We start from the raw sequence: 133,136 nt of genomic DNA, 5'->3' as shown, positions 1-133,136 counted from the left end.
CGGGTCGAGGCCCAGCGCTGGGAGAGAAAGCCGAGGCCTCTCGGGTCGAGGCCCGACGTTGGGAGCAGAAGGCCAAGGGTGAGTCCCGCAGGCTTCCGTCCCTATTTGGCTTGTTTTCCTTTGTGCTCAACCCCACTCTGTTTCCTTTGGCGCCGAGTTGGAGGCGGAGGTCACCCGGGCAGCTGAGGCTTCCGTCGCGGTGCAGACAGTGCTCGAGACCGAGATCGGGGAGCACGACACACTGAAAGGTGCCGCCCGTACCGCCTGTGAGGCCCTGGAGGTCGAGGGGTTTCAGTCAGACAGCTCCCTTGGGAGCCGTCTGATTGCGTTGAGCGGCCAAGTGCACGAGCGGCTCCGAGGAGCGCTGCACACGGGTGTCAAGCATGCGCTGGCCGTCATCGCCTCACACTACATTAGCGTTGACCTCTAGGCCATCAACGATGGCTACGTCCTGCCCGAGGATGACGAGGAGGCCGACAAGGCGGTCGCGAAGCTGATAGAGGTGGCGGAGGGCCCCGGTACGGCGCTGGCCAAGCTGTTCGAAGAGGAGGTGGTCCCTCCCCCGCCGTCCGCCAATGCTGGAGGCCCTGAGCCTTGACCTAGGCCCAAGAGGCCATGTAAATAGAATGGGGATTAACTTTGTTTTGTAACGCTTGTGGCCGTCGAGGCCTTTTTTAAAGTACTCGTGCTTCTTAATTGTTTTTCTTGTATTTCCGAGCCTCTGCCCTCTGTTGTCTCTGATTAGATTTCTTTTGCAAAAAACCCCCTTGGAACCTAAGCCGCCCCTTAGACGAAAGGTGGTGAGGGAGTGCCGCAGCCCGATGGCGTAGGCCGTCTCACGACTCTACCGGCCTTCTGTCCCTGGAACAGACTTTTTGGTCCTCAAGTTTTTTACAACCGATTCGTCAGAGCGTGCTAGAGAGTTTGGTGTAGGAATATTTTTCGAAAAATGACTAAAAAATGGTGCATGGGACTTAGGGGGAGTCCCCCATCTAGCCCCCGAGGGAGGCTTGGTTCTGCAGAGGCATAGCCGAGTCTCCCTTACAGTGCTATCGTATTGCCGAGACCCGCGATGGGTTCGGGGGGTTTCTCAAAAAAATTAGAACAACTACAGAACGCTTCTTAATTGTATTTCGAGAAACAATGTATACAATGCTTGGAAATTTAAGGGTAAAAGCGATGTAGCTGTTCTATGTTCCAAGCGTTGGTGAGGATTTCGCCCTTCTTGTTGGCTAGCTTGTAGGTCCCGGGCTTCAGCACTTGGGTGACGATGTATGGTCCTTCCCATGGTGGGGTTAGCTTGTGACGGCCCTTGTTGCTCTGTCTCAGCCTCAACACCAGGTCGCCTACCTTCAAGTCTCGGCTTCGAATGCGCCGGGCCTGATAGCGCCGTAGGGCTTGCTGGTACTTGGCCAAATGTAGCAGCACAACATCTCGGGCTTCCTCCAGTTGGTCGAGGGCGTCCTCGCGGGTGGTGCGGTTGCTTTGCTCGTTGTAGGCCTGTAGTCTCGGGGAACCATATTCCAAGTCAGTGGGGAGGATAGCCTCGGCTCCATAGACCAGGAAGAAAGGTGTGAACCCCGTGGCTTGGCTTGGTGTGTTCCTCAGGCTCTAGATGACCGATGGGAGTTCGATGAGCCATTTCTTGCCAAACTTCTTTAACTGGTTGTAAATTCTTGGCTTGAGGCCTTGTAGGATCATGCCGTTGGCACGTTCTACTTGGCCGTTTGTCCTTGGGTGTCCTACGGCCGACCAGGCCACACGGATGTGGTGGTCATCGCAGAATGTTAGGAATTTTTGGCCGGTGAACTGTGTCCCATTGTCGGTGATGATGGTGTTTGGAACCCTGAACCTGTGGATGAAGTCAGTGAAGAATAGCACTGCTTGTTCAGATTTGATTTGATTGATGGGACGAGCCTCGATCCATTTGGAGAACTTGTCGATTGCTACCAGTAGATGGGTGTAGCCCCCGGGGGCCTTTTGCAGTGGCTCGACCATGTTGAGCCCCCACACAGCAAACGACCATGTAATGGGGATGGTTTAGAGGGCTTGGGCCGGGAGGTGCGTCTGCCGTGCATAGTACTGGCATCCCTCGCAGGAGCGTACTAACTTGGTGGCATCGGCAACCGCTGTCGGCCAGTAGAACCCTTGGCGAAAGGCATTTTTGATGAGCATCCGAGGCGTCGCATGGTGCCCGCAAGCCCCCATGTGCAAGTCCCAAAGTAGGGCTTGGCCTACCTCGGTGGTGATGCATTGTTGGAGGACGCCAGATGGACTTCACCGGTACAATTCGCCGTTGCAGAGGGCGTAAGTTTTGGCTTGTCGCGCAAGTCGTCGGGCTTTGGTCCTGTCACTAGGAAGCTCTCCCCGAGCGAGCCAATCAAGGAACAGGGTTCGCCAGTCTGTGTCTTGGTCGGTCTGGGGAGGCTCTGTGTCGACTTCCATGACCTCGGGCTCGGCCGAAAGAGTCTTGGCGGCAGAGGGGGGCGTCGAGCCCCGCGATGGGTTCGGCCGGTGGGCCCTCTTCCACTACCGAGGCGTAGTCAATGGAAGGCTTGTGGAGGTCCCTGGCAAAGATGTTTGGGGGGACCGGAGCCTGTGTCGAGGCCATTTTTGCCAGTTTGTCCGCGGCCTTGTATTTTCGCGCAATGTGGTTGAGTTTGAGACCGTCGAACTTGTCTTCTAGGTGACGTACCAACTTGCAGTACGGCTCCATTTTGGGGTCGAGGCAATTCGACTCCTTCATGACTTGATCAACGGCGAGCTGCGAGTCGCCCCGGATGTTGAGACGCCGTACTCCAAGTTCGATGGCGATCTGCAAGCCATTGATGAGGGCTTCGTACTCGGCTGCGTTGTTGGAGGCGGCGAAGTGGAGCCAAACCATGTAGCGCATGTGTACTCCGAGGGGCGAGATGAAGAGCAGACCCGTGCCTGCCCCGTTCTTCATCAGGGACACATCGAAGTACATGGTCCAGCACTCCATCTGAATTTGAGCAGGTGGCAGTTGGGTGTCGGTCCACTTAGCCACAAAATCGGCCAAGACCTGAGACTTTATTGCTTTCCGAGGCGCAAAGGTCAGGGCTTCCCCCATGAGTTCGACGGCCCACTTAGTTATCCTACCCAAGGCCTCTCAATTATGGATTATCTCTCCCAAGGGGAAAGACGACACCACGGTTACTGGGTGGGACTCGAAGTAGTGACGTAGCTTGCATCGAGCCAAGACTATAGCGTAGATCAGCTTCTAGATGTGGGGGTAGCGCGTTTTGGTCTCGGAGAGCACCTCGCTGACAAAGTAGACATGTCGTTGGATGGGTAAAGCATGCCCCTCTTCTTGCCTCTCTACTACCATGGACGCGCTGACCACTTGGGTCATTGCGGCGATGTAGAGTAAGAGAGCCTCGCCCCTGGCCGGCGGTACCAGGACAGGAGGATTGGTGAGCAGTGCTTTAAGCTTGGTGAGGGCTTCTTCGGCCTCGGGGGTCCAAGAAAAGCGTTCGGATTTCCTCAAGAGGTGGTACAGAGGCAAGCCTTTTTCGCCAAGGCGTGAGATGAAGCGGCTTAGGGCCACAAGGCATCCCATGACCCTCTACACTCCCTTGAGGTCTAGGATCGGTCCCATGCTGGTCACGGCCGAGACCTTCTCCGGGTTGGCCTCGATGCCGCGTTCCGAGACTATGAATCCCAAGAGCATGCCTCGAGGGACCCTGAACACACACTTCTCGGGGTTGAGCTTGATGCCCTTCTCTCTAAGGCATTTGAAGGCTATCTCTAGGCCGCCGACGAGATCCCCGGACCTTCTGGACTTGACCACGATGTCGTCCACATAGGCCTCAATGGTTCGCCCAATGTGGTCACCAAAGACCTGGGTCATGCACCGCTGGTATGTGGCCCCTGCGTTTCTGAGGCCGAAAGGCATAGTCACATAGCAGTACATGCCGAATGGGGTGATGAAAAAAGTCGCGAGCTGGTCGGACTCTTTCATCTTGATTTGATGGTAAATGGAATACGCATCAAGGAAAGACAGGGTCTCGCATCCGGCAGTGGAATCAACGATTTGATCGATTCGAGGTAATGGGAAGGGGACTTTGGGATAGGCTTTATTCAATCCGGTGTAGTCTACACACATTCTCCACTTCCCATTTTTCTTCTTGACTAACACAGGGTTAGCCAACCACTCTGGATGGGATACTTCCTTGATGAATCCGACCGCCAAGAGTTTCTGCACCTCCTCATCGATGGTCCTACGCTTTTCCTTGTTGAATCGGCATAGGCGTTGCTTCACCGGTCTGGAGCCATCTAGGATGTCCAAGGCGTGCTCGGCGACCTCCCTCGGTATGCCCGGCATGTCCGAGGGACTCCATGCGAACATATCGGCATTCACGTGGAGAAAGTCGACGAGCACAGCTTCCTATTTGATGTCGAGGGTGGCGCTGATCCTCAGCGCTCGGTCGTCGGGGTAGGCGGGGTCAACTGGGATGAGTTTGACGGCCTCCATGGGCTCGAACATCCCGGCGCAGCGCTTGGAGTCAGGCGCCTCGCCATCGAGCCGGTCGAGGTTGGCAATGAGGGTCTCGGCCTCTGCGAGAGCCTCGGCGTACTCGATGCACTCGATGTCATAGTCGTATGCATGCTCGTACATGGATTCAATCGTGATGACACCGTTGGGACCCGGTATCTTGAGCTTGAGGTAGGTGTACTTGGGGACTGCCATGAACTTGGCGTAACATGGCCGCCCCAAGATGGCGTGGTAGGTTCCCCTAAATCCGACCACCTCGAAGGTAAGGACCTCCTTGCGGTAGTTGGAGGGGGTGCCGAAGCAAATGGGAAGGTCGATGCGCCCGAGGGGTCGTGTGCGTTTCCCTAGCACGATGCCATGGAAAGGCGTGGCGTCACCCTAGAGCCGCGACCGGTCGATCTCTAGGAGCTCTAGGGTGTTGGCGTAGGGGATGTTGAGGCCGCTGCCTCCATCCATCAACACCTTGCTGAGTCGGGTGTTGCCGACGATCGGGTCGACAACGAGTGGGTACTACCTGGGATTTGGGACATGGTTAGGGTGGTCATCTCGATCAAAGGTGATCACCTCCCGAGACCAGTCGAGGTATCGGGGAGTGGCCACCTTGACCGAGAAGACCTCTCGACATTCCCTCTTTCGCTGGCATGCCGTAAGTCACGCCGAGGGTCCACCAAAGATCATGAAGGCGTTGTGCACCTTGGGGAACCTGTCGTCCTTGTCATCGTCCCGGTCGTCGGTGCCCATCTGCTTGGCATCATCGTCGGGGAGCCCAAGCTTGGCGTAATAATGCCAGAGCATGCTGCAATCTTCGAGGGCGTGCCTCACCGGGCCCTGGTGATAAGGGCAGGGCTTCTTTAGCATGTCGTCAAAGAGCCCGGGGCCCCTGGGGCCTTGGGGATTCTTGAGCTCTATGGCCGCGACTAGATCGGCCTTGAGGATCTCCTGCTTCCCCTGGCGACCCTTTTTCTTTTTTCTAGGGAGGTGGGGAGCCGAGGCCTCGGTGGCCTTGTCCCTCCACTTCCCCTTGGCGTCGTTGTCGGGGAAGATGGCCCCAACTGCCTCTTCGCCCAAGGCGAAGTTGGTGGCGATGTCGAGGAGCGCGGCAACCGAGCGCGGTACATTCTAGCCTAACTCTCGGACCAAGTCCCCGCAAGTGGTGCCGGAGAGGAAAGCCTGGATGATTTTCGAGTCGCCGACGCTGGGCAACTCAGTGCACTGTTTGGAGAAGCGCCGGATGAAGTCTCAGAGAGACTCATTTGGTTTCTGGTGATAGCTCTTAAGGTCCCAGGAGTTTCCAGGGCACACGTATGTGCCTTGGAAATTCCCGACGTAGATCCTAACCAAGTCACGCCAGTCGTGGATCTGTGAGGGAGGAAGGTGTTTGAGCCAGGCTCACGCCGAGTCTGACAAGAGCAAGGGGAGGTTGCGGATGATGAGCAGGTCATCGTCCGCACCGCCTAGCTGACAAGCCAGGCGGTAATCGGCAAGCCAAAGTTCGGGATTGGTCTCGCTGCTATATTTCGTGAGGTTGGCTGGTTGCCGAAACCAGGCTAGAAACTGAGCGCCGCGGATGGCCCTGCTAAAAACTCGGGGGCCAGGCGGTTCAGGAGAAGGACTGCGATCCTCCTCACTGTCATAGCGGCCACCTCGGTGCGGATGGTAGCCCTAGGCGGGCCCCTCATCGTCGTGGCGTCGTCGCCTACTGACCACCTCATGGTCACCCTACACCTTGCGTCGGTTGCTGAGGCGGTCAAGCAGCAAGGGGACCCTGTGGGCTACCGGTGCCCGAGCGGGCTCGAGGCGTACTGAGGCCTCCCTATTCTGTCGAGGCGGTGCTGTGGGAAGGTCCGAGGTGCCCCTACGCCGTCGAGAGGCAGAACTCTCGGCTTGCTGCACCACGGCGGTCTTGAGGAGATCCTAGAGCTCACTGCGGACCCGTCGCCCCTCCGTGGTAGAGGGTTCGGGCATCGTGCGGACTGGCATCGCCACAGCCGCGACGTTCTAGCTGGTGCAATGGAAGATTGGGGGTTGCTCACTCCCCTCGTCGTTGTTGATGTGGTGGTGCATGTCGTGGGCCCTCTGTCGGGCTCCTCCGCCATCGCCGCGACCTCGCTGCTCCTGCTCGAGAGTGTCTCGAAGCTGCTGCAGGAGGAGTCGGTCTTGTTCGACCTTGGCCTGGAGCTCATGGAGCTGTTCCAGGTCCGGGCGTTGAGGTCGTGCGGGGGCGAGGTTCTCGTTCCGCGCTGTCGGTAGGACAACGCGTGGAGGTGTGGCGTCGCCTGCACCCGGGCGAAGCGGGGAACGGCTACCTGCCCCCTCGTCCTCCTCGCCCGCTCTCGGCATCCCGAGCCCGACGTGGAAGCACTCGTGAGTGGGGTTGTAAGTGCCTTCATCGTCGGAGTCGGAGTAGCCGAAGCAGTAGTCGCTTGTGGCCAAGAAGCGGTGCATGGCTTCAGGGTCGTGGACTCTGGAGAAATCCACTCTGGCCCACGCCTCGTCCTCCTCCGAGGAGTCAGTGTGGGTGTGGGTCGAAGCTGTGGCATCGAGGTCAAGGGCGAAATGTTGGTGGTGTCCTGAGGGCTCTGCGTGAACAGAAGCGTAGGCGTAAGCATAGGAGGCGGTGGCATTTCTCAATCCGAAGGGGTACGGGGATGGTGCCATCGCCGGGTTTTGCTTCGCCTCGGTTGGCTCCTCAGGACGTGGCGGGGTAAAGCTTGATGACGGGGCGTCTCCACATGCCACCGGCATCTTTCCCTTGTCCAGGCTCAAGCTAGACAGGTCCCCAACCAAGGACCCTATGCCAACAGCTGGACGCGGGATACCGGTGGAGCGCAGCGCGCCGCCCTGGGCTTGCGCAGTGTTGTGGTGGTCCTGCCCGTGTCGCGCTTGGCGAGCGTGACGAGAGCGGCCGCCCGAGCGTCGCCTGCGCCTAGGTTGTCGGTGTGTGGCTTCGTCGTCGGCTGGTGGGGCTCGAGGTGTGAGGAGTACCATGTCATACTCATGCCCTAGAGACATGAACTCTAGGCTCCCAAACCAGATCACCGTGCCGAGACGCAGTGGTTGTACGGGGTCTGCCATCCAGAACTTGTTGGGATGATGAAGCTAACACGCAAAGGCCCCTACCTAGCGCGCCAACTGTCAGTGTTTTGGACCGGCAGTCCTCAATCGACTAGTGAATTTGTACTACGTGTTCCCAATCCCGGATGGTGATGCAAAGAGACACAAGGTTTATACCGGTTCGGGTAATGGGTACCCTACGTCCAGTTCGAGAGATCGATCTTGTATTTCTTGCACCAAAATGCTCGTAGTAGGGGGTTACAAGCAGGGCGAGAGAGGGAGCTAGTCCCAGGTCTCTACGTGGAGTGGCGTGGATTGCTTGAGATGTTGATCTCAAGCCGTGGGGAGCCCGTGTGTTCGTCCGTGTGGTTTTGCTTAAGTTCGTCGTGTGGGTGTAGGCCTAATCGTTCGTCTCCCCCTAGAAACGGCCCAGGTCCCTCCCTTTTATAGTTGAAGGGGGGACAAGGGTGATACATTCGCTAGCTACACGGCGTCGTGCGGACGGAGGCGGCATGTCCGAGCCCTGTAGCCTGTTACTGTGATGGTGTGGGCGACGGAGTGGTCTCGTCCTTGAAATACTGGGGCGACGCGCCGGTCACATCCGATCCTGTGCATCGTGGGAGCTCTAGTGTTATCTCGAAGCGGGCGTGGCGGTCGGCGTGCTAGTCACTGTGTGTTGACTACGTGAGAGGCCGAGGCTTAGTTGGTGCCAAGGCCGAGCCACCACGGGAGGCTCGGCAGACGTGAATCCCGGGGTGGCCGAGACCTTGAAGTGGATTGCCGAGGCTTGGAGGGAGTAGTTGGTCTCATACGCTGATTCTGAGGCTATGGTGATCCGGACTTGACTCCCCATGCCGCGTTGTCTCTGGGGTGGGGGTTAGGTGGCACAGTGTAGTGCAGGCGCTGATCGTGGGCACAACACCAGAGCACAGTGGCCGGTTATCCCCGCCGTGCCCTGTCTAGGACGATATGGCGTTGACATGACTTCCCGTCTCGTCGGCCGCTCCGCAGTGTCGAGCCGTCGTCCGGCTGATATTACGAGAGTGGTTGGCGCATTAATGGGACGCGACGCGCTATCGGGAAGATTGGTCGAGGCAGAACCGATGGGTTATTACCGAGCCGGCCTCGAGCGGTATGGAGAATCGCTGTCTCGTTTCGAAGCTTTACACGCGGGGCCTCGGGCGAGACAGAGAATTGGTTCCTCGCCGAGGCCTCCCGTGCGAGGCCTCGCGCGAGACGGAGATTTGGCAGGCCGTCGAGGCCCCCGTGCGAGGCCTCGTGCGAGGCGGAGAGCTGGTGGGCTCGGACGATGCCGGAGATCAACCGATGGTTTACCTTTTGGCTTTGTCTTTGGTAGGGCTTAAGTGATTCTTTCGGTAAACGTTCGGGGTACCCCGTTTCATGGTACCCGACAATAGGCTTCTTGGACCCCTTGCGAGTCAATGAGAAGACATGTTTAGGCCTCCATGGATGTGACGTGGAAGACCTAAAAGTGAGATTGATTGCTGTTTTTGATGAATTCAAGATGAAGAACAAAACCCACATACTTCTAGCCTACAACTGCGAGTATGTGTTCTCGGCTTTTAATTTTATGCTTCTATTTTCATTAAGATTATTTGATAATTAGGATTATGTGATTGCAACAACCATTTTGTCTTCATTTGTGTCAATTTTGCTAAAAATCTGATCGAGGTGTGGGACTCGAAGAAAAAACTATTTCATCATTTGGACGCACTGGTGGCAGTGCTGAATTAGTAAGCGATCCTAATAATATATTATTTTGTAATCACACATACCGCTTTCTAATGTTTCTCCCTTTAATATTGCTCAGTGTCCACAGAAGACATATCAGTGGGACGTCGGTCCCATTCAAGGTTGTCGAAATAGAGGGGAAGTACCTATCACAGCCGGCGGGAAACAATGAATGCGGGTTTTATGTAATGTGGGCAATGCTTCGCTACATCGGCGGAAAATCAGAAGAAGCTGATAAGTTGGTGTGTATAATCCCCATTTCATTTATGTCTGTTAATAATTCAACAAAATGATTTACTGTTCCTCTTTGGATATCATCTTTTTTGAACGACAGCGCAAGAAATATAACCACCAAAGGTTGTTAGACATGGAGATCGCCGCACTGCAATCGGAGCTCGCAAAATTCATCTTAGCCGAGGTATTGGAAAAAGATGGAGTATTTTCCATTGCACAATCCGTGAGGTACAAGGACCAGTATGGCCCTGAGCGGCTCGCCAGATTATTGTAAAAAGTCTGAGAAGCATTGCACAATCTATGAAGTCCGAGAACATTTCTTTTTTATTTTGAGGGATCGAGATCTGGATAAGAACATTTGAACTATAACACAGTGTCCGAAGAAGACATATCGGTGGGACGCAGGTCGCATTCAAGGTTGTCGAAATGGAGGGGAAGTACCTAAAACAGCCGGCGGGAAACAATGAATGCGGGTTTTATGTAATGTGGGCAATGCTTCGCTACATCGGTGAGAAATCAGAAGAAACAGATAAGTTGGTGTATATAATCCCCATTTCATTTATGTCTGTTAATAATTCAACAATGATTTACTAATTCCTCTTTGGATATCATCTTTTTTGAACGACAGCGCAAGAAATATAACTACGAAAGGCTGTTAGACATGGAGATCGTCGCACTGCAATCGGAGCTGGCAAAATTCATCTTAGCCGAGGTATTGGAAAAAGATGGAGTATTTTCCATCGCACAATCCATGAAGTTGAAGGACCAGTATGGCCCAGAGCGGCTCGCTAGATTATTGTAAGAAGTCCGAGAAGCATTGCACAATCCGTGTATTCGGGGAACATTTCTTTTTTATTTTGAGGGATCGAGATCTTGATAAGAACATATAACCGTAACATTTGTAATGTTTAATATTAATGGACTTGTCGTTTACGTAGCGTATATAAAGCGAAACCTGATTCCACGAAAAAATATACATTAAAATAAATTATAAAACAATAAAATGCGAACGGGACATCACTGCCGGTTAGTAGCAAACCGGCAGTGTTGTTATAACTATCACTGCCGGTTAGCAACAAACCGCCAGTGATGGTCATGATGGCACTGCCGGCTTGAGCACCAAACCGGTAGCGTTAGATTAGCTATCACTGCCGGTTCTTGTCACCACCCGCAGTGATTCTTACGATAACACTGCCCGTTGAATCATAAACCAACAGTGATGTTCGCAGTTACACTGCCGGGCCGGTTCTTGTCACAACCGGCAGTGATTCTTACGATAACACTGCCGGTTGAATCATAAACCGACAGTGATGTTTGCGGTTACACTGCGGGGTGGTCTCATGAACCGGCAGTGTTATTGGACCTGAATTCTGCTTGTTTTAGTAAAGAACCGACAGTGAAGTTGAATAACACTGCTGGTTTGTAGGAACCGACAGTGATAGCTAACTCTCATCACTGCCGATATGGTTGTGCCGGTTCAAAATCTGATAGTGATGTAGTGTTTTGAACCGGCAGTATTGTCGTGATCTAGGTAGTGCCCAATTCTCTATGCTATTTGTTGCAGATCCACCACGTATATCAGTACTGTAAATAAAAGAAAATAGTGGAACAACAGGCCAAGCTTGGTCAAAACTAGTCCAAGATGGGGTATAATATATATATATATACTTCAATGTCGATGCATGCAGACGTACTCACATGGTAGGTGCTACCTTCTATAAATAGCCATATCTCACTGACCATAAGATGTAGATATCCGCTAACCATATTCTATCGTAATTCGTATCAGCTCCATTTTACAATTTGCACCAAGTTGATATATATTCAAAGAAGAGAAGACAGCAGGATTGCAGGAAGAAAGAATTGGAAAATACAGGATTGGCAAAGCAACAGCCAACAATGGTGTGCGGCCAACTGATGGAATAGACAATAGTACTGTCAGATTCAGAATACAGTAGCTAGAGAATCAGAAAGAAGGCAACACATTGCATTTTAGTGCAAATGGGATTCAGAATTCAGATACAGGGAATAATTTTAGTTACCATGGAAACTTAGCAACAGTTGGATCATCTCACACTGACAGCATCGTAGATCATCGATAGACCTCATCGAGATTTGAGAGACCTGATTGTGCCTATGATACTGGAAAGCGCAGCAATCAAGGAGATGACGGCTACGATGACTTTCACATTCCTGTAAACAAACGCGTGCAGCTTGGTCCGCGTCCTCCTGTTCACCTTGTAGTCCTCGATCTCCTCAATGGTGCGGACGTAGCGTGATCCAAGGCGCAGTCCCTGGACGCTCGTCAGGAAGCGGAGCGCCTCCCTGTTGGTAAGCCCTCCTCCTCCCTGCAGGACGCGCCTGGCCCGCAGCTCGTGCTCGTCCTCCTCCCTGTCCACAAGCATGCCGAGGAGGAGGAGATACGAGCAGACGCCCGACGCCTCGTCCTCAGCGTCGTGAAAGCTGGGGGTCACGCACAGCTCAAGGGCCGCCATGTTGAGCAGCACGCTGGCGCGCGTGTCGTCCAGGGACAGTGGCGACAGGGAGAACTCGGCGAAGAGGTTCCCTTTCTTGTTGACGCCCATGTAGACAAGCTCGGTCGTCTTGCTGGCCGTCACCGTGATGCCGATCCGGGCGAGCTCTATGGCGCTCACGTTGAAGGACATCGACTCGGTCTCCGGTAGTGTAGGCAGCTTGACGTTGCTTCTTCCGACGATGTAGTACCGGAGGAGGCCGAGGAGGTGCGGCGGCTCAAAGGTGTCGTCCATGACGAACGGCTTCTCGTGCCGGTCCTTGCGGTCCTGCAGACAGCCTCGCAGGGAAGCGACGAACTCCTTCAATGGCACGGGCCTGAACGCCATGACGGCCCTGACCACCAGCCATGGGAGCTGGTTCTCGAGCTGCATGATGTCTTGATAGACGTAGTTGTCGTTGGCGTCGAAGAAGCTGCGCAGCGCCGCGTCCATGTGGGCAAGGCCGGCGCCGGTGCACGTGAGCCTGTACTGCACCAGGAAGCAAGCGTCGTAGAACATCATTGGCAGGAACACGTCGTCGCCGATGCTGTCCACCACGTTCCTGTCATAGATGCTCCGGGCGTAGCCGGCGATGGCGACGACCGCCCCATAGACCTGTTGGATATAGGGCCTGTTTGGCAGGGCTCCTCTCCGGCTCCAGCTCGGGCTCCTCCAGAGGAGCCCTGCCAAACGTTTTTCTGGAGAAGCCATTTTTCAGTAAAAAGCAGAGGAGCTGGAGCTGTTTTGGAGGAGCCACAATTTGTGGCTCCTCCAAAACGGCTCTAGCTCCTCCGGAGAAGCCCATCAGGAGGAGCCCTGCCAAACAGGCCCATAATATGGGCTTAATATTTAATGAATCAAATAAAACTCTATGGTACGTAACATTAAGTGTTGCATGGTTTAATACCATACGAGATTTTGACTGAACGCTGACTCAGCTTATATAGTTGGAAATTATTCATCTAAATTGAGAAGCTGAGAAAAGGACAAAAGCGTGCCACGCGCGCGCCGCCGCCGCCCGGGCCGGGCCGGGCCGAGGCCGTGGGCGTGGCGTGGCAGGCGGCGAGCGGGCGGGAGTGGCCAGTCTTTTGGAACGTCAAGGCGTGTCTTCTTCCTGGTGATCCGTTCGTGAGACTGCACTGCGAACATCTTCCTGCATCGACTATGGTCCGCGACTTCGAGCAACGCACTATGTTGCGAATGGAACCTCTGATGCCCTCGGCATGGGACCCTCCGCTGGGTATAGTCTAATATCTATGATTTCTGTACTTTATGTTTTTACTGTATTCACGAGTATGTCATCTCTGCATGCTGTAGTGTTCATAAGAAATATACACATGCACATATATGTCGTCATAAATCTGCTGATGTTATTTTTCTGGATTAAACTGATAATAAAATTGCCTAAATTCCTAACAATCCAAAAACCTAATGTTAGGCAATTTTCTGTCAGTGGTTTTGCTGCTGCTTTGAAGCCAAGTAATTTTGATGGCAAGAATTTCATGATATGGCGTGCCAAGATGGTATTGTGGTTGACTGCTATGAACTGCTATCACGCCGCGCAGGGGAAGCCTGCATAGTTTACTCCTGAGGAGGTGCGAAAATTCTTGGCTGCCGATAAGCTGTTTTGAGGCGCCGTGATTAGTGCACTTCATCCCAAGTATGAGAAAAACTACATATCTTGCACAACAGGCAAAGAGTTATGGGTTGCTCTTGAGGCAAAGTTTGGGGTTTCTGATGCTGGCAGTGAGCTGTACCTTATAGAGCAGCTGTATGACTACAAAATGGTTGAAAACTGTTCTGTGGTCGAACAGGCTCATAAGATACAGGCGCTAGTGAAGGAACTAGAACATTTCCCGTGTCTGTTGCCCGACAAGTTTGTGGCTGGCGGTATAATCGCTAAGTTGCCACCTTCTTGGAGGGATTTTGTTACTTCTTTAAAACACAAGAGACAAGAGTTTAGCGTGACTGAGCTTATTGGATCTCTTGATGTTGAGGAGAGGGTGAGAACAAAAGACAACCATAGAAAAGGAGTTGAGTCTTCCGCTGCTAATATGGTGCAAAAGAAAAACTCATTTGCATCTCGTAATAAAAAGAAGAAGAATATACAAGAGAACAACAATACAAAGCCTAAGCAGACTGCACAGTTTAGGAAGAAAAACAATAAGAAAGGTGGAGGATGCTTTGTTTGTGGGAGTGATGAGCATTGGGCAAGTGCGTGCCCAGACCGCAAATATAAGCAAGAAAAGAAATCAGCAAACATGGTGATTAGCGAGACTGGAGGAGGAACATCTGGGTATGGTAATTCTTTACCTTTTGTTCTTTCAGTTTGTCTTTCACCTGAGTGGTGGATGGACAGCGGTGCTAATATTCATGTGTGTGCTAATGTTTCTTTGTTTATTTCCTATCAGGCCGGTAGGAGTGGAGCCTTGCTGATGGGAAACTGGTTCGCATGCGCGTGTTCTTGGTGCTGGTACGGTCATTCTGAAGTTTACTTCGGAAAGACGGTGCTATTAAAGAACGTGCAGCATGTCCCCTCCATCAAGAAGAACCTTGTTAGCGCTTCTCAGATGTGTCGTGATGGCTTTTAAAATTGTGCTTGAGTCCAATAAATGTGTTGTGTCGAGACATTGAACATTTGTTGGAAAAGGTTATGATTACGGAGGCTTGTTCCGCTTATCTTTGCTTGATGATGTATGTAATAAAGTGGTGAACAATGTTAATGTTTCGGATGAGTCGAATATATGGCATTCACGACTTTGTCACATTAATTTTGGCTGTCTCACGCGGCTTGCAAATCTGAATTTAATCCCGAAATTTAACTTAGTCAAAGATTCTAAGTGCTAGGTGTGTGTGCAATCGAAGCAACCGCGCAAGCCTCACAAGGCTGCTGAGGCGAGGAACTTGGCACCATTAGAACTCGTTCATTCTGATTTATGCGAAATGAATGGCGAATTGACTAAAGGCGGTAGACGATACTTCATGACATTTATAGATGATTGCACTAGATTTTGCTACGTGTATTTATTAAAAACAAAAGATGAAGCGTTGCATTATTTTAAAGGTCTATAAAGCTGAGGTAGAAAATCAACTTGAGAAGAAAATCAAGCGTTTGCGGTCCGATCGCGGGTGAGAATATTTCTCAAATGAATTTTCTGAGTTTTGCGCGGTGCATGGAATTATTCATGAGAGGACGCCACCATACTCACCACAGTCTAATGGGATTGCAGAGAGAAAGAACCACACTCTAACTGATTTGGTTAATGCCATGTTGGAGACTGCGGGACTATCTAAGGAATGGTGGGGTGAGGCTATATTGACAGCATGTCATGTCCTAAATAGAGTGCCCACAAAGAACAAAGAAATCACACCATTCGAGGAATGGGAGAAGAAGAGATTAAATCTCTCTTACCTGCGAACTTGGGGTTGTTTGGCAAAGGTGAATGTGCCAATAAACTAAAAAGCGAAAGCTTGGACCAAAGACTGTTGATGGTGTCTTTCTTGGTTATGCTATTCACAGCGTGGGTTATAGATTTCTAATTATAAACTCTAGTGTTCCTGAGATGGCTGTTGATACAATCATGGAATCTAGAGACGCTACATTTTTTGAGAATGAGTTTCCCATGAAAAATGCACCTAGCACAACTGGTCATGAATTTATAATTCCCCATGAGCATGAAAATTTTATTCCGATAGAACAAATTGAGGAACCCTATGTGCAAAATCCTGAGGAGGATGACACTATAGTCACCAGGAAAAGCAAGAGACAGAGGACTGCAAAGTCTTTTGGTGATGACTATATTGTGTACCTTGTGGATGACACACCAACGACCATTGAAGAGGCATATTCCTCTCCTGATGCTGACTTATGGAAGGAAGCAGTACGGAGTGAGATGGATTCTGTTATGTCTAATGGAACTTGGGAAATAGTTGATCGTCCCTATGGGTGCAAGCCTATAGGTTGCAAATGGGTGTTCAAGAAAAAGCTTAGGCCTGATGGTACTATTGAGAGGTACAAGGCAAGGCTTGTGGCCAAGGGTTATACTCAAAAGGAAGGTGAGGATTTCTTTGATACTTATTCACCGGTTGCCCGATTGACCACAATTCGAGTTTTGCTTTCCCTAGGCAGCCTCTTATGGTCTTATCGTTCATCAAATGGATGTTAAGACAGCTTTCCTAAATGGAGAGTTGGAGGAGGAGATCTATATGGATCAGCCTGATGGGTTTGTAGCAAATGGTCAAGAAGGCAAGGTGTGTAAATTATTAAAGTCATTATACGGCCTAAAGCAAGCTCCTAAGCAATGGCATGAGAAGTTCGACAGAACTTTAACATCTGCTGGCTTTGTTGTGAATGAAGCTGACAAATGTGTGTACTATCGGTATGGTGGGGGTGAAGGAGTCATTTTGTGCTTATATGTTGATGACATACTGATCTTTGGATCTAGCCTCAAAGTGATCGAGGAGGTGAAGGAATTTCTATCTAAAAATTTTGAGATGAAAGATTTGGGAGAGGCTGATGTTATTCTTAATATCAAGCTTCAAAGAGAAGGTGATGGTGGGGTAACTCTGTTACAAACCCACTATGTGGAAAAGGTGCTATGTCGCTTTGGGTTCAGTGACTGTGCACCTGCTCCTACACCTTATGACCCTAGTGTGCTATTGAGGAAAAATCAAAGAATAGCAAGGGATCAGTTGAGATATTCCCAGATCATTGGTTCGCTCATGTATCTTGCTAGTGCAACAAGGCCTGACATCTCATTTGCTGTATGCAAGCTGAGCCGGTTTGTGTCAAACCCAGGAGATGATCACTGGCGTGCTCTTGAGAGAGTAATGCGCTACCTAAAAGGGACCATGGGCTATGGTATTTGTTATACCGGACATCCAAAAGTGCTAGAAGGCTATTGTGATGCCAACTAGGATTTCTGATGCTGATGAGCTTTATGCCACAAGTGGATATGTGTTTTCGCTTGGAGGTGGTGCTGTTTCCTGAAGTCTTGCAAGCAGACTATCTTAACGAAGTCTACAATAGGAAGCAGAACTCACAGCATTAGACACTGCTAGATCTGAGGCTGAGTGGCTTCGTGATCTCCTTATGGATTTACCGGTTGTTGAAAAACCCATACCGGCTATTTCTATGAACTGCGATAACCAGACTATGATTACAAAGGTTAACAGTTCTAAGGACAACATGAAGTCCACAAGGCATGTTAAGAGACGACTAAAATCTAGTCAGAAAATTGAGAAACTCCTAGAGTAATAGCGTTGGACTATGTCCACACGTCTAATCAATCTGGCAGATCAGTTCACTAAGGGTCTATCACGCAACTGTGATAGAAAGTGCATCGAGAGAGATGGGTATGAGACCCACTTGAAATTTACTATAGTGGTAACCTGTTCTATGTGATCGGAGATCCCGTGAAGTAGGATGGTGAAACAAGCTAGTAGTAAATTGTGAGGAAAGATTCCTTAGTAAGACTCATTTCTGATGCATATCTTTCCTTTCTGTAAGGCAGGCTGGCTTTTGCCTTAATGCGTTCCAAGTGGCTTGTCAAAGCAAAGATGTTGTCCTACAGAACATCTTTTGAGGAACACACCTATATGAGTCAGACTGCTGGTCACAGTCTATGAGATTTGGGTGATCTCTAAATACTCATGAAAGGCACTGAAGTATGACTTATATGCTTCAAATAGAGGGGATGTCTTTTGCTGCCCAGTATCAGCTAAGGACTTTAGTGACATTCACCTCACACAAAACTGTCAATTCAAGGCTTAGTCCATTATTCAGTTGTGACTGAGTGAAACTATTGTTCTAGATGGATGTTCAACTTAACAGTCTCCAGCGAAACACTGGTATATAAAAGAAATATGGTTCTGAGACTACTGTCGGTGCGGGACCCCTGGGATACCCCTCAAGGAAGGGAGAAGACCTAGTCTAATTAGGATTCTTCCCCTGTAATCTTAGTAGCAGTGTTACTCTATAATCCTACTAGGAATTCTCATTGTAAACATATATATATATACATATATATATGTGTACATATATATATATATGTACACATATATATATATAGATATGTATATATATAGATATGTATATATATATATATATATATATATATATATATATATATATATATATATATATATATATATATATGTACACATATATATATGTGTACATATATACATATGTACACATATATATATATGTATATATATAGATATGTATATATAGATATGTATATATATATATATGTATATATATATGTATATATATATATATATGTATATATAGATATGTATATATATATATGTACACATATATATGTACATATATATATATATATATATATATACATATGTATATATATAGATATGTATATATATATATATATATGTGTACATATATATATATGTACACATATAAACCGACTAGGACTCTAACCTCCTGACTATATAAAGGAGGGCAGGGCTCCTTAGATTGGGAGTTCAACAGAACAAATGTACAACACAACGCTTCATAATTAATCCAACGCAAAAGCTAACACCGACTGGACGTAGGGCTATTACTCGATCTACGATCGAGGGCCTGAACCAGGATAAATCGACTGTCTCTTGCATTAACCATCGAGTTCTGCATACGCTGAAGCCCGAACATACTGCCCCGGGTACCCCCGTGGCAGGCTATCGGTGGTCCAACATCGACAGTTGGCACGCCAGGTAGGGGAAGGGCGACTTTGCATCCGAGAGCTTGATGGACCTCGACAACATGATCTTCTCGAAGGGATCGACCTTCATCTTCGGTTCATGGATCTGCAAGGCAGGCGACGACGGCAAGCTCCAAGGCCATCTCCTTGAAGATTCAGATCATCATCAAGACCATCCTATTTCGATGATAACGATAGATCAGCTTGCCGAAAGATTCGCATAGCTCGTAATATCCAATCCGACTCAGTTTTCACAAATTCACGCATCTGATTCAAACTCAAGTTCCGCTTCTGAAACAAAGTCCTATTCGAGTTCTTTCAGAAAACCGAGTTCTTTCCTGACAAAGCTCTGGGACATGACGTCAACCTGTCAAGAATACTACTCGGAGTACACCCAGAATACTTCAAAGAAGTCAGGTCTTTTTCCATTCGGACTCCACAACATGGCAACATCTTATCAGACATGGCACGAAGGATCCACTTACCCCATGCTTAGAATAGCGCTGAAGGGAGCCTAGGAAGGTCTTGTTTTAACCATAACATCTCAAGACTGCATCATTCACTGGCCAGGTACCATTCCTGAGGATGACGACACCCAACTAGTTGATGACACGACAACAGCAATTCTACCCTACCAAGAAGGAGATTCCATCTATGACTTTGAGACCTCTACTGAAGTTATCAATAGCTCTGGCAGTACGGAAATCAACGACGATAACAGAACAACTCATGCTAGAGAAGTACTCATGATTCGCCATCCTCGATCACCATTGATCCCCCTAGAAGCACCCGACGTAAGGTCTTCAGATGAATCCGAGTCCAACATATCACAATTTATCTAGGGGTACGATGGTGAGACTGAGAGCCAGAAGCAAGCGAGAGAAAGAAAGAACAAATTGAAACAAGGACGACAACGCCGTGCGAAACAGCGGAAAGGACACTTGGATCAAATATGAATCAGACCTAGCCGAGTACAATAGAAGAAAATCAGAACGAGAGATCGAAGAAGGACGAGCAGCGAATACACCCTACGATAACATCCGAGAAGCACTAGAAGAACTCAGGGTGACCTCACATCCCAATGAGAAACAAGAACAGCTTCGAGATTTCCTTCGATCAACAGTTTTTAAAACAAACGATGGAAAGGCAACATCTCATGAACAGGAAGATCAAAATCAAAGGAAGTCTGCTTTTGAAAGACTAGGACCAAGTGGAAGTCACAACGGAGGGAGCTGAAGAAATCACAGTCAAAATAACCAAGTCGAGCAACCAAGAAAGGACAGAAGCAGAGCACCTACTCGGACAGCCACACAAAACTACTCTCACCAAGACGACAGTTGGCAAGAAGGGGGCGCAGAATCAGAATATACAGAAGCCAGAACACACGATAGATTTCCCTGTTTTGCAAACAGACTTGCTTCGATTCGACTACCTCACAAGTTCAAACCATCCAACCACTCCAAGTACGACAGCAAGACCGAACCAAAGCAATGGCTCAAGATTTACTCACAATCAATCGAATTAGCCGGAGGAGACGATGACATCAAAACCTTGTTCTTTCCCATGGCCCTAGAAACCATGCCGCTTCAATGGTTTGACAAATTAAATCCTGGATCAATCAGAAATTGGGAAGACTTGCAAAGAGATTTCTGTGAAAATTTTGCGGGAATTATTACACATCCAAACACCGACGCAGAGTTAAAAGGACTCAAACAAAAAGGAGGTGAAAGTCTCATAAATTATTATCGACGATTTGGTGAACTACGAGCTCAAGTACATGACATCACACAACGAGAAGTAATTGAAGCTTTTTATCACAGAATCATGGCTAGGTGGTAATTTCAAGAATTCTGCAAAGAAAACCCAAGAAATAACGAAGAATTCAGAAGAACGGTAGAAAATATGATTACTACAGAAGAAAAAACAAGAGAAAGATTCTCGGAAAGGAACAACAGAGACAACCCGGACAGACAAAATCCTCAAAACAACAGACATCAGGAGAGAAAACGAGGTCCAGACAACACAGTAGCGATGGCTAACAAATCAAAGAAATTTAGCAAGCCCAGAAGATATGACGACATCGAGAACATGCGTTGCCCTTTGCACCCCAACGGGAAGCACACCATCGGAAATTGCTACACCTTCAACGAAAGATACACTAGAAAAGATAGCAAGGGAAACAATAAAGAAGACAATCAGAAAAAAGAAGAAGACAACCATGATGACAAGGGATTCCAAAAATCCAAAGGGACAGTAGTAGTAATCTTTGCTGGGATTCTAGACTCCAGAAGCAAACATCAAGAAAAACTAGCGCTACGAACAATCATGGCCGCAGAACCCGCTACACCAAGATATCTCAACTGGTCATAGTACCCAATCCAATTCTCAAGAGAAGACCAGTGGACCAGCGTAGGAAATGCAAGCCATTACCCATTGGTTCTAGATCCAACCATTGCCGGCATGACTGTTACGAAAGTACTAATCGACGGAGGAGCCGGACTCAACATCATCTTTTAAGAAACTCTAAGGAAGATGGGACTACAACTCGCCGGGATGATCACACCAACAAGCACACCTTTTTATGGCATAGTACCCGACAAGGCAGCAATGCCACTTGGACAAATCACCCTACCAGTTACCTTTGGGACTCCCTCGAACTACCGCACAGAGTTCATCAAATTTGAAGTCGCAGATTTCGATTCATCATATCATGAAATTCTTAGGCGCCCGGCACTAGCAAAATTCATGGCAATACCGCATTATCCGTACCTATTGCTTAAGATGCCAGGGCCTAACGGAGTTCTTTCTCTTCGGAGCGATTTAAAGCATGCATTTGACTGCGACGTATAGGCAATCCAAATTGCAGCAAAGGCATAGGCAAACGATGGAAGAAAAGAAATAGCCACTATCGCCGCAGAAACAAGCCAAGAAGAACTAGAGATACCGGCTAAGAGACCAAGCATCCTAGCACCACCAAAAGAAGCCAACGTCAAGCAAATCGACCCAGGCACCGGTGATCCCACAAAAACAGCAACCATCAGTGCCCACCTATCGGCAAAATAGGAACTCGCGCTCACCAACTTTCTTCGGGACAACAAGGACATCTTCGCTTGGAAGCCGGCCGACATGCCAGGGGTCCCAAGAGAGTTGGCTGAGCACGGAATTGATATCAATGAAGGCTCCAAGCCTGTGAAGCAACGACTACGACGATTCTCTCCCGACAAGAAGGCAGCAATTAAAAAGGAAATTGCAAAACTAATGGTAGCTAGATTCATCAGGGAAATTCTCCATCCGGATTGGCTAGCAAATCCAGTTCAGGTACAGAAAAAGAACACGGACGAGTGGCGCATGTGTGTTGACAACACTGATCTCAACAAACACTGCCCAAAAGATCCGTTCGGGCTACCACGCATTGATCAGATAGTTGATTCAATAGCAGGATCTGCCCTATTATCTTTTCTTGATTGCTATTCCGGGTATCACCAGATTGCATTAAAAGAACAAGACCAAAGCAAGACATCTTTCATCACTCCGTTCGGCGCCTACTGCTATAGGACCATGTCATTTGGACTTAAGAATGCTGGAGCCACTTACCAAAGAGCCATCCAAACATGCCTCGGTGATCAGATCGGCAAAAACGTAGAAGCATACGTGGATGACGTAGTTGTAAAAACAAAGAACCTGGATACACTGATTGAAGACTTAAAACAAACCTTCGAGAATCTGAAGAGGTGGAGGTGGAAATTGAACCCAAACAAGTGTGTATTCGGAGTTCCCTCAGGACAACTACTAGGATTCTTGGTCAGTCATCGCGGAATCAAAGCAAGCGCCAAGCAAATTCGAGCAATAACAGAGATGGGCCCTCCTCGAAACATCAAAGATGTACAAAAACTAACAGGCTGCATGGCGGCACTCAACCGTTTCATATCAAGACTCGGCAAAAAAGGGTTGCCTTTCTTTAAACTACTAAAGAAGATAGACAAGTTCGAGTGGATGGAAGAAGCCAATGAAGCTTTCAAGAAACTTAAGGCATACCTCACCTCCTCACCAGTCCTCACACCTCCAAAGAAAGACGAAGATATGATGCTATACATTACAGCAACTACTACTGTAGTCAGCACGGCAATAGTAGTGGAAAGGGAAGAAGAAGGGCGTGTGTATAAAGTACAACGCCTAGTATACTACATCAGCGAAGTACTATCAGAATAAAAAACCCGGTACCCGCATGTGCAAAAACTACTCTACGCCCTACTAATCGCTTCACGCAAGCTTCGTCACTATTTTGAAAGCCACAAGATTACGGTGGTGACAGATTTCCCACTAGGAGACATCTTACACAACAAAGACGCAACAGGACGCATATCCAAGTGGGCGGTTGAACTCGGTGCTCTCAACATCAATTTCACCCCGCGGAAAGCAATTAAATCTCAAGCCCTTGCTGATTTTGTTGCCGAATGGATAGAAATTCAACAACCCGTGTCAAGCGCCATCCTTGATCATTGGAAGATGTACTTTGATGGATCACTCAAGCTAGGCGGAGCCAGTGCAGGCATCCTCCTAATTTCTTTAGACGGAAGACAACTAAAGTATGTCCTTCAGATATTATGGCAAGCCACCAACAATGAAGCAGAATATGAAGCTCTCATACACGGGCTAAGAGTGGCTATTACCCTCGGAATCAAGCGACTACTCGTATACAGCGATTCAGCAGTAGTCATCAACCAAGTCAACAAAGATTGGGATTGCACCAAAGAAAACATGGGTGCTTACTGTGCTAAAATCCGAAAACTCGAAAAACACTTCCAAGGACTAGAAATTCAACATGTCCTGTGGGATTCCAACATTGCAGTAGATGTCCTTGCCAAGCTTGGATCCGACAGGGCAAAGGTCCCACCCGACGTATTCATAGAGGAGTTATCAGCTCCTTCTATCAAACAACCCGGTGAGACGACCACAGAACTCACAACCGAAGGCAACTAGATTCTGGTGATCAACACTTCATGGACACAAGTTTTTATTGATTACATCAAAGAGAATAAGTTGCCGGCGGAAAAACAGCAAGCCACACAAGTCGTCCGCAGAGGCAAGAATTACGTCCTAGTAGGAGACAAGCTATACAGAAGAGCCACATCATCAGGAGTACTCCTAAAATGCGTCTCATTTGAAGAAGGCAAACAAATCCTAGACGAAATACACTTAGGCTGCTGTGGAAATCACGTCGCTTCAAGAACACTAGTCGGCAAAGCATTCCACACTGGTTTCTACTGGCCAACCGCTTTGAAAGATGCAGAAGAACTCATCAAAAGATGCAAAAGTTGCTAGATGTTCGCAAGACAAGCTCATGTGCCAGCCCACAACCTCATCTGCATTCCACCTGCTTGGCCTTTCTCCTGCTGGGGGCTGGATCAAGTAGGACCTCTCAAGAAAGCAAAGGACGGTTTCGAGTACATCTTGGTAGCAATCGACAAGTTCACCAAGTGGATCGAATACAAACCACTCGCAAAATACAGCGCAACCAAAGCGGTCGAGTTCATCCAAGATATTATGCACCGCTTCGGCATGCCCAATCGAATCATCACAGATTTGGGTTCTCCTTTCACAGCTACAGAATTCAAAAGTTGGGCACAGGATTGTGGCTTCAGTATAGATTACGCATCAGTCGCACATCCAGAAGCCAATGGACAGGTAGAAAGGGCTAATGGACTCATACTAGCTAGATTAAAACCAAGACTGTATGAAGAACTAGTAGACTATGGGTCAAAATGGATCGAAGAACCCGAAATAAAATCAAAACGACTGAAACTAAGCCTGGGCATAGACCAGAGCAATTTCAAAAGCGAGACCCTCCAGCTACTTGTACCAAATAGCAAGAGGCTCGGGGGCTACACTGGAGATACCCAAGAACACAAAGATCTATATATAACGAGTTGTTTACAGGGCACAAAAGCACAAAAGAAGGCCAGACAAGCACTCGATGGATCAAGAAAGGTCGTCAACACAAAGAACCACATATAACGAGTTGTTTACAGGGCACAAGAGAAGGACAGACAAGCACTCAACAGATCAAGAAAGGTTGTCAACACAAAGATCTATATATAACGAGTTGTTTACATAAGCAGAAAAGTACTCGGCAAATCATCCGAGGAATAGGCAGGGCATTCAGGCAAAGAAGACATCAACAAAAGACCTTCATTCAAAAAAGAAGTATAATGTCATATTACAAGGCACGGGCATAAAAGTCAAATACATCAAGCCTCATCATCAGGAGAAGGGAGAACAATATTAAGATTATCTACTATCCTACTAGCTACGTCTTCAACTTTAGGCTCCATCCTCTCAACAGCATCGATGTATTCTTGACTATCAGCTTCCTCTGCTGTCTTGGACAAAGGAGCCGCTGGAGCAAGAACCCGGACTTGGGCCAGAACATTCTTGGTGCATAGTTGAGCGCACCTCTTCACAAACTCTTGGAAATGAGTCAGAATTCGAGGAATCAACTGAGCCCAAGATTGTCCGTCATCCGCTAGAGTTCGAAGAACGTTGGCTACTAAACGAAAGGATTTCCACAAAGCCTTCTAGTTTTCAGTAGCCGTCGCCAACCTGCCAGACAAGTCTTCAATGGTTTTCTGGGCCTACACAAGATCTCTATCAGCTCCATGCCTAATCAACTTAGCAAGCGTGAGTTCCTCTTCAGCATGAATAATTACCTCCTTAGCCTTGTTATGACTTGTATGAACAAGAGTCTTCATTTCTTCAATGCCCTCCGAGAGCTTCTGCTTTTCAACCCGGAGAGCTGGACAAAACAGCAGACAACAAGTCAGCAGAAAGGAAAGTTTGAATACAGAAAGAAACAAAAAGAACCCTCGATACCATTGCACTCCTTCTTCACGGCCTCCAAGTTCTTTACGGCCTTCGAGTTCTTTCGAGCCTCCTGAAGAGCGGCATCCCTCTACTTCTTGATCTCAACAGCCCAAGCACGAAGAGATTTTTCTTCATCCTAATGCGTTTGACGCTCAGCCTCCATCTCGGCCCGGAGGAGACCAAGATCAACTTTCAGGGTGCTCACTTCTTAAGACAATTTTTTCTCGTTTTCAGACGAGAAAAAGAAGCCAGTATGATCATGAGAGAAGGACTAAGCAAAAAGATACAAAGAAAAACAAAGAATAAGGACCAAAGAAAAGTGAACATCTAAAGAAGGAATGATGAAAAAGCTTACCTGGAGCTTTTCTCCAAAAGAAGTTGCAAGGGACGACAAGTTTCCCTAGGCAGCAGTTAATTCCGATAGCCGATGAGTGGCATCGAACTGCTGCACCACATCATCAGCAAAAGGCAGAGCACCAGAGGCAAGAGAAGGAGAAGGAGAGGCTGGCCGAGGTGAAGAAGGAATGACCAGAGCAACCTCCCGGGAAGACAAGGCCAATCCCTCAGAAGGATCCGACGCAATGGCCACGGTCACCTCTGGGGCAAACAAGTCTGCAGCGGCATCATCGCCAGAAAGCTTCGTAGCCCCCGCAGCCACTTCACCAGTAGTACGCTGCGAGTCCTAAGGCTCAGTACTCGGTGGCACGACAGAGGGCTGAGAAGAAGTCAACAAAGTAGCGAGAGAAGACGAAGGACTGAAAATTGATAAAAGAAATCGCCGATGAGAACCAGAGAAAAGGAGAACAGAAGCAAAAAGATGAAGCCAGAATCTACTCACCCAGCCACCTTCTTCCTCGCAAAACCAAAGGAAGACCTCACAGGGGGGACCACGGTGGCAAAAATGTCCCCGCCACTTGGCGACAGGAGCGGTATAGCCGATACCGGAGCCCCGGAAGAAGCCAGGGCTGGAGCCGCAGAAGAACTCAGCACTGGAGCTGCAGAAGAACTCGGTACCAAAGCTACCAAAGAACTCAACTCCGGAGCTTCAGAAGAAGCCGGCGCAGGAGCCCAGAAGAACCCATACCCGACGTCCGGTTACTTCAAAAAGATCAAGACTAAAAGTCAAGACAAAGAGGAGAAATTCAATGGAAGGGGAATATGAAAACCACTCACCGCCGCATGATAAGGGGTACTTCATCATCCTCTTCCCCCTCGGTCTCAACCAAGGCCACCAGAGCACCCGCTGAAAAAAGAATAAAAGTACTTGGATCAAGATAAAAACAAGAAAACAAAGGGACAGAGAGTATAAAATATGCTCACCTAAGAGCATGCTAGCTACAACTGGAGTACCTGGAGGAGTACTTGGCTTGCGAGACTTCTTGGAAGTAGGCAGGCCAGATGAAGACCCATCCGTTCGCCCCCTCTTCAAGACACTACGAGGACCGCTGGAGACTAGACGAGGAACATATTCTTCATATACATCAACAAATCCAGAAGAAACTCCAGGAAGCGCTGTGGAGATTGGGAACTTACTGGTTGCGGAAGCTCCAGCAAGTTTCTCCCCAGTTTTCGCCACGGCAGGGAGAACATCAAGAGGGATCGGGTCAACAAAGTTGCGCCCAAATTCCTACGAAAAAGAATAAAACAACAAGACAGGGAAAAGTTAAACAAAAATGAATGCAGCAAGAATACATAAAGTACCCAAACAAAGAGAAAACAACTTACAGCTGGAGGCGGGTTGTTGGCAGAGAACTCAGAGACAGTAAGCGGGACAACGCTTGCTCCTTTCAGCATCTTCTAGAGACGCTCGAGTACCTCCTCATCGGTCAACTCAAGAGCTAGGACCATGCGTGAAGGATCCTCAGGCCTAGAGTACTCGAAGCCAAGGTGCGCTTGCTCCTTCAAAGGTTGAACTCGGCAACAAAGGAAGCTCGAGACTATGCCAAAACTAGTCAAGCCCTGCTGTTTCAGCATACTAATCCTATCAAGGAATGGCTGGATTGCCTGAACCTCAGCAGACGTCACAGGGTTCTTATCCCATCGGTCATTGACTGAGGGACTAGATCCAGAGTGGACAGCAAGAGAAGGGATCAGATTGGCGGCATAAAACCAGTCGGCAAGCCAATCTCTTACGGAATCAACCAGGTCATAGTCAAAGAACTTGCTCTTAAGACCCTGGCGAAATTGAATCCCACAACCACCAAGAACACTGGTTTCTTCACGGCGGGGTTGGGGTTTCAGGCAAAAGAAATAACGAAACAGAGAAAGAGAAGGAGGAATTCCAAGGAAAGCTTCGCAGAGATGAACAAAGATAGAAAGGTGAAGAACTGCATTAGGAGCAAGATGATTCAAGCAAATACCAAAATAGCTGAGAAATTGATGAAGAAAGGCAGAGGCAAGAAGGCAAAGCCCAGCACGAATGAAAGAGACAAAAAGAACGATCTCACCAGGACCTGGGGTAGGGACCCGATGCTCACCCGGAACTCTCCATTCAGCAAAGGCTTTGCTCTGGATCAAGCCATCACTGACAAGCTCACGAAGCTACTCTTCGGTTGTTGTCGGACTCGGCCAAGACTTCTGGGCGGCCCTCATGGCCACAAACTCCTGATTCTCAATCACGGAGAGTGATGACTCCTCGTCCACGAAGGAAGACTGGGACTTGCTTGCGGTTGCCTTCTTACCCATGTACTAACGGAGGCAAAAAGGCAACTAGGGGAAGAGAAAGCTTAGACAGCGGCGCTAAAGACGGCGGCGTCAATGGCAATGGCGGATGACTGAGAGCAAGGGTTTGAAGGCAAGAGAAAGGCAGTAAAGAAAAAGAAGATGAAGGGTCTTTAAATAGATTTTACAGCGTTAAAAATGGCCCACCAGGCCCGTTAAAGCACCGTGTGAGAACGCAACGGTCCATTTACCGACACAGCTAAAATGACGGAAGGCACAAATCCACACAACGGTACAATTCAACGGGCAGATTTCAGACTTATCCATCCAGCACTACTGCGGAGTTATCAGATAACTGCAAGAACAACCATCAACAAAGAAGAAAAGAAGGGCAACTTCACAAGGAACATAAGAACTCGGTTCTTACAGAAAGAACTCGGGAATATCATGAACAACTGGAACTACAATAGAAAAGTAAATGACAACTCAGAAGACAAGATTATTTCCATTACAAGCGACTTGAAAAATAGAAGATTACAAATCTTACAAGACCCAACGTACTCGGTACCACGAAAAGCATAGTAGCAAAGAAGAACACGAACACGGCTAGGCTCTGGAACGACTACGTGTCCCAAATTACTACTCGGAAGGACGAACCGCCATCGGCTACACTGTTTTCTTCAAAGGACGGACGCAGTGCATCCAAGGCAGAAATCAGCAGCACGGTAGGACAACATGGAGCAGAGAAGGCTGGCAGGCATCTGTCTACCCAAGACCGATGTGATGCTGGATATGGTGTTGATCTGCACCGGACAGTATCAAGACAGGCGACGAGGATCAACCCAGAATTGCCAGATGAAGGAACGAAGTCCACATCACAAGACTTCCTCCAACTACCGCCATATACATCCTGGTACATTGCTGCCGCGGGATTAGCCTACCTCTAATCCCTATCACAAGACTTCCTTCAGCTACGACAAGACACACAGGAACTACAAAACACGCCTAGGGCTGCTCTACTTCACAAACTACCATGTTAATGATCACAAAGGTTTCAACAAAATGTTCAATGGATGAAAACAAGCACCCCGAGAGGGTATTATAGATCAAAGGAGCGGTGCACATGGACTAGGAGTACCAACAAAATAAGCCCAACAAAGGACACAATGAAAAGACAGGACTCAATAATGGAAGACTTAGGCGAGAGGGAATAGTACTCGAAGACGGGCATATTTGGAAGAATATACCGACACAGTACAACCCATGAACAAGAGGCATTCACACTCAACCACCACCATACAACTACATCTGATAACAGCAGACTACCAGAGAATATGCCAAAACCCTGCTTCCGAGTTCTTCTTGAACAAAACAACCCGGATATATGCTCGGGGGCTGCAAAAGGAGAGGTATACAGTTCTATCGAACAACTCAGATTCAAGACCCTCCAACTTTTTGTTACAAATAGCAAGAGGCTCGGGGGCTACACTCAGTGAGTGTACTTTTTTCTCCAAAAAAGCGCACATCACTCAGAATGCTTCTTCAAGAAGACAGACGGCTTCAGGGACACAAGACAAAAAGAACCCGAACACAGCTAAATCAGAGCCCTTTTTAAAGGAAGTCGGGGAGCCTTTCGACGAAAAATCAGGAAGGTTTCAAGAAAAGACCCTCAAGCTCTTTGTGCCAAACAGCAAGAGGCTTGGGGGCTACATCCAAATAGGAGTACCTTTTTCTTCTAAAAAGATACACACTACGCAAAGATCTCACGAAGCGCTACATGGTTTCAATCAAGAAAGCACTCGGACGATGCTTGTTCCTGCTCAACAAGACTTGAAGGAACAAGACGAGGCTTCCAGAACTCAACCATGAAGTGCTCGGGGGCTTGTCAGTGCGGGACCCCCGGGATACCCCGCAAGGAAGGGAGAAGACCTAGTCTAATTATGATTCTTCCCCTGTAATCTTAGTAGCAGTGTTACTCTATAATCCTACTAGGAATTCTTATTGTAAACCGACTAGGACTCTGACCTCCTGGCTATATAAAGGAGGGCAGGGCTCCTTAGATCGGGAGTTCAACAGAACAATTGTACAACACAACGCTTCATAATCAATCCAACGCAAAAGCTAACACTGACTGGACGTAGGGCTATTACTCGATCTACGATCGAGGGCCTGAACCAGGATAAATCGACTGTCTCTTGCGTTAACCATCGAGTTCTGCATACGCTGAAGTCCGAACATACTGCCCCGGGTACCCCCGTGGCAGGCTATCGGTGGTCAAACATCGACAACTACTTTGTTACAAACCCTAGAGTTTGGTGGGGATTGTTGGATATAATATGGGCTTGACCCATATAATATTTAATGAATCAAATAAAACTCTATTGTACGTAACATTAAATGTTGCATGGTTTAATACCATACGGGATTTTGACTAAACGCTGACTCAGCTTATATGGTTGGAAATTATTCATCTAAATTGAGAAGCTGAGAAAAGGACAAAGGCATGCCACGCGCGCGCGCGCCGCCGCTGCCGCCGGCCGGGCCGAGGCCGTGGGCGTGGCGTGGTAGGCAGGCGGCGAGCGGGCGGGCGAGCGTGGCCAGTCTTTTGGAACGTCAAGGCGCGTCTTCTTTCTGGTGATCCGTTCGTAGGACTGCACTGCGAACATCTTTCTGCATCGACTGTGGTCCGCGACTTCGAGCAACGCACTATGTCGACTAGTGCGAATGGAGCCTCTGATGCCCTCGGCATGGGACCCTCCGCTGGGTACAGTCTAATCTCTGTGATTTCTGTACTTTGTGTTTTTACTGTATTCACGAGTATGTCATCTCTGCATGCTGTAGTGTTCATAAGAAATATACACATGCACATATATATCGTCATAAATCTGCTGATGTTATTTTTCTGGATTAAACTGATAATGAAATTGCCTAAATTCCTAAGAAGACCTCCTCGGCTGAGCGGCCTGACTCCATGATGCAGTGGTATGCAGCCACGTGCTTCACCTTTTCCGCCGCCTTCACTACGGGACTCAGTGAATTTGCCGAGTGCCAGGGGCACTCGGCAAAGCCCAATTTGCACTCGGCAAAGGCTTTGCCGAGTGTTGCACTCGGCAAAGAGCACTCGGCAAAAAAACAGTCGGCAAAGACGTCTTTGCCGAGTGTCTTTTATCGGGCACTCGGCAAAGCCTTTGCCGAGTGCCGACACTCGGCAAAGTTGGAACCGAAAAAAAACCCGAAAAAAATGGAAATTTTTACCCAAAAAAAATGGAAATTTTTTTTTAATTGGTGGAGGCCCCCACCGGTCAGCGCCCATCCATCTCCGGCTTTTTTCGCGTAAATTTCACGGCTACGCGGCCGACGGGATTCGAACCCAAGACCTCTCGCTGCGCACAAACCTCCTCTACCACTACACCACACTGTCACTTGTGTCTAGAATCCGTTTTAGTTCCCAATATATTATACTAAACCGAGTGTAAATTGCTTATTTGAGGCCGTAAATGAATTCAAATCAAAAAGTGGTCAACTACAAAGTTTCATAAATTTTTGAGATCTACAATTTTCATTTAGTAAGTTTTTCCATCCGAGGTCGTTTGAAAATTTTGAATTTTAAATTTGAGAGATTCAAACGTAGTTTTGCATGATAAGATGATTTCAAATCAAAAAGTTGTCAACTACATAGTTTCATAACTTTTGGAGATCTACAATTTTCATTTAGGAAGTTTTTTCATCCGAGGTCGTTTGAAAAATTCAAATTTTCAAATTTTCAAATTCAAACGTCATTTTTGCATGAAAAATGATTTCAAATCAAAATGTTGCCAACTACAAAATTTCATAACTTCTCAAGATCTACAAAGTTTATTTTGGTCATTTGTTCATCCGACATAGTGGTAGTAACATTGTTCACAAATCATATATATCTCTCTTCTATTTTCATGAAATTAATATGAGAGATGTATATTTTATGAACAACGTTATTGTCGCTTTGTCAAATAAAGAAATGACCAAAATAAACTTTATAGATCTTGAGAAGTTATACAACTTTGTAGTTGAAAAGTTTTTCATTTGAATTCATTTAGGGCCTCAAAAATTGATTCGAAAAACTGATTTGCCGAGGGCCAAAAAAAATACACACGGCAAAATACCTCTTTGCCGAGTGCCAAAACATAGGCACTCGGCAAAATACGGCTTTGTCGAGTGTTAAAAAAAAAACACTCGGCAAACTGAGAGTAAATTGCTTGTTTGAGGCCCTAAATGAATTCAAATCAAAAAGTGGTCAACTACAAAGTTTCATAACTTTTTGAGATCTACAATTTTCATTTAGTAAGTTTTTCCATCCGAGGTCGTTTGAAAAATTTGAATTTTAAATTTGAGAGATTCAAACATAGTTTTGCATGATAAGATGATTTCAAATCAAAAAGTTGTCAACTACATAGTTTCATAACTTTTGGAGATCTACAATTTTCATTTAGGAAGTTTTTTCATCCGAGGTCGTTTGAAAAATTCAAATTTTCAAATTTTCAAATTCAAACGTCGTTTTTGCATGACAAGATGATTTCAAATCAAAATGTTGCCAACTACAAAATTTCATAACTTATCAAGATCTACAAAGTTTATTTTGGTCATTTGTTCATCCGACATAGTGGTAGTAACATTGTTCACAAATCTTATATATGTATCTTCTACTTTCATGAAACTAATATGAGAGATATGAGAGATGTAGATTTTATGAACAACGTTATTGTCGCTTTGTCAAATGAAGAAATGACCAAAATAAACTTTGTAGATCTTGAGAAGTTATACAACTTTGTAGTTGAAAAGTTTTTCATTTGAATTCATTTAGGGCCTCAAAAATTGCTTCGAAAAAATGATTTGCCGAGGGCAAAAAAAAATGCACACGGCAAAAAGCTTCTTTGCCGAGTGCCAAAACAAAGGCACTCGGCAAAATACATCTTTGCCGAGTGCCAGAAAAAAACACTCGGCAAAGACGTATTTTGCCGTGTGTTTTTGTTTGCCGAGTGTATTTTATTTGGCACTCGGCAAACACGGTCTTTGCCGAGTGTCCGATAAAATACACTCGGCAAAGCCTCGGCACTCGGCAAATCGCCGGTTTCCGGTAGTGCTTCAGGTGGTGGTATGGGCCGATCGACACCGTTATCGGAACGGTGTACAGTTCACCGAGAGATCGAATTCTTGCTGGGTACCTGTGCATCTTCATCTTCATCATGTCCACGTCGAACTTGAACTCACGCGCCGCTTTATCGAACACATGGATCCGATTATTGCTGTAGATGTTCGTTTCCATGTTGTGGAAATCGGCCTGAAACTCTTGTGCTGCTTTCTCGATCTCGATCGGATCATTTTGTGTGACTGATGCACACTCAACCAGCTGTCCTCTGCTAGAGCTAGTAGGAACATATGTTTAACATAATGGTTGGCGAAGATTCTTTATCTTACTATGTTCCATTCAAAGCAATGGTCATGTATTCTAGCCCCACATGCAAACAAAACAAGATGAAACATATGTGCCTCAGCTGGCAAAATTTGCTGAAACAAGCTCCACTGCTATTTCGTGTTGTGTTTGTCTATATATGTGTGCATAACCATTATTCAGGCTAAATGCTCACTTAAATGGATAAATTAAATGGCGGTTTAAACAGAATAAATGACCGATTGAAAGGAAACGCCTGCCAACAGGCTAAACGACCATTTAACGACGTAGGCTATGAAAAATCTGTATGGTTTGATCTTTAAAATGGATTTTGAGAAAGCGCATAATAAAGTCAAATGAGGCTTTCTTTATACAGAAATGCTATACAACACACATGTGTCTTAACAGAAAAAAAAACACATGGATTTTTTATCTCTTTTCCTCTCCCGTCCTCTCCCTCTCGGTCTCAGTGCATCCCCGTCATCCCGCCTCCGCCATTTGTGGATCTCGGTGGCGGCATCCTCCACGACCGCAGGTGGGATTCGGTGGCGGCAGGGCCCCTCCCCTGACGAAGCCAGCTGCGAGCCTGCGACGCCCCTCCCCTCACTGATGGTGGCTGCGACGACGACGGCCAGCTGCCTCCCATGGCGTCGACCCTCCAACCGCCGACGGCGCGATCCAGCCCCTTCCCCGACAGCCGGCGGTGGCACGGCCCAGCCACTTCCCCGACCGGCAGCGCACTTCTTCCCTTCGTGGTCCGGCGGCGGTGCTACTCGCCCCACTCCTCATTCACGGCGGCGGCGGCGGCGGTCGATCTGTGATTTTGTCCTTGCATAGAAAAAATTGTGATCTGTGATCTGTGATTTGTGATTTGTGGTGGCTAGAGGTAGAAGAAGGGTGTAGGCTATTGGATCTTAATCCTATGGTACAAAAAAAATCATGTATTCAAATTGCATAAAATACATGATTGTTCAGTAGACAGACTCATCTTTATAACATACCTCATAGATGAAAGAACTTTTAGCTTATATGTAAAGGGTACAATAATAATATAACTATTTACTATTTACTACTTAGCAATTTACTTGAAGGATTCAACGAGGACTCTCTGCTGCTGATCGATTTTGTTATGGGCCGAAATTTGCATCCGAGCAGGGGCCTAATCGGGTTATGCTCGGAGGAGACAAATTAAAGGGCCGGCCTGCTCAATGAATTCGGATCATCGGGATCGTCGGCTACGATTCCTTTCAAAGCAGTCGAGTCGTCCAAAGATCTTATAAAACGAACAGAAGCGATCGCAACGACCGAATCCCTCCACCAATCCAACCCCAAGGAACGAAGAAAGCCACGAAGTGCGCGGGCGGGCGGATGGGTGGCGGCGATGCGGATGCGGTCCGCCGCGTCGAGCGCGCCCGCTGCGAGGTGCGTCGATCAATCCCCAAGTGCCCGCCCCCCCTCGTTTCTCTTCCTTCTCGTGATGCCGGGCAGTCGACCATTGTTCCACCTAATGAACTCGCGCTACTGCTGCTAAATCGAAGCTTCGTAGGGCAAAAACAAAACAACAACAACAATAATGTACTACCAACTCGGATTTGTCAGTGCGATCGAAATCAACCTCGTTTTTTTTAAAGCACAGAATGTTCAAAGTTGTGAAGCTTCTTGTAGGGTTTCTTGTACAGGTGATGGTTACAACTGTGAATTCAACAAATTAGTTAAAGGTTCAAGCAAATGTGGACTGATTTTTTTTTTTTTGTGTGTGTGTGGAGACTGCATTACTTGCTCAGATTTAATTGAACCATATTAATTAATCTATTTGTTGAAACCAGTTCAATCGCCTCCACATCCAGCCGCAAGGGACGACTCAACAGGTGCGAGTTGCGCTATTGTTTAAAGTTTAATTAGTCCAAACAATTAGTTATTGTGGATTAGCTATATAAAATTAGTCTCCTCGCAAAAAAAAGCTATAAAATAATTTATACACCAGTCAAATATTTTTATCCTGCAAATATAGCTTTGCCTTTTTAAGCCTCCTTTATCTATGGACAGGATTATTTGGTTTACTGCTTTCTAACCTTATTCTTTTGTTTTCTTTGAATTAGTTCAATTCCTCTTTCATGGAGCCACAAGCTATTCCTCAACAGGTTTTTTTTTGTTGTTGTTGTAATAGTCTAGTGTCAGCAAATGTTGGTAACTACCACAAACTTTATTTCATAATAAACATTCTAATATTTCTAACTTGCAAATATAGTTTACGCTGCATAAAGGACTCTTGTCTTTAATTTGCCTTTACAGGATCTTTTTCCGTATGCATGCAGACTTAAAAGTTTAGTTTGTTGCTTGCTAACCATATTCATTTGTGTGCATCAGTTCAATTTCAATTCCCTTGTCTTCCAGCCACACACTACGACTCAACTGATGACACAAGAGGTATGACTTCTTTTTTTGTTGATTATTATTTGCTCTGTGCCTGCAATCTTCACGTATTGATATAAATATTGTGCGAACATTAATTTGTACCTCAGGCTACTCTGTTCGCTCGGCGTGTTTACGTTGGTGGCCTTCCTCCCTCTGCTAACGAACAGGTCCGTACTTTCTTTTTAACCTCAAACGGGGAAAAACATCTATGCATATACTGCCTAAGTAAACAAACTCAAACACTGTTCCGAATAATCTGCAACTGTTGGCTAAATTGGATTCCTTTCTGCAGAAAATTGGAGTATTCTTTAATCAAGTCATGGCTGTTATTGGAGGAAACACCGCTGGTCCCGGTGATGCTGTCTGTAGCGTCTGCATGAACCATGAACAAAGATTTGCTTTAGTGGAATTCAGACTGGCTGAGGAAGCAAGCAATGCAATGGCTCTGGATGGCATTTTGTTTGAAGGGGTGCCAGTGAAGGTTAGAAGGCCAACAGACTACAACCTTTCCCTGGCAGCAGGCTTGGGACCGAGTCAGCCAAGCCGCAAACTGAATCTTGCTGCAGTTGGACTAACAGCAGGATCAGACGGAGGAGGGTTAGAAGATCCTAACTGTATTTTTGTGGCTGGCCTTCCCTATTTGTACTCTGAAGCTCAAGTCCGGGAGTTGCTTGAATCCTTTGGGCCTCTTCGAGGGTTTGATCTTGTGAAAGATAGGGAAACTGGCAACTCAAAGGGCTATGCATTCTGTGTTTACTTGAACACCACTGTCACTGACATTGCTTGCGCTGCACTAAATGGTACCAAGATGGAAGACAAAACCCTTACTGTCAGAAGAGCAAACCAGAGTGCATCTCAGCCCAGACCAGAACTGCTAAGTATCCTATTGAAGGCCCAGCGACAGGTGCAAATGCAGGTATATATAGACCAGCTAGTTGATTGCCATACTAGACACCTTTATAGTTTATTCTCTATCGTGCCATTTACATTTTCGATGTGCCGTTGTTGTGTTCTGACACAGAAATATGTGCGTGCTTTGTGTACAGAAACTTGCCAATCCAGTTGGAGCGGCCCCTACAAAGGTGGTTTGCCTCGTCTAGGTGGTCAGTGCAGATGAATTGAAAGATGATGAAGCGTATGAGGACATCAAGGACGACATGAGGCAAGAAGCATGCAGATATGGTATATCATTTATACCCTTTTTCGGCTCTTCAATTCGGTTTCCGTCCTACATCGAACTTCTGCTTGTATTTAATTTATCTGCTATTTACATATATTTCCTAGGAATTCTTGCATGCAACTTTGTTATGTTTATGCACTAATCACAAGAAAAATTACCTTTTGATCAGGTAATCTGGTGAAAGTTGTGATCCCACGTCCTGGCCCCAGCGGACACCCGGTCACTGGAGTCGGAAAGGTGAGCCTCGTGTTGCACTGACTTCTAATGTTTGAATTTTGCAGATCTCTTTGTGTAATGGCAAATGATTTCTTATGCAAGTTTTTTCTGTTGCAGGTGTTCTTGGAATATGCAGACGTCTACAGTGCCACCAGAGCAAAGATGGCCTTGCATGGAAGGAAATTTGATGGGAAGCCAGTGGTGGCCAGCTACTATCCTGAGCTTAAGTTTGCCAATTTGGATTTCGATGGATAACTATTCGTAGCTTCTGGAAGGGAAAACACGATGACAATTATTCTTAAAATCCTTATGTGTATAAACGTACTGTTTTCATTGTCAATGTTTGTACTCTTACACTGGGATATACAGATCCAGAAGAGGTGGTAAATTTTGATGATGAGCACGGGTGCTTTGTGTTGAGAACCAAAAGTGACTAGAGGGCTTTGTAGTAATGTTCTTGGCAGTAAAACAATAACAAATAATATTTAGGATCGTCGCATTTGAAATCCGGAGGAAAAATAAGGAAAAAGACGGCGCCAAACTGGTCTGGCTGATTTCTCAATCGGCCATGCCGGTTCTCATGTGCTGCACCGCAGCGGCCCTAATAGCCTGGCCTAGCCGGTTTGGGACCTGACCAGACTGGTTTTTCCCTGTTCGAGTCCGAACCGATTACTTTCTAAAATGATTTTTGGATGTGTTTTGGCGTAGAAAACATAGAGATTATGATCTCGACTTGTCTCGTACTAAAATAAGACCACCCATCTGTCTATCTATATCTATATATATAGTATCTATAGAGCTAAAATTTCTCCCTATTTTTTTTTTTGTCTGGCCTCGCCTAACTACTGTCGTCACTCTTTTTCCGTTATCACTTGCTTAAGTAAGAGTTGCAAAAACCTTATATTGGTATTGCACCACTCATGTCATCTCCTCACATTACGCCGCATATCTTCTACTTTTTTTGAAATCAAAGCCGCAACAGTACACATCACACACACATATATTTAAGTTTGGTCAATCTCATGCCAATTTCCTTTATTGCACAAACTTCACATCCGGTCCTGTTTTAGTTTTTTTAGCTTTTTTTTTCTGTTTGGATTTTTTCCGAACAGTGCTCGTTGGCCAACGTGATAGCCTCGTGCGGCCTGTGCCTGTAGAGGGACTCGATGTAGACCGAAGCGAAAGCGCCGAAGCTAAAGTTGTCCATGCAGCCCGAGCCCGTCGGCCCGGCACGAGGCCTGTATTTTTGGCCTGGCCCAAGCACGACACGGCCCGGTGGCGACTGGGCCCGGGATGGCACGGCCCGGAGGAGCAGGCCGTGCCTGGGCCCTAACCCATGCACGTGGGCCAGCATGGCATGGCCTGCTCCTCAACGGGAGGCCCGGTGGTGCAGCGATTGCTCCGGTGTACTCGCACATCCTCGTCGCGGACTGCTGCCGAAGGTGTGTTCTCGATCACATTTGGTAATGTGGAGTAGATTTTGTGGATCTGTATTGTGATGACGGCAAAGGGGTGGAGATTTGTGTGGGGGATTTTGGGATGTAGCCAGGCGGCGGGGATCGATGGGGTAGGGGACTCTACTCGTAGCTCGGTCGTGCCGACGTGGGGAGCGAAGCGCGTGCTGCTGCGTCCTGCGGGGATGATGTGGGGAGCGAGCGAGGGCATCAGATGGGAGTCGACGATCCCGTTCGTGCCGATCCATGCCAAGCCCCATACTGCCCGGCCGCCCGCCTATACGGAGGTGGTGGCGGGATACAGGAGGACAGGCGCCGATGTAGATGATGCGGCACCTTCGTCCGCATCGATGACGCCTGCGCGTGTCGTGGGTGCCGTCGCTTCTTCGCGGCTGGAAAGACGCTTTGGCCCGTTTGTCGGTGTCAGTTCAAGGTTGCATTCATCAGTCAGTGCAGACGCTGGTCTAGGTGCTGCGGCCTTTTTGTAGAAGGTGAAGCTGTGAAGCTGATGATCTGTTGTTGAGGATTTGTTGTCGCCTCCTCGCCACATCAGATGTCCAGTTGTTGTGGTCTTGGCTTGACGTCGACGACCGCCAACGGAGCACGGCTCGCCGGAGCAGTCGTCTGTGCCTGCTGCATCAGCTGCTTCTGGACATGGTACATCCGCTGCAGCTCCTGTACCTGATTGAATGATTCAGTAGGAACGAAGAGAGTGGTGAGAAATTGTGCTGACCTTGACGAGTTGAGATGCAGAGAGAATTTAGCATATTGCGCAGACTGCAAGCAAATGAAATGCTCGATTTTTTAGTACTTGTTGTCTGAAGATCTGTTCTTGGTTCAGGATAGCCGTTCTCATCTGCTCCCTCTCCATGTCTGGGTGAAGGTTCATGCTAATATGCTTTTTTCAACTGTGTCGTCTATTCCAGGAGAATTTGAGAATCAGTTACTCAGTTGGTGCTGCAAATTGGGGCTGCATCGGCCGTTGCGATTTCAGAATTTTTAGAGAATTGTTCCAAAGGAATAAATGTTGTCATTCTCTAGCTAGCTAGGTAAATCAGCAATACCACATCAGCACATAATTATCTATGTCCTTGTAGTCGCTTCTGTTTTGTTTGCTACAATTTTGTACTTGTGGTGGTCTGAGGCTAGGAGATGTCGCTGGATTTTATGTCTAGTAGTAGTAGTCATTTTAATGCAACTTGTTAACTGAGTTTATGTTACTAAGATCTTCTTACTTTCTAGTTTTGTATTGCGAATGCCAAAAGAAGCATATGTAGATTGTATCCATCACCAAATTGTATAAAAAGTGAAGGTTTATGGTTTGCGCTGAATTTTGTGGTCTGGTGTGTCATGACATGTCTATTGGTTCTAGTTGCAACAGATGTCGTCCCCGGTAGTGGAATTGGGAGCTAAAGCTGAAGCGAGTCAGGTTAAAACTAGAGCCGAGAGCCTGCTTGTTGCACCTCCCTCACTCTATACAAATAAAGTTGTGGGGGAGGAACCGCTACTACTCATAGTTGTGCCTGCTGTGAAAAGGTGAACTGAACTGAATTAAGAAATTTATCCAAATTGTACACTTTAGAACTATTGTGCTTATTTTTTCATTCTGGTATGTTAATGTGCATTACTGAAATTGGGATCTTTATCAAGCAAAGAATCGATTTGCATGTTATTTTTTTAATGAAATGGCGGGAGCTCTGCCTTTCAATTAAGAAGAGAGCAAATAAAGTTAATTATAGGAGTGCTAAAATGTATATGTTCTTTGCAGCAGTGTAATTTTCAACATCGAAGAAATCTGTCCAAAATTTAGAATGCTTGCATGCTTTCTCTTTTGTGGAGAAGGAAAAGAGAGATGTAATAAGTCCAGCGTTAATTATAGTTCTTGGCCAGCAGTTGCCCCAATCAAAATATGGGTATGGGTCTCAACATAGCTGAGTCCAGTATGGTCAGCGAATTTTCAAATAAATAAGTGTGCTACAGCAGTTGGAGTTTGCAATCCTATCATGCTCTTAATTAGAAACCATAGGAAAAAACTTTAGTCGTGAGTTTGTGGTTTCAGAAAAGAAGTTGATATAACATTTTAAGTTTTTGACTGAGTGGAACCTGAAAATAACTTGTGCTTGCTAGGAATATCCAAAGGAACTAGGTTGGACTTTGAGATGCACCAATCCTACGCCCATCCTTTTGCGTTGTTGTTGTTGTTGTTGTTGTTGTTGTGCTTAGAGTTGGGCTTTGGTGTGTGCTCTGTTCATGTGCTGTGCAGGATGCCTGTGCTCTTGGGTGAGTTCCCCGGGGCGCAAAGTTTTCTTATAAGCATTTACTTCAATTTTTAACTTGGCGCAAATTTCTTTAATTTCTTCTTGTGACGGAGCCTTTTCCGTGTTGTTTTCTAGATAGTACATGGATGGAGTAAAAAATGGGGCCAGTGTCATAGTGGTCACTTGCTTCATCCTCATCATAGCTTTACTTTTATACTATTATCTGCAACTAATTGTGCTTTCACTTTTAGTTATTAGTTCCGTGACTCCAATGCCATATTTCGCTGACTCCAGTGCTATGGGTATCGTGTAAATTGTTAGATCTTTGTCGCAATTTTTGAGTCATCATTTATCATACCTATTTTGATCTGTAGGCAATTTAGTACAACTTGGCATTAGTTAGCTTTGTTTATGTTACATGATCTGGCTTAGGATTTTGATAATGTAGTCCTAAGTTTCTGAACTACACAGTCTGAATTACATGGTCTGTTTCATGATTTTTCCATCTTAAAAAGGCTCATAGAGAAAACTATAAATTTTTAGGCCACGGTTTTGTTGACTTATGTATGTATGGGGATAATAGTTAGAAATGTGATCTCTGTCTATGTTGCTTCTTATTGTCATTATGTGCCACTTCTGAAGGTTGTGGGAACTCGAAGTTACATGTGCCATGAACTTTTTACTGACATTCCATATGGTCACTAGGTAAGATTGTGTACATCAATTTTCACTTGCATCTATTCTTCTCAACATTGGGTGTCTGTCATCTTGGCTAAACTCTTGCAATGTCCATTCTCCAGCTGCTGCATCTATGAGATCATTGCTTTTAGGCCTGCATTCAATGCATTTGAGAGTGCATCTCATGATTAAATCTAGTTTTATCATAACCTGTACCTTAATTGATGATTTTTGAATCTTACAAGATATGCAAGCACTTATAAATAAGATTAACATGTCTGCTGTAGCTCCTCTACAAACTAATACTCTGGTTCATTGTAAGTCATTGGCCAATACAAATCATTGTTAGTCATTGGCCAATATACAGTTATAGTGCTATGTTCATGTTAATCTCCCCTGCTCATGAAAACCAAACAAAAATATTAAGTTAATTATTGCAATTAGCAATAATACAAATTGCTAGTATTGAGCACTGCAATTGTAGTTCTGAGCATATGCAATGTTTGAAAATTTAATTACCTCATGAGTATAATTGGCACTTACAATGTTTGAAGCAAATTTGTAGCAACTTTTAATTATAATTTTCAAAGCCCTTGAAGAACCAAGCTGCATATCAAAAGACAAATTGATTATCTTACAGATGGGTTCTGAAGAGGACAGTTGATGTGTCTTCTCTGTTTGTTCCTGATGTCTCCTAGTCCTAGATTTTTGTATCTAAATGGATGAATATATGCTACACCTCCAAGGTTCAGTTGAGTCCTGCCAGTTATGTTTGATTTCATATGGAACATATAAGAGGTTTATCATGTGTGGGACTGTGGGTTTGTTTTCTTTTGTTGGGGCTCTCTTACCCCCTTTTTCATCTTCTTGATATAAAGATGCATAACTCTTTTGTGTGGTCAAGAAAAAATATATCGTGATCTATCCATTAAAAATAGGGGAAAAGAGCACTACACGTAAAGCAATGTTAATAAATCGACTATTTGTCACACTGATGCAAACCTAAAATCTACAGTACAAATAGGAACTGATGAGGCTAGTTCACTCTAACCTGAAAGATTGGGTCAGATTATTCTTAACATGAAAGCACAAAATCGTATACACTATTTTGCCTCCTCATGTTCTCGTTTTTCTGCTAGTTGATCTATATATTCTGCAAGTATACACTATTTGCCTATTTAACTTTTAATTTGTGTTCTTTTTATGTATAAATGTTTGAACCTGTGTATTTTGTCAACATGCACAGTGGTTCTGCAAACTACCATGCTCACAGCCGCTTCTGTTCTAGAGCTCACCTTCTGGGGCGTCAAAAGGGGCTATGCTTTAAGCTTCACATTCTCCTTCCTATTCACCTATGAGATGCCTAGGCTATGATCCAATGTGCAATGCCTATGAGATGGTTGTGTTATGGATGCAGAACCAACTCGCCCAGAACAAGACACAGGAGCTCATCCTAAACTACATTAATCAGGTGTGCTTAACTGGTTATACCAATTAGTACTATACTTTGCTTAACTGTTTCATTATGATAGGTGAAGGACAAGCTGCCCAGTGCATCAGCGGATTCACAACTATGGATATCCTAGCATCTCATGGCCTCCTCTGGTAAACTATGCACTGCTAAGCTCCTGATCTTGGCTCTAACGATTGTTAATCTTTGCGCATAACATTTGGACCATTTGCAATTCAGATATTTGTCCTTTGTTTGTTGTGATTTTTGTCAGCACAAACCATATTTTTGTCCTTATCCTTTAAAGGGGCAGATCCAGTGCCAGAGGCTCCCACTTGAGTGGGGTCTGGGGAAGGGAAAAACCTAGGCAAGCCATTCCCCCGCAAAATCTGCGGAGAGGCTGCTTCGAACCCATGACCTGGTGACTCAGTGAGACAGCTCTCACCACTGCACCAGGCCTGCCCTTCATTTTTGTCCTTATCCTTTCATAGAAAAAAATTATTTGTTGTGATTTGTGCTAACACACCTTATCCTTTGTTTATTGTGATTTGTGTCGGCAAACACCACATTTTTGTCCTTGTCCTTTCATAGAAAAAAATATTTCTTGTGATTTGTGCTAACACAGCTTTTCCTTTGTTTATTATAGTTTGTTAATTATGATTTGTGCCAGCACACACCACATTTTTGTGATTCTGTTTTATTGTGATTTGTGCCAACACAGACCCCACAATCTAAGCTTGTCCTTGCTGCTAGTCTCTATGACAAGTTTGTCATGCGCAAGGGACTCTGCAAGATGGCCAAGGTATTGAAGAACGCGGTATAGAATAACTCCATCCCATGCTCAATCTTTTACGTAGTTTGGGGGCCTCTGGTGCAGTTCTAGATGAAGCTGATTTGAGTATAGAATGCAATTTTACCTTACTATATATCAGAAAATTTAGGAAGCATTTCTGGATTTTTAGGGCACAACAGGAAAAACCTGATATGTTTTTCCTCATCTTGTGTGCTATGGTACGCCTTGAGATATAGGCCTCAATGGCACCACAAAACATATAGATGGTGTTTGATTATGCACTAGTGGGCTTTTCTAGTTGAGGCTTTTCTATATGCACATTTCTCTAAACAATGAACCATATATATGATATTGAAAAATTGTGATTTGTGGCACACAGACCCCACAAACTCAGCTCCTCCTCCCTTCAAATATTCTCTCTCGTGTGTGGGTTAGGCACTGTTGGCCTGGACTTGGACCTCTGGTTGGCTCTCTTCCTCCCCACCCACCCACACACTCTCTCTCAGTCTCTCTCTGTCTCCCTGCCCTAGCAGTAGCTAGTTAGTGGATAGCCAGAGCTCTAACCTCTCATCACTATTTATGCATCTATTGTAAGATGGGGCTTATCATGTGATCTGTTTGCGGTGGAATTTATGCAAAATAGCTCTATCATCTCAGCTTTTCTGTTTTGTGCATGATCTTATCACATTGTCATATACTGTGGTTACGCTTGAGTGAACTCCAGAAAAAGAATACAGTGTTTTGATATGTTTTGTAGATAATTTCAGGTGCCAGCTACTATCAGGTTTGTATTAGATGGACCAATGCCGCCCTATTTACTTCTGAAGGATCTGATTTTGCATGTAAGCTTACAAGATCTGATATTGCATTTTTCAATACTAGAAATTGCATTAGTTGAAATGCGCAATTTTTCATTATTGTTTTGAAATTTGTAATATGTTTTCATTTTTCTTAGTGTGTTTGGCACCATGACTTGTATTGTCTGTCTTGTTCTCTGCCATTGCAGAAGGGGAAGAAACGGGGAAGGAAATATAAAGTTTTGTTGTTTAAAATTGGCAGTCGCGCCTGTTTTCCGCGGCTGTTACATTTCCTCATCGTTTTCTTGCCCATGTCGCTTTGCACTGCTGAGAGGTGATTCCATCAGGCTGCAAGGTTTGGTCCCTTTGTTTCCTTTGCTTTTGCGCTGCTGTGTCTAGGGTTGAAGCAATGATTTGGTACTGATGTGGAGTTTCATTTTTTGTAGGATTAGCTATTTTTGTTGGTGTACTTGTAGCCATTGTTAGATTCTTGATGCCCTGTAGGTAGTTATCAGGTTTGATGACTTACCTTTGGCATTAGTTGTAGGTTGTTTCTGATTTCTCTTGTCAGTTTTGGTCTTTGAAGAAATTGCAATTCTATCTGTTCTCTTCTACCTGTTTTTCAGTTAGTGAGTTCAAGCATTTGGGTTTTTTAAGGTGGGCCAGTAGTTCATGTTCATATGGTTTGTATGAGCAACTGGTCTTACTCTTTAGCCATTTGCTTAGTAAGAGGCATTGTGCTCTGAGCAAGTGCATGTTGCATCATTTTTGTTTTTAAGTTTGGCGTGTTGTTGTTCTGTCTTAGTTCAGGCGGCATTTTGGAGTAGTTTGGGGTGATCTTACCCTTGTAGTGTATCATGTAGTTGGTTCTTAGACTCGTAAGTCAACTAGGCGAGGCAATAGAAGAAATCAGTTTATCATTTTACTGTTCTCAATTTTATTGTACTAGTGTAATTTCGTGTGTCCAAATTTTTTGCTTCTATGTATTCGTGCCAATGTGCGTTTTATTGATATGAATTTATTTAGAAAAGATGTTGTGAAAATTTGTTATATTTGTGATCAATTTGCAGCAATTTTCTCAGAGTTCTGGAATTCATAGAAAACATTTGGAAATGTAGTTTTTTTTGTACAATTTGTCATTTGTTCTGTATTTTAATGGTGAGCTCTTTCTGTCGATCCTAGTCTCTGCAATTATGGCAATAGATCTTAGTCCCTTGTATTAGTGTACCATATGCTTGTAATTACATTGGCTTGTTTTTGAATTTATACCGATTGTGTATCTGTAAATTTCGGTCATTTGAGATTTAAATTCTGTTTATTTGATTGTGAAATAGTTCATATGAGCTATTTTGATATATATTTTCTTCTATTTAATACTTCAGATTTGTAGAATTGGATTGTGATTATTGTGACCATTGGATTCTGATCTAAGGATCTGTAAATCATGTGTTTTCTTTGTCTTTAGCACCCAGTTTGGTTTAGTTGTAGAATTCGGGTGCTTTTTGGCCTTCCAACAACCGAGTGCCAGGAAGCTATAAAACAACCGATTGTTCAGTAGATAGGTTGTAAGAAGCGCCTCCTGCCGAGCAGTTGGTCTTAGCAGTCCCTGCGATGAGCAGCGACTCGCGAGAGCCTTTCATCAAATACCTAACAACTGCAGACATGCCAGCCGAGATGGAGCGCCTCATTCGCCACAGCAAGCATTACGTCTTAATTGATGGCAAGTTGATGAGAAAGAATGCGAAGGCAGAATTGCTTCAAAAGTGCATCTCTCAGGAAGGACTGGCGTTACTTCAACAAATCCATACCAGTTCCTGCGGCAACCACACGGCCTCTAGGAGTCTGGTCGGGAAAGCTTTCTGAGCATGCTTCTATTGGTCATCAGCAGTCACAGACGCCGAAACACTTGTCCAACGGTGCGAGGGATGCCAAATTTTGCCAAACAGATCCACGTTCCAGCTCAGGCTATGTAGATGATTCCCGCCTCTTGGCCGCTTGTATGCCGGAGACTAGACATGATTGGGCCTTTCAAGAACGCCCCAAGCGGATTCCGATGGGTCTATGTCGCAATCGACAAGTTGTCCAAGTGGATTAAGTACAAGCCGCTCGTCCAGTCTATAGCAAAGAAAGCAGCAGAGTTATTTGAAGACATCATCCATAGGTTTGGCCTGCCGAACAATATCATCACCGATCTGGGTTCTAAATTTACCGGCAGCGATTTCTAGGATTTTTGTGAGGAGTGATGCATATCTGTTAAATATGTCTCGGTCGTGCACCTAGGGCTAACGGCCAGGTTGAGCGAGCAAATGGCATGATATTGGACGCCTTGAAGATGAGATTGTACGAGAAGGACCAGAAACATCCCAGCAAATGGCTCAAAGAGTTGCCGGCCGTGGTCTTGGGGCTAAGGACCTAGCCTAGCCGCAACACTGGAGTCTCACCCTATTTCTTGATGTTCGGATCATAGGCTGTATTACCTGCCAACATCGCTTTCCGAGCGCCAAGGGTAGAGAATTATGATGGAGAGAGGAATGATCAGACATGGCAGGACAATGTCGACTGCCTTGAGGAGGAGCGATTGGACACCTATGTTTGGACCGCTAGGTACCTGGATGGTCTGTGTAGATGCTACAATCACAATATTCATGAGCGATCCTTTATGGTCGGCGACTCAGTACTCCGCAAGAAATAGAAGACTGACGGGATGCACAAGCTATCATCACCATGGGAGGCCCCATACATCGTCAAGGCAGTGACCTAACCAGGGTCATATAGACTCTGTGATCAGGACGGGGTGGACATCCCCAACTCCTGGCACATCGATCTCTTTAGGCATTTCTATCCTTGAAGCGTTCTACAAAGATATGTACCTTTTATATATATACATTTGATAAAAAGTTTTCTCGGTGATGCTTTCTCCGTTTGATTTTTTTTCCATAATTTTTCTCCAATTGTTTGTTTCTCCATGCTTAACATCTTTAAGATAAGACATACTTTTGCCATTCGACTCGCCGAATGGCCACATTCTTATTTGCGTTTTCCAGAGACGGCCCTGTCCTCGGCTTCTCCCTACACATGCATGAGTTCCAACGCTCTACATTATGGGTGGTCGCAGCGGCTCCCCAGTGACGTCTATTCTCCTACACGTGCATGGGCTCCAGTGCTCTGCGTTATGGGGTATGAGCTAGCTGGGGCTGGGGGCTCAATCAAGAACCAACTACTCGGACGCCGTTAATATTAAATATACACGCTTTATACACAAATGTACATAATGTTCATTATAATTGTTCGGAATGGTAAATAACTGTTTTAAATATGAGTCTGTCTAGCCAACAACTTAGTGTTTTGAAAGCTCCTAACACCTGATTTTTTCCCATGAATTTACATTGTTTTTTAATTATATTTACACTGACTTATTACAATATTTACACTGATTTGTTCAATGTAATTTATTGGACAGAGCGATGTAATTTAGGGGAGATTGCATATGTCAGAAAAATATATGCCAAATTTTTCAGAAAAAATTACAAATTATTTCTATGATTGTAGATGTCATAGATATATATGTCAAATTATTCATAAATTATAAACAGACTACAAATTGTAAAAAAATTGTAGAAAAAATTTCAAATTGCTCACAAATTATGGTGGACCCACTACTAGAGACGCGCTCTTTGCCGAGTGCCTGGGGCACTCGGCAAAGGCCCTATTGCACTCGGCAAAGGCTTTGCCGAGTGCCACACTCGGCAAAGAGCAATCGGCAAAGCCGCATCCGGCGAAGGGTTCTTTGCCGAGTGCCGTTTGTTGGGCACTCAGGACGACACTCGGCAAAGAAAATTGGCCATCAGCCATTGACGGCGTCTTTGCCGAGTGCCGGGTCAGGAAGGCACTTGGCAAAGCTTTTCCCTTTTTTTTTGAAAAATCCTTTGCCGAGTGCCTTCCGGACCCGGCACTCGGCAAAGAAAAAAATTTTTTTTTTTTGAAAAATCCTTTGCCGAGTGCCTAGCTGAGACGGCACTCGGCAAAGAAAAAATATTTTTTTTGGAAAATTCTTTGCCGAGTGCCAGAGTCCTGGCACTCAGCAAAGCTGGGAAACACATGGTAGTGTACACAGCTTTGCCGAGTGCCAGGGTACTGGCACTCGGCAAAGAGACCTGGTAGCGCATTTTTTTTGGCAGCTTTGCCGAGTGCCAGGGCAAAAGGCGCCCGGCAAAGGCTCTACACTCGGCAAAGTGACCAAAATTTTTTGTTTTTTTTTTGTTTTTTACTTTCGATCACTGCAAACACAACATATGGCATATATATCACATCCAACACCTTATATGTCACAATCCATCACACATACCACATGAATCACATCCGTTCACTACATGTCACAGTAATTCCATCCATTATTCGACAGGATTCCACATCATTCAACAAGTAGTTCAAATCCATCACCACATGTCACAATAACACATGCATGACAACAACATTGTCTCGGACAGAAATCCATTGCGAAGAGAACAAGACATGAAACTACAAGCGCTACTCACTGAAGCAGCCCTTGATGTGGCCATCCTGCTGACGACGGGGAAGGAAACATCTGCTGGTTCGAAGTGCCCTGAGCTGGGTTGTTCGAACCCGCAGACTGAGGCTGCACATAGGAGAAGAGATTGCATGAGACAAGATTAGTTGAATAGCGATTGTAGCAATTCCTTGCATGTGTGACATTACTCACTGGAGTAGCGGAGTGAGGAGGCTGAGGTGGACCCATTAACCCAGGAGGCATAGCAGCACCCGTCGTAGTTTGCATCCAGGCAATAATGTCCGCCAACCTTTTCTCCTGGGCGAGTTTGTCGGCCTCCCGCGCGGCCCGCTCGGCCGCCAACCCCAGTTCCAGCTCCTAGGCCCTCCTGTTTGCTTCTTCCACCTGGGCCTACAAATTGTTCCAAAGCTAATGTTACAATAATGCAAAGGAAATAGAGTTGTGTAAAGATCAATGTACGACGAGTAAAACATGAATAACCTGGAGTGTGTCGACCCGGTGCTGTGAAATGCTTGGTCATGAGCGTATCGCCGGGAGTGAGGAGGCGGTCGTGCTCTGTGCTCAGATCTGGGAGAGAGTGGGAGTAGAGGCCGTGTCGATCACGCTGTCGCCAATCCAGTAGCGGCCATGCTTCTTGCCTTGTCCAATCCTCATGACGGTGTTTGCATCAATGTTGTCGGTCCGTGGATCGTACTCCGGCCCATGAATCGACCTTGCCACCGATGTGTACTCCATGATTTTCTCGTAGGCGCTCGAGTTTGTGTATGCCTCGGCCGGGTCGTCTGGGTTGAAGGAGACGTCGGACGATGCCTTGCCCTTGTGTGCCATGGCAAATGCGGCGAAGTTGGAGCACTCTTGGCCTTGATGTGCCGCCGACTGCAAGAACGAAAACAAGATGATTAGAATTCTTTGCCGAGTTCAACGAAAGCAAGAAGAAACATGACCACATACCCATGCTCTGGCATATCCGGAGAGGTTGTGGTTGCCTTGATGGTGTGATACACCTGGCATGAACAAACGCCGCTGCCGGGCAGCCGCGTGCTGAGCGGCCCACTCCGCGCTTAACCATCTGTCCACCATCTTCGCCCAATCCACGGGGCACCCGTTGCACCACCAAGGAATCACCTACACGTCATCAAGTAGTTGACATATTAGAAAAACAAGTGATTCGTACTTAATCTCAAAAGGAACCAATTTTAATGTTCTTTAGCTACCTCAAGGAACTGGGGTTTGGTCAACGTCAAGTCTTGTTCTCAGATGTCCTTCTTGGTGACCTTCTGTCCGAGCTTCGTCCCATAGTAATCTATGATGGCCTGGAGTCGCGCCTCATGATGGACGTCGATGACGCGTTTCCTGCAAGCTCGCTTAGCCACTGCATCCGCTGTGCCCTCAAATCTGTCGTCAAGTTTGAAGTACTCCTGCATATGCAGACACGATGTATGCATTAGTTATTTCAAGTAGAGTCCAATGAGTGCGTTGTATTGAGCCATGTAGTGCGAGGAAGACTTACCCAGAACTCCCGAATGACGAGCGCAGCCACGGTGCCTGCTTCCACGTGGGGGCGGACTCGTAGTGGGCAAACGTGAAGGCGGGCTCGAGGTTCCCGGCATGCATGACCATGCTAGGGAAGTGTCACCTACACAGGAGACCTAGGATGCCATTGACATGGCGGGAGGCAGTGTTCCCCGACACAATCTCCCACCCCCACAGAAGTGATTAAGAAAACATATTAGTCTCTATTTCGATATCGAACATAGCATATGAAGTAAAAGTGATAACATGCAAAGGCACTTACCTTTGCCCCTCTGGGCTAATCACTGGGTGTAGACGAGTATGCGGTCGGTTAGGGAGGGTGGAGGGTCCTCGCAAGTGGACACCTGACGAACTAGAGGAAGCGGTAGCTCCCGTCCCACCCCCGTCCTCGTCCTCGTCCTCGTCCGCCTCCTCCTGGACCGGCGTCTCCTCCTCCTCGCCCGCCTCCTGCTGCACCTGCTCCTCCTCCTCCACCTCCTGCTGCTGCTGCTGGACCGCAAGCGTGGTCCTCCTATTCCTCCTAGTCGTGGTCCTCGTGCTCCTCCGCCTCGTCGAAGACGTCCCCTGCTCCTCCTCGCCCCCTCCACTGGAGGCTCCTACACCAGAGGCTCCATGGTAGAATGAGCTCAGGTTCCTCTGCCGGCCGCCCGGCATTTTTGTTCAGTCACCTGCAATTAAAAAGAAGAAAGAAGTAATTAGAAATAGATGCAAAATAAACAAAACAAAACAAAATTACAAAATTACAAAGTATTACATGTATGTTACAAATAATCTTCATGATCGGGATTAGCTGGATCGTAAGTCTCATCATCACTATCAACCATGTCGAAATAATCAACACTGTCCGATGGAGGAATGTTGTCTTCAATGTCATTGCCTACATGTAATTGCTCAAGCATTTGTAAGTCCTTTGCCTTTCGCACTTCATCTCCATCGTCATCATCATCAACCATTACATTGTCTACATCCATTCCTATCTCGCCGGTTAAGTCTATCTCAAACCTCCCTTGTAGCCCATCTTTTTGATAGAACTCTCCGTCATATGTGCTTGGGTTGAAGTTGTAATCTTCATCATTTGGGACAGGTAGTTGGCCGTGTGGCGAGACCTTGTGCACAACAAACCAACCACTAAGATCCGGTCTAGTCTTGCAAGCATATGACATATAATAAACCTGTGTGGCCTGTTGCGCCACAATGTACACATCGTCTCTTGGATAGACGAAATCCTGTCGAATTTCGACTAGACCAAGATGAGGGGTCTTCCTCGTTACTCCCGGATCAAACCAATGGCATCTGAATACGACAGGATAAAGATTTGTGCTACCATAGAATGAAAGTTCGTATATTTCTTCAATTCTTCCATAATAGTCTATGCCATCAGTGCCGGGCGTAAAAACCCCGCTATTTGTGGATCTTCGATTGGGCCGCCTCCGCTCATAGCTTCCTGTGTGAAATCGATATCCATTCACATCGTAGGCGTCCGATGACTTGACCCTTTGGTCACAGCCGTTGGCAACCTGTCTCAACTCAGCACTGATAGACGCATCGGTTCAGGCCTGCAAGCTCAAGCAGGATACATCGTTATATTAATCGGACGTACGAGCAACAACAAATCGGGGCTAAATTGGACGGTACCTTGGTTTTGAACCAGGAAATAAAATCGGGGCTCCCTTGTCCTGCACCCTTGGAAAGAACGGTATCACATTCCGGCGGGGTTGGTTCCCTTGAATGGGGCCAGTATTCATGAATGAATTCCCTGTAACGACAAACAAGGGGGTTGGGTGTAGAATAGTGCGGGATTATTGAAACAAGTCCGTTGAGAACTTACGCAATATATGGGTCCACCTCTTCAAGGTTGGTCAGCACATATAACATGATTTTGTGCCACTCCACATTTGTCAGGGGCTTATTGGTCGATGCACCTGCTCTTCCAAGTTGCCCTCGGAAAAGGCTGAGGCTCGAGGCATTTTCGTCAGCATTGTAACGAGGAGGTGGATTATGCACACTTGGAAGGTTGTCAGAATAATACAATGTTGTGAAGTTTGACACCTCATCCATAGTGAACGCACTTGCAATGGAAGCCTCAATTTTGCCTTTGTTTTTACACTTTTCCGAAAATGTCTTTAGGCATCTCTCGATTGGATAGCACCAACGGGCCTGCACGGGCCCCCCCCCATTCGTGCCTCATACGGGAGGCGCAATATCAGATGCTGCATCGGATTGAAGAAGTCGGGTGGAAAGATCTTCTCCAACTTGCAAAGCAAGACAGGTGCCACTTTTTCCAAGTCAGCAATCACGGTCCGAGATAACTCCTTGGCACAGAGCTGGCGGAAGAAGTAGCTCAACTCTGCCAGCACTGTCCATATGTGCTCAAGGACAAAGCCTCAAACCATCATCGAAAGAAGCCACTCAATCCATATGTGGTAGTCGTGACTCTTCATCCCGTTCACTCGGAGAGTAGTTAAGTTCACTCCCCTCCTCAGATTCGCTGCATACCCATCAGGGAACATTAACGTCTGGATCCATTGGAGTACTTCCCTCCTTTGTCTGGGGGTCAAGACGAAATCTGCCTTAGGCCTTTTCCATGTCTTGCCGCCTCTAGGAGCACGCATCTCTTGATGTGGTCTATCACACAACTCTACCAGGTCCACTCTAGCCTTAGGGTTGTCCTTTGACTTTTTAGTTTCCATGATTATTCTCCAGAGTGCCTCGGCGACATTCTTTTCTGTGTGCATGACATCAATGTAATGTGGCATAAGAAGGTCATCAAAATAGGGGAGCCTCGTCAAGCCCGACTTATGAGTCCACATGTGTTCCTCGCTGTATCCCACGAAGCCATCACCTTCTTGATTCTCTACGAGAGCATCTATCTGAGCATGAACCTCTGCACCAGTCATCATCTGTGGTGCAGGTTTTGTCACTACGATACCTTTCGTAAAGTTCTTGGTGTCTTGCCCGAATGGATGCTCGGGAGGGAGGAATTGACGATGTTTGTCGAACAACGAATACTTGCCACCCTTCTTGAGCTAGATGAACCTCAGACGATCCTTGCATAATGGACATGGGAACATCCTGTGGACACACCAACCGGAGAATATCCCATACGCTAGGAAGTCATGCATGGAGTACTGGTACCAAACGTGCATTTTGAATGGTGTCTTTGTAGCTCTGTCATATGTCCATACCCCATCCTCCCAAGCACTGACCAATTCATCAATCAGAGGCTCCATGAAGACACCCATCTTCTTCCCCGGGTGTCCAGGAATTATCAATGACAAGAATATGTTCTGACGTTCAAAGGCGACGCCGGGGGGGGGAGATTGAGGGGGATGACAAACATGGGCCAACATGTGTAGGGGGCAGCCATCAAACCATAAGGATTGAACCCATCTGTTGCCAGCGCAACACGTACGTTACAAGGCTCTGATGCTTTCTCATGATGAATGCCATCAAAGTGGTTCCATGCTTCACCATCGGACGGATGTACCATCTTGTCAGGATTGTATCGTGTGCCCTGTTTGTGCCGTGTCATCTGCTTAGCGGATTCCTCGCTCATGTATAGCCGTTGGATCCTCAGCATGAACGGGAGGTACCGTAAGATTTTCATCGGGACGGTAAGCTGCTTCTTGTGGCCATCCCCAGAGTCTACCTCCAGGTACCTGGAGGATTTGCACTTCGGACAGTACTTTTCATGCTCATGTTCTTTCCTAAAGAGGACACACCCATTCGGACAAGCATGTATCTGCTCGTAAGGCATCTTGAGTCCATCAAGGAGTTTCTGGCACTCGTATAGGCTCTTTGGCAGAACATGGCCCTCCGGAAGCATGCTAGCAATCAAGGCCAACATACCATCGAAGTGTTGTCGACCCATGTTGATCTCGGCCTTGAACCCCATCACGCGTCCAATGGCATTGAGTTGACAAACCGTTGTCCGATCATGAAGGGGTTTCTGTGGCGAAAAAATCATGTCATAGAACGCCTTTGCGGATGCCTCCGTCTCCTCCGCACGTCCATCAGGGATTTGTGCTTGTTGATAGTCATCTAACATGTGTGCAACCCCGCCATCATCATCAACATGCTCGAGGCGTGGTCTCACCACTTCCTCTCTCATCCGATGGGCTTCACCGTGGTGGATCCACCGGGTATAGTCTGGCATAAAGCCATGCTTCTGAAGATGTATACCCATGTTGTCCTCCTTTTGCCATTTTCTGTTTGCACACATGCTGCAGGGACACTTCATTAGATGCGCTCTATTCGCACCCCTGCCGAATGCACGGTCCAAGAAAGCCTCGGTCTTCTGCCCCCATTCAGTGCTGAAATCACTCTGACTTCTGTATCCCGTGTACATCCACTCACGGTCATCCATCCTCTAAAATAGATATCAATGAGTAACGTAACCATCAACTGCATCTACGTGATGTTCATACTATCTAATAGGTGAGGATATGTCCTAATCCCACCCGCGGATGCGTAGACGAGGTTAGTTTCCATGGTCTACTCCGAGCCGAGATAGAATTTCGACAGCACCTCCCCGCTGTTCTCCAGATACACATCCTGGCAGGGAGAGTGTGTATCCGGAGAACAACACGGAGGTGATGCCAAAACTCTGTCTCGGATTGGAGCAGACCATGGAAACTAACCTCGTCTACGCATCCGCGGGCTATCCAGAAAACGTGGACAATCCAAAACAGATACGATTATACATATGCAAAGATCTGCATACTTCCAACCGTATCTCTTTCGGACGGGAGACGCCTAACTGGGTTACACCGATCTATGACAATGATAAGGAAGAGAGGTTATTTATACCTAGGGTGGCGGTGGACAGGAGTTCAAACTTACATTTTTCGGAAAAATGCAATTAAATGAAATAAATTAAGGATATATAGCAAAAAGATCGAGAAATATGCCAAATTTGAGGATGTACTTCAACTTAATGTGTAAGGGTTGAAGAAAAAGTTTGGAGGCAAAAAACAAAAAAAAATTATGCTTTGCTAAGTGCCCAACTCTGGCACTCGGCAAAGCCTCTTTGCCGAGTGCCTAACGGGGGGCACTCGGCAAAGGTGACGGCAAGTACCCCCGTCAGCTCTTTGCCGAGAGCCGTCCTTTGCCGAGTGCCCGGCACTCGGCAAAGAGGCTCTTTGCCGAGCGCCGATCTTCGCCGAGTGCCGGGCACTCGGCAAAGGGAGCTTCGCCGAGTGCCCGACATTTAGCACTCGGCAAAGCCAGGCTCTCCATTAGTGACCCACCGTCCCCAACCTTCTCCCTTCTCTTCCATGAGCCGCACAGGCCTGACGCTGGCGAAGCCGCTGCGGCTGCGTGGCCTAGAGGCGACGATGGCAGGCCTGGGAACAGCGGCCTGCTGGGGCGGCGGCGTGCGGAACGGCGCTGCTACTGGCCACCGGTGTCATCGAGTCGGGACGAGGCGGCTGTGTCGAGGAAGCAGAGCTCGCCGGCGTGGGTCGCCGCGAAGCGCGCACCTCGAGCTTCCACGACGACGTGGAGGAGGGGATCCCGAGCATGCCCCTGTGCCCCGGCCGGATACAAGAAGCGACGGACGCGATACAAATCTGTGAAAAGCGACGGCCAGAAAAATCGTGTTTGAAAAGCGGCTAAAACACACGGTTAACGTATAGCAATTCTATTTCAACATTGACCCTAATCTACTGTGCCTCATCTCCAGCGTCGCCGAACAGGTCAAGGTCTGCAGGAAGCTTTTCTGCTATGTCCGCCACATCGTCTTCCAGCGCCCTGACCCGCGCGTCGGTCGTCCCTTGGGCGAAGCCAGACTCGATCACATCCAGTCTTACCGAAGGGTAAAACGACTTGACGATCGCCAATGCGTGGACTGCTGCAGAGGAGGCGGCACCACGCGCATATTCCTTGAAGCGTGACAGAGCTACGTTGCACCTTTCCACAATGCTGTCGCGCCTTGGGGGCCTCTCGCCCAGAAGAATGGGAAGCTCTGGATCAATGAAGTCGAGCACCGGCTTTATACCTTCCACCATGGCCTCAATCTTGGCCTCTTTCATCGCCAGCTGCGTCCCGAACTCCCTGAACTGTGCCAGCTGGGAATTGTAGAGGACTCCTGCAAACGTCTTGGTAGCGTGTTGAGCATGCCAAATCAGAATAGACGCTGCGTTAACAGTCTGGATGCTTACGTTCAAGATCATCCGCGACCTTCTGGGTTTTCTGCAGTGCCTCATCTTTCTCCTTCTGGGGCTCTGTGCCACAGCTTCACTCGCCAGACCAAGCTCCATCTCCATATCTGTGTACGTAAGGGTAACTTTAGGATCTGGTATGGGGATACCCACTGCGTAAGCGTAAGGACTTACCTTTCCTCTGGTCGGCATCACTCTTAAACTGTTCGACCAGCCTTCGGTTCTCGGCCTCTAGCTCCAAGACGCGCAGCTGCAGCCTTTCATTGTCGTTCTGCGCATTGGTCAAGCTAGCATCAAGTGCCTCCACTGACGCCTGCAGCCTCTTGTTCTTGGCAAGGACTGGGGCCGCCTCGTCCAGCAGGCGCGGGCGATGCTCGGATGTCTTCATTAGACTCTATGGCACAAGACATGAGAAACTAAACTTCATAGTAGTGATCGACGGCGTACTGCGACTTACTTCGATTCTGCCTATCACAGACGAAAGGGCGGCCTTCAGCTCCCTCACCTCTTTGGCTGGCTTCTTGTTCCTCCAGGACGTCGAATTCATCTCCTCGGCGACGCAAGTACGCACGACCCGAGGAGGGGCATTCCAGGGTGAGGCGGCTCCTGAGGGCCGAGGCACCTCCTCTACGTCCGGATAATCCTCGAGGGCCCTCCGCCTTCGTCGCCACGCGGTCTGGCCAGGGCGCTAAGACCAGCGCCACGGCTCCGTACCCGGACTCGCTGTCCGATCAGCGCTGATGGCGGCCTCGTGCACCTCCTCTTCATGTGTCAGTCCTGAGGATCGTAACTCATCAGCTCCAGACCTGTCCTGGCTCCGTGTGGCCGTCGACGCAGGGCTCAGCTGCTGCTCGCCACCTCCAGTGTGTGGAGTACGCAGCTCATCCTCCTCCTGACGATCGCCAGCACCAACCGGCTCTAGCGGCTCGGTTGGCGCCCCGCTGAGCACAAGAAGACACTTCACCATAACGCCACTGCTGCTTAGCAAGTAATCGGAAACGCTTGCGAAAGCCATACTTACAGATTCGAGCGCCTGGCAGCTGCTCTGAAGCGGCGCGACCTGCTCGAACTGCCCTGTCCTGACGTCGTCCCCGCGGTTGTCGTACTGCTTAGGGGCGGCGGGGTTGTTTCCACAGTCTCCGGGCGCGTGGTGCGCGCCCCTCCTGCAGAACCCACCCGAGCAGCCTCGGGGACTTCACGATCAGACCCCCAGCAGCTGGCAGCCTCTTGTGCTCGCCGGTTTTCCCTTGTCTCCACCCCAGCGCGTCCCGCTGGGCTAGGTGTCTCGGCGGTCGCAGCAGCGGCCGCCTTGCGCGCTGTCCTCTCTCCAAGCGTCTCGTCGTCATCGTCATCATTGGAGTGGGACCCCACGTACTTGTGGTGTAGGGGCCTCTCTGATGTCGACACCGGCTTTGCTGTGGGACGAAGCCCCATTATTCCTTCTTTTCCCGACCGGCCGTTTCCCGCGCACCTTCTCCAAGTGCTCGGGGACTGCCTCCTCTTCCCCGCCAGGCCCGGACGAGTCGTCATCCGTACCCGGACTAGCTTGACGCTGGGACTGTTCGGCCATGCGTCAACGGCCGTCGGCAGCTGTCCTGCAGGACATCGGAGAAGTACACGGCCCGGTCCTGTTCATGAATCTTTTAAAGCATGATTGGCACGTCACAGAACATGCACAATAAGCAATATGAAGACCCGAGCAATTTCTTACGGCAGGTGGAGGTTTCGTCACACTGTATGCTGACGGTTGTCCTTTTGTTCCTCAAGTTCGTCCCGGAAGCGAAGAACTCCTTGGCGTGATGCGCGATATCCTCTCTCTTCATCTCTTCGGACGCCTCCTGGGTGGTGTCAGCCAACCCTGCGTACTCGTACGCAGGATGTATCCTCTCCTTACACGGCTGGGTCCGCTGGCTGATAAACAGCCTATTCGCTTGCTCGTATACGATCGTTGATTATAAGCTGGAACAGTATTTTTCTCTCACACCAAACCAGCCAGCAGTAAATAATCCACGATCGTTTACGACGAAACGAACAGGCTAAAGTTCACGGCTACTCCGATTCCGTCCAGATTGATTTTGTCCAGAATACCCAAGAGCTCTCGCACCTGGACCATATATATCATTACTGCTCGGTTTTGCCAACCAGTTCTTGCTAACCACCGCGTAGTAGTCGACTTCGCACGGCCTATACAGCTCCAGATCCCCGATGTAGAACCACTTTGAGTTCCATCTCTTCAGAGAAGTGTTGAGCGGCACGTTGATATACCGACTCGCCATTCCATCCCTCAGTTGCACATATACGCCGCCGACCACCTTAGGTGACCTAGGGCCGGCGTATGCCCGCAGATTGAAAAAATACCGGAAAAGATTGAAGTGGGGGCGGATTCCAAGGAAAGCTTCGCAAAAGTGAATAAAAATGGAGATGTGAAGAATACTATTTGGGTGTAGGTGGCATAGACTGATGCCATAGTAGCAAACTAGATCTCGAAGGAAAGGATGAACAGGAACTCCAAATCCACAGAGAAAGTACGCCTTGAAAACGACGAGCTCATGGGTCATCGGGGTGGGGAACGTCTCCCAGTGGCGGGGCGCCATCGAGAGGTTTGCCAGTCGGGGAGGACGCCGTCAAACACCAACTTGTTGATCTCCGCCTCCGAGCTCGTCGATTTGACCCACTCCTGATTACGGTGCGCTTGGTTTGGAGTTTTCTTCCATGCCGCCATCGCCTCCTTCGAACTCGCGCGCACCGCTTTGGCGCCATTGGATCAGATCTGGTTTTTGGGAGGAGTTTACGGTTTGATTTGGTGGAGTTTTTATTGAAGTAATGGCAGAGCGGCTGTGGATGCGGAGGTAGGAACACGAGGAAGAAGAAGCATCGGCGAAATGGAAGGAGTGCACAGCGGCAGGCGGATTTAAAAGGGTTCAACCCCAACCTTTCATCTTCGGGGCTTTTGGGAAACCGCGGTGCGTCACGTTGCTCCCACCCCTCCAAATTCTCCACGGATGTTCACGGCGCCGGTTAAGTGAGCCTCGGGGCATGCTGAAAGAAAGGGCCTGCTTAGTAAGCACTCCATTTTTTCTCCACGGTTAAGTGCTAAGCACTCTCTATTTTTTCTCCACGGTTAAGTGCTAAGCACTCTCCATTTTTCTCCACAGTTAAGTGCTAAGCACTCTCCATTTTTTTCTCCACGGTTAAGTGCTAAGAACTCTCCAGTTTGTCGCCATGGTTATGTTCTAAGCACGTGTTCTTCATATTTTCACTCGATTCTTTGATCCTGCTACAAGATGATCCTCTATCTTAAAGCAGGCTCAAGGACTAAGTGTGTACACTTCACCTAGCGGTGAGTGTGCTGTTTATACTCTTAGCTAAGCTGAGAATAGGTTGTCTCGCCAACCGATTGATGATACTTTAAATTCTTTGATCCTGGCACTAAGTGTATTCTCCACCTACTGTCAGGCTTAGGGACTATAGTGTATACACTGCACCTTGTGGTGCATGTATTAACATTTTGCGATAGAATAAGTCCTCGTCTCTTGACTAAGTCATGATGGTACTTATCTACCTCTCTAAGTCAGAGATAGTAATCATCTAACTTTGCCATTGAAATCTAAGTGTGTACACTTCACCTAAAGTGAAGAATTTTCAAAATTTAAACTTGAGCTCCTTACATCCTACTGGCAAATCCTAACTTGGATGAATCCGAGGGTAGCCGACCAGTTAAACTGGTCGGATACTCGTCTCTACTGATCATCTTTAAGGCATACTACTCGGATATCATCAAGACAGCATTACTCAGCGAATACAAGGTGCTCGGGGACTAACTGTGGGGGGGGGGGGGGGGGGGGGGGGGGGGGGAGAGGGTACAACCCCGGATACCCACTGGGCGACACATGGGCCGCTTTCCAGTCCACAAGATCAGAGCCCAAGGTGCTCGGCCCTCCCGGCGTGCACCGCAAGGCAACGAGAAGACATCTTGGCGATGAAGGAAGATCTGATCGTATATGCTAGATATTATATTCCTTGTAAATACTTATCATGTAACCGATTAGAGATAGATCTAACCAACTTGTTACACTATCCCTAGCCTATATAAGGTGGATAGGGACCCCCTTGAAAAAACCCATAATCAATATAATCCATCAAAGACACAGGACGTAGGGTGTTACGTCGACTTGACGGCCTGAACCTCTCTAAATCGTTGTCTCTGTGCCTACGTCACCATCTAGTTCCTATCACGGGCACCTCCCCCGATCAATCTACTATATCAGGCATACCCCTCGGTAGACTGCCGACCATATTTCGTCGATAGTTAGGGTTAGGGTTCATGGACACACCAATGCCGGAGATGACGAGGGCCACCAAGAGGACAGACACAAACACCGATTAGAAATGACGGCAAGTGGCGGCGAAGGGACGGATGGGAACACCGAACACGAACTCACATAGTTCACCAAGAGCGAGAGGAGAGGAGAGACAGGGAGAAGGGAGGAGATGCCGAGACAGTTAGAGAGGAGACAGGGTGAGATGGGGGAGCGGCGGCAAGCGGATAGAGTTCACCGGAGTCGGGAATGACGACGATGAGTGACGTGGCTCGGCACCTCGATGGCTTGTGGATGCGGTCGAGAGAGCAGAGCGGCGCAACGTGGTGAAAATGGGGAATGGGGATTAGGGTTAGGGTGGGGTAGGGTTCCGGTTGTGCCTGGCTTATATATCGCACGGGGGGAGGGGGCTGGCTGCGTCTTGCTAGACATTGGCAGGCCGGGCCGCCACCAGGCCTCCCGTTGAGGAGCGGGCCATGCCGTGCTGGCCCAGGTGCCTAGGGTAGGTCCCAGGCACGGCCTGCTCCTCCGGGCCATGCCAGCCCGGGCGCAGTCGCCACCGGGCCGTGCCGTGCTTGGGCTAGGCCAAAAATACAGGCCTCGTGCCGGGCCGACGGGTTCGGGCTGCATGGACAACTATAGCTTTGGCGTGTTCGCTTCGCTCTACATCGGCTCCCTCTACAAGCACAGGCCGCACGAGGATATCGCGTTGGCCGACGAGTGCTGTTCGGAAAAAATCCAAACAGAAAAAAAGCTAAAAAAACTAAAACAGGACCCGGATGTGAGGAGCCGTATTTAGTTGGGCTTGATTATAAATTAATAAATTTCAAGGCCCATAGTGAAGTTTGTGCAATAAAGGAAATTGGCATCAGATTGACCAAACTTAAATATATGTGTGTGTGATGTGTACTGCTGTGGGTTTGATTTCTAAAAAAAGTAGAAGGTATGCGGCGTAATGTGAGGAGATGACATGAGTGGTGCAATATCAATATAAGGTTTTTGCAACTCTAACTTAAGCAAGTGATAATGGAAAAAGAGTGACTAGAGTAGTTAGGCGAGGCCAGACAAAAAAAAAATAGGGAGAAATTTTAGCTCTATAAATACTATATATATAGATATAGATAGATGGGTGGTCTTATTTTAGTACGAGACAAGTCGAGATCATAATCTCTATGTTTTCTACGCCAAAACACATCCAAAAATCATTTTAGAAAGTAATCGGTTCGACTCGAACAGAGAAAAAACCCGTCTGGTCAGGTCCCAAACCGGCTAGGCCAGGCTATTAGGGCCGTTGCGGTGCAGCACATGAGAACCGGCATGGCCGATTGAGAAATCGGCCAGACCAGTTTGGCGCCTGTCTTTTTCCTTATTTTTCCTCCGGATTTCGAATGCGACGATCCTAAATATTATTTGTTATTGTTTTACTGCCAAGAACATTACTACAAAGCCCTCTAGCCACTTTTGGTTCTCAACACAAAGCACCCGTGCTCATCATCAAAATTTACCACCTCTTCTGGATCTGTATAAACATTGACCACGAAAACAGTACGTTTATACCCAGGGTTAAAACATTGTCATCGTGTTTTCCCTTCCAGAAGCTACGTACAGTTATCCATCGAAATCCAAATTGGCAAACTTAAGCTCAGGATAGTAGCTGGCCACCACTGACTTCCCATCAAATTTCCTGCCATGCAAGGCTATCTTTGCTCTGGTGGCACTGTAGACGTCTGCATATTCCAAGAACACCTGCAACAGAAAAAACTTGCATCAGAAATCATTTGCCATCACACAAAGAGATCTGCAAAATTCAAACATTAGAAGTCAGTGCAACACGAGGCTCACCTTTCCGACTCCAGTGACCGGGTGTCCGCTGGGGTCAGGACGTGGGATCACAACTTTCACCAGATTACCTGATCAAAAGGTAATTTTTCTTGTGATTAGTGCATAAACATAACAAAGTTGCATGCAAGAATTCCTAGGAAATATATGTAAATAGCAGATAAATTAATACAAGCAGAAGTTCGATGTAGGATGGAAACCGAATTGAAGAGCCGAAAAAGGGTATAAATGATATACCATATCTGCATGCTTCTTGCCTCATGTCGTCCTTGATGTCCTCATACGCTTCATCATCTTTCAATTCATCTGCACTGACCACCTGGACGAGGCAAACCACCTTTGTAGGGGCCACTCCAACTGGATTGGCAAGTTTCTGTAAACAAAGCACGCACATATTTCTGTGTCAGAACACAACAACGGCACATCGAAAATGTAATGGCACGCTAGAGAATAAACTATAAAGGTGTCTAGTATGGCAATCAACTAGCTGGTCTATATATACCAGCATTTGCACCTGTCGCTGGGCCTTCAATAGGATACTTAGCTGTTCTGGTCTGGGCTGAGTCGCTGAGATGCACTCTAGTTTGCTCTTCTGACAGTAAGGGTTTTGTCTTCCATCTTGGTACCGTTTAGTGCAGCGCAAACAATGTCAGTGACAGTGGTGTTCAAGTAAACACAGAATGCATAGCCCTTTGAGTTGCCAGTTTCCCTATCTTTCACAAGATCAAACCCTCGAAGAGGCCCAAAGTATTCAAGCAACTCCCGGACTTGAGGTTCAGAGTAGAAATAGGGAAGGCCACCCACAAAAATACGGTCAGGATCTTCTAACCCTCCTCCGTCTGATCCTGCTGTTAGTCCAACTGCAGCAAGATTCAGTTTGCGGCTTGGCTGGCTCGGGCCCAAGCCTGCTGCCAGGGAAAGGTTGTAGTCTGTTGGCCTTCTAACCGTCACTGGCACCCCTTCAAACAAAATGCCATCCAGAGCCATTGCATTGCTTGCTTCCTCAGCCAGTCTGAATTCCACTAAAGCAAATCTTTGTTCATGGTTCATGCAGACGCTACAGACAGCATCACCGGGACCAGCAGTGTTTCCTCCAATAACAGCCATGACTTGATTAAAGAATACTCCAATTGTCTGCAGAAAGGAATCCAATTTAGCCAACAGTTGCAAATTATTCGGAACAGTGTTTGAGTTTGTTTACTTAGGCAGTATATGCATAGTTGTTTTTCCCCGTTCGAGGTTAAAAAGAAAGTACGGACCTGTTCGTTAGCAGAGGGAGGAAGGCCACCAACGTAAACACGCCGAGCGAACAGAGTAGCCTGAGGTAAAAATTAATGTTCGCACAATATTTATATCAATACGTGAAGATTGCAGGCACAGAGCAAATAATAATCAACAAAAAAAAGAAGTCATACCTCTTGTGTCATCAGTTGAGTCGTAGTGTGTGGCTGGAAGACAAGGGAATTGAAATTGAACTGATGCACACAAATGAATATGGTTAGCAAGCAACAAACTAAACTTTTAAGTCTGCATGCATACGGAAAAAGATCCTGTAAAGGCAAATTAAAGACAAGAGTCCTTTAAAATTAAGACTGCAGCGTAAACTATATTTGCAAGTTAGAAATATTAGAATGTTTATTATGAAATAAAGTTTGTGGTAGTTACCAACATTTGCTGACACTAGACTATTACAACAACAAAAAAAAAACCTGTTGAGGAATAGCTTGTGGCTCCATGGAAGAGGAATTGAACTAATTCAAAGAAAACAAAAGAATAAGGTTAGAAAGCAGTAAACCAAATAATCCTGTCCATAGATAAAGGAGGCTTAAAAAGGCAAAGCTTATTTGCAGGATAAAAATATTTGACTCGTGTATAAATTATTAAATCTGAGCAAGTAATGCAGTCCACACACACACACACAAAAATCAGTCCACAATTTGCTTGAACCCTTAACTAATTTGTTGAATTCACAGTTGTAACCATCACCTTTACATGAAACCCTACAAGAAGCTTCACAACTTTGAACATTCTGTGCATTAAAAAAAACGAGGTTGATTTCGATCGCACTGACAAATCCGAGTTTGCAGTACATTATTGTTGTTGTTGTTTTGTTTTTGCCCTACGAAGCTTCGATTTAGCGGCAGTAGCACGAGTTCATTAATCGGAACAATGGTCGACTGCCCGGCATCACGAGAAGGAAGAGAAACGAGGGGGGCGGGCACTTGGGGATTGATCGACGCACCTCGCAGCGGGCGCGCTCGACGCGGCGGACCGCATCCGCATCGCCGCCACCCATTCGCCCGCCCGCGCACTTCGTGGCTTTCTTCGTTCCTTGGGGTTGGATTGGAGGAGGGATTCGGGGATTCGGTCGTTGCGATCGCTTCTGTTCGTTTTATAAGATCTTTGGACGACTCGACTGCTTTGAAAGGAATCGTTGCCGACGATCCCGATGATCCGAATTCATTTAGCAGGCCGGGCCTTTAATTTGTCTTGTCCGATCCCAACCCGATTAGGCCCCTGCTCGGATGCAAATTTCGGCCCATAACAAAATCGATCAGCAGCAGAGAGTCCTCGTTGGATCCTTCAAGTAAATTGCTAAGTAGTAAATAGTAAATAGTTATATTATTATTGTACCCTTTACATATAAGCTAAAAGTTCTTTCATCTATGAGGTATGTTATAAAGAAAGCCTCATTTGACTTTATTATGCGCTTTCTCAAAATCCATTTTAAAGATCAAATTAACCATACAGATTTTTCATGGCCTACGTCGTTAAATGGTCGTTTAGCCTGTTGGCACACCGTTTAAACGTTGCACTGGTGGTACGGCGTTTCCTGTCAATCGATCATTTATTCTGTTTAAACCGCCATTTAATTTATCCATTTAAGTGAGCATTTAGCCCGAATAATGGTTATGCACACATATATAGACAAACACAACACCAAATAGCAGTGGAGCTTGTTTCACCAAATTTTGCCAGCTGAGGCACATATGTTTCATCTTGTTTTGTTTGCATGTGGGGCTAGAATACATGACCATTGCTTAGAATGGAACATAGTAAGATAAAGAATCTTCGCCAACCATTATGTTAAACATGGTCCAATTGACCACTTCGAGTGAATAGGATAGACGTCATTCACATGGCCGGCCGGTCTGTCTATGCTATATAAGAGGAGTTTCCACATGGCTGCGTGACTGTGCTTCTTTCTGCCTGGCTGTAAGATTTTCCTTTCTCACCATTAGTTTGTGTTTCCGCTATGATATTTGTCCTGATGTGTTTCTAGCTCTTTTTTCACTCTTCGTTTATTCTTTCCCAGCGCAGAACTTTCTGCAGCAAATACACGCAGCTGGGGGTGGCAGATTGTTCCATGGAACCAGATGCAGGATGGGTGCCTTGCGACATTCAGCTGACCTATTGGGGCATGCAGCCAGCTGAGTTTCAGCTAGCACATTGGAGCATGGCAATGGAACCAGAAGTATGTGCATGCGCTGCTAGCCTCCCAGTGGTAGTGGAGTCGGCGGGTACTGAGATATACGGTAGCTGCCTCCAAACATATGTTCCTACTAGCTCTAGCAGAGGACAGCTGGTTGAGTGTGCATCAGCCACACAAAATGATCGGATCGAGATCGAGAAAGCAGCACAAGAGTTTCAGGCCGATTTCCACAACATGGAAACGAACATCTACAGCAATCCGATCCATGTGTTCGATAAAGCCGCGCGTGAGTTCAAGTTCGACGTGGACATGATGAAGATGAAGATGCACAGGTACCCAGCAAGAATTCGATCTCTCGGTGAACTGTACACCGTTCCGATGACGGTGTCGATCGGCCCATACCACCACGGCCGAGACCACCTGAAGGCGGCGGAGAAGGTGAAGCACGTGGCTGCATACCACTGCATCATGGAGTCAGGCCGCTCAGCCGAGGAGGTCTATGGGGCGGACGTCGCCGTCGCCGGCTACGCCCGGAGCATCTATGACAGGAACGTGGTGGACAGCATCGGCGACGACGTGTTCCTGCCCATGATGTTCTACGACGCTTGCTTCCTGGTGCAGTACATGCTCACGTGCACCGACGCCGGCCTTGCCCACATGGACGACGCTTGCTTCCTGGTGCAGTACATGCTCACGTGCACCGACGCCGGCCTTGCCCAGATGGACCCGGCGCTGCGTAGCTTCTTCGACGCCAACGACAAAGACGTCTATCACGACATCATGCAGCTCGAGAACCAGCTCCCATGGCCGGTGGTCAGGGCCGTCATGGCGTTCAGGCCCGTGCCATTGAAGGAGTTCGTCGCTTCCCTGCGAGGCTGTCTGCAGGACCGCAAGGACCGGCACGAGAAGCCGTTCGTCATGGACGACGCCTTTGAGCCGCCGCACCTCCTCGGCCTCCTCCGGTACTACATCGTCGGAAGAAGTGACGTCAAGCTGCCTACACTACCGGAGACCGAGTCGATGTCCTTCTCCGTGAGCGCCATCGAGCTCGCCGAGATCGGCATCACGCTGACGGCCAGCAAGACGACCGAGCTCGTCTACATGGGCGTCAACAAGAAAGGGAACCTCTTCGCCGAGCTCTCCCTGTCGCCACTGTCCCTGGACGACACGCGCGCCAGCGTGCTGCTCAACATGGCGGCCCTTGAGCTGTGCGTGACCCCCAGCTTTCACGACGCCGAGGACGAGGCGTCGGCCGTCTGCTCGTATCTCCTCCTCCTCGGCATGCTTGTGGACAGGGAGGTGGAGGGCTCACCAACAGGGAGGCCCTCCGCTTCCTGACGAGCGTCCAGGGACTGCGCCTTGGATCACGCTACGTCCGCACCATGGAGGAGATCGAGGACTACAAGGTGAACAGGAGGACGCGGACCAAGCTGCACGCGTTTGTTTACAGGAATGTGAAAGTCATCGTAGCCGTCATCTCCGTGATTGCTGCGCTTGCCAGTATCATAGGCACAATCAGGTCTCTCAAATCTCGATAAGGTCTATCGATGATCTACGATGCTGTCAGTGTGAGATGATCCAACTGTTGCTAGCTAGTTTCCATGGTAACTAAAATTATTCCCTGTATCTGAATTCTGAATCCCATTTGCAGTAAAATGCAATGTGTTGCCTTCTTTCTGATTCTCTAGCTAGTGTGTTCTGAATCTGACAGTACTATTGTCTATTCCATCAGTTGGCCGCGGAATCTGCTAGTTGGCCGCACACCATTGTTGCTTTGCCAATCCTGTATTTTCCAATTCTTTCTTCCTGCAATCCTGCTGTCTTCTCTTCTTTGAATATATATCAACTTGGTGCAAATTGTAACATGGAGTTGATACGAATTACGATAGAATATGGTTAGTGGAGCTCTACATCTTATGGTCAGTGAGACATGCTATTTATAGAAGGTAGCACCTACCATGTGAGTACGTCTGCATGCATCGACATTGAAGTATATATATATATATATTATACCCCAACTTGGACTAGTTTTGAGCAAGCTTGCCCTTTTGTTCCACTATTTTCTTTTATTTATAGTACTGATATACGTGGTGGATCTGCAACAAATAGTATAGAGAATTGGGTACCATTCATATTAAATACTAAAATTTTAGAAAAAAATATTTGTAGGAATTTTATATGATAATGAGATTATAATCTCCCATCACTGCAATTCACATTGTTTTGATAAATTCGAAAAAAGTTTTGGTTTGTTGCTAAAACGTGTTCTTCCTCCAAGCAACAGATTATGTTGCAATGGTCGTGGTCCAACTTAAAATTACCATTTTAACTCTGTATAAAAGTAACAATGCTAGCGGCTCCTCCGGAGCCCTGTGGAAGTGTTTCTCATTTGACACATGTTAGAGGATCTTTAACGGTTTGGTAAAATCACTTCTCCGCTTGTAAACCACTTCATACATGATTGCACACTCACCCAAAACATCGTGCACACAGTTGGATACACTACCCCAGATCTGAACATCACTGCCGGATTTTGAACCGACAGTGGCATACCAGCAGTGATGGGGGGTTGACATCACTGTCGGTTCTTAAAAACCGACCCTGATCTACAGGAAACAGTGTCGGTTCCTGGCTCCACCCGACAGTGTATAGTTGAACAACACTGCCGGTTTGTAGTCCCAACCGACAGTGATGTTTGCTTCAAGAGTGTCGGTTCTTGGCTCAAGCCAACAGTGTTGAGCAAGCCTACACTGTCGGTTCATGGCGCAAGCCGGCAGTGTTAAGCAAGACAACACTATCGGTTCATGGCTCAAGCCGGCAGTGTTAAGCAATCCAACACTGTCGGTTCATGGCACAAGCCGGCAGTGTTGAGCAAGACAACACTGGCGGTTCATGCTCAAGCCGGCAGTGTTGAGCAAGACAACACTGTCGGTTCATGGCTCAAGCCGGCAGTGTTGAGAAAGACAACACTGTGGGTTCATAGCTTAAACCGACAGTGTTGAGCAAGACAACACTGCCGGTTCGTTGCCAACCGCTAGTGATGGCCCATTGGCATTTTATTGTTTTATAATTGATTTTAATTTATATTATTTCGTGGAATCGAGTTTCGCTTTATATACGCTACGTAGACGACAGGTCCATCAATATTAAACATTACAAATGTTACGGTTACAGTTCAAATGTTCTTATCCAGATCTCGATCCCTCAAAACAAAAAAGAAATGTTCTCAGAAATCACAGATTGTGCAGTGCTTCTCGGACTTCTTACAATAATCTGGTGAGCCGCTCTGGGCCATACTGGTCCTTGTACCTCACGGGTTGTGCAATGGAAAATACTCCATCTTTTTCCAATACCTCGGCTAAGATGAACTTTGCGAGCTCCGATTGTAGTGCGACGATCTCCATGTCTAACAGCCTTTGGTGGTTATATTTCTTGTGCTGTCATTTAAAATAGATGATATCCAAAGAGGAATAGTAAATCATTTTGTTGAATTATTAACAGATATAAATAAAATGGGGATTATACACACAACTTATTGGCTTCTTCCGATTTCCCGCCGATGTAGTGAAGCATTGCCCACATTACATAAAACCCACATTCATTGTTTCCCGCCGGTTGTAACAGGTACTTACCCTCCATTTCGACAACCTTCAATGGGACCTGCGTCCCACCAATATGTCTTATTCGGACACTGAGCAACATTAAAGGGAGAAACATTAGAAAGCGGTATGTGTGACTAGAAAATAATATGTTATTAGGATCGCTTACTAATTCAGCACTGCCACCGGTGCATCCAGATGATAAAATGGTTTTTGGCAAGATTGACACAAATGAAGACGAAATGGTTGTTATAATCACATAATCCTAATTATCGAATAATCTTAACCAAAAAAGAAGCATAAAATTAAAAGCCGAGAACACATAGTCGCAGTTGTAGGCTAGAAGCATGTGGGTTTTCTTCTTCATCGTGAATTCGTCGAAAACAGCAATCAATCTCTATTTCAGGTCTTCCACGTCACATCCATAGAGGCCTAGACATGTCCTCTCATTGACTCGCAAGGGGTCCAAGAAGCCTATGTAATCCCATTTGCTTTTTACAATGCAAAATTTTGATATACACCTACACAAAGTCATGGGAAGTGTTCAAAAGTTAACAATTTGTCTCGAGAGAGTAGTTAATTGTAATATCACGCGTGTAGGGTACTTACATAGTCCACAGCGTCAACATTTGAACATCGAGATCACGTTTCTGGTATAGCTGGAATAAGCACTCCCACTCGACATCGAACTTCTCTTCTTTGGGATAATGGAAAACATGTGGCAAACGGATAATAACCTCAAAACCAAAGTCGTCCGTCTCTGTTGCTTGAGCCATGTAATATTCATGCAACCGGCACATATATGTTGTCAGATTTTTATACTCGTCATCGGGAACCAAAAGATTGCCCCTTTCATACTTCATTGCCGGTGTTCCCGTCCCTTGTACATCATAATAGATGTTCGCGACCTCTTCCATGGTTAATCCTGGGTTGTCTTCAACGTACTTCTGTATATTCCTTAAATCTTTATTGTGTATTTCTTCGTCTCTTGTTGTAGCGTATTTATTCTGTGTTTGCCTTTCGAATTCGGACTTCAACATATACGAAGGCAGTGAGGCATAGAGATCGAAGAAACTAACACAATCTTCCTTTCGAGATGTGTGCTGTAAATTTTGTTTCATCAAGGTGGTAACACTGCCACTGAACGGCCTTTTTCTTTTCTGTTGGTCCACTTTGGGAGCATTAACAACCGAATCCGAGGACCTTTTCTACGACTACGAGGATGTCCTTGATCTTGTTTTGGGCTAAGGTGGAGGAGGAGGATGACGACGAGAATTCTGTTTTCCCGGCGCTGATGAAGATGGAGGAGGAGGGGGAGGAGGAGGAGGAGTCTCTTTTCTCGAGGATGATGAAGATGGAGTCGGACGAGGAGGAATAGAAGGAGACCTCTGTCTTCTTGGGGGTGTTGGCTCCGAATGAGGAGGGGAGTGATCTCTGTTGGGAGATGGTGAGTGATCATCGGGGGTGGGTGAAGACTCGTAGTCGTCCTCATCATCAGACGAATATTGATGGTCAAGCTTAATGAAGCGCTTGCGCTAGGCCACTTGAGAGCCCTTGTTTTGACCAAGTTTCGGCCTATCTTCCGCTACGAGTTACTCAATGGGTATCTTGTTAAATTTCTTATCAAGTATTCTGTCAATGGTGACGCAAGCATACCCTAGTGAAATTGGGTGGCCATTAATTGTCTCGTCTCCCGCAGGCCAGGCCTGGCCTAGCGCCACCTTGTCCTTTGTCCATTCCTGACGGATGTACAACCTAACATTGACGGGTTCAGTGATGTCATCCATCGGATGAGGCACATTCGCCTCTTCTTCGTCGAGCGGGGTCGATCCGCAGCTGCTACGACCCCTAAACTATGGGCTAAAGGCACTAGAAGTAGGGTTTTGTGGTACTACTGACCCCTTGGACAGCAAAATTTGCTCGACTCGCGCTTCAACGGTCGCCTCAATCTGTGCTTCCATTATGTCTTCCATCTCTTTTAGTCTCCTCAAATACTCTGCCTCATGTTCCGCTCTACGCCTCGAGCGGCTCCGATAATTGTTAGATTCTTGGGGGAATGCTAGTTTCCAAGGAACAACACATGTTCCTCTAGTGCGACCAGGGTGCTCCTTGGATCCGAGTGCTTGGGTGAGCGCGTCTTTCTCCCTATTAGAAGTGCGAGTCCCTTGCCTCACCTCCTCAGTTACCTGGGAGATCCTCTGGATGAGTTCGCTCATGGGTTGATTTGAGGAGCTCAAGCTCCCATCCTCGGCGTGCCGTACATTTCTCCCCATACAGTATAATACCGATCTAGGCTCCCACTCGGTGGTCTCAACCTGAACGCCTTCCTCAGCAAGGCGATCTATCTTTTGAAGTTCTGCTTCAAATTCTGGCATCTTTTTGGCGTAGCCACGAGAGCCGAGATGATGAGGATTCATCGCTTTCTGCGAATTCTCCTTATTCTTCCTGCTCAGTTCTAAGTACTCCTCAGATAACCTGTATTCCTTGAAATCCTGTCAGAAGTCTTTCTGCTTGCTAAACTTTCGACCATCGAAATCTGGCTCTTTATTTTGGAGGACAAAATTCTTGTACAATGTCCCCTTGAAATTCTTGAAGCATGTCCCCATGATTTCTTTTGCTTTTTTCTTGACTAACTCCCTGTCATACTCAGCTGGGAAGGTGAAATACTCTGGGATCTTGACATCCCATATGTAATCCTTCTCGCTTTCGGGAACCCTCCACCGGTCATCATCTTTCCCAATCCACTTCCTGTACTTAATCGGGATGAAGTCCCTAACAAGTAACCCGAGGATAGTCTTGTATTTGGTCAAAGCTATAGGTGGTGAGAGTGGATCTCTGAATTCATTGAACTCTGTAATGTGCCAGTGTGCATTCCTACCAATAGGAATCTTTGACACGCCTCGCTTGGATCTAGCCTTCCTGCTACCCGAACCCTCTGGCTCCTTGGCCGGCGGAGGCTCCTGCTAGAGACACTAAGTAAGCTATGATCCTCAATAGATTAGCTTGTGTGGCTACATAGTGACATGATACCAAAGTTACCTGGCCATCTTGGTCATTTTGACCTAGATCGAGCAGGCCGGACGGGGTCCATGGTTGCTCGTTCTCACCGACCTGATTGACACCGTCACCGTTTGTCGGATCATGCGGCTCTCCTGTCCTAGCGATATCAGTCGCTTGTTGTTGCCGATCAGTTCTTTGGCAACGGGGTAACATGCGACAATGAGTCATAGCTGTGACACGATCGTGGTTAGTTTTGGCCGCAGACAACTACTAATAGCATATGTTCATATATATATATATAATGTGTTTAATGCAAAGTCTAATAATAAGTCCACATACAACAAAGTCAAATAATAGCATATGTTCACCTAGAACAAATTCATTGTTTGATTGACCACAAACAACAAAGTCCACCTACTCTTCTATGAAACTAAGACTACATCAACTTCGAAATAAGAAAAGCGATGAACATAGCCATAAATAAAAGCATGACATCTTTCCATGACCAAGGAGCAATTATCCTAATCTTCACATCTCCGGCGGGTGGCTTCTCTTCGATCTCCAGTGCCAACGGATGGCCATGGTTTGCATTCATTGGACCATAGTAGGCCGATTGCCCATGGTTTGCAAGGTTGGCCGGATGACTATAGTAGGCCCTCAAAGCTTCAGCTTCTGTGTTGTATTTTTTGTGCAAATTACCAGGGTAGCGATTGACTTGAGCATAGCAATCTTTCTAGGTTCGATAAATCCCAGGCATGTGACCAACATGCACTACATACCATGCCATGGTTGCCTATACATTTAAGTAAATTAGGTTGTCATTCAAACATGATGTATTCTTATACAATTTAATATATTTACGAATAACACACGACCATTGCATAGATAGGAGTGTTTGGAAAATAGCTATTCACGTGCCTTAGTAATAGTTGTTAGATGTAGGAAAGATATAAAGAATATTTTTTATTCGTTAAAAACCAAATGATGATTTAGAGAGCCAGTTTAAGACTTTTGGATATACTCCTAGAGATGTCTAAGAGTCTTCAGTCTCACTATAAATCCCCCAACCATTGGCGCGAGGTTCTTTCACAAGTGTGTGGCAAACCTAGGTTCTAGCATTCACAGCTGCATGATCAAACTATATGACAGCACACACTGCATGATCAAACTGATTCAAGTAAGCAGCTGTGGGACATTTCATCAGACACGTAGCAAGCAGTGAGCCACACACTCACCGTGGGGGTGGGAAAGCAGCTGTCTGCGCGCTCCTAAAGGCCTCGGTGGTGGGACGGACGACTTGGTGCTCTGGACGGCGCGGTGCTCCAGCTTGGCATGGACGGCACGGTGCTCCGGCTTGGGGCGGTGGACGGTGTGGGGCGGTGCTCTGGCGTGGGGTGCTACTCCGACGTGGGGCGGTGCTCCGGCGTGGGGCGGTGGATGGCGTGGGGCGGTGCTCCGGCACGGGGTGGTGCTCCAGCGGCGCGGGGGGAGGGGTTGGCGCGGGGTTGAAATGAATTGGGATAATTTCAACCCGCGCCACTTTTATAGTAGTAGCTTATCACTGCCGGTTCTGCTTGTAAACCGACAGTGATGGGGCACATCACTGCCGGGTCACTCCCCAAACTGGCAGTGATGTGCTATAGCAGTTAGGTGTTAAGTTAGGTGTTAAGTAGGATAAGTTTTCATTTTCTTTCGAACTCCTCCTACTAGCGCAACGGTTACGACCCCACAACTTAGCCCCAGGCAGCCCAATTTTTTTGGTTTAATTTTATAATTTATTAAGCAGTCTAAAGGTCAAAACGATAAAATAAATAAACCATGGCCCACATCCTATACTAGCGCAGCGGTTAAGTGTCTGAACTCTGTAGCCCGAGACCCGAGCTCAAACCCGAGGGCTGGCACAATTGTTTTTAATTTTTTTTATATATCACTGCCTGTTTTCTAAATAAACCGACAGTGATAACAAGCATCACTGTTGGTTTCTTCTCATCACTGCCGGTTTCTTGAAACCGACAGTGATGTTTATATATATTAAAAAATTCTTTTATGTACTGAATAAATAAAAGCATATGTATTCCTATGTTGAAATGGCTTGAATTTTTTTTGACAAGCGTGTACACCAAAATTAAGATCCCACACAGGATCTTAGGTTTTTCTAATCATGTTTTTATTAATTATATTTTTTTGTGTGCTGAATGAGACAAAAGAGGGTGAATTTCATCTTGGACCCAATATATTTTTTCATTCGCCTCTACAAAATTTTTATCCCTAGGGCACATTAGAGCCTGTGTAAAACTTTGGCACCATTCCAGATCTTTTCGTGGGTAGACTCAGTTCAACCTATAATTAAACGGTCTCGTCGCGCGAAAATTCAATTAAACCTCAGAAAGTAGCAAACCTTCTCCGGAAAATCCCAAACTTGGTGTTTCCTTCACACGTGGCACATGCAAGCCTAAGAAAAAGTTTGAGACCAATACAACACCAGAATGCTTTGAACCATTGAAACCTTGATAACCTATGTGTGCAGTCATGATTCGATGAAAGGGCACATGTTCCTCTGTGAAGCATGTATACTCCGCCTATGTCGAAATGGCTTGAAATTTTTTTGGCAAGCATGTACACCCAAATTAAGACCCCACACAGGATCTTATGTTTTTCTGTTCATTTTTTTTATTTATTATATTTTTCTCTGTGCCAAATGAGACAAAAGAGAGTGAATTTCATCTTGGACCAAATAGATTTTTTTATCCACCTCCACAAAAGTCTTATCCCTAGGGCACATTAGAGCCTGTGTAAAAGTTTGGCACCATTCCAGATTTTTTCGTGGGTAGACTTAGTTCAACCTATAATAAAATGGTGTCGTTGTGCGGAAATTCAATTAAACCTCAGAAAGTAGCAAACCATCTCCGGAAAATCCCAAACTCGGTGTTTCCTTCACACGTGGCACGTGCAAGCCTGAGAATAATTTTGAGACAAATACGACACCGGAATGTTACACGAATTACATGCATGACAATAATTAAACACACAAAGCCATACATATTAAAATTAGAACCCAATTAAACTACGACCTTGAAAACCTTGCTAAATAAACATTAGTTACTATCGGAATCACTGCCGGGATCGATCAGGCTACGCACACTAACATGCCTCTGTAGCCATATATAGTAATTGATGCCACAGATTATGTATCCGCTTGTATCGATGAAGTTCAATGCCCTAATGAGTGCACTCTCTCGTGCCTCACAATACCGAAAGAATGGTCGACCATAGATGTAACATACTGAACGACCACTGCCCCTGTTAGTAATCCTTATGCAGTACTATCGTCCTTCTATAGTGAGCTGGCCGAGGTTTCCATTGCAGAAGTCACAATCGTACCCGAGTTGCTCCGTAGCTTGGTCTAGAATGGCCCACAAGCCACATGCAGCATAGGTAAGGTCCTATAGCGCAATCTGCATGGGGAGAAAAAGAAAAAATTAGAGAATGTTATTACAATAATAAACAACAAATAACCACGACTCAGGTATAAGTGACCATTTTACCATATCCGCATGGTTGTAGCTCGCAAACCATTCGCTTGCTTGCGGGACGGGGAAATCACCAGCATTCAAAGCAAGTGCCTTGAAGTACGAGAAATCAGGCACATCATAGCAAATACATCGAAGTGCCTCTAAACAAATGCGCACGACACTTAATTGGGCGCTTATCATGTCCAGGCTCTGTATTCCCGTCCCGTGGATATGGTTCCGATGATTTGAACCCCTCACAGGGATGAAAAAACTGAGTTCACACATCCATAGCCGACCACTTGCATTAGATGCCGTGTTCTCGACGATGTCTGAGATAAAGAACTAGCTAAGTGCTGTTCGCAGCCAATCTATTGGGGATATAGTCTGCGACATATATGCATGCAACAATGATATTAAACTAATTACAGTTATTTATTAGCATCAAAAAATAAAAGATGTTGGAAAATATTTCATACAATAGCTGGAAAAGGGAACCGTGGAATGGCCACATTAGGAGCGAATGACTCATCGCCAAGGTGGAAACCTAGTTCTTGTGGTGGGGGAGGTCCGTTGTTCATACCACCTGATCGATAAAATGCAAAAAAAATATGAACATAAAATATATGCACAAAAAATTCTTCCAAGTAAAATGTGGCAACATAATTAAATATAGATCGAATGTAAGGAATAAGAATATATATAAATGTAGAATGCAAAGAAACATGAATATAAATATAGATCAAAATAATATAGATAGAATATTGGAGAAGATAACATATCAATACCATTGAAAAATGCAGGAGCCATGACCAAATCACGTAGAGAGAGAGTGGATGTCTTGAGAAGTGAGAGTGAAATATGAGAAATGAGACTGAGAGAGTTCGTGGGTGGGTGGGATCGATGTATGTGGCCGGCGGTTTGTTTTATATAGGGGGGCATAGACATCACTGCCGGTTTTTAAATAGAACCGACAATGAAAGTTACTATCATTGTCGGTTTTTAAATAGAACCGATAGTGAAGGTGACTATCACTGCCGGTTTCTAAATAGAACCGACAGTGAAGGTGCATATATGTGAATGATATATTTATTTAGATACTACAGTGGGAAAGTTTTAACAACAACGATATATTTATTTAGATAGTATTGAAATACATCAAAAAATTAGAAATAAGTTACATATACGATAACAAAGACCTTACACTAAAATTACATATACGATAACAAAGACCTATTTGCATACAGGTCAATGTTACCATCAATGTGTATCAACACATTATAATTTAACCACCTCAGTAGCATTCTTCTAGCACCAACTAGGGTCAAACAACAGCACCGTGGTGGTCTACGAGCTATATCGGTTGGAGATGATAAGGTGGCATCGATGAATCCATGCCTCTGCTGTATTGTCCAGAGCACATCGGATTCAGCTCGGCACCACAGCGGATGGCTCTGTGAACCTCGTGGCATCTCCAATCTTCGGCGTTGCTCTATCTTCAGTAGCATTCTTCTAGTATCTCATGTGTGCACCATTTTGGTGGACTACGATGCATAACGATATATGTGGTTTGTTGTGAGAGGAAAACATTATATCATGGCTGACAAGGCCTGGCTGAAACCAACATGCATGGAGAGGCTAGCTCCTGGCCGAGGGCCATTTTATAGGGGCTAGCAGTCGTGGTACATTTTTATTTCTGAACTAAAGTTGTTGGGGTAGGTGGGAGCAGTGTTCCAACGGTTGTGGTCATGGGAGCACTGTTGGCATGTGAGGAGCATCTACACATCACTGTCGGTTTTAGTTTAAAAACCGACAGTGGATGGGGCCTTCTGTGTCGGTTTGAGCAACTGACTATGATAGAAGCTATCACTGCCGGTTTTAAAACCAAAACCGGCAGTGAAGGGCCCTACCGCCAACTTTAGGTAAAAAAATATAAAAAACAGTGTCGGTTTGGAGCCTACCACCGCAGCCTTTTGTAAAAAATATAAAAAGTTTGGCCCGCCTGAGATTCGAGCGCGGGTCACGGGGTCAAGAGTTCGCGGTCTTAACCGCTGAGTTAGGATAGGGAGTTCAGTTAGAATGGTTTTATTTTTTCTTTTATCCCATTGTAATGCACTACTAAATAATAAATGCAAAATCAAAAAAGTTTGGCCCGCCTGGGATTCGAGCGCGGGTCTCAGAGTACAGAGTGCGTGGCCTTAACCGCTGAGCTAGAATAGGGAGTTCACTTATTTTGCTTTTCTTTCTTTATTTATTAATAGAAATAACACAAAAAATTGTGTCTTGATTATTTAATTGTATGATAATGAATTAATGGTCTATAATTATCAAATATTAGTGTTTGTGAACATCATCTTAATATTTGATTACATAGTAAATAATTAAATTGTAGAGATGCGCACAAAATATAAATTAAATATTTAGTGCGAATTACTGATACAACGTCTGCATAATGATTACATAGTTAACAATAATCTAACTATCTTTAGGTCCATCAACAATGAGGGCCTCACTGTGATCAATTTATACGTAAGCAGGTTCATCACCCTCTTGAAGGATAGGTAGGGGTACGTTCGCCCCGAATGGAGGCATTTCCTGATAGCCCCTATAGTCTTCTTCGTTCGTCACTCCATCGATACCGACAATGTTCCTTTTCCCTTCTTGGACCACTTTTAGCCTTCCTTTTGTCTTGTTGTCCCTTGCATAGAAGACTTGCATAACATCTCTTGCAAGGACGAAGGGGTCGTCTCTGTATGCGGTCTTAGTGAGATCAACGGTAGTGAACCCTTCGCTGTCAGTGTTGATTTCCTCGAGCCGGACCCACTGGCAGCGAAAAAGAGCTGCCTTCAACGGACCAAAGGCTAGCTCCTATATCTCCTCTATGAAACCATAGTATGTCGCCTGCACATTGCCGTTCTCGTCGTGAGCATCAAAACGAACACCCCAATTTTGGTATGTGCTCTTTCCATCTTGTTTTTTTGTGTAAAATGTGAATCCATTGATCTCATACCCTTGGTACTTAAGATATGTACTCAAAGGTCCCTTGGCTAAGGCATCCAGTTGATTACCCAACTTTATTCTAAGCAAGCGACGTCGCAACCAGCTGACAAATTCGTCCTTATGTTTTTTATCCAGCCAAGCCTGTGACCTGCTCGGATACACAGTTTGCAGCGATTGCCTATGCTCATCAATGTATGGCATCACGCCCTCGGCTTGGTGGAGAACAGCGAACTGTGCCTGTCTGAAAGAAACAAGGTCATCTACTGTAACAGATTTCTCCCCGATCGGTCCTTTGCCACGTAGTCTTCCCTAATGATGAGATTCTGGAACTCCGACCCTTTTGATGTCTAGATAATATGTGCAGAACTCAATGGCCTCCTCCGTTGACCATCCTTCAACCAAGCCTCCTTCTGGCCTGAATTTGTTCCTAACATTCCTCCTGAAAACTTTCATCAATCTTTCGAAAGGAAACATCTGATGCAGGTACATTGGGCCAAGGGCTCTAATTTGGTCAACAAGATGAATGAGCAAATGCAATGAGATATCAAAGTAAGTCGGCGAGAAATGCATATCAAGCCTAACGAGAGTTTCAGCTATGTCCCACTGTAGCTGCTCTAGCATGGACATATCAATGACCTTTTTTGAGATCGCGTTGAAGAACGAGCAAAGCTTTATGATTGGGGCGTGGACCTTTGGGGGGAGGATACCGCGTAGGGCAACAGGGAGCAGCTAAGTCGTAATGACATGACAGTCATGGGCCTTCATAGGGCCATAGTTGAACTTGAGTTATCTCATGTTCACTAGCCTCTTTGGGTTCACACAGTAGCCCATCGGGACTTTGAGTTCATTGAAGAAAGAAATAAGCGCATACTTTTCTTCCTTCTTCAATGTCCATGACGCAACCGGAAGTTTGAACTGGCCATTCTCTAGCTCCACGGGATGCAGCTCCTTCCTGATTCCCAAGTGTTGCATGTCCAGGCGTGTGGCTAGTGAATCCTTCGATGTTCCCCCGGTGTCCATCAAGGTGTTAAGAGTGTTAGCGCACACGTTTTTAGTGATGTACATGGGATCAAGACAGTAGCGTACACTCAGAAATGGCTAGTAAGGTAGTTTCCAGAAAACCAATTTTTTCTTCCAAATGCTCCCATCAAGCGCTGCTACTGCATTGTCTCCCTTCCCAAGGACAACCTCTAGTTTGTTGAGTTCTCGAAGTATCGCAGGCCCATCTCGATATTTTGGAGCTAAGCGTTTCTCAATAGTACCGTTGAAATCTTTTCTATTCCTGCGGTAAGGGTGATCCTTAGGTAGGAACCTACGGTGTCCCGTATAAACTATCTTTGAGTTATTTGATAGATTTACCACATCGGTGTCGTCCAAGCACTCAACACATCCAGTATAGCCTTTTGTCTTCTCTCCGAACAACGAACCTCGACCTGGCAGGTTGGTGATTGTAGCGATAAGTACTTCCTTGATCGTGACATATTCCTTTTTGTACTCATCCCAAACATCCGGCACACCCTTTTCAAACATCTTCACTAGTTCATCGATCACTGGTTCCAGAAACATATCGATGTCATTCCCGAGCTGTCTTGGCCCTTGGATCAGTAGTGGCATTTGGATGTATGACCGCTTCATACAGACCCAAGGTGGAAGGTTGTATATATAGAGCATCACTAGCCAGCTGCTATGATTGCTTCTAACCTGGTTGAAAGGATTCATCCCATCTGTGCTTAAAGCAAACCAAAGGTGCCTTATCTCTCCACCGATGTCCTTATAGAACATAGTATTGACAGTCCTCCAGTCATGCCCATCGGCTAGGTGCCTCATTATTGTATCTTTCTTACGCTCTTCGCCATGCCAGCGCAACAACTTGGCTGACTTTGCACATGCAAACAGCCTATGCACCCGGGGAGCTATAGGGAAATACCAAACGACCTTTACAGGACCTCCTCTGGTCTTGGTACCCTTATCTGACGGCCCTTCCTTGTACTGTGGAGCTTCACACTTGGGGCACTTGTCCAAGTCTTTGTATTTTTCTCCACGGTACAATATGCAATCATTGGAACACGCGTGGATTTTTTCAACCTCGAGGCCGATGAGGCAGATCATTTGCTTGGCCAAGTATGTCTTTTCTGGCAACTCGTTTTTTTCTAGGAGCATTTTCCTTATTATACCTAACAACTGATCGAAGCCTTTATCGCTCAATCCATTTGTCGATTTGAACTCTAACAGCATGATGTCGGCTTCTAGTTTGCTCATTGGACAATTCCTATACAATGGTGTTTTGCCATCTTGTCTCATTTTCTCTAGCTTTCTCAGCTGTCTTTCACTAAGACATCCGGTCTCTACATTACGTAGCAGCTGAGAAATGCCATCGTTATCCTCGGTGTCATCAGCTAGCGTGTTCCTAAACACATTATTAACTATGGCCATAGGTTCCGTGTTGACACTAGGTTCCTCATCAGCATCGTGGATGGTTACGTCAGGCATGTCCACATCATCATCATTTTCCTAGAAAACATTCGCACCAACCTCGCCATGCATAGTCCATATCGTATAGTTTGGCATGAACCCCCTGGTAATCAAGTGCGATCTTATAGACTCAATTTGACGAAAGTTCCTATGATTCTTGCAATCTTTGCATGGGCAGAAGACAGGGTTCCCATTCCCATCATGGGCTTTGGCATCGGTGATAAACTGGCTGACGCTATGCATGTACCGCTTGTCCGTTCGGGACAGATGCATCCACTCTCGATCCATCTCTGCCCAAAAAAATACTGAGACAGTAATTACAAAGAATTAATAAGAAATTGAGCTTCATGAACAACAATTGTAGCTCAAAAGTACCATTTTTGAAAAACATTATTGTACACTAATTATTGAAAAATTGAAATTGGTAGCCCCAGCCCTGTAAATTGAAAATCGTAGTAAAAAACAACTATTGCACAATATTGAAGAACAACTATTCTACTCTACTTCTAAGAACTAATTATAGCATCACATACTAACAATGATGATCTTGACCACCATGGAATAATTAGCTAGGAATTTAAATGTGTTCATAGACACCAACCTTTTGGATGATGGATTCATCACAATTTGAGCCTTGCAAAAATGTCCAATTGGAAAAGTGCTCTCTAGAATGGAGAAAGAACTAGAATGAGAATCAAGCAATGTAGCCATCAAAATGAAGCTAATTAAGCAACAAAATCAAAGGAATGGATGTTTGTTACTAACCTTAAAGCAAAAAGATCAAGCCATTCTTCAAAATCCAAGCAGTAGCTTCATGGTGAAGAGCAGCCACAGCAACGGAGGGAAGGGTCCAAACGCGCGTCTCTGTTCTCGGGATGGAAGAGAGGAGGAAGGAGAGGACGGCTGCAGTCTTTTTGTGTTGTAGGCTTATCACCGTCGGTTCTTGGCTAGAACCTAGTGATAGAGCACAATCACTGTCGGCTCTTGACTTAAACCAGCAGTGATGAGTGGCCGCCAAAACACTGCCGGTTCAATCCACAAACCAGCAGTGATGTGGTCCTTCACTGCCGGTTTTAGCCCAGCCCCAATCATTTTTTTATTTTCAAGCTCATAACCGGCAGTGAAGGTACATCACTGCCGGTTCTCACAAATGCGGCAGGGATGATGCCGGCAGTGATGTGCAAATCTGGCGTAGTGATGGACACACAGGCAGCTTATTATTCTTGTCTGTCAATTGACTAAAGCAGCGGTAATGATTTTTTTTTTGGGTTGGGCAATCGAGCGTTTCGTTGAGCCTGCAACACCTGGGTGATAAAAGGGCTAGAAACACCCGGCGCGGGGGGAGGGGCGGCTGTGGCCTGCTAGCCGTTGGCAGGCAGGGCCGCCACCGGGCCTCCCGTTGAGGAGAAGGCCATGCCATGCTGGCCCACGTGCATGGGTTAGGGCCCAGGCACGGCCTGCTCCTCCGGGCCGTGCCATCCCGGGCCCAGTCGCCACCGGGCCGTGTCGTGCTTGGGCCAGGCCAAAAATACAGGCCTCGTGCCGGGCCGACGAGCTCGGGCTGCATGGGCAACTATAGCTTCGGCGCGTTCGCTTCGGTCTACATCGAGTCCCTCTACAGGCACAGGCCGCACGAGGCTATTGAGTTGGCCGACGAGCACTGTTCAGAAAAAATCCAAACAGAGAAAAGCTAAAAAAACAAAAACGGGACCGGATGTGAGGAGCCGCCATATTTAGTTGGGCTTGATTATAAATTAATAAATTTCAAGGCCCATAGTGAAGTTTGTGCAATAAAGGAAATTGGCATGAGATTGACCAAACTTAAATATATGTGTGTGTGATGTGTTCGGTTGTGGGTTTGATTTCAAAAAAAAAGTAGAAGGTATGTGGCGTAATGTGAGGAGATGACATGAGTGGTGCAATATCAATATAAGGTTTTTGCAACTCTAACTTAAGCAAGTGATAACGGAAAAAGAGTGACGAGAGTAGTTAGGCGAGGCCAGACAAAAAAAATAGGGAGAAATTTTAGCTCTATAGATACTATATATATATATATAGACCACGAAAACAGTACGTTTATACACATAAGGATTTTTAGAATAATTGTCATCGTGTTTTCCCTTCCAGAAGCTACGTACAGTTATCCATCGAAATCCAAATTGGCAAACTTAAGCTCAGGATAGTAGCTGGCCACCACTGGCTTCCCATCAAATTTCCTTCCATGCAAGGCTATCTTTGCTCTGGTGGCACTGTAGACGTCTGCATATTCCAAGAACACCTGCAACAGAAAAAACTTGCATCAGAAATCATTTGCCATCACACAAAGAGATCGGCAAAATTCAAACATTAGAAGTCAGTGCAACACGAGGCTCACCTTTCCGACTCCAGTGACCGGGTGTCCGCTGGGGTCAGGACGTGGGATCACAACTTTCACTAGATTACCTGATCAAAAGGTAATTTTTCTTGTGATTAGTGCATAAACATAACAAAGTTGCATGCAAGAATTCCTAGGAAATATATGTAAATAGCAGATAAATTAAATACAAGCAGAAGTTTGATGTAGGACGGAAACCGAATTGAAGAGCCGAAAAAGGGTATAAATGATATACCATATCTGCATGCTTCTTGCCTCATGTCGTCCTTGATGTCCTCATACGCTTCATCATCTTTCAATTCATCTGCACTGACCACCTGGACGAGGCAAACCACCTTTGTAGGGGCCGCTCCAACTGGATTGGCAAGTTTCTGTACACAAAGCACGCACATATTTCTGTGTCAGAACACAACAACGGCACATCGAAAATGTAAATGGCACGCTAGAGAATAAACTATAAAGGTGTCTAGTATGGAAATCATCTAGCTGGTCTATATATACATGCATTTGCACCTGTCGCTGGGCCTTCAATAGGATACTTAGCTGTTCTGGTCTGGGCTGAGATGCACTCTGGTTTGCTCTTCTGACAGTAAGGGTTTTGTCTTCCATTTTGGTACCGTTTAGTGCAGCGCAAGCAATGTCAGTGACAGTGGTGTTCAAGCAAACACAGAATGCATAGCCCTTTGAGTTGCCAGTTTCCCTATCTTTCACAAGATCAAACCCTCGAAGAGGCCCAAAGGATTCAAGCAACTCCCGGACTTGAGCTTCAGAGTAGAAATAGGGAAGGCCAGCCACAAAAATACGGTTAGGATCTTCTAACCCTCCTCCGTCTGATCCTGCTGTTAGTCCAACTGCAGCAAGATTCAGTTTGCGGCTTGGCTGGCTCGGGCCCAAGCCTGCTGCCAGGGAAAGGTTGTAGTCTGTTGGCCTTCTAACCTTCACTGGCACCCCTTCAAACAAAATGCCATCCAGAGCCATTGCATTGCTTGCTTCCTCAGCCAGTCTGAATTCCACTAAAGCAAATCTTTGTTCATGGTTCATGCAGACGCTACAGACAGCATCACCGGGACCAGCAGTGTTTCCTCCAATAACAGCCATGACTTGATTAAAGAATACTCCAATTGTCTGCAGAAAGGAATCCAATTTAGCCAACAGTTGCAAATTATTCGGAACAGTGTTTGAGTTTGTTTACTTAGGCAGTATATGCATAGTTGTTTTTCCCCGTTTGAGGTTAAAAAGAAAGTACGGACCTGTTCGTTAGCAGAGGGAGGAAGGCCACCAACGTAAACACGCCGAGCGAACAGAGTAGCCTGAGGTAAAAATTAATGTTCGCACAATATTTATATCAATACCTGAAGATTGCAGGCACAGAGCAAATAATAATCAACAAAAAAAAGAAGTTATACCTCTTGTGTCATCAGTTGAGTCGTAGTGTGTGGCTGGAAGACAAGGGAATTGAAATTGAACTGATGCACACAAATGAATATGGTTAGCAAGCAACAAACTAAACTTTCAAGTCTGCATGCATACGGAAATAGATCCTGTAAAGGCAAATTAAAGATAAGAGTCCTTGAAAAATTGAAGACTGCATCGTAAACTATATTTGCAAGTTAGAAATATTAGAATGTTTATTATGAAATACAGTTTGTGGTAGTTACCAACATTTGCTGACACTAGACTATTACAACAACAACAAAAAAAAAACCTGTTGAGGAATAGCTTGTGGCTCCATGGAAGAGGAATTGAACTAATTCAAAGAAAACAAAAGAATAAGGTTAGAAAGCAGTAAACCAAATAACCCTGTCCATAGATAAAGGTGGCTTAAAAAGGCAAAGCTTATTTGCAGGATAAAAATATTTGACTGGTGTATAAATTATTAAATCTGAGCAAGTAATGCAGTCCACACACACACAAAAATCAGTCCACAATTTGCTTGAACCCTTAACTAATTTGTTGAATTTACAGTTGTAACCATCACCTGTACATGAAACCCTACAAGAAGCTTCACAACTTTGAACATTCGGTGCATTAAAAAAAACGAGGTTGATTTCGATCGCACTGACAAATCCGAGTTGGCAGTACATTATTGTTGTTGTTGTTTTGTTTTTGCCCTACGAAGCTTCGATTTAGCGGCAGTAGCACGAGTTCATTAACCAGAACAATGGTCGACTGCCCGGCATCACGAGAAGGAAGAGAAACGAGGGGGGCGGGCACTTGGGGATTGATCGACGCACCTTGCAGCGGGCGCGCTCGACGCGGCGGACCGCATCCGCATCGCCGCCACCGATTCGTTCCTTGGGGTTGGATTGGAGGAGGGATTCGGGGATTCGATCGTCGCGATCGCTTCTGTTCGTTTTATTAGATCTTTGGACGACTCGACTGCTTTGAAAGGAATCATAGCCGACGATCCGAATTCATTGAGCAGGCCGGCCCTTTAATTTGTCTCGTCCAAGCCCAACCCGATTAGGACCCTGCATGGATGCAAATTTCGGCCCATAACAAAATCGATCAGCAGCAGAGAGTCCTCGTTGGATCCTTCAAGTAAATTGCTATGTAGTAAATAGTTATATTATTATTGTACCCTTTACATATAAGCTAAAAGTTCTTTCATCTATGAGGTATGTTATAAAGAAAGCCTCATTTGACTTTATTATGCGCTTTCTCAAAATCCATTTTAAAGATCAAATTAACCATACAGATTTTTCATGGCCTACGTCGTTAAATGGTCGTTTAGCCTGTTGGCACACCGTTTAAACGTTGCACGGTGGTACGGCGTTTCCTGTCAATCGATCATTTATTCTGTTTAAACCGCCATTTAATTTATCCATTTAAGTGAGCATTTAGCCCGAATAATGGTTATGCACACATATATAGACAAACACAACACCAAATAGCAGTGGAGCTTGTTTCACCAAATTTTGCCAGCTGAGGCACATATGTTTTATCTTGTTTTGTTTGCATGTGGGGCTAGAATACATGACCATTGCTTTGAATGGAACATAGTAAGATAAAGAATCTTCGCCAACCATTATGTTAAACATGGTCCAATTGACCATTTCGAGTGAATAGGATAGACGTCATTCACATGGCCGGCCGCCGGTCTGTCTATGCTATATAAGAGGAGTTTCCACATGGCTGCGTGACTGTGCTTCTTTCTGCCTGGCTGTAAGATTTTCCTTTCTCACCATTAGTTTGTGTTTCCGCTATGATATTTGTCCTGATGTGTTTCTAGCTCTTTTTTCACTCTTCGTTTATTCTTTCCCAGCGCAGAACTTTCTGCAGCAAATACACGCAGCTGGGGGTGGCAGATTGTTCCATGGAACCAGATGCAGGATGGGTGCCTTGCGACATTCAGCTGACATATTGGGGCATGCAGCCAGCTGAGTTTCAGCTAGCACATTGGAGCATGGCAATGGAACCAGAAGTATGTGCATGCGCTGCTAGCCTCCCAGTGGTAGTGGAGTCGGCGGGTACTGAGATATACGGTAGCTGCCTCCAAACATATGTTCCTACTAGCTCTAGCAGAGGACAGCTGGTTGAGTGTGCATCAGCCACACAAAATGATCGGATCGATATCGAGAAAGCAGCACAAGAGTTTCAGGCCGATTTCCACAACATGGAAACGAACATCTACAGCAATCCGATCCATGTGTTCGATAAAGCCGCGCGTGAGTTCAAGTTCGACGTGGACATGATGAAGATGAAGATGCACAGGTACCCAGCAAGAATTCGATCTCTCGGTGAACTGTACACCGTTCCGATGACGGTGTCGATCGGCCCATACCACCACGGCCGAGACCACCTGAAGGCGGCGGAGAAGGTGAAGCACGTGGCTGCATACCACTGCATCATGGAGTCAGGCCGCTCAGCCGAGGAGGTCTATGGGGCGGTCGTCGCCGTCGCCGGCTACGCCCGGAGCATCTATGACAGGAACGTGGTGGACAGCATCGGCGACGACGTGTTCCTGCCCATGATGTTCTACGACGCTTGCTTCCTGGTGCAGTACATGCTCACGTGCACCGACGCCGGCCTTGCCCACATGGACCCGGCGCTGCGTAGCTTCTTCGACGCCAACGACAAAGACGTCTATCACACTAGTAGAGAACCGAGCTTTACTCCCGGTGGGAAACCCCCTCTAGTCCCGGTTTCCCACCCGGGAGCAAGCATCTGGGACTAAAGGGGATCCTTTAGTCCCGGGTCAGGAATCGGGACTAAAGGAGGACCTTTAATCCTGGTGGGTAACACCAACCGGGACTAAAGGTGCCTCCTGACATGCCACGATGGCCGGCACCTTTAGTCCCGGTTGGTAATACAAACCGGGACTAAAGGTTTTTTTCTTTTTTCTTTTCTTTTCATTTTTTTGTTTTCTTTTCAAAATAGGTTTTCGAAGTCGTATTGTACGCTGCTAATTATACATTTATACGCGCATATAGTATGTTTCGGTTCAAGCACAATGAACGTATTAAATCACACAATTCAAGCATAGAAATATATATATATATATATATATATATATATATATATATATATATATATATATATATATATATATGCATGCATGCATCATATATATATTTACATGCATGCATGCATATGTGTATTTTACATTATATTATTTCATGTGCATATATTACAAAAGATTGCATTACAGTTGTTGTGACATAACAAGTTTCCTCTCATTCTCTAGCTTGGCTTCAATGGCAGTGTTGGGTCGAAGTAGAACTCGCCCTTGGAATCGATGACCTGCTCATTAAAAAATCCGGCTATAGACTCTTGAATTGCTTTGATTTGGTCTTGCCATATGATCTTTTCCTCCAACCATCGAGTCTACAGGTTTGAATTAAAGGAAAATAAATTAATATATGTACATATATATATATATAAAGACATAGTAACACAATCAATAATAATAATTAAATGAATATATAGTGTATTTTTAACGTACTTTGAGTCTCTCTGTAGGAGTTCTTTGGGAGAGCACCTTGATAAACTTGCAAACATAGTAACCACAGTAGTTGTTCCCCTGTTCCTGCCTCAGACACCACTTTACGAGAAAAAGATTTGTCATCCAATCTGGTGATCCGGTGAAAGCTATATGTTTAATTAATAAAGATGATGCGATTCAGGGGACTTACTTTCAAAGGGATTACATTCAGTGGCGCTTTGCATTTTTCCATGTGTTGCTTCTCAATAAAGGTTTTCCAAACACTGCCCAATAAAAAATTTGCCACGTCATCAGATATAGTTAATCATCATGTTTGTGTGTATATATAGTTGCTAGAGATCCCGAAATTACCTCTGGATAATATCTATCATATCTTGGTAGTCTTGTTGTGGTTTTCTCATCGAGTCATAGATTATCAAGTGACTTTTCACCAGATCGATGTCCATCAATATCCAGTGATTGCTGTATGTGTTTATAGGATATAACGCATAACACTCATTAATTAACTAGAATCAACATATGAGCCATTAAGGATATGATCGACATGATTAACACTCACTTGAAGTTATAGGGAAAGAGTATATCCTTCTTGTGGCGTTGGTTCACTAAGAAGTTCATGAGGTTACTCTCTGACTCAGACTTCCAATTAGTCTTTGGAGTAATTGGGTCTTTGAATACTATATGGGGATCAACAAAACCAATTTCATTGCAGCCTTCCTTTCTGAGCTCTGTCATTGTAAATCTGCATATATATAGTACTTGTTAGGATAATTTATATGCATATACACACATATGATGAGTTTAATAATAGATCGAAAGAATTATTACTTACAGGTAATAGCAGCTAATGATAACTTTGTCCAGAGAGGTCAGGTGGCATAGTTGATGAAATTCTACAAAGTCAACATACATAACATCATCGCCACGGAACCAATGTTCGTCTCGAATTCTGACACCAACGCAGAAGTCTCCACTGGTAGACGCCTGCATGTACCACTTGTTTAGCAGGTACATTTGCGTCCCCAGATTAGATAAGGCTTGAGGGTTGTATAGACTCTGGCCTAGTATAAATTTTTTCTTCCAAATATCAACCTCCGCCGCACTCTCAATGTTTCCATCACCAAACATCTGGTAAAGGTCAAGACCAGTCTCATCAAGAAATTCACCAAGGTGATCCAAATCGACATCCGGAGGTATGTTTGCCTGATGCATTAATCCTAAATTCGAACCATATTCATTACCAACAACTAGCGGGGGGATTGATTGGTGCGCTTGTTGTCCGAGTTGGGCAACTCCTTTCCCTGCCCGCTTCTTTTTCTGTGCCGCCTCAATTGACTTGGTGAGAGTGCGGTCATAGTCTGATAACGTTGATTTGGACGGCTTACGAGATTTCCGCTGTTGTTGCTGGTAAGAAGTCACCTTTTTTCTTAGAATATCTAGAGCTACGAAGAAGTACGGTTTCTCCGGGTTTCTCCTTGCTTCTTGATTCATTTTAAGTTTGTCATAGAATCTAGACATGTCTTTTTTATATGCATCAGTTCCTTCTTCCTTCTCTTCAGATATTATTTTGGGAATAGCCCTTGGTTTCACGGTGGCTTTCTTTGCTGGCGGGGACTGGTTCTTCATTTGAGGGGCTGGCCTCTTGCTACGCTTCTTGGTAGGCGGGGGCGGGGGAGGCGTTGGAGACCTCCTTGGAGGTGTTGGCAGCGGCGTTGGAGACCTCCTTGGAGGTGGCGGCTGCGGCGTTGGAGACCTCCTTGGAGATGGTGTGGATGCAGCCTCGTCTTCCAACACAATGTCATCGTACAGAGCACTATGATGATCTGGCGATTGAACAATTGGATTTAGGTTGGGGGAGGATCTGCTACAAAAAAAGGAATGACATATTATTATGAGCAGATTGTTAATTATTTAAGCCAATACAAATTAATGATGTAGTGTTTTCATCCGCACGTACCTATGGTGAGGTAGTTCAGGAGGAGGTGGAGCCGACATCCCTGGAATGATGATGTAGCGCTTGCGCCATAGAATGAATGTCTTCTCCGCTTCTCCTAGAGTCTTCTCGCCGTCACCTCCAGGAATGTCAAGAGGCAAATCACTAAAACCTTTTTCAGCTTTATCTACCGAGATGGTAGCATATCCTTCTTGGATTATATTCCCATGAATCCTTGGTGTCTTGGTTCGGTCGATAGGATTAACAAGACCGATAGCCACCTTGATTGTGGAATTCTCCTTCGGAATGTGTAGCTCACACGTTGTACAAGGTTCAGTGATGTCATCCACAGGGAAGCGCAGTCCTGTGTCCCCTTGATTTGGTATATCCGTGGAAGCGCAGCTGCTTTTCAACTGAACAGATTGGCTAATGTTGATTCCTGGCTCTGATGCCTGCTTACTTGCACTCACTGCTATTTGCACTTGCCTTCTGATTTCCTCCTGCATTCTCGCTTCAAGGTTTTTTTCCCACTCCTGTGCTTCACGCACCGCTTCCTCCAACCTCTGGAGCCGCTGTGCCTCTTCTTCCTTCTTTCTCTGGCGACTTCTGTAGGAAGGTCTGTCCTGAGGGAATCCATGCTCCCACGAGACACTTCCTTTGCCTCTAGTTCGGCCACCATGTTCAATAGTCCCGATGGCGTATGTCAGCTCATCCTTCTCTCTGTTGGGCCTGAACGCACCACTAGCAGTAGCTCTCTGAGCATAAAACAATCTTTCTGCTGCTTCTTGCAGTCTTGCGCCATAAACGCACTTCCCTGTCTCCTGGTCTAGTGTTCCCCATGACCGAAAAACCAATTCTTTGCACGTTCTCCCCACTCGAGTGATTCTGGTCTGATACCCTTGGCAAGAAGGTCTGCTTCCATTTTGTTCCACTTCTTAATGGCAGTCGAGTAGCCACCTGATCCCAAGGTATGGTGGTATGTCTTCTGTTGGGCATTACATTGGTTCTTTATCACCCGACTCACACCCTCTTCCGAAGTCTTGTACTGTACAAACTCATCCCAATAGGGCCTCTGCTTTGAGATCGGGCCTGGGACAGTAAAATCTGGTGCTATGTTCTTCTTGACATACGTCGTGTATAGGTGTTTCTTCCAAGTCTGAAACTGTGTGGCCATCTTTTTCATTGCCCAATCCCTAACTCGCTCCTTCAATTCATCACCATCTATTATATCATCATAACCATCTGTTTGGAGCGTGAAATGTACCAAGACATCATTCCAAATTAACGCCTTGTCACGATCGGAGACAAAACTGATATGAGGAGCATTGGTCTTCTTCTTCCATTGACGGGTACTAATCGGGAGTCGGTCCCGTACAAGGTAACCACAGTGGTGCACAAATTTCATTTTATTCGCCCCCCCCCCCCCCCGGTTCTCCTGTATCCACATTGAACTCCGAGATGATGAAGCGGCCCTCCAATGGCTTTTTGGGACCTCGAACATTTTTACTCTTCGTTGTAGTTGTTGATGTCGATCCAGAGGGCTACAAAACATAAACATTATTTTTAATGTCATGAGCACACATAAGACATATGATAATATATATAGCTAATAATAAAAAATATATACTTGGCCAATCTGTTGTTGCTCATTTTGTTCAAGAGCTAAGTACTGACTCCCGTCATCTGCATCCTCTTGCACGTTATTTTTAGCACCATCATCGCCGGCAACTTGAGTGCCAGTGTTGATCAAATTCATCATCAACTCCTCCTCATCCATGTTTCTCGGGTCGGCCATCTAGCTTCAAAAAACAAAACCAATATATAGTACATCAACAGCGCGGTTCGCCCTGGTGTGATTGTTTAGCATTAACGATAACGATAATACGAATGTTGATCAACTAGGCCACGAGAAAGGGCGGTGTGACAAGAGTGGCGGTGCTCCACTCCGCCGTATATATGTCTGTACACATGGGTGAACGAGGGCGGCGGTGCTCCGCCGTATACATAGAAACGCATGGACGAACGAGGGCGGCGGTGCTCCGCGACGTATATATACATGCATATGAATACAAATGACGTATATATACGTGTCGGCGCGGTGGCCGGTGTGCTGACGACGACGACGTGAGGCGGGCCGGCGTGCTGACGACGACGACGACGTGAGGCGGGCCGGGGCGGTGTCGGTGCGTGATGTTGTGATCCTATGTACCATGTGTCGGGCCCGGGTATCAAAATTGAGTTCCTATTTGACCATTATATATCCTACAACAAATCCTTCAAAAAAAAGACCCTACATGAATATATTTGGATAAAATTTCGTTAACAAACATTGATCTATGAAGATAGAAAAAATTCTTCTATTGAAACTGCATCTTGGAATAATGGCATATCATATAGTGATGAATATATGGCGGTTGATGGGCTGGATCATTTTCAGCTTTAGTGACAACGACAATGGTTTCCAAACAATATATAGCGTGTTTATTATACAAGCCATGGATTTACATCGATCTAATTAATTTCTAAAGTAATTTCATTGGTGGTCCTTAATTAAACTTGTCATGAGTTCAGGTCCTAGTGATCTTAAAATGTATTTTAGTACCATAAAATGCAGTTTTTGACACTCTAAACTTGCTAATTTATCCATATAATATCCAAATATTCAAAACTTGCGTTAAGATATGGTTTTGAGATGTGAGCTTGACAACTCCATCTTTCTCTCTTTGGCCTCGCTCGCTGCATATATAGAGTTCCAAATATTCATTTTCAGTTCCTAGATTTTGTGATTCAAAATTTGGAATTTTCAATCGACCTCGAGCGTTGACATGGCTTCCACCAAAGTTGTAGTTTTCGACGTGATCTATAACTCGGTAGTGGAGGGCTCGGGCGAATGTACAAAGAGATCGACGAATATATCACCTCGAGCTCGGTAGTGGAGGGCCTCGGGCGCGGTGGGGCCACGGGCGCGGTGGAGGGGCCTCGGGCGCGGAGGAGGGCGCAGTGGAGGGCCACGGGCGTGCGCGGAGGAGGGGCACGGGCGCGCGCGGTGGAGGCCGCACGAGGAAGAAGAGGGCGGCGCCGGTGTCACGGAAGGCGAACGGACGCGGTGGAGGCGGCGCGAGGAAGAAGAGGGCGGCGGTGTTCGATGAGGAAGAAGACGAGCGGATCGATCTACGCCAGGCGCTGGAGGTTATATATCAGAGAGAATTACTCCTGGTGCCAGCCACCAACCGGGAGTAAAAACCCTTTACTCCCGGTGCGTATTACCAACCGGGAGTAAAGGTACCTTTACTCCCGGTGCGTGTTACCAACCGGGAGTAAAGGTATACCTTTACTCCCAGTTGGTAACATGCACCGGGAGTAAAGGATTTTTTTGGCGGGCCACGAAACTGCAGCCCACCTTTACTCCCAGGTGGGCTTCCCACCCGGGAGTAAAGGTGGCCTGCAGTTTCGTTTCCCGCCTGTTTTAAGCAATAGTCTTGTTAAATACAATAGAAATGCAATAGTTTTTGTTAAATACATAGTAAATTAAATAAAAGGCATAAAATTATTTTGTTAAAAATATGAATTTTCTTTTTGTTTATTGCACATAGGAAAAATCTATAACCTAACTTTTTTTATTTTTTGTTAGAATTATAAAACATAATGTAACTAATATTTATTATTTCGTTAATGCAAAAATGTAGTGTTTAATTAAAATTATTAAAACTATTGGTTTTGGATAGGAAATTTGTTTTCACATCATTTTAACGTTAATATTTTAATTTTTCATCACTCAGTATCCTAATTTACCTTTTTGAGAGAGAAATCCCACCAAATCAAACATTGATTTAATTTGAAACATGACATAATAAACATCTGAATTCACAATTATTACATAATATCTCAAACACACACTATATTAAATCACTATATCATCAAGTGGGCACAGCAGTGAACTTCTTCTTTACGTATGTCCCTTGGTTATGATCGCTTCGTAACCATGGAGTGTCCTCATCATTTACCAAGATGCTAGGGTCTTTGTTCACTTTGAAGGGCGGAATTCGGTCATCCTTTTCATATTCTTCTGACATGTCCGACTTGTCCTCAATTCCCACGATGACTCTTTTCCCTGAAAGAACTATGTGGCGCTTTGGCTCTTTGGTTGAGTCATTATCGTTTTTCCCTCTTTTTGGTTTGGTAGACATATCATTGACATAGAACACCTGATTCACATCCTTGGCAAGGACGAATGGTTCGTCTTTGTACCCAATATTACTAAGGTCTACTGTTGTCATTCCATACTCGTTGTCTACTGTTACCCCGCCTCCGGTCACCTTGACCCATTGGCACTTGAACAATGGGATCTTTAAAGTAGGTGCATATTCTAGTTTCCATATTTCATCTATGCGTCCATAATATGTCTGCTTATTCCCATTCGGGTCTGTGGCATCTATGCGAACACCACTGTTTTGGTTGGTACTCCTTTTATCTTGGGCTACTGTGTAGAATATGTTCCTATTTATCTCGTACCCTTTGTATGTGAGATATGCCATGATGATTGCATAGCCAATAAATACAGTTGCTCATGGATGCTCTCATCACCTTGACATTTTTTTCGCAACCAACCACCGAAAGTTTCCATGTGCTTATGCGTAATCCAAGCTTCAGTCTTCCCTGGAAACTCGGATCGTAAGAGATCCTTGTGTGTCTCAATATACGGATCTACCAAAGAGGAGTTCTGTAGAACTGTGTAGTGCGCTTTATTGAAATAATCATCATCCGTACCAATATATGTTTTCCTCCCTAGTGTCCCCTTTCCGCTTAGTCTCCCCTCATGTCTCGATTCAGGAACACCAATCGAGTCAAGGTCGGGAATAAAGTCAACACAGAACTCAATGACCTCTTCTGTTCCATAGCCCTTGGCGATGCTTCCTTCTGGGCGAGCACGGTTGTGAACATATTTCTTCAGGACTCCCATGAATCTCTCTAAGGGGAACATGTTGTGTAGGAACATAGGACCGAGAGTGAAAATCTCCTTGACTAGGTGAACTAGGAGGTGTGTCATAATATCAAAGAAGGAAGGAGGGAACACCAACTCAAAGCTGACGAGACATTGAACCACATCATTCTGTAGTTTAGCTAGATCAGTTGGATCAATTGCCTTCTGAGAAATTGCATTGAAGAATGCACATAGCTTCACGGTGGCTAGACGTACATTTGGAGGTAGAATTCCTCTTAATGCAACTGGAAGTAATTGCATCATGAGAACGTGACAGTCATGGGACTTTAAGTTACAGAATTTCTTCTCTGGCACATTTATAATACCCTTTATATTCGAGGAGAATCCAGATGGTACCTTGATGTTGTTTAAGCATTCAAACATGACTTCCTTCTCCTCTTTGCTTAGAGTGTAGCTAGCAGGACGTAAGTAATGGCGTCCATTATCTGTCTTCTCTGGATGCAGGTTGTCTCTTTCTCTCAAACAACGCAGGTCCTGTCGTGCTTCAAATGTGTCCTTAGGCTTTCCATACACACCCATAAAGCCTAGCAGGTTCACACAAAGATTCTTCGTCAGGTGCATCACGTCGATCGAGCTACGGACCTCTAGGACTTGCCAATAGGGTAGGTCCCAAAATATGGACTTCTTCTTCCACATGGGTGCGTGACCGTTAGCGTCTTTCGGAATAGGTTGGCTTCCATGTCCTTTTCCAAAGACGACTTTCACATCATTGACCATATCGAGTACATCCTCACCGGTTCGGTTGCGAGGCTTGGTCAGGTGGTCTGCCTTCCCTTTAAAATGCTTGCCTTTCTTTCTTATGGGGTGATTTGCAGGAAGAAATCGACGATGGCCAAGGTACACGACCTTTCGACATTTTTTCAAGAATACACCTCTAATATCACCGAAGCAGTGTGTGCATGCATTATATCCCTTGTTTGACTGTCCTAAAAGATTACTTAGAGCAGGCCAATCATTGATTGTTACGAACAACAATGCTCGCAGATCAAAGTGTTTTTGTTTGTACTCATCCCACACACGTACACCTTCTTTATTCCACAAAATGAGAAGTTCGTCAATAAGTGGTCTCAGGTACACATCGATGTCATTGCCAGGTTGCTTCGGGCCTTGGATGAGCACAGACATCATAATGAACTTCCGCTTCATGCATAACCAAGGAGGAATGTTGTAGATACTTAGAGTAACAGGCCAAGTGCTATGACTACTGTTCTGCTCTCCAAAAGGATTGATACCATCTGTACTTAAAGCAAACCTTAAGTTTCTTGCGTCATTTGCAAACTCCGGGAATTCTCTGTCGATTGCTCTCCACTGGGACCCATCAGCAGGGTGTCTCAACATATTGTCTACCTTACGGTCTTCTTTGTGCCATCGTAACAATTTTGCATGTTCTTTGTTTCTGAACAGACGTTTCAAGCGTGGTATTATAGGAGCATACCACATAACCTTGGCAGGGATTTTCTTACGCGGACGTTCGCCCTCAACATCACCAGGGTCATCTCGCCTGATCTTATACCGCGACGCATGGCATATCGGGCATGCATCCAATTTCTCGTACTCTTTGCCACGGTACAGGATACAGTCATTAGGACATGCATGTATCTTCTCTATTTCTAGCCCCATAGGACAGACAACTTGTTTTGCTTCGTAGGTAGTGGCGGGCAATTCATTGTACTTCGGAAGCATCTTCTTTTGGATTTTTAGTAACTCTCCAAATCCCTTGTCAGATACACCATTCTTTGCCTTCCATTGTAGCAATTCTAGTGTGGTTCCCAACTTTTTCTGCCCTGCATCACAAGTTGGGTACAACAATTTCTTGTGATCTTCTAGCATCCGCTCGAACTTGATCTTTTCCTTTTCACTTTCACATTCTCTTTGTGCGTCACGAATGACCTGACAAAGATCATCAGCCGGCTCATCTTCTGCGGCTACCTCTTCTTCAGCTTCTCCCATTGCAGTATCATTGAAGCACGCACCATCAAGAATAATATCATTGTCGTCCCATTGTTCTTCTTCACCTTCTTCCATTACAACACCGGTTTCTCCGTGCTTTGTCCAACAAATATAGTTTGGCATGAAACCCGACTTGAACAAGTGTGAATGAAGAGTCCTTGAGTAAGGATATTCCACCGTATTCTTACATATGGCACATGGGCAGCACATGAAACCGTCGCGTTTGTTTGCCTCGGCCGCACGTAACAAAGAATGCACGCCGTCAATGAACTCTTGGGAGCGGCGATCAGCATTATACATCCAATGATGGCTCAACTGTATTACATGACATAAATATTATATTAAAACCTAGATCATAATTAATTATTTATACAACATGCGTGCCACCACAAAAGATACAAATTTATGAAAGCATCGCTACACTGTAGACAATCCCAACTACCACTAAAAGAACTAAAGCTAAAATACATTTCAGGAGCACAAGGATTTCGCGACCAATCTCAACTAAAACAGACAGATCCCCCGATTGTGCAACATCTTTGGGCTTCTTCGGCTGGATCACTGCCTCATTAGCCGCCGTATCTGCCTGTTGTGCAAGATATTTTTGCACGAGTTCAACATACTCTTCCTCCCAGTAGAAGCCTGAACATCGTCCACTGCCATCCTACTGAAATTAAAACAAAAAATTAGAACTTTAATCACAACCATCATGAAAATAAGTATAAACTAACCATAATCATTAAATACGATAAAATAACTCACATTGCGATCCGGACACTTGTAGAAGATACGATCCTTGTTGGGACCCTCCTTCTTCACTCGGTACTCCATCACAATCTTCGTCTCATCACGACACTTGCCGCATGGAATGAGAGGAAGGCCCAGCCTAAGTCGCTTTGGAAACCCATGAGAGGTCGAGGACCCGGAAGCAGTTGCCATCTACTCTCTATACTCATTTTTAATACACTATAAATTTCTCCTTTTATAAACAAATAAAATTAACAAACTATAAAATTATCTAGATCTCTAAACAATGATATTTTTAATGGTCATTGTGTTCTCGTCTTTTACTGCGGCAGGTAAGTAATTCACATGATATTTCCGTAAATTAACAGAAGAATGGGAGTGTACACACATAACAGACTACTGCGACGATATCGGGACGTGTGAATAAATAACCATCCGTACTAGTTGACCTTGCTTACGTGATCATCTCAGCGAGCATTTCTCCACCGGACGGCACCGTACTTGGTCAAGGAAGAGCTCTGATTCTACGAGGAAGGGAACACGGTCTTCCACGACCGTTGCCGCTCTCCCTCGTAGAATCAAAGCTCCTCCTTGACGTCCGTTACCGCTCGGCAGAGAACATGCTCGCCGAGATGAACACGGTCCCGCAAGTTCAACTAGTACGGATTTTCTATAATTTTCTAAGTTTTTCATTTCATAAAAAGTTAAAATAAAAAGTACGGTGATTGACAAACTACTACGACGATATCGGGATATGTGAATAAATAACCATCCGTACTAGTTGAACTTGCTTACGTGATCATCTCGGCGAGCATTTCTCCATCGGACGGCACCGTACTTGGTCAAGGAGGAGCTCTGATTCTATAAGGAAGGGAACACGGTCTTCCACGACCGTTGCCGCTCTCCCTCGTAGAATCAAAGCTCCTCCTTGACGTCCGTTACCGCTCGGCAGAGAACATGGTCGCCGAGATGAACACGGTCCGCAAGTTCAACTAGCTACTTTAACCTTCTTTCATGTAAATATGCAAGCTTGAAGTGATTTTGAGCTCAAATTGCTTACAAATGAAAAAAACCACAATAAAGAACCATATATATATATATAGTGAACAAAATGAGATAAGACAATGGTGAAAAATGAGAGTATGAGATTGGTAACCTTTACAACTGAAGAATCGACGGAGAAATCGAAGAAATCGACGGAGGAATCGAAGAATGGATGGAGGAACAATGGAGGGAGGGAGGAAGCAAGAACACTACTGCAGTGAGCTTCAAAATACGCTGAGCTCGGGCTCGGGGAGGAAGAAGGAGACGGCCGATATATAAAGGGGGGACCTTTAGTCCCGGTTGGTGGCTCCAACCGGGACTAAAGGTAACTTTCCAACCCGGGCGCAGCCATGGCCCGGGAGTAGACCTTTACTCCCGGTTGAATCCACCAACCGGGAGTAAAAGTATACCTTTAGTCCCGGTTGGAGGCTCCAACCGGGACTAAAGGTCCCTGCCACCTCTGTCTGGCGCAGTAGCCGTTGGGCAGGGACCTTTAGTCCCGGTTGGAGCCTCCAACCGGGACTAAAGGTATTTCTAGTCCCGGGGGCAAAAAATTCCAGGACTAGAGCCCATTTTGGCTGAGGATCAAAGGTCTGTTCTCTACTAGTGTCACGACATCATGCAGCTCGAGAACCAGCTCCCATGGCCGGTGGTCTGGGCTGTCATGGCGTTCAGGCCCGTGCCATTGAAGGAGTTCGTCGCTTCCCTGCGAGGCTGTCTGCAGGACCGCAAGGACCGGCACGAGAAGCCGTTCGTCATGGACGACGCCTTTGAGCCGCCGCACCTCCTCGGCCTCCTCCGGTACTACATCGTCGGAAGAAGTGACGTCAAGCTGCCTACACTACCGGAGACCGAGTCGATGTCCTTCTCCGTGAGCGCCATCGAGCTCGCCGAGATCGGCATCACGCTGACGGCCAGCAAGACGACCGAGCTCGTCTACATGGGCGTCAACAAGAAAGGGAACCTCTTCGCCGAGCTCTCCCTGTCGCCACTGTCCCTGGACGACACGCGCTCCAGCGTGCTGCTCAACATGGCGGCCCTTGAGCTCTGCGTGACCCCCAGCTTTCACGACGCCGAGGACGAGGCGTCGGCCGTCTGCTCGTATCTCCTCCTCCTCGGCATGCTTGTGGACAGGGAGGAGGACGTGCACAAGCTGCGGGCCAGGCGCGTCCTGCAGGGAGGAGGAGGGCTCACCAACAGGGAGGCCCTCCGCTTCCTGACGAGCGTCTAGGGACTGCGCCTTGGATCACGCTACGTCCGCACCATGGAGGAGATCGAGGACTACAAGGTGAACAGGAGGACGTGGACCAAGCTGCACGCGTTTGTTTACAGGAATGTGAAAGTCATCGTAGCCGTCATCTCCGTGATTGCTGCGCTTGCCAGTATCATAGGCACAATCAGGTCTCTCAAATCTCGATAAGGTCTATCGATGATCTACGATGCTGTCAGTGTGAGATGATCCAACTGTTGCTAGCTAGTTTCCATGGTAACTAAAATTATTCCCTGTATCTGAATTCTGAATCCCACTTGCAGTAAAATGCAATGTGTTGCCTTCTTTCTGATTCTCTAGCTAGTGAGTTCTGAATCTGACAGTACTATTGTCTATTCCATCAGTTGGCCGCGGAATCTGCTAGTTGGCCGCACACCATTGTTGCTTTGCCAATCCTGTATTTTCCAATTCTTTCTTCCTGCAATCCTGCTGTCTTCTCTTCTTTGAATATATATCAACTTGGTGCAAATTGTAACATGGAGTTGATACGAATTACGATAGAATATGGTTAGTGGTAGCTCTACATCTTATGGTCAGTGAGATATGGCTATTTATAGAAGGTAGCACCTACCATGTGAGTACGTCTGCATGCATCGACATTGAAGTATATATATATATATATTATACCCCAACTTGGACTAGTTTTGAGCAAGCTTGGCCTGTTGTTCCACTATTTTCTTTTATTTATAGTACTGATATACGTGGTGGATCTGCAACAAATAGTATAGAGAATTGGGTACCATTCATATTAAATACTAAAATTTTAGAAAAAATATTTGTAGGAATTTTATATGATAATGAGATTATAATCTCCCATCACTGCAATTCACATTGTTTTGATAAATTCGAAAAAAGTTTTGGTTTGTTGCTAAAACGTGTTCTTCCTCCAAGCAACAGATTACGTTGCAATGGTCGTGGTCCAACTTAAAATCACCATTTTAACTCTGTATAAAAGTAACAATGCTAGCGGCTCCTCCGGAGCCCTGTGGAAGTGTTTCTCATTTGACACATGTTAGACGATCTTTAACGGTTTGGTAAAATCACTTCTCCGGTTGTAAACCACTTCATACACGCACGCACACTCACCCAAAACTTCATGCACACAGTTGGATAGAGACACAGGCAGCGTATTATTCAAGTCTGTCAGTTGACTAAAGCAGCGGACTGGCTGAAAAACACTGTTCCGGCTGAATTGTTGTGAGAGAAAAACACTATTCCGACTGAAAAAACAAGCTCAACAAGCTGAATATGGGGTAAGCCGAACAGGTCCAATGATTTTTTTTTGGTTGGGCAATCGAACGTTTCGTTGGGCCTGCAACACCTGGGTGATGAAAGGGCTAGAAACACCCGAACGTCTGGTAGACAGCCCCTATTTCTTTGGCGGTTATCTGCCTCTACCGATAGTTATTTACTTGTCTTGTAGTTTTCTTGACAGCCAGTCTCAGGAAAATCAGACTTCGGGGCAAACTAAGCAAATGTATTTCCGTTATCCCTTTCCTTTGGCTGATTTTGCTTGTTGGTTCTTGGCTAGGATTTATTTCCTTGGTGGTTTTGGTTGTTTCCCCTGGTGATTTTCGGCTCTCATGGTAATTCAGGTTTCCTGTAGTTCACAAACTCAATGGGAGCCCACACAGAAGTAGACAATATATACAGTCACAACGATAGGTCGAGAAGAAGATTAAGATGGAGGCATGGAGCCAATATTTTTAGAGCATCTCCAAGAGTTCTCTAAACATCCTCTTAATCCTTGTTTTTTAGAAAGATGGGAAAAAAAACCATCTCCAACAACTTCTAAAATTTACTCCTAATCTTTTAGGACTTGGGAAATTCCTCCCCCTTCCGTGTAACTTTACACGGACGAAGCCACGCGCGGAGGGCGGCGGCGTCACGGGGGCGGGGTCCACCGGCTCCTGCAGCGGCCTGGTGCGGCAGCGGAGGGTCGGCGTCGATGGTTTGCTGCTGCTGCCACCAGTGGCCGCGCTCTTGACGGCGGAGAAGAAGCCGCCGCTGGTTCTGCGTGGGCTGGGCGCGTCGTGCTGCGGCCGGCGCTTCTTGTTCTTGGCGTCGCGGTCGCGATCGTCGTCCCGCTGGACGGATGTGCACAGCGCCCTCCGCCACCCCGTCCCCATCCTTCTCCTCGGTCTTGGTTGGTCAGGCCAAAGAACCAAGAAGAAGCGAAGCCGAGGTGGAATGGAAGAAGGGAGGAAGGAAGGTGGCGAGCTGCAACTGGTGGCGCTGATCTCCCTCGCTCGCTCTTTAATTGCTACGCACTGATGCTGCTGATAATACTACTACTTCGCAGGACGGCAGGAGGAGGATGAGAGGGAGAGCATCAATCACATGGGAATGGCATGGCAAGGGAATCCCGGTTGCAGGCGAGGGGCCTGCTCTCTCTGTCTCAGCAGCAGCAGCAGCAGCTGGAGGAGCATGCTTTGTTTGCTTGCCTGGTGGCGGGCCGTTCTTGCCTACTTGCCTGGTTGTCGACTGCTGGGCTAGGACAACACGACGGATGCAGGCGGCGGTGGCGTGGATACGAGCGGCGATGAAGAGGTTCACGTGGAAAAAAAGAAGACTGCAGAAAAAAAAAGTCAAATGGGATTATCATTTGATTTTTTAGAAGTATTGGAGATGAACTTCTTTTTTTCTCCTCAAATCTTTTTAGGAATTGATAAACATAGACTTTTTAGGAGGAATATTTAGAGAACTCTCGGAGATGCTCTTAATGCATGCAAAATGGAGGCCGCGTACATATATAATGTCTTCTATCTTTACAAATATTAGACTAAAAATACTTTTAGAAAATAGTACATGTGATCAGACATACGATGAAAATTTAATGGAGACACATTTTAAAACGGAGAGAGTACTACAAAGGAAATTATATAACGATTAAAGCACACATATAGAACATACATATCATATCATGAGTAAGTGTCTCCCTCTACAGCCATATATCAAAAGGATTTCTTGATTGACAGGAGTGTCCCTATGATCCCGACAAGTACACCGATGGCGGTGAGAACCGCGGCGATGATTTTCTTGTTGTTGTAACAAAACGCATACAGCTTGGTCTGCATCCGCCTGTTTTCCTTGTATATCTCGATGCCTCGCATGACGCGGTTGTAGCATGGTCCGAAGCGTAGACTTTGGAAGCTTGTGAAGAAGTGGAGCGCCTCCTCATTGGTGAGCCTTCCCTTCAGGAGACCCCGCGCCCGTAGCTCCTGCACATCCTCCTCCCTGTTTACCAACATGGCCAAGAGCAAAAGGTAGGAGCAGACAACGGAGTCTTCTACCGGAGCTTTCGAAAAGCTCTTGACCGTGCATAGCTCGAGAGCCACCATGTTGACGAGGTAGCTTGCACGGTCACGGTCCAGGTCCAGGGGCGCCACGGAGAGCTCGGCGAAGAGAGTCCATTTGTGTTTGAGGCCCATGTCAATGAGGTTCATTGTCTTGTTGGCTTTGAGCGTGATGCCGATCTTGGCAAGCTCAATGGCACTGACTGAAATCGGCGTCCTGTTCTTGGGTTTCACTGTTGTACTGATAGTGTCGCTGGTTCTTCCAACCCTATAGTACCGGAGAAGGCCAAGTAGATGTGGCGGTTTGTTGTCTTTATTCAATGCAGGAGGTACCGTTTCTTTGGGAAACTTACGGTCCTGCAGATAGCCTCTCATATACTTGTAGATGAAGGCCTCCAAGTGCACGGATCTGAACATCATTACCGTTTCGACCACTTCCCATGGGAGTTGGTTCTCAAGTAGCATGACGTCATGACGGATGTCGATGCGGTTAGGGCCCAACAAACCGCGCAAGCTCCGATCAATTTGTATACCACTCTGCATAAGCATGTACTGCACCAAGAAGCAAGCATCAAAGAACATCATGTGTCGGAAGTCGTCATCGCCCATACCTGCCATCACGTCCTTGTCGAAGTGGCGGCAGACTTTGTCTGCAGTGGAAGTGTCAAGGGCCTCAAATCCTCGGGTAGCTGGACCTCGACTACGTAGCTCGTAGTCGCGACCCGTCTTCTCCGGTGAGGTTTTGCCCCTCTGCCGTAGGCTTAGGTTTTGGAGAGAGAGATTAGGGAATAATTCTTGCTTGCCTTCCTCAATGTCTCGGTTACAATATATGGCCTAAGGCCTCCAACAGACGTGAGCCATTATTCCTAGAATTAGGGAATAAAAATAGCAACTAATCCAAAATAGCAACTAATCCTATTTTCCTCCTAGCCACTGGTGGGTTGCCCGACTTGGTCCTCCCGCGCGCGATCAGCGCATGCCGCGGCGCGTCGCACATCTCTGGCGCGTCGGCGCCTGGTGTAGGTCTGGCCCCACATGTAATCTCTCCCCCCCTCGAGAGCCAGCTCGTCCTCGAGCTGGAATGCCGGATAGCGCTCCCGGAAGGTGTCGAGGTCCTCCCATGTCGCTGAAGCCGCAGACTCGCCCTTCCAGTGGACCAGCACTTGCTGGACGCCGCGTGCAAGACGCGAGCGCACGACGTGCTCGGGCTCAGGCTCGATAGCGCCGAGGTGAATGGCCGGCAGGGCAGGTGGAGCAGCCGGTACTGGCCCATTGAACTTCTTGAGAAGCCCCACGTGAAACACATCATGCAGTTTGGCGCGTGGAGGAAGCTCGAGGCGGATGGCGACGGGGTTGATAAGCTCGACGACGCGGTACGGCCCGAAGAAGAGGGGCTTCAGTTTGCCCTTGGTGACTTGGGGCAAGGAAGCCGCGGCACGATGACGAAGACGAAGGACCACCATGTCGCCCACTGCATAAGAAACCGGGCGGTGTACCTTGTCGTAGTAGTACTTCTTCTGGATGGCCTGCGCTTGCTCTAGGCGGTAGCGAACATCCGCCAGGAACTCCTCTCGGTCCGCCATGTTCCGAGCGACGGCGGCCACACGCGTCTCACCCGGTTCGTAAGACCGGATGGTGGGGGGGTCGCGGCCGTAGACCACCCTGAAGGGCGTGTCCCGCAATGACATCTGGTAGGCCGTGTTGTAGACGTACTCCGCCCACGGAAGACAGCGGACCCATTGCCGAGGCCGGTCACCTGTAAAACAACGGAGGTACATGACGATGACGCGGTTGGCCGCCTCGGTCTGGCCATCGGCCTAGGGGTGGAAGGCGGTAGTCATGTGCAACTTGGTGCCCATGAGCCGCAGAAGTTCCCTCCAGAACGTGGAGGTGAACACGGGGTCCCGGTTCGACACCATGGACTGGGGAACACCGTGGAGCCGAACAATGTCCGCGAAGAATGCCTACGCCACGGACTCTGTAGTATAGGGGTGAGCCAACAGGATGAAGTGACAATACTTGCTGAAGCGGTCCACCACCGTGAGGATCACCGACTTCCCACCCACGCGAGGGAAGGCCTCCACGAAGTCCAGGCCGATGTCCGCCCAGACTGTCGTCGGTACTGGCAGGGGCAGGAGCAGACCGGCGGGGTGGAGGTGCTCGGACTTGTACCGCTGGCACGTGTCACATGCGCGGACGAAGTCCTGGACCACACGGCGCATGTCGGGGAAGTGGAAATCGCGGCGTAGTCGATGCAGAGTGCGCTGCACCCCCTCGTGGCCGTCCTCGTGTATGGCAGCCAACACCTCCTGGAGCAGCGGGGACGATGGCGGAATGTAGAGCCTAGAGTCGAAAGTGACCATGCCGTCACATAGGCCCCAAGGCGCTCCCCGGGAACCAGCCACAATCGCGTCACGGGTGTCGACGAGGGCAGGATCCGTGGCCTGGGCTTGACGAAGGCGCTCGATGTAGTCGAAGCGGGGCGCCGAGACGGCCAGCACCGCCCCCTCCTCCGTGTCGCGGCGTGACAGGGCGTCAGCCACCGTGTTGGAGGCGCCCGGCTTGTATTCCACCTTGAAGTCGAAGCCAAGGAGCTTGCCCACCCAGTGGTGCTGCGGGATAGTCGCCGGGCGATGGTCGAGGAGGTACTTGAGGCTGTAGTGGTCGGTGCGCACCATGAACCGGCGTCCCAAGAGGTATGGCTGCCAATGGCGAATGGCGAGGACGAGGCCGATCAGCTCCCGTTCATAAGCGACGAGAGCTTGGTGACGAGGTGCCACAAGCCGGCTAAAGAAGGCCAGCGGATGCTTGTCCTGTAGGAGCACCGCGCCGAACCCGTGCATGGAAGCGTCGCACTCAACGACGAACGTCCTGTCGAAGGCCGGCAGAGCGAGGACCGGTGCGGAGGTGATGGCGTGCTTGAGCGCCTGGAACGCTGCGGCGGCCTCCTCAGTCCAGCAGATGCCATCCTTCTTGGTGAGGGACGTGAGGGGCGCGGCGATGGTGCCATAATCGTGGACGAACTTGCGGTAGTAGCCCGCCAAGCCAAGGAAGCCATGGACCGCGCGCGCCGAGCATGGCTGGGGCCAGTCCAAGACTTCCTGTACCATGGCCGGGTCCATGGCGACGCCTGCCGCGCTGATGACGTGGCCGAGGTAGGAGATGGAGTCGACGCCGAAAGCGCACTTTGAGCGCTTGACGAAGAGGCAGTGCTGTCGGAGCACGAGGAGCACGGCACGGAGGTGGCGCAGGTGATTCGCCGAAGTGGAGCTGTAGATGAGTATGTCATCGAAAAACACAAGGACAAACCGGCAGAGGAAGATGCGCAGGATGTCGTTCATCAGGGCCTGGAACATGGCGGGAGCGTTGCACAGCCCGAAAGGCATCACCAGGAACTCGTAGAGGCCATCATGCGTGCGGAACGCCGTCTTGGCAATGTCGGCGGGACGCATGCGGACCTGGTGGTAGCCCGCGCGGAGGTCCAGCTTGGTGAAGAATTTGGCGCCATGTAGCTCGTCTAGCAGCTCATCAACCACCGGGATCGGGTATGCGTCCTTGAAGGTGATGGCGTTGAGGGCTCTGTAGTCGACACAGAAGCACCATGACCCGTCGGCCTTCTTGACGAGGAGGACCGGGGACGAGAATGCCGAAGTGCTACGGCGGATGAGCCCTTGGTCCATCATGGCGGCGCATTGCTGCTCCAACTCGTCCTTGTGCGCGACCGAGTACCAGTAAGGGCGAACTGCCACCGGTGGGGCGCCCGTCAGAACATTGATAGCGTGGTCGCGGCCACGCTGGGGCGGCAGGCCGCGGGGCTCTGTGAACACGTCGGCGAAGGAGGCCAGGACGGCGTCGAGCAGCGGGTGGCCCTCGGCTGGTGCACTGGAGGCCGGCGCACCCGAGCTGGTCGCGGCGAGGGCAGGCCCGTCTGGCCCCACGATGCCCTTCCAGCAGGTCGTCGTGCCTTGCCGTGTGAAGGACAGAGTACCGGCGGCAAAGTCCTAGGTGAGGGGGCCCAGGACAGTCATCCACTGGGTCCCGAACACCAAGTCGTAGCCCGCCAGCGGCATGACGAAGAGGTCCGCGGTGAACTGGTCACCCTCGATGGTGATCGCGGCGTGATGAAGGACGCCGGTGCAGAAGACGCGCTCGCCGTTGGCCACCGTCGCTGTGAAGCGTGGGCGGCTCTGAAGGGGCAGGTCAGTCTGCTGCGCGGCACCCTCCGATATGAAGTTGTGCGTCGAGCCGGTGTCGAAGAGGGCGATCAGGGGCACGCCCGCCACCACCACGTGGAACTGGAGAGTGTCGTGTGCGTGGACACCCGCCACGGTGTGAAGGGAGTAGGCCGGTGACTCCACCGTCTGGTCGTCCTCCGCGGCATCGCCGTCCTCGGCGTCATCGTCCTCCAATGCGCTCTCCAGGAGGAAGAGGCGCTTGCACACCTTGTTGTGTCCGCGGGTGTACCTGTCGTCGCAGTTGTAGCAGAGGCCCAGGCGGCGGCGCTCCTCCTGCTCCGTGGCCGAGAGGTGCTTGATTTGACACCCCTCGACGTTGACCGTGGCCGGTGCGGCAGGCTTGGCGGCCGGGCCTGCCGTTAGGGCCAAACGCTGTGCCTGGGCAGGGAGGGGCGCCCTGGGAGCGTGCCGGCCTTGTGGAGCTGCGGCGGCGGTGTACTATTCGCGCAACTCCATCTGCCGCGCCAAGCTCATGGCGGCCGCGAGGGACTGCGGGTTCTGGACTTGCACGTCCAGGCTGAGCGGCGGCAGGAGCCCTCCCGTGAAGAGCTGTACGCGCTGCGCCTCCACGAGTGGCCCGGCGCGCGGCAGGAGGGCCTGGAAGCGGTCCTGATATTCCGCCACGGTGCCCGTGCGCCAGCAATCCGCCAACTCGAACAGCAGGGCGGAGCGTAGCGGCGGGCCGTATCGCAGATTCAACAACTCGGTGAAACGCCGCCAGGAAGGCGTGCCCTCATCTTGCTGGACCTGCATATACCACATTTGGGCGCCCTCCTCAAGATTATACGACGCCATCCATACCTTCTCCTCCTCCATTATGCGCTGCTGGTGGAAGTAGGATTCGCAGCGGTTGATGAAGATCAGCGGATCAGACTTGCCGTCGTACCGCGGAAAGTCCATCTTTTGGAACTTCGGAGGCCGATCTTGATGGTGTTCGCCGGAGTGCTTGCTGCTCGATGGGCCGGTGGAGAGGGCGGCGATCGCCTTGGCGTTGGCCTCCGCGGTGGCCTGGAGGGTCTTGACGGCGGCGGCTAGGGCTTCGACGGACGCCCGGAGGTTGGCGTCGATGTCCCCCATGGTGGCTGCACCCGAAGCGGCTGAGGATGACGCAGTGGGGGCTGGTGCGGCGGCTGGAGATGGTGAAGGCGCGACAGCTGCTGGTGGTGATGAAGAGGATGCGGCGGTTGTGGGAGAGGATCGCCGGGATCGTGATACCAGGTTGTCAGGGGCCTCAAACCCTCGGGTAGCTGGACCTCGACTACGTAGCTCGTAGTCGCGACCCGTCTTCTCCGGCGAGGTTTTGCCCCTCTGCCGTAGGCTTAGGTTTTGGAGAGAGAGATTAGGGAATAATTCTTGCTTGCCTTCCTCAATGTCTCGGTTACAATATATGGCCTAAGGCCTCCAACTGACGTGAGCCATTATTCCTAGAATTAGGGAATAAAAATAGCAACTAATCCAAAATAGCAACTAATCCTATTTTCCTCCTAGCCACTGGTGGGTTGCCCGACCTGGTCCTCCCGCGCGCGATCAGCGCGTGCCGCGGCGCGTCGCACATCTCTGGCGCGTCGGCGCCTGGTGTAGGTCCGGCCCCACATGACAGGAGGCAACTGCGGAGAACAGCTCCTCCAGTAAGTGGCCAGATTGCCTGACGCAGCGTATGGCAGCAGCATGCTTCACCTTCTCCGCCTTCCTGAGATGGACTCGGTGGTGATGGTAAGGTCCGATGGCCACATATCGTGGCACGGTATAACGTTCTTCAAGTGCATTTAGGCTTGGAGGGTATCTATGCATCTTCTTTTTCATCATGTAGATATCAGCCTCAATCTCACACTCGACTTGCTCGAACACCCCACTAGCTCGACTGTCGTTAGAGATCTTCATTTCTCCACTATGCAAATTGACAACCTGCTTGTTGCTAAAGATCCCGGTTACCTGACTATTCTGCCCTTCAGTCACTTCTGCGGCGTGCTAGTTAGGCAGTGAAGCTGCAGAATAGTCGGAGCTATAACGAAAAAGTTATAAATTAAACAAGATTTTCTTTAATAAAATAATAGATTAAATCTAACCTCGAATTTTAAAAGTTGAAAATATATTTAACAGTAGGATGAACATGTAGATTACTCAATTACGAATCTAACGCAACTTGAATAGATCAAAACGGAGTTAAAACGAAGATTTTATGGCCTAAATAAGACTAGTGGCAAAACTGTAAATAGATGAAAGCGTATTTTGGATCTAACCGAAGAAACTACGTTTTCAAAAGAAAAAAAAGACGTTTTTGAATCTCACAGAGCGATTTACGTTTTCTGAAAGAGAAAACGTATTCTGAATCTACTAGAAAGAAACTACGCTTTCGGAATAAGAAAACGTATTCTGGAAGTGCGCCATGGACTGCGGGTTATATTACGCGAACTGCAGGGGCTCTTTTGTAAATAAACCCGCGAAGGGGTATGGGCGATCTTGGACCGTTGGATTGAATCTGGACGGCCCAGATTAGAGAGGAGGGGGAGAGAGAGTCACCGGCCGGAGAAGAAAACCGGCGCGGCGGAGCTCCATTACCGACGGCGAGAAGCTCCCCGGAGCGCATGGTTTGGGTCCTAGAGGCCAAGGTTTGACGAGCCGAGAGCACAGGGAATAAGAGGAGAAGACGACGAACTCACCTAGGGCCTTCTTGTGGTCGACTGGCATGAATGCAACAAACACGTTTCTACCTTAAGATAAATTTTAATCTAATGAAAATTTATTATGTCCCCATGTTTTCATTAGCATAAAAATACAAAATTAAATCATTTTAGCTCTATTTCAAGAGAAGCAAATTTTAGGGTGTTACAGCCGAGAAATCCGGGCGCGGCGAACGTATTTAAAAAAACACATATTTTGCACATAGAAACACAAGGTGCGACCGGCATGAATGCAACAAACACATTTCTACCTTAAGATAAATTTTAATCTAATGAAAATTTATTATTTCCCCATGTTTTCATTAGCATAAAAATACAAAATTAAATCATTTTAGCTCTATTTCAAGAGAAGCAAATTTTAGGGTGTTACAGCCGAGAAATCCGGGCGCGACGACGGCGGGATAAGCAAAGGGCGTCCGCCCGATTCGGCGGGAGGTTGGGGATGACCCCCGACTTGTGGGCCCCAGCTGGCAGCCAGAGCGGGAGGAGGAAACGGCAGCAGTGCTGTGCCTTCGTGGTGCTGGGCCGGCCCAAGAAGGAAGGGCGCGCGCATGACCCGCGGGAAAGGAGAAAGGCGGAGGTAGGCTGGGCCGGGAACTGGGCCAACACGCCGGAATGGAGGAAAGTGAGGGAGAGGAGAAAATTCCCTTTTCTTTTTCTTAACGATTTTCCAAATCCATTTTCAAAAAAATTTGAATTCCTTTTCAATTTTGGTCAAAACCAATCGTCACAAAAATAAGAGTGCAGCAGCATGAATGCATTAATATGTGTCTAGGCTTATAGTTGATTTTAATTTCATAGAAATTATTATTTTCCTAAGTTTGAATGCTCACAATAATGCATAAATAAATCATTTTAGGCTATTTTCAAAGAGTGCAAATTTTTGGATGTTACACCAGGACCAGCCATGCAGTATTCCATATGTCAAAGAATTAATAACATACGTACAGGGACAGATATACATATGTTATTATACAGCATCAGCCTACTGATAATGCCGATGACACTGTTGCTGCTCAATCTACTAAGCAATGGCTGCATATAGACTATAGACGCATGTGCATTAGGCATACTAACCACACATTCACAAACTACAGGATGGGACATTTGCCTGAGCTGGCAAAAATTGGCATCACGCGAGCAAGCTCTAGGCCTCTAGCTAGAACGTACCACATGGTGTTGGTATGTGTATGTCAGATAAAAACGGATGTTACGGCACTAACACGTAGAACTAATGCCATTGGCTAATCTCTGGAGGACAGAAGTGATTAGATCTAAAAGTAGGTCTTTCCTTTCTTATCCTGTTTTCCGAACCCTACTACAAGTTATCTTTAGAGGCTTGCAATATTTTGTGGACTATGAACTAAGGTCGTTTTGATGATATCTACTTTCAATTGTTCATGCTCTATGTTGCTAGGGATGTTGAATTTCTGATTTTAATACTATGTGAGGTTACTTCTTGGCTAAAGGGCATTGTTGTTTCCCTTGTGAAATGATAGAACCTATGGTATGGTGGATTCATTGCTTCTCACTATATTTTCACAATATTGCATATGAAAATTTCTTTATAGAATCAATGGATTAGATCGCTCGGCCGGCCGGCGCGGTCCCTGGCTCAGAGGCTGGCACGGCGCGGTCCAGCAAGAGGCGAGTGCAGTCCCCTGGTGGTCCAGCTTGAGCTAGCGAGAGGAGCGGGCGCGTGGGACGATGTGCATGCGGTTGCCTCGCCCTCTCATTTCCTGGCGCGAGAGGAAGAGAAAAATTATTCACTTCATTGTTATTAGATTACGGTAGTCGATAAATGATTAGTTAATTCTCTTCAGTTGTTGATATTGTCGCAGCGTACAACGTTTAAATGAAGCAAGTACTTGATATATTGTGTAATTGCAGCAAACAAGCTAGTCTGTTGACTCTTTTCAGTAGTTGTATTTTGAGCTTGAGGGCAATGGTGGATTTAGCCTTTTAGTTTCTTGATTTGTTTGACTATGTTCTGCTGTAGCGTTAGCACGGGCATTATACTAGTTAACACAGGTGGACAGCCTGCTCACATATGTGAAATGGTTTCTGTTAATTTCACTAATTGAGGCGGTTGGAAGACCCGACTCCGAAACTTGATTCCAACAATTCCCGAAAATGTGTTATATGGTAGTGGGTGTTGGTTGTGTACAAATTCAGCCACAACATGTATCTTGTATCGGAAAAATGAAAACATGGCACAAAAATATCAAAAAAATTAATCTGGGGAGGCATCTGATTGCCAAGCCTTGAGGTTGGCCCAACTAGGTAGCACTCTCACGTGCGTGCGTGGGATTCGAACTCAGCACCAGATATGTGTTGTTCTATAAAAGCGTTACTACACTATTGACACATTTACTTACCTATGAGAATTTTTGTTTAGTGTGTTATAATGATTTTCTGTTCTAACAATTCCATTGTCGTAGAATATACAGTTTGTAACATATTTTATTATCTACTGAAACACTTGCCTAGTGTTATAGTAATTTCCTCTTGTGTCGCCCTTCTTCTCTTTCTAGACTCAGATACTAATACTCTTTTCTCTTGTGTCCTCTCTTCCCTCTCCCTGATGTGGTGGGTGGTGAATCGCACCCGCACCTGTACCCTGGAGCTGTGGTGAAAAATTGAAGGTGCATGGGGACCTAGTGGTGCTGCTATAGGTGGTGGAGCTAGTTCATGTTGTCGCCAGTGAGGGTGCAACGGTTGCCACCATGGACCCAACCTTATCCGCTATCCTCTACATGGATCCAGGATCTCTTGAGGACGCATTTGTCAAGGCCCTCTAGTGTGCGGGTGCCCTTGGGGCGGCCAGGATCTATCCAAGGCTCATAGTATCCTCGATGACACTATACACAAAAAAATATATTCCATGGCCGAACGTCAGTGCTATCACATCAAGTAGATTATAGAAGTCTGTTTAGTGGCAAGTCTTAAATCAGTAGTACAGCGAAGCTTTGTACTGGCGGTCCAAAATCCATTTTCACTGGCATTTTAGGCTTCCGTCAGTGTGAAAGGCCAATGAAAATCATTAATACAAAAAAGATTTTTACAAACGCCTTCCTTTTCCAACAGAGGCGGTTTTCTTAGCACGCCGCCTCTAACCTTGACAAGAGGCACTGTAGCTCCTTGGCCGTCGCTGGAGATCCATTTTCAGGGGTGATTTCATTAAAAAAAACCATAGAAACGTATCCATTTCTAGGGGCGGTTTAGTTAAGAGAACCGCCCCTGAAAATATGATTTTGGTGATGGTCATCTTTACATAACCGTCTTTAGTGGAGAAAATTTTTCAAACACGGTTCTCTTAAGAGAACCGTGTCTCAAATCCAGTACAGAGGCGGTGCTCTTAGTTAATTGCCCCTAAAAATAACCCTCATAAATATCCTTCTTCCTCCTCGCCACAGGGCTGCTGAGCACCATTGTTGAGATCACTTGCATACTATAAATAGCAAAAATAGAGGAGGGAGGTTCTCCCCTTTGAACCTTTGAAGGAGTTGGGTTGGAGAGGTGAGCTTGTAACATTCCAAAACTCTTTTCAAAAATTATCTATACATTTCTTTCACTAATTTCTTTCACTTTGAGATCTAGAGAGACGTGAGTGATGTTTGTTTTTTTTAAATTTTCAAGCAATTTAGACTCATTTTTGTCCAATTTACTTGGCTCACATGAACTCTAGTTAATTTGTATATTTACTTAGTCATTTTTGGTACATAGCGTTTTTATATCATTTTTTAAGCTCTAGGTCTATAATAATATAATATTTGTACAAAAAAACTTAGACAGTATGCGAATAAATCTTGATGGAAATATACCTTTTCTCTTCGAAGGCCACATATGGACAGGTCATCGATGTACACGAAATAAAGATACGAAGCTTTCTACATACAAGATGTGAATGGTTTTATTGAAGCCGCTAAAAGACATGCTTTGATTAAGCAGACAAAGGATGTATATTGTCCCTGTTGTGACTGTCGGAACTGTATAGTATCTCGTGATCCAAATGCAATAAAATCACACTTAATAAGAAGGGGTTTCATGGAGAACTATACGATTTGGGATCATCATGGTGAGAGACGTACAGAAGCAAGCAACTAGGAAGGTACAAATGCACCAGAGGCAAGGGAAGATGACGATACCCATCTTGTCATAATGCATGATGATACTAACTAGGACCCAGAGGATCCCTCATGAGGCCGATTACTCCCCATGGGCTTGGGCCCAGCTCAAGGTTTGCTTGAAAACACGAGACAAAGTGGCGTGGACTCCAAGCTATGAAGAACCAACTTAGTCGGGCTCTAGGGAGACTAACTCTGTAATTAGATTAGGACTCTCCTGTTGTATCCGACTAGGACTAGATTATGCGCATGTCCTTTGGACTATATAAAGAGAGGCAGGGCACCCCCTTGTAACACATCGCATATCATACAATCCAACGCAAGGCAACACGCCTGACGTAGGGTATTATGCTTCCAAGCGTCCTGAATCAGTATAAATCGCTGTTTTGCGTTCACCGCCGAGTTCTGCATACGCCGCCCCTGGTATACCCATGACTTGTTGTCGATCATCGAACACCGACAGCTGACGCACCAGGTAGGGGTTTTCGGTGAATTCGCAATCGAGAGCTCAATGGATATCATCATGATTTTCCCAGCGGGATCAACCTTTGTCTTCGGTTCCTGAACCTGCACGGCGGACATCAGTGGCGAGCTTCAGAGTCGCTTGATGGAGTTTCTAGAGGATCGTGGCTTCCCAGCAAGCTCTCAGGACACGCTGGATCTTCTCGTTAGGAAAATTGACAACTTTTCAATTTCGGGTTCCACTCGGACTCGGAATCATCAGGAGGAGTCAGGATCTTACTCGGTCACGGCCAACTTGTCCGAGTCAGACTCTCAGCCTGCTACGCTCGCACCAGCGCTCAAGCTCAATTCATAATGGACTTCGAAACGCATCTGCTACATATCAGGAGTCAATCCCAAAGCTGATGCGATCAGACTAAGAGGTGCCTCTGGCAGGCGCTCAGGCGGGTCTCGTTTTCTCTTCTACTACAGAGGGGAACATTGTCCACTGGCCAGGAGTCTTACCTGTCAGGGACTCATCACCTTTTTCTAGGATGATCTGCATGACCACGCGGCTTCCCTTCCAAGTCAGATCCAGACTTCCTACCTGGAGGAAGAGGGCTCTACTGAAATTCTCTCAAACGCTTCAATGGCAGAATCCGGTACCCACAGTGCCATCTTCTATGGTCCTAGTCCAGAAGTTTTCGTGCTTTGTCACCCACCTCAGCGACCTGACGTCAACTGGGATGATGAATCACTCGGACAGATCTCTGCCGATACTCCGGCTGTTGATGGGGAGTCGGAAGAAGCCAAGGCGGCATGGATCAGGAAGAACAAGAGCAGGCAAGCTCGATGTAACCGTGCTGCGCATCGTAAAGAAGAGATAGGCCCGCTATCACGCTGCCACCCATCTCTGCGACTGAAGGGTCTTCGCATTCGGCACGCAACCAAGAGTTGCTCACGCCTTCAGACTATTAGCCACGTAGCTATCATGTCCATTAGAGATAAGCCAGCCGGCAGGCAGCTACACATCTCCGCGAATAGCGACCGTCGCACCCTGACATATAGCCGGTAGGCTAATTCCTGTCAACCCGGACTAACAAGGACTCCAGTACCGCATTCTAGCTGCGACACAAAGAAGACTGACTTGTCCTTGACGGCCCAGTGCCTGATGAGACGCGGTTGACTAGGTCACTTACCTATGTGCTTAAGGTAAGCACCAGGACTGACCTGTCCTTCACGACTCCCAAGTCTATCGAGATACGGTCAATAGCGTCCACATGAGAGATAGGTCGGTTATCACACCACCAAACATCTCTGCGACTTATAAGCGACACTTTGGGATCCTAGAAAAAGCTGACCCGTCCTTCACGACTACTAAGCCCGTGAGGACGTGTTCAATCACGCCCTACAATGCTCAGGGGATCCACTAATCCTACGAAGTTTAGCAAGCTCACGGATACTTAGTCGCTGTCATCCTAAAAGTCGACTACTCGTCGCCGCATGCTCTCCGATAGGAAGCTACTCAGATATAAAGTCTATACAGTAGACTAACATGGCATTACTCGTAAAAGCTACAAAATATCAAGCCTTATCCGTGTGATATTGTTGATACACTGGGAAGCTGAGCCCATTCAAATTTCAGGTGTTCTACATAATCAACGACTATGTCCTCTACATATTGCTCCGCGGCTGGAAGTCACTGTCTGGTATCCGCTAGTGGTCCACTCTTGACTATCTTAAGGTCGCTTGACGGCAGATGTAGGCGGACGATCGTCAGTATGCCAGCCACCACACTGTGAGCCAGCTCTCGCATATACTGCTTGATTCTCCCAGGCGTCACATTCATCCGATCAAGCAGCGACATGCTCTCATCACCTTCAGGTGGGAACATGCCGAGTATAGGCTCGGCTGCATCCTGGAGATCTTGTAACTCAGACTTGACTACAGCCAAGGCAGCATGATCCCGTGTAGTAGTCATTGCCTGCAGAAGATCTCGGTCAGCACCGGCACGGATTTGCTCTGCCCTTGCAAGGATTTTCTCAGCAGCTTCTACCTTTTCCAGCTCATCTTGCTTGAGGTTGCAGGCCCTCCGCCGGTCGTACTCACCCTCCTCCGCCTTCTTCACCCGAGCCTCCATTGCTACAACAGACAAGCTCATGAGCAATATAGGGCTTATTTATAGTTTAAGACAGGCAAATGCAAGATAAAGAGATAGGAAACTTACTCTCCAGATTCTTAGATAGAGTTTCGTGATTCTTCTTCCACTCGGTCTTAGCCTTCTCGGCTATTTCAGTGGCCTTCTTCTCGCGAGTAAAGGCGGCGTCACGCTGCCCTCGGAGCTCTTCTTTTTCACGCTCGACTTCGACAAGTTGCGCTTGAAGATTCTGCATGACACAAAGCGCTTCACTTCAGCATCAACGAATGTCTCATTGCACATTTGGTAATACTTCGTCTGGTCAGCGTGTCTCGCCTCAATCTGAGTCACATGAGTACTCAGTTGCTCGTGGATCCTCTTTGCTTGATTCGACGCCTTAATATCCAGACTCTGTCAAGTGCACCCGTTTTCCTTGGTCAGTGCATTACTCGGACGGGCAAACAATGACCAATGTCAACAAAGGAAACATACCTTTATGAGCGAATCAAAGGTGTCTGCAGAAAGGAATCCAATTTAGCCAACAGTTGCAGATTATTCGGAACAGTGTTTGAGTTTGTTTACTTAGGCAGTATATGAATAGTTGTTTTTCCCCGTTTGAGGTTAAAAAGAAAGTACGGACCTGTTCGTTAGCAGAGGGAGGAAGGCCACTAACGTAAACACGCCGAGCGAACAGAGTAGCCTGAGGTAAAAATTAATGTTCGCACAATATTTATATCAATACGTGAAGATTGAAGGCACAGAGTAAATAATAATCAACAAAAAAAGAAGTCATACCTCTTGTGTCATCAGTTGAGTCGTAGTGTGTGTGGCTGGAAGACAAGGGAATTGAAATTGAACTGATGCACACAAATGAATATGGTTAGCAAGCAACAAACTAAACTTTTCAGTCTGCATGCATACGGAACAAGATCCTGTAAAGGCAAATTAAAGATAAGAGTCCTTTAAAAACTAAAGACTGCAGCGTAAACTATATTTGCAAGTTAGAAATATTAGAATGTTTATTATGAAATAAAGTTTGTGGTAGTTACCAACATTTGCTGACACTAGACTATTACAACAACAACAACAAAAAAAACCTGTGGAGGAATAGCTTGTGGCTCCATGAAAGAGGAATTGAACTAATTCAAAGAAAACAAAAGAATAAGGTTAGAAAGCAGTAAACCAAATAATCCTGTCCATATATAGATAAAGGAGGCTTAAAAAGGCAAACCTATATTTGCAGGATAAAAATATTTGACTGGTGTATAAATTATTTTATAGCTTTTTTTTTGCGAGGAGACTAATTTTATAGCTAATCTACAATAACTAATTGTTTGGACTAATTAAACTTTAAACAATAGCGCAACTCGCACCTGTTGAGTCGTCCCTTGCGTCTGGATGTGGAGGCGATTGAAATGGTTGCAACAAATAAATTAATTAATATGGTTCAATTAAATCTGAGCAAGTAATGCAGTCCACACACACACACAAAAATCAGTCCACAATTTGCTTCAACCCTTAACTAATTTGTTGAATTCACAGTTGTAACCATCACCTGTACACCAAACCCTACAAGAAGCTTCGCAACTTTGAACATTCTGTGCATTAAAAAAAACGAGGTTGACTTCGATCGCACTGACAAATCCGAGTTGGCAGTACATTATTGTTGTTGTTGTTTTGTTTTTGCCCTACGAAGCTTCGATTTAGCGGCAGTAGCACGAGTTCATTAACCGGAACAATGGTCGACTGCCCGGCATCACGAGAAGGAAGAGAAACGAGGGGGGCGGGCACTTGGGGATTGATCGACGCACCTCGCAGCGGGCGCGCTCGACGCGGCGGACCGCATCCGCATCGCCGCCACCCATCCGCCCGCCCGCGCACTTCGTGTGGCTTTCTTCGTTCCTTGGGGTTGGATTGGAGGAGGGATTCGGGGATTAGGTCGTCGCGATCGCTTCTGTTCGTTTTATTAGATCTTTGGACGACTCGACTGCTTTGATAGGAATCATAGCCGACGATCCCGATGATCCGAATTCATTGAGCAGGCCGGCCCTTTAATTTGTCTCGTCCGAGCCCAACCAGATTAGGCCCCTGCTCGGATGCAAATTTCGGCCCATAACAAAATCGATCAGCAGCAGAGAGTCCTCGTTGGATCCTTCAAGTAAATTGCTAAGTAGTAAATAGTTATATTATTATTGTACCCTTTACATATAAGCTAAAAGTTCTTTCATCTATGAGGTATGTTATAAAGAAAGCCTCATTTGACTTTATTATGCGCTTTCTCAAAATCCATTTTAAAGATCAAATTAACCATACAGATTTTTCATGGCCTACGTCGTTAAATGGTCGTTTAGCCTGTTGGCACACCGTTTAAACGTTGCATGGTGGTACGGCGTTTCCTGTCAATCGATCATTTATTCTGTTTAAATCGCCATTTAATTTATCCATTTAAGTGAGCATTTAGCCCGAATAATGGTTATGCACACATATATAGACAAACACAACACCAAATAGCAGTGGAGCTTGTTTCACCAAATTTTGCCAGCTGAGGCACATATGTTTTCATCTTGTTTTGTTTGCATGTGGGGCTAGAATACATGACCATTGCTTTGAATGGAACATAGTAAGATAAAGAATCTTCGCCAACCATTATGTTAAACATGGTCCAATTGACCACTTCGAGTGAATAGGATAGACGTCATTCACATGGCCGGCCGCCGGTCTGTCTATGCTATATAAGAGGAGTTTCCACATGGCTGCGTGACTGTGCTTCTTTCTGCCTGGCTGTAAGATTTTCCTTTCTCACCATTAGTTTGTGTTTCCGCTATGATATTTGTCCTGATGTGTTTCTAGCTCTTTTTTCACTCTTCGTTTATTCTTTCCCAGCGCAGAACTTTCTGCAGCAAATACACGCAGCTGGGGGTGGCAGATTGTTCCATGGAACCAGATGCAGGATGGGTGCCTTGCGACATTCAGCTGACATATTGGGGCATGCAGCCAGCTGAGTTTCAGCTAGCACATTGGAGCATGGCAATGGAACCAGAAGTATGTGCATGCGCTGCTAGCCTCCCAGTGGTAGTGGAGTCGGCGGGTACTGAGATATACGGTAGCTGCCTCCAAACATATGTTCCTACTAGCTCTAGCAGAGGACAGCTGGTTGAGTGTGCATCAGCCACACAAAATGATCGGATCGAGATCGAGAAAGCAGCACAAGAGTTTCAGGCCGATTTCCACAACATGGAAACGAACATCTACAGCAATCCGATCCATGTGTTCGATAAAGCCGCGCGTGAGTTCAAGTTCGACGTGGACATGATGAAGATGAAGATGCACAGGTACCCAGCAAGAATTCGATCTCTCGGTGAACTGTACACCGTTCCGATGACGGTGTCGATCGGCCCATACCACCACGGCCGAGACCACCTGAAGGCGGCGGAGAAGGTGAAGCACGTGGCTGCATACCACTGCATCATGGAGTCAGGCCGCTCAGCCGAGGAGGTCTATGGGGCGGACGTCGCCGTCGCCGACTACGCCCGGAGCATCTATGACAGGAACGTGGTGGACAGCATCGGCGACGACGTGTTCCTGCCCATGATGTTCTACGACGCTTGCTTCCTGGTGCAGTACATGCTCACGTGCACCGACGCCGGCCTTGCCCACATGGACCCGGCGCTGCGTAGCTTCTTCGACGCCAACGACAAAGACGTCTATCACGACATCAGGCAGCTCGAGAACCAGCTCCCATGGCCGGTGGTCAGGGCCGTCATGGCGTTCAGGCCCGTGCCATTGAAGGAGTTCGTCGCTTCCCTGCGAGGCTGTCTGCAGGACCGCAAGGACCGGCACGAGAAGCCGTTCGTCATGGACGACGCATTTGAGCCGCCGCACCTCCTCGGCCTCCTCCGGTACTACATCGTCGGAAGAAGTGACGTCAAGCTGCCTACACTACCGGAGACCGAGTCGATGTCCTTCTCCGTGAGCGCCATCGAGCTCGCCGAGATCGGCATCACGCTGACGGCCAGCAAGACGACCGAGCTCGTCTACATGGGCGTCAACAAGAAAGGGAACCTCTTCGCCGAGCTCTCCCTGTCGCCACTGTCCCTGGACGACACGCGCGCCAGCGTGCTGCTCAACATGGCGGCCCTTGAGCTGTGCGTGACCCCCAGCTTTCACGACGCCGAGGACGAGGCGTCGGCCGTCTGCTCGTATCTCCTCCTCCTCGGCATGCTTGTGGACAGGGAGGTGGAGGGCTCACCAACAGGGAGGCCCTCCGCTTCCTGACGAGCGTCCAGGGACTGCGCCTTGGATCACGCTACGTCCGCACCATGGAGGAGATCGAGGACTACAAGGTGAACAGGAGGACGTGGACCAAGCTGCACGCGTTTGTTTACAGGAATGTGAAAGTCATCGTAGCCGTCATCTCCGTGATTGCTGCGCTTGCCAGTGTTAAAGATAGAAGGTTATCTTGATATGTAAATGTGCATGGCACGGTAATTGTGCGCAGGACTTGGAAGGCCGAGATCTCGGAGGTTGTATAGTTACTAAAGATAGAGTTTGTTGTACAAGGAAACTAACCGAGACCGAGATCTCAGGCCTGACTCTCCTGGCGCAGTCCCCTGTAAAAGCCACGCGAGGGGCAATTCCTCGCTATGCAATAGAACACGCAGCCGTCGTGACCTCCGCCATCAGGAGGCCGACGTTACCACCATACGCGCCTCTGAGATTTTCACATGGTACCAGAGCCTAGGTTGCCATGGCGATGAATCTAAGCGTACTGAATCCATTCTTCGGAGTCCAGATCACCGAGAAGCTGGGCAAAATGAACCATGCGCTATGGCGGGCGCAGGTTCTGACCGCCGTGCGCGGCGCCCTCATGGAGGGCTTCCTCACCGGCAAGACCGGAGCTCCAGATGCCGAGCTTGAAGAGAAGAAGGCCGACGGGACCATCGTCAAGACGCCCAATCCCGCTTTCACAGAGTGGTTTGCCAAAGACCAATAGGTCCTAGGCTTGATCCTCTCCTCGGTTGGGAAGGAGCCATTCGCCCACATCGGCACCGCCACCACAGCGGCGCAAGCATGGGGCGAGATTGAGCGGATGTACTCTGCTCAAAATCGTGCCAAGACAATGAACGTACGACTTGCACTATCCACCACCAGGAAAGGTAACATGTCCATTCAAGATTACGTCGCCAAAATGAAGAATTATGCAGATGAGATGGCAGCAGCCGGCAAGAAGCTGGATGATGAGGAGCTGATAGCCCACATCTGCAATGGGCTAGATGCCGAGTACAACCCAGTGATCACATCTGTCACTGGTCGTGCTGAGCCGATCTCGGTTGGGGAATTGTATTCTCAACTCCTCAGCTTTGAGACACGGCTTGAACTCCAAGATGGAACTGGCGCCTCTGTTAATGCAGCTAACAGGGGCGGCCGGTCTGGATCAAACGGCGGGCGCCACTCCTTCAACAACAACCGTGGGCGTGGCAGCTCACGCGGCGGTCGCGGAGGCTTCACGCGCGGCCGTGGACAACAGCGCGGAGGAGGCAGCCAGCGCCCTCCATCTGGAGGCGTAGATGAGCGCCCCCTCTGTCAGGTGTGTCTCAAAAGGGGGCACATGGCGAACAAGTGCTGGCACCGCTTCGACGAGAACTATGTTCCAGAAGAGCGCCATGTAGCTGCAGCTATAAGTTCCGGCTACAACATCGACACCAACTGGTATACTGACTCAGGCGCGACCGACCACATCACGAGCGAGCTGGAGAAGTTGTCTTTCCGTGAGAAGTATCACGGTGGTGATCAGATCCACACTGCCAGTGGTTCAGGTATGGAGATTAAACACATTGGTCATACTACTGTTCCAGCCCAGTCTCGTGATTTGCATCTAAATAATGTTCTTCATGTTCCAAACGCTAAGAAAAATCTTGCATCTGTTCATCGCCTTACTAAAGATAATTCAGTCTTTCTTGAGTTTCACCCTGATTATTTTCTTATTAAGGATCGGGCCACGAAGAACACAATCCTTAGAGGGCGATGTCATCGAGGGCTGTATCCCCTTCCATCAGATCATTCAATAAAGCAGGCGTTTGGAGTAGTAAAGCCGTCCTTGTCTAGATGGCATAGTCGCCTGGGTCATCCAGCGTTTCCAGTTGTTTCAAAAATTATTCATAGTAATAATCTTCCTTGCTCTTCTGAGTCAAACAAGGAGTCAGTGTGTGATGCCTGCCAGCAGGCTAAAAGTTGTCAACTTCCATATAGTAGATCTTTCAGCGTTTCTAAATTTCCCTTAGAGCTTGTTCACTCTGATGTTTGGGGCCCTGCCATGGATTCTGTTGGAAGAAACAAATATTATGTTAGTTTTGTTGATGACTACAGTAAATTTACATGGATTTATTTCATTAAGTACAAGTCTGATGTTTTCAAGAAATTTCATGAGTTCCAAGCCATGGTAGAGAGACAATTTGACCGTAAAATTCTCACCATGCAAACTGATTGGGGTGGAGAATACCAAAAATTGCATAGTTTCTTTGATAATATTGGCATTGTCCATCATGTTTCCTGTCCTCATGTGCATCAACAAAATGGGATTGTTGAGCGCAAACACCGACACATAGTTGAGGTTGGCCTCTCTTTGTTAGCACATGCATCCATGCCTCTGAAATTTTGGGATGAAGCCTTTGCTGCTGCTGTTTTTCTCATCAATCGTTTGCCTAGCACAGTCCTTCAACAGGCTACACCTTTAGAGCGCCTCTATAAACAGACACCTGAATATGCATCTCTTCGTGTATTTGGCTCTGCCTGCTGGCCTAATCTGCGCCCCTATAACCAGCATAAACTTCAGTTCCGCTCTAAACGGTGTGTTTTCCTTGGCTACAGTAACTTGCATAAAGGGTTCAAATGTCTTGATGTTCCTACCGGTCGGGTTTTCATCTCTCGCGATGTTGTGTTTGATGAAAATATTTATCCCTTCTCCGAGTTGCATCCAAATGCCGGAGCACGATTGCGTGCAGAAATAAATCTTCTCCCATCAGGACTAGTTCCTATTTCTTCAATTGGGGCGGAACTAGTACATGACGGTGTGTTTGATTCTCCAAATACCGCTAATCAAAATTTTGGAAGTATATGTGATAACAGGCATGCAGCAACAGACTCCCCTCCAGGCGCTGGACACGACAGCGATACGGCGCCAACTTCCGGCCGATCTGCGCCGGAATCGGCGCCCACCGGTACCGCAGACGCGGTTTCTGGCACGGCCGAGGAATTCTCCTCGGTCTGGCCACTCGGGCGCCAGCCAGGTGTGCCCCTCTCCACTGGGCCGACTGCCCCTGGCCCACTGGATGCTGCTGGGCCACGCCAATCGCCGCAGCATCTCCCGTGTGCGGGCGACGGGGGGATGGCGACAGCGACTGCACCGCCCGAGGCTACCGAGGCTGAAAATCATGAAATAGCAACCAATCATGAGACGGTTAATCACGATGCTGCGCCGGATACTCCTGCACCTCGGACGCGTCTTCAGCATGGCGTCCGCAAGCCTAAAATCTACACCGATGGCACGGTCAGGTATGGGTGTCTTGCAGTTTCTGAGGAACCACATACTCTAGATGAGGCTATGAACAATAAAGATTGGAAATTAGCAATGGATGCAGAATACGATGCTTTGATTAAAAATCAGACCTGGCACCTAGTTCCACCAAGAAAAGGAGTAAACATTATTGACTGCAAATGGGTATATAAAATTAAGAGGAAATCTGATGGAAGTCTTGATAGGTATAAAGCCAGGTTAGTTGCAAAAGGTTTTAAACAACGATATGGGGTTGATTATGAGGATACTTTCAGTCCTGTTGTTAAGCATGCTACTGTTAGAACAGTCTTGTCTATTGCTGTATCTAGAGGATGGAGCTTGCGGCAACTTGACATACAGAATGCTTTTCTTCATGGGTTTCTAGAGGAAGAAGTGTATATGCGTCAACCTCCTGGATATGTGAGCAAAACACAGCCAGATTACATTTGTAAATTAGATAAAGCTCTTTATGGTTTGAAACAGGCACCAAGAGCATGGTATTCAAGATTGAGCAGCAAGTTGTGTGATTTGGGCTTTAAGGCATCAAAGGCAGACACATCATTATTTTTCTATCACAAAGGTCCAGTCACTATATTTATTCTTATTTATGTTGATGATATTATTGTGGCTAGTTCTACTCAGGAAGCAACCACATGCCTGCTGCAAGATTTAAGAAAGGAGTTTGCTCTCAAAGATCTTGGAGAGTTAAGCTACTTTCTTGGTATAGAGGTGAACAAGATAAAGGATGGGATTCTCTTGACACAAGAGAAGTATACTAGAGATGTACTTCAGCGTGTAGGCATGATGGATTGCAAACCAATGAGCACACCCTTGTCCACATCAGAAAAATTGTCTGCACATGAAGGTATTCCACTTGGACCAAAAGATGCCACGGCTTATAGGAGTGTGGTAGGTGCATTGCAGTATTTGACTTTGACACGACCAGATATATCCTTCTCTGTGAATAAAGTTTGTCAGTACCTGCATGCACCAACTAATGTTCATTGGGCAGCAGTAAAAAGGATTCTCAGATATTTGAAACATACTATGAAGATTGGACTTCGTATTTGTAAAACCTCTTCACTTTTGGTGAGTGCATTTTCAGATGCAGATTGGGCAGGTGACTTGGATGATCGCAGGTCTACTGGAGGTTTTGCAGTTTTTCTGGGTTCCAATCTCATAGCCTGGAGTGCAAGAAAGCAAGCTACAGTATCAAGATCAAGTACAGAAGCTGAGTACAAGGCTGTGGCAAATGCAACTGCAGAGGTGATGTGGATACAGATTTTGCTGTATGAGCTAGGGATTCAGGCGCCTAGAGCAGCCAAGTTGTGGTGTGATAATATTGGAGCTAAGTATCTTTCTGCTAATCCAGTTTTTCATGCTCGAACAAAACATATAGAAGTCGACTATCATTTTGTGCGTGAAAGGGTAGCAAGAAAGTTACTTGTCATTGATTTTATATCAACTAAAGACCAGGTTGCAGATGGGTTCACAAAGCCATTATCGGTAAGGCAATTAGAAATGTTTAAGAACAATCTCAACTTGAGAAGTTTAGATTGAGGGGGAGTGTTAAAGATAGAAGGTTATCTTGATATGTAAATGTGCATGGCACGGTAATTGTGTGCAGGACTTGGAAGGCCGAGATCTCGGAGGTTGTATAGTTACTAAAGATAGAGTTTGTTGTACAAGGAAACTAACCGAGACCGAGATCTCAGGCCTGACTCTCCTGGCGCAGTCCCCTGTAAAAGCCACGCGAGGGGCAATTCCTCGCTATGCAATAGAACACGCAGCCGTCGTGACCTCCGCCATCAGGAGGCCGACGTTACCACCATACGCGCCTCTGAGATTTTCACAGCCAGTATCATAGGCACAATCAGGTCTCTCAAATCTCGATAAGGTCTATCGATGATCTACGATGCTGTCAGTGTGAGATGATCCAACTGTTGCTAGCTAGTTTCCATGGTAACTAAAATTATTCCCTGTATCTGAATTCTGAATCCCATTTGCAGTAAAATGCAATGTGTTGCCTTCTTTCTGATTCTCTAGCTAGTGTGTTCTGAATCTGACAGTACTATTGTCTATTCCATCAGTTGGCCGCGGAATCTGCTGGTTGGCCGCACACCATTGTTGCTTTGCCAATCCTGTATTTTCCAATTCTTTCTTCCTGCAATCCTGCTGTCTTCTCTTCTTTGAATATATATCAACTTGGTGCAACTTGTAACATGGAGTTGATACGAATTACGATAGAATATGGTTAGTGGAGCTCTACATCTTATGGTCAGTGAGACATGCTATTTATAGAAGGTAGCACCTACCATGTGAGTACGTCTGCATGCATCGACATTGAAGTATATATATATATATATTATACCCCAACTTGGACTAGTTTTGAGCAAGCTTGCCCTTTTGTTCCACTATTTTCTTTTATTTATAGTACTGATATACGTGGTGGATCTGCAACAAATAGTATAGAGAATTGGGTACCATTCATATTAAATACTAAAATTTTAGAAAAAAATATTTGTAGGAATTTTATATGATAATGAGATTATAATCTCCCATCACTGCAATTCACATTGTTTTGATAAATTCGAAAAAAGTTTTGGTTTGTTGCTAAAACGTGTTCTTCCTCCAAGCAACAGATTATGTTGCAATGGTCGTGGTCCAACTTAAAATTACCATTTTAACTCTGTATAAAAGTAACAATGCTAGCGGCTCCTCCGGAGCCCTGTGGAAGTGTTTCTCATTTGACACATGTTAGAGGATCTTTAACGGTTTGGTAAAATCACTTCTCCGCTTGTAAACCACTTCATACATGAATGCACACTCACCCAAAACATCGTGCACACAGTTGGATACACTACCCCAGATCTGGACATCACTGCCGGATTTTGAACCGACAGTGGCATACCAGCAGTGATGGGGGTTGACATCACTGTCGGTTCTTAAAAACCGACCCTGATCTACAGGAAACAGTGTCGGTTCCTGGCTCCACCCGACAGTGTATAGTTGAACAACACTGCCGGTTTGTAGTCCCAACCGACAGTGATGTTTGCTTCAAGAGTGTCGGTTCTTGGCTCAAGCCAACAGTGTTGAGCAAGCCTACACTGTCGTTTCATGGCGCAAGCCGGCAGTGTTAAGCAAGACAACACTATCGGTTCATGCCTCAAGCCGACAGTGTTAAGCAATCCAACACTGTCGGTTCATGGCACAAGCCGGCAGTGTTGAGCAAGACAACACTGTCGGTTCATGCTCAAGCCGGCAGTGTTGAGCAAGACAACACTGTCGGTTCATGGCTCAAGCCGACAGTGTTGAGAAAGACAACACTGTGGGTTCATAGCTTAAACCGACAGTGTTGAGCAAGACAACACTGCCGGTTCGTTGCCAACCGCCAGTGATGGCCCATTGGCATTTTATTGTTTTATAATTGATTTTAATTTATATTATTTCGTGGAATCGAGTTTCGCTTTATATACGCTACGTAGACGACAGGTCCATCAATATTAAACATTACAAATGTTACGGTTACAGTTCAAATGTTCTTATCCAGATCTCGATCCCTCAAAACAAAAAAGAAATGTTCTCGGAAATCACAGATTGTGCAGTGCTTCTCGGACTTCTTACAATAATCTGGTGAGCCGCTCTGGGCCATACTGGTCCTTGTACCTCACGGGTTGTGCAATGGAAAATACTCCATCTTTTTCCAATACCTCGGCTAAGATGAACTTTGCGAGCTCCGATTGTAGTGCGACGATCTCCATGTCTAACAGCCTTTGGTGGTTATATTTCTTGTGCTGTCGTTTAAAATAGATGATATCCAAAGAGGAATAGTAAATCATTTTGTTGAATTATTAACAGATATAAATAAAATGAGGATTATACACACAACTTATTGGCTTCTTCCGATTTCCCGCCGATGTAGTGAAGCATTGCCCACATTACATAAAACCCACATTCATTGTTTCCCGCCGGTTGTGACAGGTACTTACCCTCCATTTCGACAACCTTCAATGGGACCTGCGTCCCACCAATATGTCTTCTTCGGACACTGAGCAACATTAAAGGGAGAAACATTAGAAAGCGGTATGTGTGACTAGAAAATAATATGTTATTAGGATCGCTTACTAATTCAGCACTGCCACCGGTGCATCCAGATGATAAAATGGTTTTTTTTTCGAGTCCCACACCTTGATTAGATTTTTGGCAAGATTGACACAAATGAAGACGAAATGGTTGTTATAATCACATAATCCTAATTATCGAATAATCTTAACCAAAAAAGAAGCATAAAATTAAAAGCCGAGAACACATACTCGCAGTTGTAGGCTAGAAGTATGTGGGTTTTCTTCTTCATCGTGAATTCGTCGAAAACAGCAATCAATCTCTATTTCAGGTCTTCCATGTCACATCCATAGAGGCCTAGACATGTCCTCTCATTGACTCGCAAGGGGTCCAAGAAGCCTATGTAATCGCATTTGCTTTTTATAATGCAAAATTTTGATATACACCTATACAAAGTCATGGGAAGTGTTCAAAAGTTAACAATTTGTCTCGAGAGAGTAGTTAATTGTAATATCACGCGTGTAGGGTACTTACATAGTCCACAGCGTCAACATTTGAACATCGAGATCGCGTTTCTGGTATAGCTGGAACAAGCACTCCCACTCGACATCGAACTTCTCTTCTTCGGGATAATGGAAAACATGTGGCAAACGGATAATAACCTCAAAACCAAAGTCGTCCGTCTCTGTTGCTTGAGCCATGTAATATTCATGCAACCGGCACATATATGTTGTCAGATTTTTATACTCGTCATCGGGAACCAAAAGATTGCCCCTTTCATACTTCATTGCCGGTGTTCCCGTCCCTTGTACATCATAATAGATGTTCGCGACCTCTTCCATGGTTAATCCTGGGTTGTCTTCAACGTACTTCTGTATATTCCTTAAATCTTTATTGTGTATTTCTTCGTCTCTTGTTGTAGCGTATTTATTCTGTGTTTGCCTTTCGAATTCGGACTTCAACATATACGAAGGCAGTGAGGCATAGAGATCGAAGAAACTAACACAATCTTCCTTCGAGATGTGTGCTGTAAATTTTTGTTTCATCAAGGTGGTAACACTGCCACTGAACGGCCTTTTTCTTTTCTGTTGGTCCACTTTGGGAGCATTAACAACCGAATCCGAGGACCTTTTCTACGACTACGAGGATGTCCTTGATCTTGTTTTGGGCTAAGGTGGAGGAGGAGGATGATGACGAGAATTCTGTTTTCCCGGCGCTGATGAAGATGGAGGAGGAGGGAGAGGAGGAGGAGGAGTCTCTTTTCTCGAGGATGATGAAGATGGAGTCGGACGAGGAGGAATAGAAGGAGACCTCTGTCTTCTTGGGGGTGATGGCTCCGGATGAGGAGGGGAGTGATCTCTGTTGGGAGATGGTGAGTGATCATCAGGGGTGGGTGAAGACTCGTAGTCGTCCTCATCATCAGACGAATATTGATGGTCAAGCTTAATGAAGCGCTTGCGCTAGGCCACTTGAGAGCCCTTGTTTTGACCAAGTTTCGGCCTATCTTCCGCTACGGGGTACTCAATGGGTATCTTGTTAAATTTCTTATCAAGTATTCTGTCAATGGTGACGTGAGCATACCCTAGTGAAATTGGGTGGCCATTAATTGTCCCGTCTCCCGCAGGCCAGGCCTGGCCGAGCGCCACCTTGTCCTTTGTCCATTCCTGACGGATGTACAACCTAACATTGACGGGTTCAGTGATGTCATCCATCGGATGAGGCACATTCGCCTCTTCTTCGTCGAGCGGGGTCGATCCGCAGCTGCTACGACCCCTAAACTGTGGGCTAAAGGCACTAGAAGTAGGGTTTTGTGGTACTACTGACCCCTTGGATATCAAAATTTGCTCGACTCGCGCTTCAACGGTCGCCTCAATCTGTGCTTCCATTCTGTCTTCCATCTCTTTTAGTCTCCTCAAATACTCTGCCTCATGTTCCGCTCTACGCCTCGAGCGGCTCCGGTAATTGTTAGATTCTTGGGGGAATGCTAGTTTCCAAGGAACAACACCTGTTCCTCTAGTGCGACCAGGGTGCTCCTTGGATCCGAGTGCTTGGGTGAGCGCGTCTTTCTCCCTATTAGAAGTGCGAGTCCCTTGCCTCACCTCCTCAGTTACCTGGGAGATCCTCTGAATGAGTTCGCTCATGGGTTGATTTGAGGAGCTCAAGCTCCCATCCTCGGCGTGCCGTACATTTCTCCCCATACAGTATAATACCAATCTGGGCTCCCACTCGGTGGTCTCAACCTGAACGCCTTCCTCAGCAAGGCGATCCATCTTTTGAAGTTCTGCTTCAAATTCTGGCATCTTTTTGGCGTAGCCACGAGAGCCGAGATGATGAGGATTCATCGCTTTCTGCGAATTCTCCTTATTCTTCCTGCTCAGTTCTAAGTACTCCTCAGATAACCTGTATTCCTTGAAATCCTGTCAGAAGTCTTTCTGCTTGCTAAACTTTCGACCATCGAAATCTGGCTCTTTATTTTGGAGGACAAAATTCTTGTACAATGTCCCCTTGAAATTCTTGAAGCATGTCCCCATGATTTCTTTTGCTTTTTTCTTGACTAACTCCCTGTCATACTCAGCTAGGAAGGTGAAATACTCTGGGATCTTGACATCCCATATGTAATCCTTCTCGCTTTCGGGAACCCTCCACCGGTCATCATCTTTCCCAATCCACTTCCTGTACTTAATTGGGATGAAGTCCCTAACAAGTAACCCGAGGATAGTCTTGTATTTGGTCAAAGCTATAGGTGGTGAGAGTGGATCTCTGAATTCATTGAACTCTGTAATGTGCCAGTGTGCATTCCTACCAATAGGAATCTTTGACACGCCTCGCTTGGATCTAGCCTTCCTGCTACCCGAACCCTCTGGCTCCTTGGCCGGCGGAGGCTCCTGCTAGAGACACTAAGTAAGCTATGATCCTCAATAGATTAGCTTGTGTGGCTACATAGTGACATGATACCAAAGTTACCTAGCTATCTTGGTCA

At 46.7% G+C, this 133,136-nt stretch overlaps 4 protein-coding genes, 1 non-coding gene and 5 pseudogenes across 5 annotated transcripts; 5 read left to right on the top strand and 5 right to left on the bottom strand.

The window, feature by feature from the left end:
• Positions 1 to 11,661: 11,661 nt before the first annotated feature.
• LOC136481113 (uncharacterized) lies at positions 11,662 to 34,372 on the bottom strand. Its single transcript, XM_066478477.1, has 4 exons — positions 34,257 to 34,372; positions 33,391 to 33,700; positions 31,245 to 31,313; positions 11,662 to 12,684 (listed from the first exon to the last, which is right to left on the bottom strand). Exons 1-4 carry the CDS (start codon positions 34,370 to 34,372, stop codon positions 11,662 to 11,664), a joined length of 1,518 nt encoding a protein of 505 aa, XP_066334574.1.
• Positions 34,373 to 35,094: 722 nt separating this feature from the next.
• On the top strand, positions 35,095 to 37,792 carry LOC136483124 (splicing factor U2af large subunit B-like; annotated as a pseudogene).
• A 1,748-nt stretch (positions 37,793 to 39,540) lies between these two features.
• LOC136481111 (uncharacterized) lies at positions 39,541 to 50,506 on the bottom strand (annotated as a pseudogene).
• A 12,610-nt stretch (positions 50,507 to 63,116) lies between these two features.
• On the bottom strand, positions 63,117 to 86,466 carry LOC136483123 (splicing factor U2af large subunit B-like). The gene is given in 10 exon segments (XM_066480220.1): positions 63,117 to 63,254; positions 63,351 to 63,418; positions 63,585 to 63,720; positions 63,850 to 63,915; positions 63,918 to 64,481; positions 64,607 to 64,666; positions 85,236 to 85,859; positions 85,985 to 86,044; positions 86,141 to 86,200; positions 86,440 to 86,466. Coding segments are annotated over 10 exon segments (1,803 nt in total).
• LOC136483971 (UPF0481 protein At3g47200-like) lies at positions 66,014 to 68,318 on the top strand (annotated as a pseudogene).
• An 881-nt stretch (positions 86,467 to 87,347) lies between the features above and the next one.
• LOC136481110 (UPF0481 protein At3g47200-like) lies at positions 87,348 to 101,775 on the top strand (annotated as a pseudogene).
• Positions 101,776 to 104,498: 2,723 nt separating this feature from the next.
• LOC136481109 (UPF0481 protein At3g47200-like) lies at positions 104,499 to 111,037 on the bottom strand. Its single transcript, XM_066478476.1, has 2 exons — positions 110,755 to 111,037; positions 104,499 to 105,565 (listed from the first exon to the last, which is right to left on the bottom strand). Exons 1-2 carry the CDS (start codon positions 111,035 to 111,037, stop codon positions 104,580 to 104,582), a joined length of 1,269 nt encoding a protein of 422 aa, XP_066334573.1. The 3' UTR covers positions 104,499 to 104,579.
• Positions 111,038 to 118,104: 7,067 nt separating this feature from the next.
• LOC136481108 (uncharacterized) lies at positions 118,105 to 120,407 on the bottom strand. The gene is made up of 6 exons (XM_066478475.1): positions 120,354 to 120,407; positions 119,464 to 119,474; positions 119,338 to 119,372; positions 119,035 to 119,057; positions 118,633 to 118,792; positions 118,105 to 118,547 (listed from the first exon to the last, which is right to left on the bottom strand). Exons 1-6 carry the CDS (start codon positions 120,405 to 120,407, stop codon positions 118,105 to 118,107), a joined length of 726 nt encoding a protein of 241 aa, XP_066334572.1.
• Positions 120,408 to 120,772: 365 nt separating this feature from the next.
• On the top strand, positions 120,773 to 123,005 carry LOC136481107 (UPF0481 protein At3g47200-like; annotated as a pseudogene).
• Positions 123,006 to 123,769: 764 nt separating this feature from the next.
• On the top strand, positions 123,770 to 123,908 carry LOC136484574 (small nucleolar RNA Z247). The gene has a single exon (XR_010766085.1). It is a non-coding gene; the product is annotated as a small nucleolar RNA Z247 (small nucleolar RNA).
• Positions 123,909 to 133,136: the final 9,228 nt, after the last annotated feature.

This window comes from Miscanthus floridulus, chromosome 9, assembly GCF_019320115.1.
Source record: "Miscanthus floridulus cultivar M001 chromosome 9, ASM1932011v1, whole genome shotgun sequence".
In the NCBI taxonomy this organism is placed as follows: domain Eukaryota; kingdom Viridiplantae; phylum Streptophyta; class Magnoliopsida; order Poales; family Poaceae; genus Miscanthus; species Miscanthus floridulus.
Note: the sequence above shows the minus strand (reverse complement) of the source record. Positions and strands in the feature narration are given on the sequence as shown.

Coding starts and splice junctions, on each gene's coding strand:
- LOC136481109 (XM_066478476.1), bottom strand. CDS start 111,037: ATGAAGATCTCTAACGACAGTCGAGCTAGTGGGGTGTTCGAGCAAGTC. Junction 105,566..110,754: donor GTTCTCCGCAGTTGCCTCCT/GTCATGTGGGGC, acceptor CTGCAGACAAAG/TCTGCCGCCACTTCGACAAG.
- LOC136481108 (XM_066478475.1), bottom strand. CDS start 120,407: ATGGGTGGCGGCGATGCGGATGCGGTCCGCCGCGTCGAGCGCGCCCGC. Junction 118,793..119,034: donor CCTTTGATTCGCTCATAAAG/GTATGTTTCCTT, acceptor TGTGTCATGCAG/AATCTTCAAGCGCAACTTGT. Junction 118,548..118,632: donor TCTATCTAAGAATCTGGAGA/GTAAGTTTCCTA, acceptor TGTCTGTTGTAG/CAATGGAGGCTCGGGTGAAG.
- LOC136481113 (XM_066478477.1), bottom strand. CDS start 34,372: ATGGGAGGCAGCTGGCCGTCGTCGTCGCAGCCACCATCAGTGAGGGGA. Junction 31,314..33,390: donor GGAAACCGGCGATTTGCCGA/GTGCCGAGGCTT, acceptor CCCGTAGTGAAG/GCGGCGGAAAAGGTGAAGCA. Junction 12,685..31,244: donor CAGGCCGCTCAGCCGAGGAG/GTCTTCTTAGGA, acceptor TATATCCAACAG/GTCTATGGGGCGGTCGTCGC.